Here is a 140453-nt window from a genome sequence, read left to right as displayed (position 1 = left end):
AATCAATATGCTTGGAGTTATTTGACCTCTTACTGTTCTTGCCAAAAAATACTGCAGCTTCATTATCACAATAAATCTTAAGTGCATCTGAGACAATTGAACTCAAAACTTTGGTATGTATTAAAAAGTTCTTAATCCATAACCCTTCAAACATTCCTTCATAAATAGCTATGAATTCAGCCTGCATAGTTGAGGTAGAGATCAGTGACTATTTCATGGTTTTCCATGCCACAACCCCTCCTGCAAGCATGAACACATAACCAGATGTGGACTTCTTTGAATCTAGATAATTTCCTGCAAAATCTGAATCAGTGTAGCCTACTAACTCCAGTTGCTTCACTTGCCTATATACCAACATGTGTGATTTGGTCCTCTGTAAGTATCTAAGTACCTTTTTTTCCTGCAGTCCAATGTTCTTGAGTAGGATTTGATTGAAATCTAGACAAAATTCCAACTGCAAAAGCTAAATCAGGTCTTGTACAGACCTGTGCATACATGAGGCTGCCTATTAGTCTAGCATAAGGTTTGCTATCCATATCAGACATCTTCCCCCCATTTTTAGAATATTTATTCTTTGACAGTTTATCTCCTTTTGTCATAGGAGCTTCACCTTATGCACAAGTTTCCATCCCAAATCTCTTTAAAACTTTTAAAATGTAGTTTTGTTGAGATAAGCCTAATAAACCATGTGCCCTGTCTCTTTTGATTTCAATACCTAGAACATAAGAGGCTTCTCCTAAATCTTTCATGTCAAAATTATTGGACAAAAAGGTTTTGGTGTCTTTAAGTAACTTAATGTTGCTGCTAGCCAAAAGAATATCATCCACATACAGTATGAGAAATATGAAGTTATTTCCAACTGCTTTCATGTACACACATTCATCAACTATATTTTATGTAAAGCCAAATGATGAAATCACATAATCAAACTTCTTATACCACTGCCTAGAAGCTTGTTTAAGTCCAAAAATGGATTTCTTTAGTCTGCATACAAGGTTTTCTTTTCCAGATTTCACAAAACCCTCAGGCTGCTTCATATAAATGACTTCATCTAATTCCCCATTTAAAAATGTTGTTTTAACATCCATTTGGTGCAATTCCATATTATAATGTGCCACTAAAGCCATTATAATTTTGAATGAATCTTTTGTGGATACAGGAGAAAAAGTTTCAGTATAGTCTATGCCCTCCTTTTGTGTGAAACTCTTTGCTACTAACCTTGCTTTATGCCTCTCTATGTTACCATTGGCATCCCTTTTGGTCTTAAATACCCATTTTCACCCTATAGCTTTCTGGTTTGGATCAGGTTTAACTAGCTCCCACACTTTGTTTTGACTCATGGATGAAATCTCAGCTTCCATAGCTTTCTGCCATTTTTCAACTTCATTGCTTTCTAATGCTTGTTTAAAACTCAATGGATCATTATCTTATGCAAGGACATCAATTTCTTGCAGGTAAACAGTATAATCACTATCCTCCCCATAAACTGGTCTTCTTTCTCTCTAGGATCTCCTAGGCTGAGGGTTACCATTTTCTAATTGCATATTTTGAGCCACATCAGGTGCTTGATCATCTAAGACTACTAGCTCTACTAAATTTCGATTATCAACTTCATTTTCTGAATCAACAGTTTGCATTTCATTTTCAGATATCAAAGGTAAAAAAATTTCTAAAGTCTCATTTTCTGCAATTTCTTCAAATTCTAAAGACAAGTCTTCAAAACTTGTATTACAGACTACTTCATCCAAGAATTTTGCTTGATTTGTTTCAAAAGTCTTGGTTGTATGATGAGCTGAATAAAATTTATATCCCTTTGATTTTTCACAATATCCTATGAAATAACAACTCACCGTTTTTGGATCTAACTTCTGTGTCAAGGCATTAGGTGTTTTAGCTTCAGCTTTGCATCCCCAAACATGACAGTGATGCAAGCTTGGCTGTTTTCCACACCAAAGCTCATAAGGTGTCTTTACTACAGATTTAGTAGGTGATCTATTGCAAATGTAATTTGTAGTCTTAAGAGCCTCACCCCATAAATATTTTGGCAGACCTGAAGTACACATCATACTCCTCACCATGTTTAACAAGGTTCTATTTTTTCTTTCTGCTATTCCATTTTGTTGAGGGTTATAGGGAGTTGTATACTGAGCTTTAATGCCATTTTCTTGTAAGTACAGTGCAAAAGGTCCCTTTTGCTGGCCTGCCTCAGTATGTTTACCATAGAACTCACCTCCTCTATTAGATCTCACTACTTTAATTTTCTTTTTGAGTTGCAATTCAACTTCAGTTTTATATATTTTGAATGCCTTAAGAGCTTGTGATTTTTCTGACAACAAGTAAATATAGCAATATCTAGAGAAGTCATCTATGAATGTGATGAAATAAAAATTTCCACAGAGTGTTTTATGTTTGAATGGACCACATATATCTGTATGAATTAGTTCTAAGAGATTTTGACTTCTTAAGGCCTTTTTCTTTCTGCAGTTTGTCAGTTTTCCTTTAAAACATTCAATGCAATCATCCAAGTCTGTATAATCCAATGCAGGCAAAATTTTATTTTTCTCGAGTGTTTTAAGTCTTTCTTTAGATATATGGCCTAGTCTCCTATGCCATAACTTTGCAGACTTATTATTGAATAGAGTTCTTTTTATACCAGTAATGTTGTTATCTGAACTCATGTTTTCATTGTTCTCAATCAATAGAATTTCCTGCTTAATAACAGAACAATCCAATCTCAAATAATTATTTGAAAACATTCCACAACCAATGTATTCAGAACCCTGAAATAATTTTATCCCACTAAAATCAATAATGAGTTTGCATCCAATACTAACTAAAAGACCTACTGAAATAAGATTCCTTTTTAAAGAAGGAATATAATAAACATTGTCCAGAAAAATAAATTTTCCTAATCCTAAGTCGATCTTCAGGGTTCCAATAGCCTTAACTGCTACCCTTGTTCCATTTGCCACACAAACCTGCTGCTCACTTTTCCTTGGTGCCCTCCTCTTTGTTAAACCCTGCAGTGAGGTGGTAATACGAATAGGTGAGCCTGAATCTAACCAATATATAAGTGTGTGAATCTACATTTATAAAATTAACTTCTAGAGAAAAGACTGAATTAGGAAATGACTCACCCTTCTTGATCATCCAAGCTTTAAAGCCACTGCAGTCCCTCTTCATGTGCCCTATCTTTTTACAGAAATAGCACTTATACTTAAGACTTTGCTTTAGATTCTGCAGGTTTCCCAGCTACTTTAGTGATGGTGGTCTTTTTGGGCTTAAGCTTATTCTGCTTTTTCCACTTTGGCTTCTCAACCAAGTTAACTGTAGTAGCTTTTGCTCCTTCTCTCTTAATTCTTTCCTCCTCATCCACACAGATAGAGATTAGCTTGTTGAGGTTCCATTTGGTCTCTAGGGCATTATATGAAGTTCTCAGGTTGCTAGCTGTAGGTGTTTGGCAAAGAATGAAGTGCCACATGCACTACCTGCTCATCTTTAACTCCCATGTCTAGGTCTATGAGCCTAGAATTAATGTCAATTAGCTGCATAATGTGCTCCCTCACACTGCCCTTCCCAGAGAAACTCAGCTCATTAAACTTTCTAGACAACCTAGCTGCTTCAGCCTTGTCACTTTCTCTATATTTGTCTGCAATTTCCTCCAGAAAGTCCATGGCTAACTCGGGCTCCACTATAGACCCTTTCACTGTGTCAGACATAGTACACCTAATCACATTTTTGGCTTTCCTGTTGCTGCTATACCACTCCTTATAAAGCCTCCTATCCTCATTTGTACTTTCACTATCTAGCTAGTTCAGAAGGCTGGTCCTCAATCAAGTAAAGATCCATGTTTTGATGCATAGACAGGTAAAATTCCACATGATTTCTCCACTTCTTATAGTTCCACCCATTAAGCATCTCAACCTGACCTAAGGTCACAACAACAAATAAAAATCGATGTCTCATGATTATCAACGTATCGAAATGTCACCCCAAAATCGATATACACAAAATCAATGCAAATCGATATCTAAACACCAAACCGTTATCTATTGTCAACATACAAATCAGTTGCTATAAAGTAAACCGATTTACCATGAAATACAGGACATCGGTTTTGAAAAACAGAAGTGATGTCTACAACGAAATAACACATCAATTTATATGAAAAGAAGCAATGTACACGAAACCAGTAAACATCGTTTTACATAAACAAAAACAATGTTCTAGGTAAAGTAACACATCATTCTTAATAAAGTAACCCGAATAAACGAGGGCTACCTGGCTCGGCCCGGCCCGGCCTGAAAAAGCCGGTAAGGCTCGGTTCATATGGATGGGCTTGGATCTTGAAATTTATAATAAAACTCGGCCCGGTCCGACCCGTCAGTATGTAAAAATATTGTAAGGCCTGGCCTGGCCCGGCCCGACCCGTTGACGTCCCCTAAAGTCAACTGTATTAACCACTCCTATAACAAAATAAATAACCCATACGGACCACTAAAGTGCACGCAGACAAATTCTTTCTTTTTTTATTGACGAAAATATCCTTGGATTTGTAAAATATAAAACAACAAAGAAAGACCAACGACATTGTTTAGAGAGAGAGAGAGAGAGAGGACTCAGCCGTAGATTTAGATTCGTATCTAGATCTGTAAATTCAACAATTTGGGGTATGTTTTTTATGCAATTTGAAGTTCGCACTGCCATTTCTATTGAATTTATAATGGGTTGTTTTGCATATGAATTTCTTTATTCTTTTTACACTTTTTTTTATTCAATTTTTTTTATTTTTTGATATCATTCATGGTGTTGTCACCAAGTGTTAGTTCATATGTATAGTCTGATGTTGCTTTTCCTTTTTTTTTTTTCGGCTCATGCATTTCAATTTGCTTAGTCGCTGAAAAGTTGCTGATTCAGTGTTTGGTGTTTGAGATTTCACAATTTTGTTTTCATTAAGTAATTGGTTGATTCAAGTATCCTTTTTGTTGGGCTTTCTAATTTGTATAAATTTGTAAGGATAGTTGCATGTTTTGATTCCCTATTACTCTACTTGTTATCATTACATATATTATGTTAGTGAAGTTTTTATGAATTCCAGATCATCTTTTCAATCTGTATACTAACCCTTAGTAGCAATTACTCTACTCTGATTGACTTGCAGTAACAATTACCTTATTCATATTGATTCTCGGGATCCCCTTCGGTGCGTTAACGCACTGATACATTAAAAAAGATGCCATTTGGTGACCGGTACCAACCAGTTGCACCGGTTGTGAGAATTTGAATTTCCCAAGTGCCTCGACTGTCGAGCCCACTCACTCATTTCATCGTCTTCTCCGTTAAGAGGCTCTCACAACTCGATCGTCCTCCATCTCTGGTTTCTCTCTCCCTTTCTCCAAATCCGAAATCCCTCCACATCCTCTTCCTAAACCCTAAATCAGAAATCCCTCTTCTCTGGTTCCTCTCACTATTAGAAATCCCTCTTCTCTGGTTCCTCTCACTCTCTTCCCCCATCTCCGAAATCCCTCAGAAATCCCTAACCCTCATCCCTAACCGTCATTCTTCTCTCGTTCCTCTCTCTCTTTCTCCATCTCCGAAATCACTCGGACCAAACATGCCGCCGAAGGTCTACACAAAGAAGGCACCCAAAAGGGTGAAACCGAGCAGCTCCAGTAACTCTGATGGAGGTGCCCGAAAGAGTTCTCGAATGGCGGCCCCTAAACCGAGCACCTCCACAACGATCTCCGATGGAGGCCCCCGAAAGAGTACTCGAATTGCCGCCTCTAAAGCATCGGCTTCGGCGACGGTCTCTGAGGTCTCGAACCAAAATTCTCCAATTTTGGAGTCCGCAAAGAAAGCTTCTGTTAATGGCACCGAAGCGGTGGTTGAGGTACCTAAACTGAAACCTACTTCCGATGAAGCGGTAATTGAGGCACCGAAACCTACTTCCGATGAACCGGTGGTTGAGGCGGAGAAACCTCCTTCCAATGATACGCGGTCGCGAAAAGAGAAGGCACCAGAGGATTTAGAGTTGTCTGCCTCACCTGCCGAGGCCAAAGAGGTGAAGGATCGAAAGAAGCTCATCATGAAGAAGAAAGCCTCCGGTCGTTCCATGAGATTTTTGAACTACCTGTAAGTATTCAAACTTCCATCTAATTGGTAATTTTGGACTAAATGACTCAAGTTATGTGACATTGTTAGATTGAGTGCAAGAACATTCAACACAAACAAATCAATCCCCCAAAACTAAACCATGATGTGAGTATTGGATGAAATTACATGCTCGTTTTGCAATTACATGTAATACTAACTGGGATTCCTACTAATTTAACCAATTGCTTATGTTTCAGTTTCGAGTTGAGATATCTCAAAAATGGAAAGAGCTTCCAGCTGAAGAGAAGGAACAGTATGTAGTGACTGATCGATGTGGTCAGTCATCAGTTTCTGAGGAAGAGTTGCTTGAGTTGGTTCGGATTGATACCCGTTGCTCTCCAGACCGCTTCAGGTCTTTGGTTGCAGACTTTAGCGATGAGAAAAAGGCAGCTTGTTCAGCAATTGGATTTGATGTGTTGTTGAAGATGTCAGGAAGGAAAATTCACCACTCTATGTTGCGTGTCCTTGTGGACTCCGTAGACCCCTATGCATGTACTATAACTATGCACGGAAAGAAGATTGGAATGGATGCAAGTGACTTTGAAAATGTGATGGGGTTGAAGAATGCTGGGTCCGAGGTCGACTTTAAAGGTTCCACTAATGATCACCCTGAGTTGATGGCGATAATAAACTCCTTGTGTGGGAAGGATAAGAAGATCAGTTTAAGGGACGTGCAGAACTACCTGAAGGATACAGAAGAAGTTGACAACAAGTTCAAGCGCCTGTTTGTGTTGTTCACAATGAGCACCATCCTTAGCCCATCTGCCTCACTGACAATACCAAAGAAGTGGCTGCTGGCCCTGAAGGACACTCGCCTGATTAGCTCTTTAAACTGGGCTGATTACTCATTCAAATGTTTGATGGAGGCCATTGTCAGTTTCAAAAAAGACTCTCAGTCCTATTGTAGCGGTTGTGTCCTGTTTCTGCAACTGTTCTATTTTGATTGTGTTTCACATGGGAAGACCATTGTGGACAAGTCCTTGTACTCAGTTGAAGCTTGGGGGGACCATGAAACGGGCAAACTGCTCAAATGAGTGAACAAGCAAGGTGGTTTGCTGGATGAAAATGTTCTTGTGGCAAAGGTTGGCGATCGTGTTGGTAGTGGAGATCAGGCCAAAGCATATGGGGTGATTAAGAAAGAAATGTCTGACTTGGCTGCTAAAGTGAATGGGTTGGAAAATAATATGTGCAATCTGAGAGATGATATGATGGGAAAGATGGACAAAGTCTTGAGTATGCTGAACACTCTGACTGCACAAAATGTGAATGTCAATCAGAACCTTCAAACTGATGGCTTAGCAGAAAAAGTAAGCCCCAAGAAAGTTTCAAAAAAGAAAGCTGGAGAGCAACAGGAGGTATGAAGTTATGAAGTTGTGGGCAGTAGTGAATGGAGAAAGAAACGAAGTGCTGTGTTTCTTGTTAGTTGATCAATAATAAAGGAATGCATTTAGTGCATTCCTTTATAGTTGTTGTGTTTCTTTGTGGTTGATCAATAAAGGAATGCATTCACTGCATTTCTTTATAGTTGCTGTGTTTCTTTGTGGTTGATCAATAAAGGAATGCATTCACAGCATTTCTTTATAGTTGCTGTGGTGTTTCAGTTTGTGCAGTGCATTTGTTGCACCTTGTAATAAGACATGAGTGGGTTTTAATAAAGTTACTTTTCAATGTATCCCTTCTCTATTCACTGTTAATGAATGCATCTACTTTCCCATTCTGTTTACTAACACGCAACTACTTTCTATCTCACGTAGGTGTTACAGGTACATGGGGAAGACTTGCAACCAAAAAAGAAGACCTCCTTGATTTGCCTATCTGACTGAACATCTGTAGTCAGCCCACTGAAAAGTATGAAGAAAGTTGATGCCAACCCCACGACCAAGAGTAACATAGAGAAGATTGGTAACTTCAAAGTCAAGGGAGATCGGGAGGAGGCTGACAAAGGAGTGCTCAGTTTTGTTTATGATGTGTCAGCTGAAGAGAAGGAGACCATTGTGGATAGTGAAAATTTCTTCACTAGTCGAAAAGCAGTTTGGTCACTTAAACCTAACGGATGGGTTGAAGATAATATTATCAATTTGTTTAGTGACTATCTATTTCTAGGACGCTTCCCAAGCAATAGATGTTGTTACTTCACAACATACTTTTGTCAGAAGATGAAAAGTTACAATGACAGAGACATGTGTGGAGATTCGGCAAGGGTAGTTTCGAAGGGTTTGGGTGTAAAGAGATTCGAGAATGGCATACCTGAGTGCGAGAAGGTAAAGGAAAGGTTTTTCTTTGTGTTTAGCAATAATTGTTGGTTTTTCTCTCGATCGCACATCATTCTCACATTCATATTTTCAATAGATTTTCATACCAATGCATGACATCAATCATTGGTACCTCCTTGTTGTGCGTCTTGATAATCAGACAGGAGAAGTGTGGGATAGCTTACAATGTAACAGGAGACGAATGAATCTGTGCAAAGCCGCTGTAAATGATGTTCTTGCATTTGAATCTTTTTGTGTTGAAAACCCTATAAGCCTTGTACTTATCATTATTTTTTCCTAATTGTGCAGTTGCAAACACTGGACATTATCTACCACCATGTGGAGTTCAAAGTCAAGAATGTTGTGAAGAAGTTTGCTGACTTCCAGTTATTCGAGCCGGCTGAATGCCCTAAACAAGAGGGCGGTTCTGACTGTGGGGTGTATGTGATCAAACACATGCAGTGTTATGGATCTGAGTGGTGGCATCAGGTATGTTTGTCATTTCTGCATGAGGTATGAATCTGAATGACATGTTTGTAATAGCTTAGCTTAACATTACTTATTCAAATAACACTGCAGTTTAACTCAGAAGAGGTACGCATGGACTTAACCATTGAATTGGTAAGGAACAAATTCAATGAGTGCTGGAAATGGATCGATGAAGCCATCAAAACTCGGCTACCACCAATATGTTCTACACCTAAGACGGCACAAAGGGAAACTAAAGCAGCACTGAAGAAAGGTACCGTGAAGAACCCAATCGTCCGACCACCTCGCACTAGAGCTCAATCCAAGAGGGGTGTGGCATCAAATGTCCGTCGTAGCAGGTGAAGGAAGGTTGCAGGATTTTGTGATTTTGGAATGTAGTTTACTTGCAGGTTTTTGTGGTTTTGTGGAAGACTTGCAGGTTTTTGGGATCTAGTTCAGTTCACTTGTAGGCTAAGAATGTAACACCCTACTTTACTTGCAATTCGATAGGCAATGTAGTTTACTTGCAGGTTTTTGTGGTTTTGTGGAAGACTTGTGCAACATTGAAGTCATTTACTTATTTTCCAATTTACCATTAAGCTCACAAGTAGACCTACAGATGCCTTGTACAAACAGACCTACATGTTTTCTACACATGAATCCTTGGCCCAGTAGACCTACATATGAGGAAAACTTTTTCAAACTTCTTCAAACAGACCTACATGTTTTCTGAACGTGTTTACCTTTCCAGCAATATCATTGTTCCCCAATGAGTAGACCTCCTTTCTCAAGCCAGTAGACTCTTCTGGCAAACTGATTTCTTCAAAAAGGTCTACACAATTAGGGAGACAAAGATGCTCGGACAAGTACTTGAACTACATATGAAACTCAAAACAATGTAATTTTTTTGGTTACTCATTTTCAATCCACAACACCATTAGGCAAGTAGACACCATTGAGGAGCCCAATAAAAGGGAACTACATCATAAGGAAAGCATGTTAACGTGAAAAGCGATGCCGTGTGTGTGATGTGGGTAGACCAATCTTCGATGGTTCGTAGCCTGTGGCCCACTTCAGTCCACGTGTCGACAAGATGGGGCTAGTTTGGTCAAAATACAAGTAGACCTAGTTCACCTCTTCATCAGGATACCTATTGATGACCAAGTAGTGGAGATACATAAACCAGTAGACTTTTCTGGCAAACTGATTTCTTCAAACAGACCTACATGTTTTCTGAACGTGTTAACCTTTCGAGCATTAAATTGTTTCCCTAATGTGTAGACCTTCTTCCTCTAGCCAGTAGACTCTTCTGGAAATCTGATTTCTTCAAAAAGGTCTACACAATTAGGGAGACACAGATGCTTGGACAAGTAGAACCACCTATGAAACTCAAAACAACGTAATTTGCAATCTAGGTTACTCATTCTCAATCTTGAATTTGGTAGGCAAGTAGACACCATTGAGGAGCCCAATAAACGGGAAAGAATGTTAACGTGAAAAGCGATGCCGTGTGTGTGATGTGGGTAGACCAATCTTCGATGGTTCATAGCCTGTGGCCCACTTCAGTCCACGTGTCGACAAGATGGGGCTAGTTTGATCAAAATACAAGTAGACCTGGTTCACCTCTTCATCAGGATACCTATTGATGACCAAGTAGTGGAGATACATAAACCAGTAGACTTTTCTGGGAAATTGATTTCTTCAAACAGACCTACATGTTTTTTGAACGTGTTTACCTTTCGTGTTTACGTGTTTACTTACAAGTAGACCTTTCAAACAGACCTACATGTTTTCAATCTAGAATTCGATAGGCAAGTAGTAGAGATTCATACACCAGTAGACTTTTCTGGCAAACTGATTTCTTCAAATAGAACTGCATGTTTTCTGAACGTAATTTTTTTTGTTACTCATTTTCACCATACAACACAATTAGGCAAGTAGACACCATTGAGAAGCCTAATAAAAGGGAACTACATCATAAGGTTACTAGTTAATGGTCAAAAGTTACATACATTATAGCGCGAATACAGCTAGAATTGCTTAAACGAAATGCCAAAATGATGGAAGTTCAGCTTCTAACATTAAAATGATTACACAAACAATCTAAGGAGACTACAGTCACATCCACAGAACACTTGCTTGGTGAAAATCATCAATATCTGGAGAGAATTCAGAGTCACTAGGCCACCACCAATAACCTGAGGGAGGTGAATTGGCATTCCCATCTTGTTCCTCTTCCCAGTGGCATAAGATACAACTGCATCTCTTTTTGTTGTCTGGACCGACGTTGTACAGGTGTGCGCATGTGCCGCATGGTCTTTTAGTGACATCGGTGATATGGATGCAAAATCCTTCTTCAATAGCAGAACATGTGTGCGCATGTATTGGCTTTGAGTCGTCTTCCTTCTCATATTCATCAGAGATATGCTTATGCTTTTCATCCAATGCGGGGACCATAAGGCTACCTGCAATATCGGGACTAGGCTTCTTTTGATCCCAGTTCACAATGGGGGGTGTTTCTTCCAGTGAAGACATCTTGCACACCACAGTGAAAGGACCAATAATACCTGTCAAAACAACCATGAAATTTTTAACAATTACATTTATCGAATAGGTTGAGCAATCATCAAAGCAATAGCCACATCTCGAAGTTGAGCATTTAATCGAACAGGTGGTGTGCATCTTCATTTGAACCTCCAAATCTTTACTACTTTGTTTCATTGTGAGTATACCAACTACTAAACAATAAAAGTAGACCATCTTCTTGTTGTTGATTAATATACATGATTCTCAGCTATGAGAGGGGAGACACAAAATGAAAGCAGTGGTTTGCACCCTCAAATTTTCAATATGCTTTGCCGCCTTGGTTTTGCCGCCTTGAACAGGAGGGGCTGCGTTTTGGATATTTATGGGTCTGACTAGGGTCTTTGTGGATATTTATGGTTTTGGGAAATTTAGGGTTTTCCCTCAAGTGTCAACCCTAAACCCTAAACCCTACACCCTAAACCCTAAACCCTAAACCAAAAAAATGCATTTGTGTTTGATGATCCTAAACCCTAAATCCTACCCTATAATGGACTATGTAATTGATCAACATAATCCTAAACCATATTCCTAAACCATAATGGACTATAAAATTGATCAACATAATGAATCTTCATGATGATCCAAAAACCCTAAATCTCTATGGGCAAACCCTTTACAAGTAGGAGGTTACTTGTACTTGATGATCCAAAACCCTAAATCTCTATGGGCAAACCCTTTACAGGTAGGAGGTTACTTGTGCTTGATGATCCAAAAACCCTAAATCTCTATGGGCAAACCCTGTACAAGTAGGAGGTTACTTGTGCTTGATGATCCAAAAACCCTAAATCTCTATGGCGAAACCCTTTACAAGTAGGAGGTTCCTTGTGCTTGATGATCCTAAAACCGTTAGGAACAAAATAATGGACCATAGCATAATGAATCATTAGATGTGACTTCTAGAGGCAAACCCATTACAAGTAGGAGGATATATACTTGTGCTTCATGATCCTAAACCATAATCCTAAACTATAAGAGACATATAGATCAACGTTAATGAAGATTCATTGTGACACCTAGAGGCAAACCCTTTACAAGTAGGACTACTATATTGGAATTATAAATCAATGCAAGTTAGCTATTACAATAGGATAACTCCACCTCTAAAGCGTAATTGAAATATGTTTACTTATTTTCCAATTTACTATTAAGCTTACAAGTAGACCTAACTCTGATGTTTACCTTTTTTCTAAGATCACTATCAGTCTCCAAGTAGACCACCGACAGTAATTAGTAGGTAGGGTCATTACTTTTGGCCGACATCACTCTACATATCAATGGGGGATTGAGTACGTTTGTTGCCCCACAGGATGTACACAAAAGATTAAATTATTTACCTTTTTTTCAATACAGTTACGATAAACAAGTAGACCACTGAGTTTAAGTGCGTATATGTATTTGCTCCAAAAACAGATAGGTAACCTGGTTTACATCTATTTCCATAATTGTATTGATTAACAAGTAGACCAAGTGATAGCAACTAGTAGCTGGGAAACTGTTCCTTTTTTTTGAAAATGGCTACACAATTTGTGAGATATGAATACTTTGACTAGTAGACCATACAATAACATATAAGATTGGCACTACTACAAAATCACTGCAAATGTCAGGTGAACTTGACCTGCAACTAGCACTAAGATTGGCACAAGATCATTATCACAATCTCTACTCACTACTTCAAAATGAGGTCACCTTTTTACATGTACGATATGTGTGCCCAGCACCTTTGCATCTACTACAATGAATGGATCTTTTTGGAGGTGTTGCATTCCAAGGAGTGTTGCTTCCTTCGCTGCCTGTCTTTTCACCTTCTTTGCCGCCTCTCTTCTAAGCTTCTTTCTCCTTCCTATCTTCACATGTCTGAGTATTGTGGCCAGGACCTTTGCAATAACTACAAGTAATCGGTCGTTTGGATGGCTCATACTTTTTGTCGCTTTTGGCTTCTCTGCCTTTGGTCTTAGCGGTGATAGGATCTCTTAAAACACAACCTTTACTCTTCGGTGTAGCTATACTTTGAACCTGTTCACAGCCTCTCAACAACCCTTCCATTATTGTTGTCAGTCTATTTATCTCTCTCTTCAACATGTTGTACCCTGCTTCCGACTTGGAAGCATAAAAACACATTCGGTTGCAATCAACACTCATAGCACCATACCTACTGATTACACACATTTTTATGTATGTAATTGTATCCAAAACACTAGAAATAAGCTAATCCTTGAGCCAATTATTATGTAATTAATCCACTTTTATTTATTTTGTAGAAAATAAGTGGAGATGCGGAAATCGAGATAAAATGACGCGAAAATGAAGCAAATTGGAGTATTCCAACGAAAGGACAAAATATGAGAGCGTCAGTGGTTAATTAAATATGAAATGAGAAGGAGCTTGCTTAATTAATTAGTTAATCAATTGCTTAATTGGTTAATTAAGCATTTGATTATGCATGCACGTTTGGTATAATTGGTCTTTCCAATCTTGTGCTGACATGTGGCAATCACCTTGTTAATCAAACCAATGCAGCAGCCAACCACGTGAGAGAGACCAATTATGGCTCATTTTTCTTCTCCCTTTGTCTTGAAGCCCAAACGCACCGCATCACAGGAACTATTCCCAAAAACCTTATCTTCTCTCCTCTTGGACGGGCAGCCAACCACGGAGACCACTCATGTATATATTGACCACACTATTATCACCTGGAGGATCAGAACACATACAGAAGCAGAGAGCCGCACCACAAAAACAGAGGCAGCCCTTTTGGGCTGCTCTCTCTCTCATCCTCTCCTCCTCCCTCTTCATTTTCTTTAGTTTCTTTAGTTTTATTTTAGGGATTTGAAGGATTTACTCACCCAAAGCTTCAAAGATTCATCAAAGACTTCTCTTCTACAAGATTCAAGACTTGGGTAATTGTGGGAGTTATAAATCAAGACTAGTCATGCTAGCTTTTTAGCTATTTGTGACTATTCTTGTTTTCTCCTACACTTCTCTTCTCTTTTGTATTTGAATTTTGTAATTTTGATGTCTATGATTATGAGTTGTGAGTAATTTCCTTGTTGGGGTTTAGGGTTGTGTCCCTAACCCCAAATTTTGTGTAAAAGATGTTTAATTTAATGTAATGATGCAATTTTCATATGATGGATGCTTATATCTATTTTTGTTGGGTTAAAATGCATGTCTAGGAGCCTAGTCAACTCTAGGGTGTGTATTTTGAGCATGTCTAGGACGGAGTTAGAGGCTTGACCCCCTCTAATTCCTAAGCTAGAAACCTTCAATTTCGTATTCGAGGGGTTATAAGCATGGTGATTTACACCCGTTGCGTGATTGCGCGGGCGGGTCGCTTAGTAGTCTAATTCCTCGATCTCTACGCCTCTTGATGTGAATTAGGGACCCTTGAACCGGCTCTAATTTATGTCAAGTGAGTTCTTACGACCCTTGAACCGGAGTAGGAATACCATGAAAGGGAATTTCGGTCCTTGAGCCTTGAACCGCCTTGGATACGACTACCGCCAAAGTAGGAAATTCGCATCTACATTAGATTAGTTTCCGACACATGAGATTTGGATGAAGGAGCCTTCCTAACACCCGACATTCCCATTTATATTGTTTACGCTTTTATTCATTTAGTTTGCATTTTTATTAGTTGCTTTACATATTATTACTTTTTGTTAATCTAAAATCAACTCTCAAAATATTGAACTCCAACTCATTGTAAATAATCATCACTAGGCTCTTAGTTTTGATTAGGCTTTGGTGAAAATCAAAGCCGAGCATTGCTAAGGCTTGGTGCCTTAGATTAGCATTTTTGTTTATTTTCCTTTTTCCTTTTCTTTGTTTGCTAAGTGTCTTTAGTTCCAATTACCCAAGGATTGTGGGTTAGCCACTAATCCCCGTGGTACGATAAACTTTGGGCATAATATTTCCCTATCTTGACAATGATACGTACGCTTGCGTAAATGTGTATCAAGTCAATGGCGCCGTTGCCGGGGATTAGGGTTTAATAGCCTTAATCCCTTGGTGAATCGGTTCTTTAGGTCACTTTAGCATATTTTTGTTTCTTTGAAAAAAAAAAAAAAAAGAATATTTGTTGATCTAAATAGTTTATTAGGTTTTGTGTAGTTATTTTTCTATTTTCTTTTTAAGTTTTGGTTACTTATCTCATTCTTGGGAATCCATAGGTACTTATTTTCTATTACATTGAGCTATGGATCGGTGGAACTATGGATGGGAAGACCCATGGGGATATGAGCAAGAAAGTTTATATGGTGGAGGTTATCAAGCTTATGAGCCTAGGAAGGAATTCGTTGAAGGACTACTAGCTCAATTGCAAGCCTCCCAAGCTAGGAATTCACAAGAAACCACGGTTCCCGAAGCATATCCTCATGAGCAAGCATATGAGTCTAGGAAGCCTTCCCTTGAAGAAATACTAGCTCAATTGCGAGCCTCTCAAGCTCTATTGCAAGCCTCCCAAGCTCGATTGCAAGCTTCTCAAGAGATGCTTATACATTCCAATGAGCAACTTGAGGCGAGTCTTGCACAAGAGCCACCCTTCACAATTTTTCATGAGCATGAATCTTTATTTGACCAAGTGGAGCCTATTTCAAGAGAAAATGTGTATATCGAGCATCTTGAGCAAGAGTCCTTTATGCAAATTGAAGATGATTATAGTGATGTTGATGTACAAGAAAGTGAGCTTGGTTATGAAAGTTTCAATGCAGGTGGGATGAGAGACTACACTTAGGAGGAATGTGTGCAATATTGGAAATCTAAGCTTCCTAATGGAGGGGAGATATTTGAAGATGATTCCGAAGAGGAGGATGTCTTTTCTAGTGAGGAGGATGCGGAGTTCAAAGTCATACACCATAATCCTTTGTTCATTGAGGAGGATGCGGAGCTTGAAGTCATACACCATAATCCCTTATTTGTTGAGGTTGATATTCCCATAGAGGAAGAGAGTCCTTCAATACTTTGTGATGGTGAAGAAATTGAAGAGGCAATGACTTTCTCTTCTCCCACATCCATGGAGATCCATCATGAGCTTCCCAAGGTGGAGGGTAGGACATTGAGCACTTATGTTCTTTATGAGAAGGTTAGATTAAGGTACTTTTACCACTCAATCCACCATTAAGTGGCCAATGTTTCTACAATGAGGTGATGGATTGGAAAGGAAATGGAGCACTTGCACTCACCCTTTCCCATCACTCTCAAGAGCTTCTACCACCTATTTTTCCTATGAGCATTATTTCTACACCACTTTTGAAGGAGAAGGCAAGGTTGGCTCCTATAAGAACAATTATGAAGAAGAGGAAGATTAAGAAGCTACACTTTTGCTCGCCAATTGGAATATTCATAGTTAGCTCTTGGTCTTACCTCTATGATACGTCAAGGAGTCCCTTAGCCCCAAACAATAGGGTGGTCGTACTTGAGAAGTATCCACCTTGACAAGATCATGTTCTATGGACCGGCTTGGGGTCTTTAAAAACAAGCGCTTCTAGGGAGGCAACCCTAGGTGGTTTTGAAATTTACTTGTTCATTTTGCATCAATAAGGCTATTTAGCCATCTTTTTGGGAGGATGGGAGGTGTTTGGAGTTGGAAGTGTGAAGAAAGCAAGAATGTAGTGGTGTGCAGTTTCTGTCCAGAAAATTCAGTTGATTTTGGATGACAATAGCTTCTGACTTACATGGTACTTTGTGCTGAAATTTTCTGGGACTATTCTCCTATATTTCTGATATCTACTGCCAAAATTTCAGCCTCTTTTAGTCACTGGAACTCAAGTTATTTAGTGGTCAATGCAAGCAGGTCAGAACAGAGACAGCTACTGTAGAGTGACTTTGAGAAGCTACACCCTCTACATATCAAGCTATTTAGAGCTAAAATTTTTCAGAGATGTATCTTCACATGTCGTCTATATGGTGGTATAACAGTTTTTAATTTGAACCTTTCTACCTTCTGGTATAGTGTTCCAAGTGACAGAGGTCAGAAACAGGGCACAGCAGAAACTGCAGAACACAACAGTGAGTTTGGAGGCCAACCATTTTTGACTCAGAATTTATTTTCCAGTGAAATTTTAATAGAAGGTATATCGGTGAGTCTAATTTCATTTTCAGTTGGTCTCACCCTCTTTGCACCTCTGGAGCTTCAGAAATTGCAGTATTGGTGACTGAGGGTCAGCAGAAGTCTTCATGACAGATCAGCAATTTTGACCAGCTTTGGTTTTCATCTCAGTTGGAGATAGGTGGATCACTTTATATGGATAGAAAGCTCTCTGAGTCTATTTTCTATTCCATGTGATCCCACTTACTTATCTCTTTCTGAATATGAGATATGGGCATTTGAAGACAGAAAGGTCATTGCTGGAAGTTTTCTGCACTCACTAGTTTTGTTCACTCGGGTTGATTGGACTTCTTTGCACTTCATTTCATCTTTGAAGGATAATCTATGGGCAGTTGTGGAGTGTGTTGGATGTGTTCAAGGCCATGATCTTAATGAAGAACCTTTGTCTTTATTCTTTGGTGGACTTATTTGTGACGCATTGCTCTAGGACATTCCTATGTTCTAAATGGAGTTGGTCTTTTCATGAGCACCTTGAGCTATTATGGAGCACACGTAAGGAAGTCAAGACCTTGTGCCTTGAGGTTGGTGTCTCATATTTTTCTTCTCCGATGGTCGTGAGCAATGGAGGTCTACAAAGGGGGTTTTCCGTATCTTTACTCCGCATTTAGATTTTTATTTTCGTAGTTAATTTTTGTGCTTTCGCCCGGACTTCACTCTCATGCCTAACTCCGACACGGATTTAGCTTTCGAGCTCACTTTACAACATTGAGGACAATGTTGGTTTTAAGTGTGGGGGTGAGGGCTCGGGTGCCCTAATTTTCATAAAAAAAAAAAACAAAAAGATTTTCCATTTTTAGATTAGCTTATGTAATTAAATATAGTGGTTAATGCCTTTTTCCAACCCCAATGACGAGCCATGGACTTAACTTGTTATGATTGTGGATAGATGAAGCATGATCTAGGACTTTGAATTTGTTTTGTGATTAAGTGTATATGTGATCTGCGCTTGACTATATGTGTGCACATAGCCTATGGTTAGGTTGGTTCATCATAATTAGAGAATCATATAGATGATTTGATTGACTTGCATGCCCTTATTTGTGAGCTTTTGTGCCTATATCTATAGTGTATGCATCGTTCATTCACTTATTCTTTCATGTGTGTACAATTTCATGACATTGCGTATCTAGAACTTGCTTGAGACCTCTCGAGGCTACTTTTAGCTTATGACGGGATAGAAAGGATTGAGTAATTTTAGGTTAATACCACCATGGCCAAAGAAGCATGTGCATGCCCAAAAATATTTACCACTAGATTGCCACTTTGAGCCTATTTATTTATTTAGCCTTTTTATTCATTTGCACCTACTAACTTCCAGGGCTTCTTTGGAAATATCTTGTTCCGGATATTTGATTGAACACACATCTCTAGCAGACTTCGACCATCTCTTCACAATCAGTGACTTTGGAATCTCATTGATGTGTTCGTGTTTCATCACTGTGAACATGTGACGACATGAGACTCCCCTATACTGAAACATGTTACAAGAACATACCATGATCGGGTCTGTTGTACTTTCAGTGTTTTTCCCATGGTAGTAAACTACCTTGTGCTCAAAATCAGGCCGCTTGTAAGCTGACATTGTGTAAACACGGTGCCCATCTTCAAAGTACTCTGGTCCCTGTCATAGTGTGGCTTGACTCTCCTTCCTGATCTCCTTCCTAACCCACTTAAACACATCGTATGTGTATATAGAAGCTGCATGATTCTCCAAGTCTTTTAGGTGAGTTTCGAGAACAGGGGTTGAGTTCATAGTGTTAAAGTCATCCCTTACTTGATTGTTTCTCAATCTCATGAGTGCTCGGTCCATCCTCGGAACGACTTCGACTAGTTTCATGCCGCTCCCAATAGAGTCTTTGATGAACCTATTCATGCCCTCACACCTCTGCGTGCTTCTCATGCCAGCCATAAAATGGTTCCTGAAAAATGCTTGAGCCCACTTGTCTCATACATCATGTTGATCCAGAAACTGTTGTGGAGATCGAATTTCTCCACCATGTCGTGCCACATTACTTCAAACTGCTCCACAGTTTGGAATTTTCTCATGCACCTGTTAAAAGCTTTCAACTTTTCGTCGCACTTCAAATTAGTGTTGGCATTTCTGGAAAGGTGCCAAGCACAAAGACGGTGCTTTGCTTGTGGCATCACGTCTTCAATTGCACTACGCATGGCCTCATCTCCATCTGTGAGTACAGCTATTGGCATCTTCCCATTCATTGCATCCAAAAACGAACGCAACAGCCAAGTGTATGTCTCCACCGTTTCATCGACAAGAAGAGCAGCACCAAACAAAATACTTCCCCGATGATTGTTTGACCCAACAAACAAAACCAATGGCTTTTTGTAAACATTGGTTTTGTATGTGCTATCAAAGATCAGCACATCCCCGTAACACATAAAATCAACAAATGCATACCCATCTCGCCAAAACATGTTTGCTAACCTGTCTTCTATATCTACATTGAACCTGCAGTAGAAGTATGGGTCTTGTGCTGCCAGAGCGTTCATGTAGGCAAGTGCGCCTTCGGTGTCACTCTCAAAGGAAGTGGTGCGCCGTTGTTGGTCAAGCTTGTTGTATAGGTCCTTCTCAGTAAATCCCACTGTCTTATATCCCCCCGCCTGCTCCACCATGTACTCATACGCATGGCAAGGTCTGATTGACACTTTAGACATTGTATTTGCACGGGCCAAGTCTGATTTGCCGACATTTCGATGCGAACGAATGAAGGCAATCTGGTTTCCTGTTGCTAACTCGTGAGAATGCTCTAGAACAAAGGCTTTCACCACATAAGCTCCTACAAGCTCGTTGTAATTGACCCTGAACTTAGCCTTGCAATTTACCCTTGTAATTTTCCGAGGAGTACGACCCCTTCCGTCCAGTACGAACCACTTTTTAGCTCGAGTCCCTTGCTTGTTGCAAAGCCATTGTCTCCTCCGGATCGTACCTTCAGCCTCTCCTTTGGTATCCTTCCTAAATCCAAAGCCAAGTGCCAAGGAATATGCATAATAGAACCTCTCCGCGTCCTCTACTGTCTTAAACGTCATAGCCTTCACGTCTTCAACCTTCAATCTTCTGTAGTCTGGGACATCGTTGAACACTTCATCATCAGTTCGTGTTTCATCAGCTCGAGTCCCTTACTTGTTGCAACCCTTTGTTGTGTTGTCCATCGATTCGATGCTTCAGTCTCAGATAAATGAGGATAAATGAGGGGAGACAGAGAAATCGAGCCAGAGAGAGATGGGGAAGAGAGAGAATAGAGAGAGATGGGGAAGAGAGAACAGAGAGAGATGGGGAAGAGATAGAACAGAGAGAGATGGGCGAAACGGTCACCTTGGTTTCGAATTTCAAATGCTCCAAACGGTCAGATGACCGGATCTTCAGGTAACCAGTTGCACCTGCAGGGCCTACTATCCAAGCGTACCAGTAATTGTTTGCCACGTAGATCACGCATGGGTGCATTAACGCACCGAAGTCTTTCCCTTGATTCTCAATAGCAATTATTCATTTTCATACTAAACCCCTGACAATTCTATTATGACCCTTAATAATATTTACCCAATTTCCTGAAACTCTCAGTAGCAATTCCACAATTTCCTACTGACGTTAGTAGGAAACATGTCATACTACTGATAGTTAGTAGCAATGATGCTTTATTCAATTATCACTTATAGTTAGTAGTTATCCAAATTTTACTCACAATGAACAAGAATTACTCCAGTTTTCACTAACCCTGAGTAGAGAATTCGTAGGCACGTTATCCAAGTCCTGTGCTTGAGAAACTATATCTTTACATTTGTATCTACTGGTGCTACCTTAACTATTGTTGTTGGTGGGGATATGGATCCCAATTACCAAATTCTACTGACTCTCAGTAGTAGTTACCAGATTTTACTGACCCTCAGTAGCACTTACCAGATTCTACTGACCCTCCGTAGCAATCAGTTCCTACTTGCACTTAACAGTGATCATCCAATGTATACTAATGAGTTTAACGGTGACCCAAATTCTACTAACCCTCAGTGGCAATTACCAAATTCAAATGACTGTCACTAGCAATCAACACCTACCGACACATAATAGTGATTATTCAATGTATACTAATGAGTTTAATTAAATGTTTGATATGAGCTTCATATATTCAATGGATTTAGTAGTTCTTTTCTCTATCCATACATGTGACTTGCCTCATTTATGCATTTATTCCTTAATTATTAGATATATGAAGTAAGTTGCACCAAACCACCAACAAATACTGCATATAGTCATTTTTACTATATAACCATAATAGCTGACATGTTAATCATTTGTTCATTACTTGCAATTTGACACAATGACTACCAAGAGAAAGATCCGTAATGTAAAGACATAAACTATAGATAACACAAGAGCATAAAACTCAAGGTCAGGAAGAGCGATGAAGACCAAGAATATTTTGTGCTGTACTACAAAATCAATCTCATAACTTGTTATTAAAGTTGAAGGTGTTTTTGTGGTGTAGGATGTTAATCAAGTATAACATTGAAAATGCTACTACAAAATAATAAGGTTGCAAATATTACTGTTAGATAATAATATTATATAATGTTTTAGTTAGATTTGGGTGATGAGCATGATATGAGTAAAAAATTAAACATTTCTAGCTTTTATAGTAAATATGGTGGCAATTTTGTAATTAAAATTAATTTAAAAGATACGGTGGCAATTTTGTAATAAACATCAACTTTAATGTTTATTTTATATTAATCCAAAATTTAAAGAGACTGCATGAGCATTAATTGGTGTTTCTCTGCGCATATGGGTATTGGGCTCGGACATTTTACCTTTTTGGTAAATTGCCCGTACAAAAAATTATAATAACAAAAATTTTAGGGAAAATGTCCATTTACCCAAATTTAAGCTACACTAACCCCATTTACCCAAACATCTTATAAGATTGCCCACTTACCCAACAAATTACATATTTTTTGCCCTAATACCCAATAAGTTATTTTTTTATCAATTTTTATTTATTTTTGCCCTCTCTCCCTTTGTCACTTAGAGAGAGAGACTTCACCGGACTACGGTCACCGGCCGCGGGACTCCGGTCACATGCTGTCGGAATCCGATCACCGCCGGCCGGAATTCGGCGACCGATGTCCTGTTTTATTGCCCCCCAATAAACTGTTTATTACCCCCAATAATACTTAATAAACTTTTTATTGTCTCCCAATAAACTTTATTGTCCCCTAATAAACTTTTTATTGCCCCCAATAAAAATTTATTGGGGGTTAAAAAAAGTCTTTAGCGACCTCTTTGTGACCGGAGTCCGGCGTCCTATTTTATTGCCCCCTAATAATACCCAATAAACATTTTATTGCCCCCCAATCAACTTTATAAAAATTTATTGGGGGTAAATAAAAGTCTCCGGCGACCTCTTTGGAAACCTCCAGCGGCCGATTACCGGATTCCCGCTGCCGGTTATCGGAGTCTGGAGACCGGTGACCGGATTCCGGCGAGGTCTTCAATAATTTTTTAATTATTCAAAGGGCAAACTTGTATTTTTTACATTTAAATTGGATAAGTGGGCACACAAATCTTTTAGAGGAGTAAGTGGGCATTTATTGGGCTCAAATTGGGTAAATGGTCAAGATCCCAAAATTTTATTCGTCTCTCTTACTCTTGCTAGGACTGTGGGAAGGCCATATCCGATTAACCACATGTTGTGGTGCGTTACTGTACCATGCCTTCAAGGGTTTTGTCACCGTTGCTGATTTATTTTGCCTATTCAAGGATCCAGGTCGCCCTTGGATCCAAATTTGGGATCTAGTTCTAGTCGGTGGTCCGACTTGGGCTCTGTTATGGGTTGTTGATGGCTTGGAGCTCTAGGATTTATTTGGTTCTTGAGTTTATGGTTTCAGTCAGTAAAAGATCATTTGCTAAAATGTCCATGTTCTGGGACTCTTGGTCGACCTCGAGGTTACATAGGGTGGGGGACTTCCAAGTTTTTGCGTTTGATTGATTATCATTCATTTTTGCACTGAAACTGCGTAATATTTCGTATAGCTGGATTTTTTCTCATTGCATAGTTGCTATCCGCAATGCCTTGTTCCATGGTTTTGCAACTACTTATGTTCTTAAGCTTAATTCCAATGTCTTTTTCATATATCCGGTCTTTTTTTTTTTTTTTTTTTTTTTTGTTATGATTCTTTTGGGATATAGTTTTGCATCAACTTTGTACTCTCCATTTGACAATAGTCTAAAATTTCATTTTGAAAGAAACACACACATTGATGGTTTTAATAATCTGATGCTTGAATGAATAGGTGTGATGGCGCGCTTGCTATGAGTTTCTCTATTTCAAACTGTTCGAACTTCGAAGTACAGTAAATCCGAGAATGATGGAGATGTAAGATCATGGCGTCCGAATAGATTTGGGTCAATCTCCTTGTCAATAACTTGGTTATGGTCACCTCTGTTATTTCTACGAACAACCTACTGGAGGAGAAAAATCAACAGACACATGTTGGTGAAGACTTAAATGACTTCGTTTAAGTTAGTACCGACTTCTGGAACCAAAAACTCTCTGTCGAATTCCTATTAATTGAATACTTCCCCTTTGACCTGATCAGCAGAACCAAATGATTTTAAATTCTCTCCAGTCCTTCGTCAGTAATACGATAAAAACAAGGATACAACATGTTTCTACTGTTGGTTATCAAATGATATTATTTCATTACTTCTCCTTTGATCATTGACTAAACTTAATGTTTTAACGTTTACGTTTGTTTCCTTATGAAGTCTAGGTTTTCTTCTCTATTTAAAGCATTGTGTTGCTCATTTTTGGGTCTTTGATCATGCATAAAAATGTATATGTAATTAGCAGCCGCCCAGTGCATTAACTTCTTCTCCAGTTGTCTAGTGTGGGCGAGTCCATTGAGGCTTTGAGTTGTTGTGGATCACTGATCCGCATCATTGGTCATGTGGGGATCCCTCTATGTTAACGTTAACCTTCAAGTCTTTGTTTAAGATAACACTTTCTTTCACCTACCTACAAATTAAAAGGACATTGAAATTCCCTTATTCTTCATCGCCAGACGCCAGCCGAGCATCGTCAAACATCGTCAGCTACTCAATGGTGGCTGCGGAACCAAGTCATTTTTTAACTCTGATTTTATTTTTTAATCTCAAGTCTCCCCATCTTCAACCTCGCGAGTAACCCGGAGTCATTCTTTAAAATCCCTGTTGTTCTTCATCAACAATACGAATGAGATTAAAGCATTACGGTGGACAACAGCGAGTGAAATTAGTTCGACTACAGGTTTTTACTTCATTTCCGGTGTGCTAAGTTTTGTTTCTACTTACTGCTAGCTGCTTCTGGTCAGGGTAAGATTGATTTCCTCAGACCCTTTTTCGATCTGCAATGTTTGATCGTTTAAAAGCTTCGCCATTAATATCATTGGCCAATATATTGTTCCTTAATGATCTAATTAAGAGAACAGTTATGATCGTCATTTCAATTTTGTGTTACTAATCATGCATCCACTTGATTTCAATTCAAGTTAGAATTAGCTGTTGGAGAAACTATAACAATTTCTCTGGTTCAAAAATTCAATTTTTCTGTTGAAACGATTTCACCAAGCCTCTTTAAGTTTGATTTTACATATGTATATAAAATTATACGTATGATTATTCATATACAAAAATAAGACACTGAACTTCCGGCTCTCGATTTTTGTGAGGTCTTAAGTTGATTTTCTCCAATAAAATTTTTGCCTCGTACGCTATCATTTTGTCCCACATGTCCAGTAGTTTATGCATTCAGAGAATAAGGTTAGAATTAGACTGCATTAGAGATTCAATTAATAAGCATTTTCATTCTAAAAAAAAGTTAATAAGCATTTTATTTTGGTTCTTTGGTAATTTTGGAGAGCACGTTTAATGTTTTATCCATTTTAACAACTGCATCAAATTTCTAAATGACTCTCCATTTTAACTTTTAGTTATTTGGCTTCGATCTTTTTTTTTAAATTCTCTATAACGATTGACAAGATAATAAGGTCCTACAATATTGAATACTGAACTCACTCAAGAACCTCCGAAAATCGCGAGATAATAGACTTTGCATGTTCTTTGCTCCATTTAATTAGTTTGTTTCCATGTCAGTAATATTTTGTTTCTTTATAAAGATTGACTATTTCAGCTTTTACCGGTTACCATTTTTATTTTCTTGATTATCCAAGCTTAGAACTTACATATTGCATATTGTAAACCAAATATTGTAATATTGTTTTTGGAATTGCTAACAAGCAGATGGTTGTTGGCATTGCAGAAAGGAAGGGGAAAAAAAACAAAACAAAACGAAACAAGCAAAAGAACAAAGGGATATGTCGATGCCAGAGGAGAGGATGGAGGGTCACCGAATTGGTTCCTTTAGGTCTCCCAATTTGATCAGGTATATATATTTAACACGCCCATTCAGATTAATTACTTGGGAGAAAACATCATCCACTCTAGAATAGTCAGCTATTTTATGGGGAGTACATGTTTGGACTCAGTCAATAGTAGAATAAATGTTCTTTAAAGTCCCATCAAATAAAAAAAAGGAAGTTGAGAAAATTAAAGAAGTGATAAGAAAATTTCGATGTTTTTTTTTTCCTTTTCAACAATGAGATAGCGCATTGCATGCATGTGTTATAATTGATATTGGAAAGTCAGCGAGTCATTTAGGTCATTAACATAGATTTAATTTACAAACAATTTATTTTTCGAAAGCGCGCGTAGAAGGTTTTTTTTGTTTTTTTGTTTTTTTTTTGAGAAAAGCGCGCGTAGAAGTTGAATGAATACACACAGTCTTTGGCCTTTCGTTATTAACTCCCTCCATTTAATCATAAAAAAATCCATTTAATTCATCTTTTTTCTTTTATATATGTCGATTAGCTAGTCAAATAAGAATTAATTAACCAAAAAATCATATAACAATTTCTAAACATACTACATATAGGATGAAAATTTTAAAAGATTAGTTGTGCGTATAACTGTATGTAAAGGCTTGCTCACCTAAGGGACAGTTTTTAAGGAACTGTGAGAGACAAGTGAATCTGATGGCTAAAAATAAAAGCACAGTTTTAAGTTGTTATAATTTATGCTTTTATATTTAATACATGTGGTTGAGATGCATTTGTCTCTCACAGTCCCTTAAAACTGTCAATTAGGTGAGCAAATCTGACTGTATGTATTACATACATCTTTGTTACATCTGCCTATTTTTAAATTTTTCTTAATGGTTAAATATTGAATTCTCGGGAGCAGCGAATGCTTCCAACATTGCACATCAGACAATTGCACAAATGGTTTAAAAAGGTAAGCTGTATTAATGAAAACTAGCGCAAACACAGGCAATGCATATCCACATATTCAAGGGCATTTCAATCTCTCATAAAATTATTACTTAGCCCCTTAACTTGCCTTTTTCTGTGGGAAGCACTGCTTTATTTTTATTATGTTTTTTTTTTATTCGATAATTTATTATGTTTTTAAAATATATAGTTAATGATTATCTACTATCATAACCTTATATATAAATTAATAGTAAATTAATCCAATTCTAGTAAATTACTATCCTCATATATAGTAAATTATATGTGAGGATATGATAGTAAATTAATCGGATTCTGGACTAGTGATCAAATAATATAATTATAGATGATTTCTTACCTTTTATGTCTCAACAATACAAGTCATCTGAAGCTGTGTTTGGATTCTTCATAGTAATTGTTAAATGATAGTATTTACAACTCAATCATCCAAATTTTCATTAATTACACTACCCATTGCTTGAATAATTATCATGTTATATCATAGAATTTAGAAATGACATGAAAGTGCTTTTTAGATTTGGTAAATATGTTTTTACACGAAGAAGCACTTAATAAGAGCTTGTCTCGAAACTACTTCAAGTGCTTATAAATTTCACCCAACATTCCATTTTTGCAATTTCTTTTATACTCATAATTGATTTATTTCAAAGCACTTTTGAATCTTCAAAGAGCAATCCCAAACAATCCCTGTCGCCATTTATATATTAATCGAATACTCTGCTGATAAAACCTAGTCGTAGGACTCGTAGCTTACTGCTAGTTTATATACTTAGCTACGTACCGTCGATTCATTTCGTATTAATTTTAGTTCCTTTTGTTTCCTGCATGTAGGTCAAAATCAACGTCAGATCAGAAAATTGAGCTTAACATCATACGCAAGTGGGGTATTTATAGGGTTCCCAGCAAACTCCGCAATGTGAATGCAGCAGCATACACTCCTCAATTACTTTCCATTGGCCTCTTCCACTATGGCAAACCAGAACTCAAGGACATGGAGAAGCATAAAAAAACATACTCAGACAATTTCAGAAAACGTTATTGGGAAGGAATTCGAAACGGATGTAAACTATCAGAGAAAGGAAAGGGGCGTAAACTATCAGAGAAAGATAAAGATGATAGCCTAAGAACACTCCTCAAGGTTTCTGAACAAAGCATCATTGATTGTTATGCTCAGTTTGATCTTGACGTTGACCGCAAAAAAGTTGTGGAAATAATTCAAGTTGATGCCTTCTTTATAATTGAGCTCTTTATGAGGAACTGCGAAGTAGAATATCATGATAAGGATTACATATTAAGTTCACCATGGCTGAGGAAAGCTATAGAGCTGGAATTGATACTAATTGAAAATCAGCTTCCTTTTTCTCTTCTTCAAGACATATATATCAAGATGTCCCAAGCCTTTTCCAGTTCTCTTCGCCAAGAACAAGCACAAGCACACAAAGATGAAACTGTTATAGATATTGATGAAAAAGGTAATGAATTTTTGGAGCTTACCTGTAAGTTTTTTGAAGATTTCGGCCGGGTGATCAAGGATGCAGTACCAGAACCAAAACACTTCACTGATTTGGTAAGACATTTTATGCTTCCACATGTAGAGGAAAAAGTGACATGGGAAGCTACCACCAAAAATAGATACAGTATAACAATGCTGACAGCGGCTCGGGTGAACTTTATGCGAGCAGGTGATGAAGATGATAAACGTCTTGTCATAAAGATTGATGATCCTCAAGCTTCTGATGAATGTGTTACTGAAAAAAAACCCTCTAAGCATAAGTTAAACTTGGCATGTTTCAAAAGTATGAACTTGAAGCTTACTCTATTTCGTGTAAAGGATGACACAGAATGCATTATTCGAAATGTCATGGCACTGGAGCAGTTTGTCTACCCAGAGGAGGCTTTTGTTTGCAATTATTTTTTGATGATGGACAAACTTGTGGACACTGTGGAAGATGTGGATTTTCTGGTGGAGAAAGGAGTGATCGTCAACATGCTAGGAAGTAACCAACAAGTGGCGCAGTTGGTTAATAAACTTTGCGATCATATCATGGAAGAAAAATCCTGCTATAATCATATCTGTAAAAAGCTCAATACGCGCTACGAGAGTTCTCTTAACCGACATTTGGTATCCTTGAGAAAAGTTTACTTCAAGGATGTTTGGACAGGCAGTGCAACTTTTTTTGGAGTTGTACTCGTAGTTCTCACAATCGTTGAAATCATTATGTCATTCAGACAGTAATCTTTGACTGGGGGCTTTGCAGTTTTTTTTTTTAAAATTTTTTTTTTATTCTTTTTGAACAATAGGCTTTGTACGTATCTCTTAATTACCGGAAGAGAAAATTTTACAAATAGTACCCCAAATAAAGTCCATTCATCATTTCGGTACCTCAAACTTTAAAACTATAACAGTGGTACCTTAACATTGAAATCCGACACAATATCGATGCCTTCCGTTAATAACGCCGTTAGGGTAGATTTTTTCCTTGGGCAAAATCGTCCCTCCATCTTTTCCTGCCAATGACAACTCCATGAGCTGGTCCATTAGCCTTTTCCCTCTGAAACCATCTTCCTTTCCACCAAGAAATAGTAGAACCTGACAATAGTAGTCTCAACCTCCATTATTTTCCCGCCAATCACCATTGTACTTAGCGAGCTATGTTTTGTCTCTGTACAAAAATTAGAGGCATCTGAAAATTAGAATACACTATTGGCCATTAATATTGTCTCAAAATACAACCACTGTAACACAAAAGTTCACAAGCCAAGGACTTGAAATCTACAGCTGCTTGCAAAAATTCACAAAAGAGCATTGATAGCAATATCACAGAAGCACGCAAAAATGCTACCATAATCAGTTGGTTATACATGCCAATAGGTTAATTAAATAGTCATAGTAAGATTAGATGTGGAAGCCTTCAACACTTCCACAGTGGCTTTTTTTGACTTCATTTTTTGTTCGAGCTGCATTATGAGTTGTTGTGGTAGAGCTGGATGATTGAGGTTGCTTCACTGGCTTGATCCTTCCTGCAGGTGCCTTGCATCTCTTCACAGAATGCTGAACAAGACAAATTCAACTTAGGTTTATGAGAAAATGTTATCAGGTATTTGAACAACATCAAGTGTTAACCAAATGGTTTACCTGAGATTGAGACTGATCAATTGGATCTTCTGTCCTTTTTGGCACTTGCACATTCACAGAGGGCACATTCATAGAGGGCGCATCTACATATGGCACATTAGAAACCGAAATACCCATGTCAAATGAAGCACCTAAATTCACATTCACATTAAGATTGACATTGAGATTCTTGAAGTGGTCATTAGATGATGATTGAGACTACATAGGAGGCCCATCAACAGTGGTAGGCTTAGTTGGGGATTGGACATTGTTCACAATAGGAACTTCAATGTTCACATCTGGAACTTGAACATTCACATCTGGCACTTGTTGCTGCACAGCAATAGTGAAATAACTTTTTATTTCAAAAAAAGAATGCATAAATTGACAAATATAATGTAATTCAAAAGATGAAGTAATTGTTTGCCTCAAAATCGTCTCGGCCCAAATTAGTAGCCGAGGGATTTGAAGTCCAATTGTCCCTCTTGATACGCAGGCGTGCCAACTCGCGGTCAATTGACCAAGCGAGGTTTTGATAAGATTTGTGTGTGATCTGACTTCTTTCAAGTGACTGTGGGCCGAGGAAGGAACCGTCTCGACCGCTAGGTTCTCTTGCCTTTGTTGCAAAGACTTTCGGCGTCTTCACCGATGTTGCTTCTCTTTTTTATTTTTGATATAGGTTGCAGAAAGTAAAGTGCGAAAAGTGAAAGAACAAGAATTCAAATGCGAATTAATTAAATTGCATAAAATTTAAAGAGACTGAAGAGTAAATTGCAGGAAAGATAAAGTGCGGAAGGTAAAGAAAGCGATAAAAATTAAAGTAGGCTAGAGAAAGAATGAAAAGATTGATATTGTAGAGAATTTGATGTATTGATTTTAAGTTGTGTTGGTCGGGGACCTTTTACAATGAGCTAAATGCCTCCTATTTATACTATTACAAACATAACATTTAGGAAAGAAAATACAATTAGGCATAATAAATTCCTTAATCGCACCATAATTGCATTCTTCTTGCGGCGCCATTATATTGATTTGTTCTTAAATATGCAATATTCTCTCTAATGCCTTCAAATTCAATAGAATCTCGGCATTAATTATTCCAAAGAATAATTATCGCCGTTATTTCCTTCCCTTCTCATTTCTTCTCCAAAAGTTAATATCTAATAAAATCTCATAAATATGAAATTTTATCGAGTATCAACAATAAAAACACTATATTTTCCTCATCTATCGGCCCATTGATTTACGGGCCGGTTTACCAAAAATAGGTACAAACAGTAATGGAACCTGGTTTCTTCTTCTTTCACAAGTCCTCCTGTTGTGGCCTTTGTTAAAACATATCTGCCATGTAATTGTTGTTAAGTAGAAACTCTTAGGCGACTTTGTAGTTCCTGGAGGAGGTGGTTCTTCACCTATGGAAACAGATGCATTTTAATGTCAATGCAACATAGCTAAACAAATAGTAAACTAATTTTTCAAATAACCATTGAGACTTATCAGAATATTTAACCTGGTGCTTTGGTCCTAGACATCTTCGGCCTTCCTGGTTGTCTCCTATACAATGGAGGTGCTATTGGCCTTTGTTTGATCTCCCACTCATTAACCCCTGCAATTGGGTTGATCATGGGTTCATAAGCCATCATATATCTTCTTTGAGTATAACACTCATCGACAAAGTCATCCGGAGACCATCCCTTCAAGTAAATAGCAGCAATTGCATGTGCACATGGAATTCCACTTAAATCCCATCGTCTGCAAGTACATGTCCTCATGTCCAATTGCACAGAATGCTGAGAAACTATATCCACAACATCTGCATCTGTTGCAAAAAAATGAGCTAACATCATTTTAGAAAAATACCGATTTGAATGTATATCATTAACATCAGTTCTTAAAATGACTGGTGTTTAAATTTTTGTTTTAAAATTTGCGGGAACCTCGAATTCGTGAACGCGCTAAGTGTTTAATGAATTGAATGGAAGCGGGTTCTAAAACTTAAAATTTTCACACTTAGAAAAAAAAAGCGCCCGATCCCAAAACTGAAATAGAAAACCTAAGCTCGAGCTCCTCTCTCCTCCCAAACTCGAGCTCCTCTCTCCTCACTCGAACTCGCCGCCATTGTTAAACAGATCGCCTCCTTCATCTACCTCATCGGCTTCTTCGGCATTGAGTTGGTCCATTCCTTCATTTCTTCGGCATCGACGACGCTTGGGACGATGACAACGAAGACGTCCTCATCGACTCCCGCTGCTGCCCTCCCTCGGCCAAACCCAAATTCGTGGACGCCGACCCCGTATCGTGCTCTGAGGAGGACGAGGACATCATCCAGGCCATTCTAAACGGCGCCATTCCGTTTTACTCTCTCGAATCGAAGCTCGGGGACTGCAAGAGAGCGGCGGCGATTCGGCGCAAGTGGCTTCAGAGAACAACCGGAGGATTCAATTATGTCAGCTTCAGTGAAAGAGTTTGATTCAACTCGGTGGGTGCTCGACTCCAACCAGCTCGGTAAGCATCTCTCTATCCTCAATCTGTTTGAACTCTTAACTCCGTATTCAGATTTCATAAAACCCTTGTGATTATCATTTTGTTTTTCTCTTTCTTGTCTTGATTCTGGGTTGGGGCAGATGGATTTTTCTCTGCTGGGTTTGGAGCTAGTGTTCCTTATGGGTTTTTAATCTTTCGCAATCAATTTCTCAAACTTCAGAATTGCTTTTATATTACGTATGAATTTCTGGATTTTTAACAACATTGAAGCTATTTTTGTAAGATTATAGGGATGGTTCTCAGGGTGAAACATGTAAGATACTCTTTGTAGGCATTATATCGAACTACAAGCAGAGTAGAGAGAAAAAAAAAGCAGGGATTAAGTTTTGTTTGGTTTGTTACTTTTGCTCTTGTTTTTGCTGTTGTATGTGATATTCTATATCCTTATGGGGTATATATGCTTGCTATTGCTATGTTTGAGATTGATACCATGTGGCATCCTTGTTTGCATTTTGCTTATAAGTTGAAATTCTGAATTCAGGTTTCCTAACACCTATTTGCTCGTTGATGTTTCACTACTACAATAAGTTAAACAGACGACAGATATTTGGAGTTGTGTGATGACCAGCCTCACTGTGGTCTAAATGAGTGTTGTGTGATTGAAAAATCACACAACGGTGATTTCACCGTTGTCCAATATTCATTTCCTCAACAGATAATTTCCGTTGTGTGAATTCTGCGCAAGCATGTGCCTGGCATGGCATGCGCAGGGATGCCTCGGCATTGACATGGCCATTCAGACAACAGAAAATGAAATTTAGCTGTTGTCTGAGATTCATAACACACAACAACTATATTGTTTATTTGTTGTCTGAGATTCATAACACACAACAGATAGAATTTTTTCTTTGTTGTCTGAGATAAGTAACAGACAACTCAATGAAATGATATCTCTTGTCTGTTGATTGATTCAGACAACAGGGATAATTTTATTTCTGTTGTGTGTTATGAATCTCACACAACAGAATTTTGTTATTTTCTGTTGTTGGTTGTTAGTTCACACAACAGCTATATTTGGTTAACTGTGGTGTGAATATTGTAATCAAATTGGCTAACATCAAGTAACTGTTGTAGGAGAAGCCTTAATTTTGAACTCTTTTACAGTCATACAACACATTATTTTGCATTGTGTTGTATGACTGAACCTTGGACAACAAGACAAATATTCACAGAAATAATGCTCAATATATTACCATATAAACAGTACTATAATCCATATAATTCAAGTACCATTATTCAAACATCTATACATTGAAGTAACTAGATAATGTACCAAACAAGAGCATTCCTAGCTATACATGAATCAAAAACATTCATATTCTCAATGGCTCTTATCCTTCAGCTGCCTTTGGCTTCAATAAAACCTGGAAGGACCTGCTCCAATTGCTTTATACTTTTTGCAGATTTAGGATCATCAGGAAGGAGATCAGCTTCCTTCATTGCACAGAAGGCCCTAGTTTCTTTGCAATATATTTAGAAGAAGTAATCAACAGAAGAACAGCAGACTTCAATCTGCGAATAGAAATAAGCTCAGCAAATAGCTTGATGATCTCCTGAGCTGCCATCATATTCTCTGCTCTAATAATATGGTCTACCTGAAATACATATACCAAAAAATTACTAACAACTAAGAACTTGTTCTTGCAAGTAAATTAACCCTAATAAAAGTAATAATAAAGTTTTGCTATATATATATATATATATATATAGCAAAACCTTGATCACTACATAGTAACAAATACCCATAGCACTGAACATAAACCAAAAGAAAATAATAACCAAAATATCACAAACTCATGTAGCCAAAGTCTGTAAGCATTACCTTTGTAATAAATAAAATGTCCACAATGAAAGTCCAATCTTCAAAGAAGAAAAGAAACCTGGAGTGCAATCAACCAAAAGAAAAGCTATGGTACCAGCACATGCAACAAAGCTAACCAGCCATAAAGAAAAATATAACAAGGCAAAAGCAATATAGAACAATCTTAACCAACCAATTGCTGAAAACTAAACCACCAAAATCAATATCCAAACTTAACAAATTCAACTTGTATAAAACTCTAGTAAGAAAACAAGGGGAGTTCTCAATTTCAAAGAAAATAATGACAGCTATCACATTCTTCCAAACTAGCAAACAAAAAAATGGAGTGCAAGAGGATACAGCAGTAGTTTCAGTTGCTGATTGAAGATACAGCAGTTGTCTCCATCAACTAGATGTATTTGCTGCATCAAAGAGCCAAGTTAATTTAATTTGACAAAATGATTGTGCATATCAAACATGTTCGATTTGTAGTTAAACATACTGTCCGGAACATATGCTGCAGACTATATACGAATACGGAGACAGAACAAACCAGAATTGGAAAATGGAAAGACATATGAACCTGAAGAAATGTGGAAAGAATATCCTTATCGTAAGTTAGCTCATACAGAACCATCTCCAGCAGAGGACTTCTGCACCAAACCCAATAGCACATTGATTTTCAACAAATGAATAATAATTATAGAAAAGCTACAGAAAAATTCATTATATCAGGAAAAAGAAACAAATACCTGACACCATCTGCTCTTGTAGTAGACCTTTGCATTTCTGCTATTCTTCTTCGACAAGTCAAGCTCCATAATCTGAACATCCCAAATTAGTGCCAATGGTGAAACTGATTTACATTAGATTTAAAAGTGGCTATCATAATTGCATGCAGAACTAAGACCAGATTCCTTACATTTCAAAGTGGAAAAGAGAGAATTTGAGTTTCAATGAGTGAAGTAGACTGAAAAGAGAGAACAGAGCTAATAGTCTGAGCCTCTGAGGAGAGACTGAGAAGGGAAAATAAAGGAATGAAATAAAAGAGCCGGCCTTTCTAGAAACTAAAGTGGTTTGTTAATGTGAGTACCACTTGAGAACCAAGCTAGATGCACATCGAGTAAGCACTTCCTAAATATGAAAGCAAGACCAAAACAGAAGAAAATGTCAATACAACTTTATCTGAACGTTATGTGAGATTTTCTAATTATTTCTACACTTGGAAACAGCTCCTCTTCATTTAGTTTTGAAGCTCAAGTCTTTAGCTCTTAATGGACAATCATGCATGTCCACTATAAGCTGCAATTAATGATCCTACATGTGCATATAGAATAGGATGATAAATAAAAACAAAAAGTTTCTAATTAATTACCTCCAGAAGTTAGTCGCTTTCTGTTTCACCATTGAGATAGCGGAACATGCATATCTTCAATGACATATACAGTTGTTCCCGTTCTTGGGTTTTTCAAGATACCATCAGCTTACCGGCAATCTATCAAGTTTTTAACAGAACAATTATTTTCAATTGACTTCAAAATTCTACACAAGAACAAAGCACATAACAAAGACATAAACTGGTATGAAATCAAACAAAGAAAAGAGACAAACACTCCCACATGACTCTTCAAGAATAAAGAAATAAGAGGCCAAAATCTGTTACTCCATCCTCCACTATTTTTCATTTTTTCCAATCCAGATTTCCTTCCAAAATGACAAACATTCATGACTCATTCTCCCACATCATATATCACCTCTGTAAAAAAATGAAAAGCTTTTCTGAATTACTACTTTTTCCAACAAAAGGATCATACTCAAATTAACCCCATTTCCCATTCTATCACCACAAACCCCCCATATTCTCTCTAAAAGAAGAAAAAGATTGCTACAAGTATCCACCTTTAAAGAAGGATGCCCCTTTGAGAAGTGAGAACCCATCTTCTATCAATAATCTGCATAGAACCAGCATATTCCAACCAATGACATATTAGAATTTGGTACCAGGAACTAATTAAAAAAAAAAAGGATTCATCTCATATTCAGAAATCTAGACTGTGCATACCATCATGCTTCTTCATCAAATTTCTGGCAAACAACAAGAAAATGACTAGGAATCCAACTCCATTTAGGTCTCTATAAATACAAACTCACAAAAGCAATACAAGCCATCGAAATACATAGAACAGAAAAAGCATTTAGGTCTCTCTAAATTTAATAGAACTTACCATATTTCCCGGCCATTCCAGCCTTCTTCTTTCTCTTAGTCTGCAACAAGAAAATCACCATTTCTTAGAAACACGCAACTTTTCCATATACCAAAGCAATTTGAACTAAATTCATCAAAACAACTCTGTATTCACTAATCGAATCAAATTCTAGCTTTAACTCAACAGAAACTTAAGCCTCTACTGCCACAGATTATAGTGAAAACTGGAAGAACAACTTTCAATCAAAACAGAGAGAGAGACAGAGAGAGAGAGGTACCATGGTTATGGATAGGAAGGTCGCTGGCTCTGAAAGTGGAGACCAAAATGAATAATTAATTTAATGGTGCCATTTAGAAAAGAAGCTTAGAAAATAGGCTGTAGAAGGATAAGGGAAGAGTCTATGGTACCCGAATAGAATCTGAAGGTTCAGAAATGAGATAAAGCGGATTTTCTAGCAGACTCAATTGAAGCGGATCTAATGTAGAAAAGCGGATTTCCTTCAATTCACCATCAGCAAAGTCCTCTGAACTGTCATCTTATGCAGAACTGCAAGCAACAAATACCAAAAAGCATACAAAACAAAATCAAAACCCTAAACCCAAAACAAAATAGTTCTTCTTTTTCTATACAAAATCAATTCGAGACTAACCAAGTTGATTGGTTCAAATCTTTAAGGTTTTAGTCTGCAATCTCCTTTTCGAAACTGTAATTTCCTTTTCACCATCGGCACCATCGCATTGTCCAAATCGGCCCCCTTCCATAACCATCCTCGATTCCGGCGCAAACTGGACAGCGAAGGATTGGAATTTCTGTGGTTCTCTCAGCGGAGGAGAGTTTGGGGATTTAGTGCTTGACGACTGAAACGAAGAAGGCCATGGTTTTATGCGATGGATTGAGACAAAGGCCATGGTTGCAGATCGAGAGACTGAGAGAGCTTTCATGAGAGAGGGGTTTCGCTGAGAGAGAGAGAGAGAGAGGATGGTGAGAGAGATCCAAATCGACCGCTTTAGGGTTTGTGAGAGAGGAATGAGATTTAGGGTTTCGTTTCATTTTGTCGAGAGAGAGTTTGGAGGGTGTCGAGAGGTACTCGGAAGGTATGTTTTTTTTTTTTTCTTTTGGACACGATGTGGCAATTAAACCTAGAAAAAAAATTCTCAAAGTTACTCCCACAACAGAAACCTAACGAACTGTCGTATGAATGCACTACATAAAATCAAAATGCCAAAACATGGAGGGAAACATGCCGCCTACAACATTTTGGGTCAAAATTTTGCCGCCTATGTGCCTACTTCACACAACAGAATAGCTTAAATCTGTTGTCCAATTTCTACAGCTTGCACTAGGTGTACCTAGTGGAAGACATTCAAGCAAGCTTCCTCAAAATTTGGCTCCCAATTTTCAATCACACAATAGAGATTTCAAGCACTGTTGTGCCTAGTAGCCCAAATTTCAGATTTCAAGAGGCAACAAAGACTCCAGAGTGGAGGGAAATCTGCCGCTAAATTTTTTAAGACTCAGACAACGGACAATACTTAATTCTGTTGTGCAATGTAGTTCTGATAAAAAAGTTATCACTTTGTTAACATTCACACAACAGAACATCACTAATACCGTTGTACAATCGAGTTTACTTGAACACACAACAGATGATTTCTGTTCCGTTGTGTGATTAGTGTTGTGTGATTAACTTTTTGTAGTAGTGTTTGCAATGATGCTACCACTCACAAGTTTAAAGGGAAAATTGTTATGACGGAGTCCGAACGATATGAATCTCTTCGCCATTGCAAGTATGATGATTTCTCTGTTACTTTCTTCTCCCTCCTCCCCCCTCTTAATTTTCACGTCCTTTTTCCAGAAAATTTATTTTTGGTTTTTTGGATATTCTTGGGACTATAGTTTAATACATGTATACACACATACATATGTATCTGTGTGTGTGTGTGTCAATGAAATTTTCATACCATAGAGTTGTGTAGTCAAGACCATAAACAGTGAGTTTTACTTGTGTAGGTGGGAGGATGAAGTCATTCCTGATGCACCCTGGGTAGTCAATGAAGAATTTCTTGACAAGCATAATATTGACTATATAGCCCATGACTCTCTCCCGTAAGGACAATTTTTTAAATTTCTCACCTTTCAGCACGAATGTTATGCTGCTTCTTGGTGACTTTAAGTACTGAAGTCATGGATTCACTATGGCAAAAACTGCATCAGACTACACTTTTTAGACACCGAAAAAAAATTTGCCGTTGTGTGTTGATTGAAAATGCTTCATACAACATATTTAGTGAGATTCGGTTGTATAAGGATGTCAGAAATCAGAATTTTGTTGGTGCACGATTATTGCACAACACTTATAAGGATTTGTCTGTTGTCTGACTGAAAAAAAATTTCCCTCCCACCTTGCTCAAATTTGGGTCGAAATTTTGACTCACCTTGTACAACAGTATAGTTGTATATGTTGTATGAGCAAAATATCATACAACACATTTTTTGTTTGTGTTTTGCAAGTTTGGAAGAAAATTAGATGTTCCCAAAATGAGAGTCTTTAGCGCCAAAATGGCCAATTTTTGGGTGAAATGCAGGTACATGATTGTAAGATCCTACAATGGAATGACCTATTTTTGTTGTGTGAATGTGCCTAGGCGGGAGAAATGAGTTTGTGATTTGCAATAGGGGGGAGATTTGCTTGTTGGGTCCCTAAGATGAAGTTTCAGTATCAGACAACAAAAATTCATTTATGTGTTGTCTGAATTGATTATACAAAGTCAAAAACTAAACTTAAATAAAACATTGTCTACCTAGTGCTGCAACTTAATGCATTGTTTCCTACGACTTAGCCATTTTCAACACTTAGCTAGGTAGTCTTCGAGAAAAAGAGCAAAACTCATCTTCTTCTTCTCAAAGCAGAACCTACGGCCGTCTTCTTCTCTAAAAGAATCGATCAAACCCAACTTCTTCTCGAAACCCATCTTCTGAAAACACTCAATTAGGGTTCGATATACTCAATTAGGGTTTTCAATTTGGGGATTTGAAGGAGGAGGAAGGGGTGGGGTGGTTTCTCGGGTTTCTTCAATCATTGAAACCCTAACTCGCTCTCTCCAACTCATTCGCGACCCCTCATACTCCACCGCATTCTGGAGCTCGTCTCTAACTTGGTGTCGCGACAGCCCACCTCTCCGACCTTGTCTTCGCCTCTGTTCGCTCCGATTCAGTGAGTGAGCTTTCAGAGATCGATTCAGACTCTCCACTATCTTTATCGCTAAAGCCGAAGGTACTACAATCTTGGCAAACTCACTAATTAATAGACTTCGATTTCGTTTCTAGTTTCTCAGTTTTCAATTCTCGTTCTCTGGGCAGCAAAGAGAAGCGGCTTCTTGGGCTATGGAGCCTCGCGTAGGGGGACGATTCCGAGTCGGCCGGAAGAACAGTAGTGGATCCTTTGGAGAGTCTACTTAGGTGCGTTGCTCACTTCTTCTTTTTGTTTTGCTTGCTTTTCATTATTGCTAACTCATGTTCTGTTTTGGTATCTTGATCGATCTGTTTGGTTTGGTTTGATTCTGGTATGCAATTATAGTGTCCCAGATGTAGTCCTATTTCAGTTAAAGGTTCTGGAACTCGAGCAGGTCTATTTCTTGGTTTCAATTTCAGGTTCTTTTTCGCTTTTAAGATTCCGAATTAGACTGAATTGTAAAGAATTACTTTTTAGGACTATCCTTGTGTTTGGGGATTGATTTGATAATTTTGAAAAAAGTCTTTGTTGTGATTGAGAATTCTGTGTGTTTTGAAATGTGTATGAGTTGATAGTTCATGATCTATAATGTTGTCCATTTAACTTTTCATCTGCAGTATTTGGTTAAAAGTGGAAATAAGTGGTAATAGCTTCTAGCATTATGGATGAAAACTGGTTCCTTCTGAATTCTTCTTTTCTCATCTCCCATGCATATAGGCATTATCTCTCATTTGTTTCTTAGTTTGCACAAGACAAAACTGAGAATTGATAGATCACTCCTGATTTGCCTCAGCCATTGTTCCTTGCAATTGGGGAAGCAGTGACTCTTTTCGAAATGCACTTTTAATGAGGAAAATCTTATAATCATCCCAGTTAATAATCAAATATAAATAACTGGTTGGCTGAGTCAGTATTTGCTGCTATTCAATAATATGCAGCTCTCTTTATTCTCTATAGGTTTTACTCTATTATTATTTTTCTGTTTACATTTCACCTTAGATTGATATCCTGTGTCCACATCATGAAAACAAAATTGACTCAGCAAAACATTTATCTTTTCGATATGCTTGACTAGGTTATACGTGTGACTGTGTGAGTGAGATAGAGAGAGCACAACTGTAAATTTATTGTACAGACATGCTGACTGACTACTTTTGTTGAAGAAGGATGATAATTTTTTATAGTACTGAAGTAAAGAAGTAGATTGTAGAAACTTTGTATATCTATTTCCATACATTTTGCCTCAGTTTGTCCTTCTATGTATCATCCATCACACAATATTTGACCATGTATAACCAAGAGTTTTCTTTCAAAGTAGCACGGGAAACTAACCAAGAACTGTTCTCATATCAACCTAAATGCAGGATTGCATGAAATAATTCAAACCATCATCTTAAGATCTAAGGTTGCAAATTTGAAACACCTAAGGTGTACCTTTATCAGTTTACCATATATATCAGAACATCAGTATCTCCATTTAATTCTTGACCCCTGAATGGCAATAAAAATTAATCGCTAACATATATTTAAGATGCTGGAGGGAGAATACAAACTACATGAACAAACATTCTATAGAGCTCAGTATTTCACCACCCACAAACTATATTATACTGAATAATGCTTCTTGCTTTTCTGGTTTGTTACCTTTTTACTGAGACCTGTCTTCATTTATTTGTGTGCAGCTCCTGGGTATATGTAATTTTGTTGAGGGAGTCTTCAACATCAGTGGTAACTCATTTCATATCTGAAGCTTGACTTTCTCTATGCCCTAGTCACCACCGAGTCAGCCTCCATGATTGATTTTGCTACAGCTATCAAGGTAAAGTGAACCAGAATCCTGTGATTGTGTATTAAGTTGGCTTGTTCACGTTTCTTACAATTTTGCTATTTTTAAATGTGCTTTACATAAACAATGTTCTCTCTTGCTAAAATAAGTGTTCATGTTTATGCCTAAAGTTTGGTTGAACAAACTCACCATCTTTGCTGCGAAGCCTATAACATATGTCATGCGTTTGTAGTCTAAAGAGAAGGAGTGAGTTTCTTTATCATCCCTCCAATTCATAGTTTCTGTTTCAAGATTTAATTTATAAATTCTAGCATATGCAATGACACTTGGGAAGACTGTGATGACAACTGCTCTAATACTTGCAAGCCCAAGGAGATTAGGCTCCAGAAATATTAATATGGTTTTGAATTTGTCAGTTTTATTGATTGACTGTATAGTGGCCCTGATTGATTTTGCAAATTGAGTATCCTGATAATGTTCACTTAATACGTGGAAACCATGAGGCTGTTGATATCAATGCACTCTTTGGTTTTCATATTGAATGCATTGAGAGAATGGTATGTATAATTGATCATATAGGCATGATGTCCTTGCTCCAAAATTTCAGAATATTACATGTGCTAGTATCATATGTGCATGTAGGGAGAGAGTGATGGAATATGGGCAGGGACAAGGTTCAGTCAACTTTTCAACTACCTCCCACTGGCTGTACTAATTGAAAAGAAAATCATCTATATGCATGGTGGCATTGGGAGATCTATAAATTCTGTAGAACAAATAGAGAAGCTTGAAAGACCTATTATAATGGATGCTATGTCTATAATTTTAATGGATCTTCTATGGTACACTCAATTCAGTTTATTTGTTTATTTTCACTTCATTGTTACATTTTTGTGGTCTTATGACGTCTATGTATTTAGGTCTGATCCTACAGAAAACGATGGTGTAGAGGGTCTGAGACCAAATGCAAGAGGGCCTGGTCTTGTTACTTTTGGGGTAAGCACAATTTTCTAATCCTTTTCTTCCTTCGTATTTCTACACATAGCTTTTGTCTATTTTTGTGTTTCAATTTTTGTTTTTGCTTTTCTGTTACATTGGAGACTATGGTGCTTTACAATTTGTATTTTTTTCTCTCTACATAATTTTTTTGTTCTTCTTTTTTCATATGTGGTGGCAAGGTATGGAACAGTTCCCCAGATGAGCAAAACCGCCTCAAAGCTCAAGTCTTTAACAACTCAAGTACTCCATTTTCAAAAAACAAGCAGCTTCTTTACTGCAACATTTGCAGATTGTGAAGAAGAATCACAAAACCCAAAGTGACCCAAGTAGATGGTACATTTTCATGCACCATATATGTGCCATGTTTTGGAACAATATAAATGTGTATCAGCTTTTGATGTCCCAAGTAGATGGGCATGTACTAGAATGCTTTTCTTGTTTAAAATGTAGGCTTCTCTGATTGGGAAATGCACCTATTTTCCTTTTGAAGTTTAAAGTATTGGTTAGATTACTCATTTGATGGTTTCCAATATTCGTGTTTGATGTAGTACTGTTCATTTGGTAAATGGATCAAATGAATGCACAATCTAATTCAGGAATGGGATGTTCAAATGATCACACAACAGAATATATATAATGACGACTGCTCGTTGTCTGAATGGCCAAAAATGGGGAAGAAACTAATTGCCATCATTCATATCACACATCGGTTTTTAACAAATCAGTGTCTTCTAATTTCTACTCACACAACAGAAGCAACTAAACTCAGTTGTCCTAAATGTTAATCATACAACAGAAGCAATTGAACTCTGTTGTCCAAAAACTAAATCATACAACAGTTGCAATTGAACTCCGTTGTCCCAAATGTTGATCATACAACAGATATTGTCCAAGCACTGAAGTTTGAGGATCAATCAGACAACACAAAAAATAAAAGTATGTTGTCTGAATTATTTGATATGCTTAACATACAACAACTTGAAACTAAGCACTGTTGTCTGAAGGCAGCGCTTCAACTGCTGCGCATGGCATCTGCCGAGCCATCTGTCGAGCCATCACACAACAGCTATAACACATACCCGTTGCCTGTTTGTTTCTCAGACAACTGTGTTCCACCGTTGTCTGAATTTTCAACAAACAAAGGCTCGTTCTACAACGGTGGCACTCCAAATCACACAACAGTTTTTGTCTGTCGTCTGATAAGTTTTTTGGCATAGTGATTAACTTAATATTTGTTTCTTTGTTTACTCTTCACTTCTTTATAAGATATGGTAGAACTTAGATCTTATAGATATCGATAGTAGTTGCATATGTTTCACAGTTTTTTTATTATTAGTGACACACTGACCATGCAATTGTTTATACTCTTCTATGAGTCTTGGAAATGATGTATACGAATTTGTAAGTTTCACATAATAGTTACGTTTCTTTTGTTTCCATGTCACCTTATACTTTAGCATTTAATTTGTTAAGTGCTTCTTTTCTTATAGGTCAAAGCCGTTGGCAGGTTTAAGGAGACAAAACGAACTGAGGGGATATCAACATCGGACATTATAATGAGGATTGTAAAAGATTATAACCAATATGTGTTGTGTAACTTGGATCGTGGTATACTAGAAAAGAGCTTGGCGTTAGTTTTGTGAAGGCAAGAATTTTGGTTATGTGCTTTTATCATTATAGTGAATATCTGACCGTATAATCTCCTTAAATGATTTTGTCTTTTTGTTTTTAATCTACTAAGGACACGGTAGTTTTTCCATGTCCAAGGAACTTAGCTCTTTGCTTGCATGTGATATTAACAGGAAAAACGATTGAGGGTGAACATGAGGTTGAAAAAGTTACAGGAGAGAGTGAAGGAACATCAAGAAAAAGTAGGAGAAAAGGTATGTCCATGTTGTTATTAGTTTTTAAACAAAAACAAATGGTTTCTTTGTTACTAGTTTTTAAAACCAAAGATTAATTGTTTCTTTTACATGGGAAACAGGAACTTAACTCGACCTCCTACCCTCATTTTCGTTGTTGCAGCTTGGTTCTCCATACAAAATCCCAGTTTTCTACTGCTCTCTCTCTTCACAAGTTTCTCTCAGAGAATAGGGTATGAATCTTTTCGTCTCTTAACTGAAATAAACCTATGAAAATTAGCTTCTTTCTCGATTGGGAATTAATTTGTCAGGTCATGAAATTGGGGGTTAGGGTTCTGTTTTTCAATTTGACATTTTTACATGTATGAGTGAAACCATCATAGCAGGACGAAGGCGCAGTACATCACCGCGAAAACGTCAGTGTGGTGGGACATAGGGAACTTCCTGATCCCTTTGGCGACAGCCACACCATTGCCCAGAACATGAAGCCAGTCATCGTCAAATTGAACTACAACGACCCATTCTCAACCTCCCGCTACGGCGACACCTAAATCGCATCGCCCTCAATCACATTCTAGCAGGAACTTTTTTTTTTTTTTTAATAAGATTTAATTTGGCACTTATGAAACTTAACTTTTGATTTACATCTCAATCGAAACCCAAAATTGAAAACCCAGCTAACTATGATTGGTTTAATTTATTTAATAGTGATTGATATGTTTGGTTCTTATCATATTGTGCCACTTTGGATTTCTTGTAATGCTTTCAGTCCTACACCTTCAAAGAGCACCAGATTAGAATAAAAAAAATGAGAAGCATTTATTATGGAAGTTAGTTCCATTATAATTGGTATCGGACAGTATCACCAAGTTGTTGGAAGGTTCAAGGATAACTACATTTTGCCTTCCTTTGATAGTTGGTGACATTTTCATTCCTTATATGTGTGTTTGTTGTTTTTGCTTTTCATACATCCCTAGATAAGTGTTATATCCATGTGTGTTGTTTACCCAAAGATATTGAGGAGCTTATCTTTTCATGTTTCATGCTAGGAACATGTCTTTTATACGTTTGTACTATTTTCATGGTTTAGAAGAAATGGACAGGTTAGTTTTGGTGGATTTTAATATTGGTATATACTTTAACCCTATGAGGTTAATTGCATCATTCTTCTTTGCCAGGTTTTCATTATTTAGATGTCCCTATTTGGACTTGTTCCTTGCATTGGGTGTTCTTAACAATTAGTTATTGCTGCGATTGTGGTGGCTAGTTCAGAGGATGCACTTTTGTCTTGCTCCCTTATGCCACTTTTATCTTCTGTAACTGAGATTGACCGAGTATGCAAGTGATGTGGGATTCTGCAGTCGCATATTTGGATACCTTCCTAGTCCTTAGTTATGAGTATAGAAGTCCTTTATGTTCTACTTTCTGTATCTACTATGTCAATATAATCCACTAATATCTTAGAGTTGCAGGTCTATCCAGAAGCAACACACCTAATAATTCCATGGTACGTTTGAGAGGCCAATCATCTATGATGTCCGCGCACAACTCCATTTCGTGGACAGCACTACTGGAAGCTGTGACCTCTAGATGGTATGAATAAACCTTTTCCATCTTTGTACATTGTCTGAAGGATAAGTTGAAGATTGGACAACGTTAGTGATTGTCGATTCGTTTATTCTTTCAATTTCAGACTGTTAGTAGGGAAATTCGGAAGATTTTGACAGAGAGGCTAGGGCAGCCAAGTTCAACATTGCAATGGATAATGTAGTTGGTTGCTAATATGTTTATGGGCTAGGCTTTGTAGGTTTTGGGGTTTTATTTTGTGAATTATGTAGAATCATGAATGAAGATGAGAAAATTAATGGAAAGCCCCAATTTTTGGATGATGAGAAATGTATTTCTTTTCACACCACCAGCTAAATTATTATTTTGCACATCATGCTTGTCAAAATGAACTGATGTATATAAATGCATAACAAAACAATAATGTCAAAGAAAACGATGTCAATTCAGAGATTAGAAAAAGAAAATAAAAAGTGTAAGTTATTGAATTGTTCCATTTTGTGTGTTTAAAACTGTATTTAAATTTTATGTGTTTCATGCATACGTTCACAAGAAAGCAATCAAACAGAAACAATCAATTGCTCAAGCATAGAAACACGACTACAAACAATAGTCCCATAACCTGTAGTAATATCAAGTAATGCCTTTGTGGCATAAAACTTAACATTCTTAAGATTCTAAATCACCATGCTATATCCTGCAATTACCAGTTATTAGTTGAAACAGTCATATCTTTAGATAAGAAAAGTCTCAAAAAAATCAATATAGGTATTTGTGTTTATACATGGTGCTAGACCATAATCAAGATTACACAGTGAACATCTTCTTTGGAAGAACAAAATATAAGTGTAATTTTAAAGATAGCAACACAAGTGTTAATTTGTTCAGTCTTTAAGAATTTCTCTGAAAAATGATTTATTGCTTTGTGCAACATGATCAAAACTACAATCAGAAATTCACAAATCAAAATTAATAATTTTGTGCTTTAACCTAATTATTCACAATTTATTAATCATGTTCTGCATATATGAAACCACAACAAGACTGCTAAAAACCATATTTGGGAGATTTATACTCAATTCTTGTTATCTTTAAATTTCATATTCAACTGAAGGCATCAAAATTATTAAGGATATCAATCACAGATGCATTTGCATATCAAAACATCACATCCATACATTCATCACCAATTGAAGAATCAGTCTATATTCAATTCACGATATGCAATATGACAACCCTTTCCATATGCTAAACAGTAATCCATATGACAACCCTTTCCATAATGCAGTAATTGAAACGCAAGTTTTTGATTCTCAGAAAACATACCTTGGCCTCTGCTACAGCGCTGCAACAATTATTTAGCGAAAGCAAAATTGAAAACAGGAACAACTTTTAACCCGTTTGATAATCCAACATCTCTAAAGCGGGGTCTTGAATCCCCTAAACTGAGAATTCAATCTCAATAACAAAACCTAACTCAATCCGATCCCCAAAATGACCATTATACTTTAACGGTAACATCTGTTAAAATTAATATTTTAATCTGAATTCGGGTTTTGGGCTTATTTCTTAATGAGTTGGATTAAGGCTAAAACCGGGTCAAAAATCTCTTAAGGCTTGCTTTCTAAAAAAATCATTTTATTTTCTCAAACAGGTTTTATTGTTTTTCTTTACTTAAATAAAACAATGGTTCATGAAGTATGTGTTTTGTGAAAATCCTAAGCTCTGATACCATTTGTTACAAAACATGAAGCAATCAAGATCATACAAAACACATATTACACAACCTGTACTAGAACCAAAAGCAATTATGCAGCACACCATGCTAGAAGCTCTCCTAGTCTTGGTAGATATAATCACCTAGGTTGACACTTTCAATCCCTGCAGCCACAGCTTGTCCAAGAGCATTCATCGAGGCAGACTGTAATACCCCGAAAAATCCAAATTAAATTCCGTGGTTTTTTAGAAATGATTTCACTATAGTGGGAGCGAGTACGAGGCTTGGAGAAGTGGTGGAATTAGTTTGAACGATTTTATTTCGAAATCGTACGTATTTAAGAGCGTCTCAAAAATCGACTTTTTATACGTACCAAATTTGGGAAAACTTCCTTCATGAAAGTTGTAGAGCTCGTCGATACGATCTCGTGCATATGTGGAACGCAATATTCGGAGTTCGTATGAATAAGATATGAATATTTGAAAATTGGGAATTTTCTATAAATAGGAAAATTTCTGATTTTATTTTCATTTAAGGACGAAAAAAAGTTCTTTTTGCGGAAAAGCCCCCAGCCCTCTCCGTTCTCTCTCCTCTGTTTCTCGTCAGACCCGACGGGTTTTCTCCGACCCGACCCGGACTTTTCTCTCTCCTCCGGCATCCTCCGGCCACGACCCGGCCTTCCCCGAGCTCGCCGTCGCACGCACAGCCTCCCTGTGGTGTCTCCTTGCCCCGCCGCTGTCCCTATCCCTGGATCGAAGCCACCCAGCCTCCAATCGGTGACCCGACCGGGAAACCCATTTTCCGGCGTCCCCTCGGCCGATCCTCCCCATTTTCGTGATCTTCTCCTCCCCCTGATCATCCCTATGTAAGTCTTTCATCACGATTTTGAGTGTAGACCACTAAATCAAGGTTTGACTTTTTGGACGCCTCTGATTCAATCTAGGATCTGATCGTGCAGCCGAGATTAATCCAACTTCAACGCTTGATCTAGGACGATCTAGACCTTGTCTCAAAAAAAGTCAGGTATTAAAGTGGTTCAATTCTGTATTTTGAAGAAGTTTTTAGTTGACAACTTTAGCATCTGAGGTGGTTGGCCGGCGTTGACCGCCGCGTTGACCGCCGTCTGACCTCCGCATTGTGGCGGCGCGTCGGACCATATTTTGAGTTTATATTATCTGGACGATGATCTATGCATCCATACGAGCGTTTTGATATATTACAAGGTCATTTTAGAAAAAGTTGATAAATAGTGGATTTACGTTTTGACGTTACTATTTAACGTTTTTACGTTTATCTTCGGTTTACGATATGTGAAGATCTGACCATCGGTTTTGCTTCAATTTTGGATATGTTGATAGTATGACTGTCCCAATGACTTTGTGAGGTCATGGGCGAAGATCCGACCGTTGGATCTTCGTATAATTATGAAATAGTGATTCGGAAGGCGATTCGTGAGAATCTGACCGTCGGATTTTCGTATAATTTTGAGGAGATGGTTGTTAGAGTGATTCAAGAAGATCTGACCGTTAGATCTTCGTGATAATTTTGGAGGATGATCCCAAGGGCGATCCGTGAGGATCCGACCGTTGGATCATCATTAAGTTAGAATCTGACCGTTGGATTTCCGTATATGTGTGGTTTATGAATGATTGCTAAGTTAAGATCGTATCTGACTAGGTGATTGACGGTTTGAGTTGGTGGACGATTGTGGATCGTATTTTGAGCTGAATTGAAGACGCAGCGGGATTATCGAGGTGAGTAAACCTCACGTGGTTCATATTACGAACCCAATACAATTAATTTCGTTATTTTATTGCAATCATATGAACTATTGTTGGTGTTACTAGACATTCCTGTGTGAATGTCTGTATATATATTATTACGTGAAATAATATGTATTGTTGGAGTTGTGTTGAGTTATTGTTGAGAAACAATATATTGTGAGAGGTATTGAGTTTATTGTTGAGAAACAATATACTGTGAGAGGTATTGAGTTTATTGTTGAGAAACAATATATTGTGAGAGGTGTTGAGTTTTATTGTTGAGGAACAATAAATTGTTGTGATCTGTGGAGATCACTAGGTCACGAGGTGACCATGGCATCTATTAGTGAATCACGCTCTCGTACCGGGCTGATGGTTATTAATAGTATTAAATCGTAATCACGTCTGTGGCCGGACGAGTGGTTACGTTCAGTTAGAGCTCTAGTCTGTCTGCCAAATGTGGAGTGACCTTATGAGTGAATTTGAGAGTAACTCATAAGTGTCTATATATATGTGGTAACCTTATGAGGGAAATTGAGAGTAACTCATAAGGGTCTATATATATATATGAGTCTGTCTGTCAAATGTTGGGAAATCTTATATGCTAAATTGAGAGTAACTCATAAGTGTCTATATATATATATATGAGTTTGTCTGTCAAATGTTGGGAAATCTTATGAGCTAAATTGAGAGTAACTCATAAGTGTCTATATATATATATATGAGAGTGAGAAAGTAACGTGGGTTTGTGGTGGTCTTGTAATTTAATAAATCAACAGTTCTTTCTTGTTTACTCATACTAGCTGTCAAAAGCTTACCGGGTTTTGTGTTGTTGCAACTCCCGGTACACTATTCAAATTGTGTAGCGGGTAATCCTACAGGACAGGAGAACCAGGACGGTGATCGTGCGGTTAGAGCAATTGTTAGAGTTTTACAGCAATTGTAAGTTGTGAGGTGTGTTATGCTCATTTGAGCTTTACAATATTGCTTGTGAGAGTGAATTGTAATAATGAACTCGAAGTTTCGAGATTTGGATTTTGTAATTGTAATTATTCATGTTTCGGATTTGAATTTATTATTCAAAATTCGGGGCGTGACACAGACATCTTCTTAGATTAGAAACAAGCAGCTGCACAATGGAAGAAAGGCTTCTATGCTTCAACACTTTATGCTTCAAAATGGGACTGAGAATGTATGCAAAAGGCAGTGTTGAACATAGGGACTTTCTTCTCCTTATATATTGGCCAAAACCTCATCCCGGACTCATCCCATAAGGAGTCCTAGTTTTACTTCATGTTTATCAGATAGGAGACTTAAGCTTTATCACAATTCTTTATGTTAATCAGGTTTTAACAATGAGAGTCCTACTCCCATCAAGAGATATACATCTCGATGGGTGACTGGTATTAGAATTACAGCTACATATTTCTTGTTATTTATTTAGCTAAATCAATTGTTCCATTTACTTAATGCTTTTAGATAATGTTAAGTCCACTTTATTCCAACAAATGTGAGTTATAAAATAGTAAGTTTAATTTATATTACAGTCTCCTATCAAATTTGTGTCTGCTCAAGGATACGGCTATGGTCCTTCCAAGTTAGATTTCAGGCTGTGAATTGTTGCTGTTATATAAATTGATTTTGGAGTCCACTTGGTCTCATATGCTGTGTAATCCATGCAATCTTTGTAATGTGAAATGTCTTTTTAAAGAATGATTTTGTTGTAGATCACAATGACGATCTGAATTGGATCGTAAATCACAATGTTAATTTGCCTGTGTTCGACCTTCCAGGATACCATACTATGAGAGCTGAAGGCAGTGTTAGGTTCAGTGCTTATCCCTCCTTGGTGGAGATATTTTGCATGGTATTAATGATATATGTCTATCCCTCGATCATTGGTTGAGTGGGTTTCTGATTCTGATTCTAAAATAGCTCTGGCTTTCAAAAAAAAAAAAAAAAAAAAAAAAAAAACAGTTTTGCCAAACGCGTTGTCTATTGCTTTAAATTTAAGCTGCTTATAAGTTTTCCCAAACACAGCCTTGAACACTTGAAAGGACTTTTGAACCTCAAATGCACTTGCCTCCGCTAGACGAATGGGGAATTCTCTCAATGGCTCAATCCCTATGTGTCAGTTTGCTACATAAATTCTTAGTCTGTTCCACAACAAAAACAAGCCACCTGCAATTGTAACAAAGAGATATCCGCCCTCAGCAAGATAGTTGACACTTAGAGGTACTCTAACCAGGAGATGTTGGAGAGAATGAATTATCTTTACTTTGTAATGGCAATACAAAGTCATTATGTTAGAGACAAAAACAATAAGGAGATCAAGAACAGATTGGGAAGAAAAAAGTCATTATCTTTACTTTGTAATGGCAATACTAAAAATTAAGTTGACTCTCCTTAAGTTGTTTACTTATTAAGAAACATTTGATTACTGAAAGTACTCCCATGGGCAAATTACAAATATGAAAAACCATTCAAGGAGGAGTGGTTCACATTTTCTATTTCTCCTCTCTCACCTCTCTCATTTGAAATGAGTTTACTTATTTGCTTGTAGCATCATTAACCAAGAATTAAGGCTAGCTAGGGTGAGGATCACATGTTTCATATTTCTCCTTTCATTTTATTTTCCGTTTATTGAAGTAAAATAAGTATATAGTTAAGAAATTTTCATGACCGACATGACTCAATGCATAGAAATCCTACTGAAAGAGAGGATATAAGGTATGCATGACTGTTCACATTGTTTGCAAGATCATATACATGTTCAAGATGTGTTGTAATAGTACAAATTCATTATTTTGGGATTGAAAATTCAATATATACATAGTTAAAGTGATAAGTTTCATGTACTATAAATTGTCAGTTTAAATGAAACAGTAATTTATATTAATATTCTGCAGTTCTTCATCAACAAAGTGTATATTTTGAAATTTCTGCTTACTGTAAACCGTGGAGTTATTGGAGGCAATTAAAGTATGTATCGTCATGACAAAGAATGCAAACCAGTAGAGGGGACATTGCTATAAAAATTTATTCAGTGCATATTGTTCCTTTAAAATTGTTAAGTAGTTGTTTTCCTTAACAAAATTTGAATTTAAATCCCCAATTTAGAAACATAAAAATACCCCAAAATTAGACACATAAGACTTAGAAGTCTCACTTCATGCTGGTCAGTAACGATCAATGTTTGTTGTATTAATTCTTGGGGTTTGGAAAGTGTAACATATGAACATCACTAAGATTAATCAAAATCTAGTCCAACTCAAGCATATAACGGTGAAAGATGTTCTTAATCTGACTTTAGAATTTTAACCATGAAACAATATTAAGTTAATTTTCTAGATTATATTCACTTATGTTACATATTATATATATCAACTTGATTTTACTGTTTCTTGACCATTCTCAGATCAGACCTAGTTAAGCTTTTGTGTATTGGATAGTTTAACAGTTTCAATGCTTTGATTTAAGCACATGGTAAATATCACCTTGATTTTACTTGAGTAGTTCATGTTTATCTCTAACTAGCTGTCAAAATAGATCCACCTCTTTTTTTTTGGTGGTACAAAGCAGACAAAGGCCCAGAACGGCTCCAAGGAAAGAAAGCAACAGACTGAAAAAGAAGAAAAAAGAAAAGCTAGCAGTGAAACATAGTCCAAGCTATGGAGGAGGGCCAGCCGCGTCGAAGAGCAGAATTCGCATGAGGGAGGTAGGAGGGTTGGAGACCCAATCCGCCGGACACACCCTGCGAGATGCCAAAGCTGCCACACAGTCTGCAGCAGCATTTGCATTCCTACTGGTCCAAAGCCAGTTAACACGAGCAAACTGATAGGCATTAACACGAGTGCGAGATACAATCTGTGAAGCCGACCAATCCACCGCCGAGTGGGGGTTTTTAAAGGCTGAAATCAGAACCAGAGAGTCGGATTCCAGCTGAAAAGAAGAAAGAGAGAGAGAGGAGGCTAAACTGAGGCCAAGGTTGATAGCCAGAGCTTCAGCAGCCATAGAGGAGGAGGCTAGCATTCTTTGAGAGGAGCCGCCAATTAAGGTCCATGCAGAATCTCGAAGAATAGCCGCCAAACCACAAACAAGGGACACTGGATCCCAAGCCGCATCAGTATTGATTTTCAGCGCTCCCCGGGCCGGAGCAACCCAACCAGCAACATGGGATGTCTCTGACGGGGGTCTTGATGGAGTCATATGATTTAGGGCGCGGGGAATCATGAGAAACTCCTGCGAGGCAGTAAAAGCCCTTGATGCAACAGCAATTGGATCCAGTGAGGTGTGGTTGAAAACAGTGCGACATCGTTGCTTCCAAATGTACCATAGCAGATAAACCACATGTGTTGTGAACTGGGCATCCTGAACAGCAAGATGATCACCAAACAGAGCAAGGATCCATCTATCCAAGGATGTAATAGCTTGAAGATCAATTCTGTAGGAAAGAGGGTGCGAAAACCAAGCCCTAGTCGCCCACGGGCAAAGAAATAAGACATGTTCAATGGTTTCCGGATGTGCATCACAGATAGGGCACATAGGGGAAGGAGATAGATGCCTCCGGTGACGGTTATCATTTGTTGCCAAAGCATTTGAAATAGCCCGCCAAAGGAAATGCTTGATTCTGGGAGTGGCCCTAACCGCCCACAGCCATTTCCAAACCATTAATGGAATGGGAGTGAAAAGGATGTAAGGAGCGAAGTGGGATTTGAGTCGATATTTTGAGCCTGTATCCAGATTTAACAGAATAAGCTCCCGTAGTAGTAGCTGACCAAATCAGTTTGTCAATATCGTTGAGGGAGCCAAAAGGGGTTGCCCTGATTGCAACAATTGCTGCAGTCGGCAGATTGTTTGTTAAAGAACCCAGATTCCATGAATCATTCCGTCTGTCAATAACCTGATGAACTGAGACAAATGGTGCATCAGTAGGCATGTGAGAGAGAAGGTTAAAAGAAGGGTACCTCTGTATCCAGTTATCCCGCCAGAAATCAATATTATGGCCCGAGCCAATCTGCCAAATAGAACCCGCACATAGTAATTCACGGCCTGCAAGGATGCTAGACCAGGCCCAGGAGGGGGAGGATCCCCGTGTAGCTTCAAGAAATGAGCACCGGGGAAAATAGTGGCTCTTAAGCACAGACACCCACAAAGCATTCGGATTGGAGAGAATACGCCAACCCTGTTTGGCCAAGAGAGCAAGGTTGAAATCAGCTAAACCACGGAATCCCATCCCCCCTTCGGATTTCGGGAGTGACAGAGAACCCCAGTTTTTCCAATGGATTCCCGAGGAGGAGGAACTACCCCACCAAACGTTCGCCAGAACAGAATTGATCTTGTTCCATAGTGTGTTGGGAAACTTGAACACTGACATCGGGTAAGCCAGAACCGCCATGGCCACAGATTTGATCAAAATTTCTTTCCCAGCTTGTGAAAGATGTGCGTTGTTCCAACCCAAAATGTTTTTGGATAAATTATCTTTAACATAAGTAAGAGCTGAAACTTTGGATCTTCCCCAAATGGTCGGAAGGCCCAGATACGAGCCCGGATTCAGAACCGTACGAATTCCCATGATAGCACTGAGTAGGTGTACAATCTCAGGAGTTGTATTTGGGCTGAAGAAGAGTGAAGATTTTTCCAAGTTGATGGATTGGCCTGATGCACTACAATAATGGTGTAGAGTATCCGACAATGCTTCACAATTGCAAAGAGTGGCCTTGAGAAAAAAGATCGAATCATCAGCAAAGAATAAATGACTAACCAAAGGCCCGTCAGGGTTCAACTTAACCGCATCCAGTAAGTTGGCATCACAAATTTTCCTGATCATAGAAGACAAAACATCATTGACAAATAAAAAGAGGAAAGGAGAGAGGGGGTCTCCCTGCCTTAACCCCCTTGTCGGTTTGAACCGCCTGCCCGGTGAACCATTGATCAGAAGAGAGTACGAAACAGATGTAACACAAGCCATAACCATACGGACCCAAGTTGGGTGAAATCCCATTTTGAGGAGAACTTGTTGTAGGAAATTCCAATCAACACGATCATAAGCTTTATTCATGTCCAATTTGAGAGCAAATTCACCCGTACAATTGGTTGATTTGAGGAGCTTTAAATGGTGAAAGAGTTCGTGAGCAACCAAGATGTTGTCCTGTATTTGGCGTCCAGGAATGAAAGCAGATTGGTTGTCAGAGATGAGAGTCGGCATGAAGAGCTTAAGACGGTTGGAGATATTCTTGGCAAGAATCTTGTAGGCAAAGTTGCAAAGAGCGATTGGTCTGAACTGAGATGCAAACTGAGGGACTTCCACCTTTGGTATTAAAGCAATGAAAGTACTATTGAAACTTTCCAGAACAGTAGAAGTAGAGAAGGATGTAGATGTAGCGTCAAAAACAAGATGCTTCACTATATCCCAATATGATTGATAAAACGTGCCTGAGAACCCATCAGGACCAGGGGCCTTAAGCTCCCAAGTCAAAAACAGCGTCTCTGACTTCCTCAATAGTAATATCTGCCAACAAAGCCAAATTCATTCCACCGTGACCACTGGGTCAACAAAGCTGATAACAGTGTGCAAGTGATCAGTAGGACCTACTTGATACATGTCACGAAAGAAGTTGTTCATGTGTGCTACAATATCAGTTTCCCGTGTGAGCCAAATACCATTGCCGTCATCAATGCGCAAGACCTTATTGCGTCTTCGATGCATCAAAGTGGACTGATGAAAGAAGTGAGTGTTAAGGTCCCCGCTGGCCAACCAAGAGATACGGGATCTTTGTTTCCAATATTCCTCTTCCAGAGACCAATAGGATGTAATTTGTGCAGTGATAGAGGAAATTTCAGCCTGAACCTCACAATTTTCCAGGTCAAGTAAATCTTCGATTCTGTTTTGGCTCAGAATGACCTGATTACCAAAATTTGGGAAGGTGTTCTTCGCCCAGAGAGTGAGGGCAGACTTACAGTGATGAAGGTTGGTCATCCAGTGTTGATTGGGAGCATCAGAGTCAGTCTGCCAATTTGACCTGACAATGTCAAAACTAGTAGGATGCTTGGTCCATAATTGTTCGAACCGAAATAGATGTGGAGCCTTAATTTCAGTAGGGCTGGTGTCCAGCAAGATGGGACGATGATCCGACCCAAGGAGAGGGAGGTGGAAGAGTTGGGAACGACATTGATTTGCAATCCACGAGTTATTAACCAAAGCCCTGTCCAATCTTTCCTTGATTACAACATGGCCGTGTTGTTTGCAAAACCAGGTAAAATCCGGTCCGTGAAAAAGGAGATCAGAAAGTTGGCAGTGAGCAAGAAAATCCTGAAAGAGCTGCATTCTCCATCTAGGTTGAGCAAGGCCTCCCCATTTTTCATGAAGCCACAGAATCTCATTAAAGTCACCCAAACACAGCCATGGGGAAGAGATTGAATGAAAAGAGGTGTAACAGGAACGCCAGAAAGCATTTTTTTGATTAACATGGGGATTCCCATACAACCATGATATCTTACAATGAAAAGCTTCCGAAACAAAACAAACAGATGTATTAATATAATTAACCGTGCCGAAAACACTGGAAACATGGACAGTATTGTCCCAGAAAAGAGCAAGGCCACCGCCACCATTGGCATTTGGATTGATTACAAACATGTGATCAAACCGAAGATTATTCTTCCAAAGGTTAAGCACCGGTTCCTGCTGCCAAGTCTCCATAAGAAAAAGCATAGAGGGGTTATGACGTTTCACCAAACGTCGAATTGTTTTTCCAGTCAGGTCCGCCCCTAGGCCCTGACAATTCCAGGATAGGAGCCTCGTGGGGGACCCGTGACTGCATCAGGCCAGTCACCGGTGCCTTGATCCGTCTGAGGGACAAGATCAGCTTGGGGGCTTTCAGAAGGAGGCAAAGGAGCAGCTTCCAGAGCCAAGAGGGGAGGGGGAGGCAGCACAATTTCCTGAGAGCCTCCAGCCAGAAGGATGTTCTGATCCGAAGTTTGGATGAGGAGTGATCCATGAAGATCAGAGTTTGGAAACGGTGTGATGTGGCTTGAAGAGTGGTGGGTTGATGAGTTGAGATCCAGAGGTGCACGAGTAAGGTGAGAGTTCTCTGCTAAAATGAGTTGTACCGCAGAAAGACCTTCAGTAGTTGCAAGGGTTTCTCTTAGGAGGGCTTCCCTTTTAGACTGCGATGCTTCCCTCACAGAATTAGTTGCCGAAGCTGCACAAGACACTTTTCGGCGCCCACCGCGACCTCCACCTCTGGTACCACGGCTTCTTCCCCGTCCTCTAGTCTTCCGAGCAGCAACAGATCTACTAGGACTCGAATCATCCAGCAAGAAACCAGCAAAAGTAAAACTGGTTTGGTGAAGATCCGAAGCAAAGGCCATAGAAAACTCCGGATCGAAAGAGGATAAAGATCTGAGCTTTGATTTCTTACTCTTCCGATCAGATTCATTTGGGATGTCATCAGCTATACGCTTTAGGCGAAGTTGGTCAAGAAAGGATGCAATCCCAGTGATGGAGGTGTCATTTTGTGGTGATGCAGGTGGTATAGTAATGGGTTGTGTATGTGTTGGGTTGGGAGCCACTTGTGCACTGGGTGTGATGATGGGTAAGGTTGAAAAGTCAGGAAGGGTCGGGTTTTGAAGGTGGGTAGTGGAAGACAAATGAAGTGGGGCATATTGTGTTTGGATAGGGTTATGTGTCTGATTGGGTGTCAAAGATAAATTGGGTGTGTCCCATATTGATATCTCCCGATGGGCCCAAGGTGGGGAACAGAGTTGGGGCTGATCCGTAGCAACAGCCAGAGATTCCATCTTGGCATGCATCCACAATCAGATCATCATCAAAAACCATCACGGATTTACCTTTGTCAAGAGTTCCAATAGAGGAGGAGGCCACCTGAGTGGTAGGCAGAGTTTGAATAGGAGAGAGAAGATGGATACCAGCATTCCTTATGAATTTTTGTCTAGGAGATGCAAGTAAAAGAGGGCTTCATCATGACATCATCTAAGGTAAGAGTAAATTTTTGTTCTTAGTGAGATCTCTGTTTTTTTTTTTTGGTCAATGATTGTATTAGAAGATCCAAAGGATCAAGCAAAATACAAGAGGTACATAAGACTCCAAATAAAGAGGCACAAAAGACCCCAGATAACAAAATACAAGAGGTACATAAGACCCCAGATAAAGAGGCACATAGGCCCAGATAAAGAGGCACATAGGCCCAGCAAATGAGGCACACAGGCCCAGCAAACATTGAAATAAGAAAACCCTACAGAAATAGCTATCAGGCCCCAAGAGGAAGACATCTCCCTTCTCAGAACCCTATTGCCGCCGATTCCATACCCTTGCTGGAAGAGAAATAGCCGCCATAGCACCATCTTGCCTCCTTCAACACTGGTTGGGACACACATAGGACTCAAGAACGCCCATGAAACACCGAGTAACTTAGCAGTGTGTGTTTGCCGGAGCAATCGAGCCACACGCTTTTGAGGAACGAATAAACCGCCAACGGGCGTTAGATCGTTTAGGGGTGGTGTAGAATGAAGCAAATCCGGAATCCATAGTGACCAATTCCATCCAAGAGGATATAATCTTGTTAACAATAAAACAACGAGCACAAAGAAATTACTAAATACTAAGCAACTAGGAACAACAAACCACCGGCAAGGCCCAGAAACAGATGCTCGGCCTAACCACCACTCTTCCCAAGGCGCTGTGGCACACAAAACCGGTTGGCAGTGCACGCCGCCGACACCACGCCGCTGCGCCATAGCCCCACATCGCCGCCCCGTAGCCCTGCATCGCCGCGCCGTAGCCCTGCACCGCACCACCACCGCGCCATTTCGCCGACCACCCTGGAACCCGGAAGAAAGGAACAGAGCCTCTCCCAGATAGACTCTGCCATGAGAGCTAGCTCTCATCCACCTCCCCGATCCCCGAAGCAGTGGAGACGCCAGAACCCGCCACTGGATATGACCACGCGGCCTCCCCCCTTCTCTCGCCCCCGATCCCAGAAGAGCAGATCGAGATCGATCTGCCCGGTCTAAGATCGAGCACGGATCCACCAACCCTGGGCCGCAGCCCTGCCTTAGATCCACGCCACTAGCCTGAGCCACCATCCCCTCCCGGACCGGAGCGCAGCGCCGGGATCGCCTGCGGCGTTCGGCCGGGAGAGAGTTCACTGTCAAGATGAAACCTGTTCTCTTTTTCGCTGCGCGTGGGGCGCGTTCCTAGTTTTAGAGAGTTGAGATCTCTCTTGTTAATGAGAGATTACATTTCTTCGTAAATGTCCCTTCTCTGGAGACTGCTTATTACATTCTTGAACACTTCAGGTAGTTTGTTTTGATATATATGATAACAATGTTTTGCAATATACATGCGATAATCTGTAAGAACTTAGAAAATTCAGCTCATTATTAGCATCTTACACTTATTTTAGCGGATTACACATCAGGTCATTATCAGATCACATATGGTAAACAAGATCAAGTTTACACAAATATTTTAGCATCTTACAATTGAGATATTGGAGGAAACTAAAGTATACTATTATAAACAATTTTTTTTAATGTATGTAGAAATATGAAATTTGGTGTGTGGAAAACAAATTGGGAACGCACGAGTACTCTCTTTAATTTCATGCGTTGATTAATGAAATAATGAAAATAATTTTTGTAGTTATTATTACGTTATGAATTAAAAAACTTTTTTTCTCTTAAAACAAAAACATGTACATCACGCCTTTAGATGTCACATGAATAACATGCATTATGAAATGTTGAGTAGCTCATAACATGGCTCGTACGTTCGGCTTTACATAGAGTTAATGGATTTGCCAGGACATTGGTTCATCCTGGATTATTGATGTAGTTGGAGAGTTTAATTGGAGAGTTTTCTAAATGTTTTTGTAGTAGGCTAGGGAAGTAGATCCTTTTACTCTGTTATTATCCTCTTGATCAAGTTAATGGAATTCCTTTTTAATAAATAAAAGATTGCAATATATATATATGAACTATTGCTGAAATGATTTTCCAAAGGCCAACAAGCCAGAAAACTGTGGTCTCGGTTTAACGAGTTTCACAAATTTAATCCAACATGAAACATATATATAAATGTTTAACCTGGCTCTTATAGTTGTTTTTTTTTTTTTTTTTTTTTCAAATGATCACAATTCTATAATCTTTCTTCATCTTGTAGGTATTGGCAATACAGAGAAATAATTTCAAAAGTAAATATTATTCAAGTAGCAATATAAAACCTAATAAAACTAGACTACATAACATGGTTGTTTCTTGTTCTGATGGTAAGGATCGAAAAAGAACTATCCAGTTACCATGATCCTTGAGCACCTGCTGTTGGATTTTGGAAAGCAAAGAAATTCCAGGAAGTCTTCAAGGAGTAGGGCTGAGAGATTGTTACACCTTCTTTAGTGATGTTAGCTATCTGAAGCTTGTTGACAGCAGACCTATCACGATACAAAAGGACACGCATGCATTTCTCCAGAAGCCTAACACCTTCTTCGAAACTCAAGTCCTTGCGCCATTCATCACGAAGAATAGGCCTTGCAAGGTGGTTTCCAAATCCGGTAGCGACATGATTGTCCTCAAAGTTCAAACCTATCATAGTAACGATTCCGAGGTATGTCTTACCGTTCTTCACTCCACCAAGCACAAGCGAGTTCCACAGCGGATCAAACTTGTTACGCCTGTTGTACATCACACGGGTCAAGTAGCTGTGGATCTCTTTAGGTCCCAAAGAGTTTCCATCGTCACACATGCTGTCCTGTTGGGTGAGCTCGTCAAGATAACGTAGCAGCTCCTGGAAATCACTGATTTCTCCACTTGCGCCAAGAAGAGAATGCTTTCCAATAGGCTTCATTCGTTCGATGCTCTTGTATCGGAGGGTCGATCCATAGGAACCTCCCATATCAGCAGCCATCAAAACTCCATCTTTGTATTTGAGAGCCACAACAGACGTGCCAGTCACGTAAGGGTTCGGTGTTCTCTGAGACTGAGAGGCTTCTGGGGAACACAGTAGGCTGGATTTCGCCTGGTTCGAGTCCATTGAGTTCATTTTTCATTCGCAAGATTTGTCAGTGATGAGAGAATAGTATATGGTCTACAGCTTCTTTTGAAGGTACATATATATAGAGACTAATCCTCTGTGTTTGGTAGGTGTAGTCTCAGACTCCGGTTTACACAAGAAATTCTTAGCCGGATGGGAACGTAGGAATTGGTTTCTCCTAGTGAGACCCGTTAATAATCATATTAGATTTGATAGTCCTAGTTAGAGTTGGAACTGAAAGTAGTCTCGTTGATTTTTTTTGAGGAACATGGTGTGTCGAGCCCTAAATTCCATAGATAAAAGCCAAAATAAAAACACTACACGTTTGATTAGGGCTGTGCTCAATAGTTTGAAGTATCTCCTCGCCGAAAATTGAGCGTTTATTTTGATACTTGTACTATCATCTGTAATTCCATATCGAGTATGTTTCAACAAAATTTGACTTCTCATTGGAAAAAAAAAAAAAAAAAACACTGGCAGTGAGTCCAGTGACTGCCGATAGTTCTAGTTCCTCGAGTTCAAGCGGAATGTCCAAGATTAGACCTTCCAATAGTGGAAGCCTTTTTTATATAGAGAACTAGTCCGCTTTTCCTGAATAAGAGTCGAGAACATTGGCAATAAATGATTGACCATAAAAATAAACACACTAGTTATTTCAATAGGAAAATTAACCAGTCAGTGATATTGGAGGAAGCCTGCTAGCCATTGGAGGATACAACTATGTCACAGCATCCTCAAAAACCTAATGAGAAGCTTTGTTAATTTAATGATAGACTGGTACTTGAAAGCTCCCAAGTTCCAACTTCCGTGTAAACAACTTGGAAATCAAGTAACGGAGCTCTTTGAAACCTGGTCCAGCATGAAATGCAGACCGGTTTCAAGGTTCTGACAACAGGAAGGCCTCCCCACACTGCAATGGACTAAATTTCCCATTCAGAATAGGTCCTCTATTGTCATTAACTGGTGGCTGGTGCTGAGAAGACACTGCAAGGAAACCATATCGTCAACTGGTTACTATCGTTTAAATATAATATTAAAGAAGGATACTGTATTTTCAAAGAACCAACCATAACTAACGAACAAGGAGAGCAGTCTAATAGAAAGAACAAGTTGAGCAAGGACCTTGATCATGACAGCCATAAGCTTAGACAATACAAGAACATGCTTCTGTTTACATCTGGGGCTCGCATGAACCACTCGCATGGAGGCTGATCTCAACAAGAGTAGCCCTGTTCCAGTTATAATGACAGAAAGGTGTTCAAGAAAAGCTTCACCCAATCACCCTTCAACTGGTGGGGTGGCTGGTGCTGAGAAGACATTGCAAACAAAATATACCAAATTCAAAACATGAGAATCGAAAACATAACAATAAAAACCCTTTTGCAACTTCTTGGAATGAATAAAGAAGTCTGCATATGCTGTCAGCAGTAATACAACACTGGAGTCATATGCTGCAGAACAAACGATACTTCTCTACAATGATATGCAATCACTTTCAAGTGTCACACTGAATTGAATAACATTTGGTTGGCGCTTGAAGACAGGGTTTGCATATATGCACCTACCTCTCGTTGACTTGAAGCAAGGACTAAATCGAGGTTGCAGAACATTGTTCTTGATAACAAACCATGAAATACATACGTATGCAAAGAGAGATGATTTGTAGATAGAAAAACCAGTATCAAGAATCAGTTTGCTATAATAATTTGTATACAAAGCTCAAATCAGAACTTACTTTCAGTGATGTGGGTCAATATCAGTTCACTTGCTTTACATTAAGGTTGTAACTTGTAAGCATTGAAGGATTACGATAATAACAAAATCAACCATGATCACTGTGGCTGAGAACCTGAAACCGAGTGATGCTACCGTCATATGAAGATCAGATGAAAAACTACAAGTCTCTGAGACTCTGACGATGGGCCAATTACAGTAGGTTAAACTCTTGGGCTCTTGGCAGAATCCTGATGATATCGTCATTATTACCATTCTGGAATTCCAAATCCAAAGGTAACAATCATGTAATACATAGGTTATCTTTACTACAAGCAATGTATCCAAGCAAACCTCAATGAAAATTCTATATGAGGAAACACTCAAACCAATGTTTTGGAGCAGCTGGGTGGATTGTAAAGGCCTGTGCTACAAATCTCTTTTCACTGGTAGCAATCATGGTTGCAAAGGAATAACTTTCAGGATGCAAACCCTTCTCTTTAAGCCATGCATAAAATCTGTATCTAGGCTTAATCCGGTTCTCCAAATCAAAACACAAAAATGCTGGAAAAACATTGAGGTACTCCAACGAGGATTTCATTTCACCACAGAGAAAGTTTACTTTCTCTTCAAGATATTCTGGGTTCTGATTCAGGATTTTTGGTGCTGTGCTTATAATCAAACAAAGCTGTGAGAATTCAAGCCCTGCATTAAGAAGGATATCAAACCGCTTTTGTAACTCACTGCTTCTGCCATGTATGCGGGCCAAGACCTTCAGAGTCAAAGGGTTCTCTCCAAAGCCGATGCCATGCATGAAATTCAATTTCTTCATTGCATGAAGAGGAGTTTTACAAGATTGGAACTGCTCCAATCCATTACTAAATTCTTTCTTCATGTGTTCTTCATCAGAATCACTGAGTACATAATTAGCTAACAATTGATGTTCATTCTTAATCCTAGTGAAGAACCACTCATGAAGATCCAAAGCCCTCATCAAATGAGGTACGTTGACCATTTTATTTCTTCCCATTGCATAAGGATATTTTTGACTCACTTCCTTCAATTCATTCTCATTCAATCCTAAATGTTTCAACAATCCCAAAGTTGATATCACCGTTTTTTCCAGTTCAAGATTCAAAACTTCCGGTCTTTGAAGAAGCAATAAACCTACATCCTCCTTCCTAACACCTAATCTACAGAAGTAGTTAGCTTTCCGAACCAACACCTCTTCCGGGTGTTGAAGAAAAATATCTTTCTTCCCACCCAACAACTCCCCAACCTTCCCTTTTTCGATACCCAAATCATAAAACACCCTCACCATCCTACAAACCTCATACCAAGTATCCACATTTCCCTCGACACAATTTCCAATATCAAACTCCACAAAAACCCTCTTCAAATCATCCAACAATGCGACAACCTCACCACCCAATTCCCCGCCGACGCGCAACAACCGAGGGAAAGCCAAGCACATCCCCACAACCGAAAGATTACTCCACCCATACTCCTTAAACCCACAAAGCCTAGCTTTCAACTCCTCTGAACTCTCTCTAAAAATACAATGCTCCTCCCTATACAACTTCCCCAACATTTTCCACGGAAACCCGAAACCGCTAAGCACACAAGCAGCATCCAAAACAGTCTCGTCTTCCGAAAAGAAAAACTTATTGGTGGGTAAAAACTCACAGACTTGGGGGTAGTCTATGCCAATGCTTTCAAAGAAAAACTCAAATTCGTTGATGGGGTGGTACCTGAGGAACCTCTGGAAGCTTCTGGGGAAGTTGGGGACGGAGTAGGGGACCTTCTTGACGAGATTGGAGAGGGAGAAGAGGGCGTTCTTGCTGATGTGCTCGGCGTAGGTGTAGGGTAGGGACCTGGTGGTGTGGAGGTAGTCAGTGAGGACTTTCTGGGCTTGGTTGATGGCTTCGGACTTGTACTTGGTGGGGACATTGGGGACTTTTGGGAGGTTTGTGGTGGTTTTGGCGGCAGTGGAGAAGTGGTGAGAGAGGAGGGTGAAGAGGGATTTGGGGAGGGACATGGTTCAGGGGGCTTTATCTGAAAAGTTTGGGTTTTATGGGGTCATGAGTGTAAACATATGCAAACAAATGAAGGTGGATTAAGGGTAAATACTCGATCAGAAAATATATCAAACTTAAAAAAAAAAAAAAAAAAAAAGACACATACGAAGTATGAAAGTATCGCAAGAGTACCTACAATATCTACGCACATTTGAGTTTTATGTAGGTATGTAGGGTATTTTTGGATGTGCTTGATTGTTTGTTAAAAATGTTGAATTGCTTAAGTAATGACTCTTTCTGACAATCCTATTCGGTGAGTCGTTACGTGTAATTTCGCTGATCAGTTAAATAATTGACAGATTTCAAAAAAAAAAAAAAAGATGGCTGGAGTGCTAGCTCCACAATGGCAATGAAACTCAAAATATTTCGTATTATGTAATCCTAGTGTTTTCATATTATTAATAGGTCCAACGACTATACTGAAAATTCCTCTCTAAATAGTTGTTCTTGGTTAAAAAAACTATTTACCAAATGAGTTCAGTTCAGTTTCTTTTATTTGATTTTCAATGTTGAAAATTGAACTTTATTGCTCTTTGATTAAATCATTTTGGTATCAATTTGTTTTAAGAAATTTCATTAAAACGTTATATTGAACTTGACAGGTCAATTTAGTTCCATTCATGTAAATTTCAATGATTCAATTCAATTTAATTAATTTAAATTTCGATAATTTAAGTCGCATAATTAAATCAATTTTCGACTCCAAACCAATGAACTAAAAACAAGTAATTTTTGGCATTAAAAAAAAAAAAAAAGTAATTTTGAGGGTATTACAAAACCCCTCCCGGGGTCCTTATAATTTTATTTGATGAACCAAAACTAAACCCAAACAGTAGCGCTATTAAGCTAATGGCGGAGCCCGGCCAAATGCACATATATCCCCAACAAATCCAAATGCCACCCACCTTCATACCCATACCCGCCTCCCAACCCGCGCACCTGCCCTCCATGAAGCGCCGCCGCGACGACGATTTTCCGCCGATGCAAATCGGGCCGGAACCCCTGGACCCAGCCCCAAAGCGCCGGGCCAAGGCCCAAGACGTCATCTTCAGAGTCGTGGTCCCGTCCAGACAGATCGGCAAGGTCATCGGCAAAGAAGGCTGCCGAATCCAGAAGATTCGTGAAGACTCCAAGGCCACCATCAAAATCGCCGACGCCATAGCTGTATCATCTAACTCTCTCACCTTTCTTATTTCAATTCAAACTATTTTCTCTGTTTTTGTGATCGAATTTTTTTTTTTTTCCTTCTCCTGGCAGAGGCACGAGGAGCGTGTGATTATAATAAGCTCAAAGGATGGTGATGAAGATACTACTGATGCCGAGAATGCGCTGCAGCAAATAGCTGGCTTAATTCTTAAGGTGATGAGCTATCTCAGTTTTGGTTTCTAAGTTGGTAAAATGAGTTGCCTCATAGTAATTTTCGAACATTAAAGCTGAATGATTTTATACTACAGAAAGCTGCAAACAACCTGCTATTGCATATGATGGTTCAAATCATTAGTTAGAGGTTGTCATGCTTTTGTGACAAGTACTAAGTGCTAGAATATGTGTGCCATTTGTTTCTGAAGTTCTCTAAATGATTGGAGTGTTTTTGAGTCTGTGAATGCTTCGATGAGATGACTGATACTTGAATGGATATTGTTAATAGGATGATGAGAATAGTGCTGATGCGGCAAAAGTTGGTGCGGGACATGTGGCTGCGAATACGATAAGACTTTTGATTGCTGGTTCCCAAGCAGGTTCTTTAATTGGGATGTCTGGTCAGAATATTGAGAAACTGAGGAACTCCTCTGGGGCCACAATCACAATCCTTGCTCCAAGCCAGTTGCCTTTGTGTGCTTCTGCCCATGAATCCGATCGAGTGATACAGGTCAGTTAGTATCTTGAAAGTTGAAACTAGAAGGGCGATGGGTCTATGTCCTCTTTGTAATTTCATACAGTTGGTACTATTAATGACTTGGCTTACTATATCTTGCAGAACCTGTAGTTCGGTTCTGTTTCAAATATTCTGTTAGCTATTAGACTTGCTGATAATTGACTTTCTTGTCAAATTCAGATATCAGGTGATGTCCCTGCTGTTCAGAAAGGTCTGGAGGAGATTGGTTGTCAACTAAGGTTTTACGTTGAATTCGTTTTTTGTCCCAAACTGTTCTTGATCATGTTTAGTTTTGGCGACTCAATGTTGTTTTTCCTTTCTTTTCTTAGAGAAAACCCGCCTCGGCAAGTGATTTGTATCAGTCCCGCCTATAACTATACAGCAATTAGGCCACCTCAAGTTCAACCATACATGGACCCAACTTCAGGTTATTCAGTCTTATCCATATAAGAAAAAATTAATATTACGAATGCCACATTTTGCGGCTCTATCAAGTTTTAATTTTGTCTTATAACCACATCATCTTTAGGACAACCAATCTTGCAGCTGAATATATAACTTTCGAGATGTTGATATCGGAAACAATGGTTGGTGGGTTGATTGGTAGATGCGGCTCCAACATTTCAAGGATCAGAAATGAGTCTGGTGCAATGATCAAGGTGGCCTGATTCTTTAAGCTTTATTAATCGTAGTCTGCGGTTTAACTCCTAGTTAGATCTTGCCACAACTATATGCCATTATTTGCATCTGAACCTCTCAATCTTCTGGTTTTCCTATGAATGTTTTGGGTTTTCTTCCGAATACTGAGGGTTTATGTTTTGTAGGTTTATGGTGGGAAAGGTGAACAAAAGCATAGGCAAATTCAGTTTTGTGGTAATCCTCAGCAGGTATATCTATCTTTTGCTGTGTTCATTTGTCAATTTAAGCCTTGAAAAAAAAAAAAAAAAAAACACACACGCACACAATTGGTAGTGATATAGACATTCAAGGCTAGTTTTGCGACAGTTTCAGTACATAGTTACATTCTAAAGTGTAACTGTTCAATGAGCATCTCAATTGATGCACCTCATTTTTCAGTTTAAGTTTGGCCAACTTAACTAAATACTACTCTAGCGAGCCCAGTTATTAAGTGACCACGCAAGTAATGCTTTCTATTCTAGCAAGTAGGAAATGGTTTAATAGATTGCATATACTTGAAATTTTTTAAAGAACAACCTCAAAATGGAATGTTGAATTTATAAAATAGAATAGGAAGCCACCCTTCCCATTAAAATGTTGAATTTTAGTTACCACTAAAATGGTAACGTGAAAGTTTGTTGGAGCATGGTTTTCTCAACATCCCTAAATTGCTAAGGAACTCGAATAGGTAGTCTGTTGGAGCTGCTCTGAGTTGTTTTGATGAGAGTCCTTGCGTTTTAGTTTGGTGCTTTTTTAGTTGATCGGCATACTAGAGTATATGAATAGATAATATTCGTAGTTTTGTCCATTAACCTTTTACATATCAATGGAACTCGAGAAGTTGAACAATATTTTGAAATTTACTAGAACTACATTACAAAGCACAGCTATTTATTGAAATAAAACCGGTATCTTAAAATAACATATTGCATATTCTCGAAACAAGCATATTGTGCTTAATTTCCTTTTATAATTTATGAATCTTTTGGACATTAAGGTTCTCATTTTCATGAGATCTTTGTTTGGTTACCAGGTGGCATTGGCAAAGCAGCGGGTTGATGAGTACATCTACTCCCAGTTGATACAACAAGCTGGTGCTCAACAGACAGCGTAATCTTCCTGCATTAATGCTGTCCGACTTGGTTTGTTATTAGTCCTGGCATGTAACATGATTTAAGAAGAGTAATCTCAGTTTTTTATCCTCACAAGTTGATTTTCCAAAAGCAAGTATCTTACAACATGTGTACTTGTAGAACTAACAACTATAAGTGGGACCATTTAACTACAAACCGTAGATGCTTTAAGTGTATCACATATGCTGTTAAATATTTAACAGAGGGTACAATATTGGAAAAGCTTTTTCTGGGATAGTTTTTATAGCCATCGTACCAAATTTTTCTCTTGCTCTTTTGATTTGCAAGTCATTCATTACTATTTGATTTACTTAATGGAGCAAGTTTGTGCGGTATCATTGTTAAAAGTATAATTAGCATAGGATAAAGCTTCACCTTCTTTTTTCCATTTTGTTTTGTTTTTGTGTGCGCAATATATTCCTCAATTCTTGTCCCACTTTTAAGCTAATTAGATGTTCTAACCGCAGGTAACAGTAAAGGTGAAGCGGAGTATTCGGATTTTGTACCACCGTTTCGACATTCAGCACCAAAGAAAATTCAGACCACTTTAACTGTTGACTTTAGTGCTTCATTAGTGTATTTATAAATGTGAGCATTGCAGTTGATGTGCCGGAGTCTTTTAAAATTTGGCTATATACTGCAATTGTTTGTAATGGTTGTTGTGTTTGGACTTTGGAAGATAATTGGAGATAGTGAAGGTTTACATGCACGATCCAGAGAATTATCTGCAACTTCATAAGGCTTTTGAGATAGTTTTCGTGTACGGATTTGTTTATGACTTCAAAAGAATTTGGTCATTTGATGTGTGAGTTTTGAAATCTAACCTTGATTTGGAAGTCAGGTTGTATAATAGAGCAATTTTACTTCCTTGGTAAATTGGCTCGGGGCAGTTTACCAATAGAGATATTATTGTTAAGATGACATCAGAGATATCAAAAATCTGCAGTTAAGATATTAACAATATATCCCTGATTTTAATTGAAGTTTTGATATATTTTAAGTTTCTAATATTTTTCGAAAATTTCTGAGCACTCATTTGAGATCAACTTCAGGCTCCGGTCACTGTTATTTTTATGAGTGCTGTAGGGATATGAGGTATGAGTTATTTAGGTACCACCTTTAGGCATCAACAAAATTTGTAATATTCCTTGAAAATAATAAATTGAGGGTGTGGCTATTGCCATAGACTTCAAATTTATTTCGCTCTTGGGAAAATCCGGTATGGTGGCTCCGATAATATGTGGGTGCTACGGTGATTTTCTAGAAGACATCAGTGGTGGATTTGTAATCTTAAATTAGGAACATATAAATGAGTGATTTTGCTACGAACTCTTTTGACAGACGGTGACTGTTTTCATCCCCTGTGCTTCACTACAGAGGGTGGAGGTTAAATGGATACTGAATGTTTGCTTCAGAACATGATAAGAGCAGTAGTGCGACGTGGTTATGGCTGTGTTTGGCCGCAAATGGATTGCCTGTTACCTCTAAACTTTAATGTGATGATTGTTGAGGTTAGGCGATTATGTGATGTGGATGGCGGTGACAAAGACTCAGGGAAAGCTTTAGCCTATGCTTAGTGCTTCCTAAATGGACTCTCTCCCAAATTGTTTACTATTTTTTTTTTTTAAATTACATAGTTTCCTATGAAGTAACCTAACATGGATTAGTAATGCGCTTAATCGTTTAAGAATAAGTAAAGTTCAGTATCTTCCCGAATAAAATACGTAGATATTTAAACGCATCACCTATGTTTTTCATCTTCTCTCCTTACTAGAAATGTTTTCTCTCTTATAGCTATCACAGGCGCACAGCACATGAATTATTCCATTAATCTCATCCATAAGCACCCCCTCATTCGTATGGTCTTTGAAAAAGTTAAATATGTTCATTGGGCTTAGCTATTACTAATTTACAGATAACTGTTTATGTGATCATGGTGCCCATCTACCGTGGGCTGGCCTTGGGCCAAAGTCGACTTTATGAAGGGTTTTTTTCGGTCATTTTCTCTCCTTAATGGTTACAGATGAGATTGGTAGAATTATGGTCCCACAGATTTTCCAATAAAATTAAAGATATATAGCATTTCCAATTTAACAAAAATTCATATTAATAAGAAATAAGAATCCAATGAATTCACATCGGTAAACTTTATAAAATAAATCATGTTACAACTTTGGTTTTGCTAATAGAGTCTTACCAGCCACAAATTGCATGTTATCTTATCAATTACTCCTTTATAATTACCATTATTGTGAAATTCTCATTTATTCACAATAAATTAGACAACAAAGATTCCATTAAAGATTGAATATGTTGGATATGTTTTAATTGATAACCCCCTCACCAACTTGCCTATCTTGGCTTTAACCCTTTGTATATATACCAGGTGGTGTCAAGGAAAGTAAACCATCTTAGATCCATTGTTTTCATTTTATTTGGTGAGGTCTATCCATGGCTAGAAAGAAAGTGAGAATGGCCTACATCACCAACAATTCAGCAAGGAAAACTACATTCAAGAAAAGGAAAAAGGGTATGATGAAGAAGTTGAGCGAATTGAGCACTCTCTGTGGAGTTGATGCATGTGCTGTTATTTACAGCCCATTTGATTCTCAACCTGAGGTTTGGCCTTCTCCATCTAGAGTCAAAAATGTTCTTGAGAAATTCAAGAACATGCCTATGATAGAGAAGAGCCAAAAGATGTTGAACCAAGAAAGCTTTCTGAGGGGGATGATATCTAAAACGAATGAGCAATTGAAGAAACTAAGAAAGCAAAATCATGAGAAGGAATTGAGACATACCATGTTCCAAAGTCTCACTACAGGAATTCCCCAATTCCAGAATCTGAATCTGATAGATATGGGTGATCTTGAGCAGCTTATCAACCAGAAATTGGATGAGATTGATAGCAGAATAGAGAATCTCGGTGAGGAGGTGATCGAAAATGAAACCAAAATGTCCAAGTTGCACAATAATGCATGCGATGGAATCCATGGCATGTGAACATGGTGAACCCAAACCACACCAAAATATGGGATGTGATGCAGATGAAGTTCTCCCATTTGAGGATCCTCATCATAATGATGTTGTCCCCTAAGAAATTAATGTGGTGTTAGTTTCCTTCTTGGTGATTTCTCTTTAGATCACAGTGTCATTTCTAGCTCTTACTTGAGTTTATGTAATAAATCATTAATAAAAGTATTAAATAGAACATTGAAAATTTCTTCATCTTCAATCTTATGATTGATATTCAAATAAAAATTTTCTTTAAACATTGAAGGATTCAAAACACACACACACACGGATTAAATTTTTAGGTTACTACCCTAAACTTTACACCAAAAATCATGTCAGTCCCTAATGTTTGAATTTCATCAGCAACACCCATATGCTTATAAATTTGATCACTCCGTCAATTCCGTCAATTTTGACCGTTAAGTGCTGAAGTAGCTCAAATATAACCCACAATTTTTAAGACGTTGTGATGACTTGAAATGACAATTTGGATCCGGTTGACAAACGTGGTGGTTGGGTTTGGCTTTATTTTGAGATCCAGTTGTCAATATTCAACCCCAAGTCATCACGTCATAAAAACAGGTGACTCCTACTTGAGCCACTCAGTACTTAACGGTCAAAATTGATGGATTGGACTAGACTGATCAAATTGGTAAGCATAAGGGTGTCACTGATGAAATTAAAACATTAGGGACTGACATGATTTTCTGTGTAAAGTTCAAGGTTAAAAATTTAATTTGGTCATTTTAAGGAATCGCTTATTAGAACAACTTTTCGGTCACATATTGTGATCTTAACCGTTCAGTTTTAGGTACCTATGAGTAGATCATTTCTGCAAATTTTCAGTCAAATTGAGGATCGTTTTAAGGTACCAAACTAGATCAAATCACCAGACAAGCTAAATCTGTCAAATCTGAATCGTTCAAGTTCCTAATTGTAAATCACGATTATGAACTGTAATACCCAAGATTTTCGAGTTATTTTTTTTAGTATTCTATGTGCTAGTGCATGTGCCCACTTCAGTAAAAGGAGAACACTTACTCCATTAGTCCTCCTCATAATTTTCTCTTCAGTGGAGAAAAAAAAAAACATATAAGCTTTATAGCAGACTATGGAAGCTTAAGCTTAAGCTTTTTTTTTTTTTTTTTTTTTTTTTTTTTGAACAAACCCAAATAGGGCGATTATCATTCATCGAAAGCCAGAAAGGGCCATTACATATCCTCCCTCTACCGTCAAGGGGTAGATAAAGAGTTTGTGGTAGTAGCACAGTGATACATAGATTAGGTCCAATCATTTGACGGTTCCATGCTCCGAAAGGAAACCTATAGACTATTAACTACTACATAGTAAATAGGCCGAGTAAACTAGACTCGATGACGCTCACTAAAAAACTAGAAGCATAGCTCCCTAACAAAGTAAGGAATTATTGTAATCAAAATGACTAAATTAAATAAGAGGGCCTAGATCAACACCCAACCCAAAACTAGCAGCCCAACAGCCCAAGAGAAGACCCGACTCAGGCCCAACAAGAATGGCCCAACCCGAGCCCAAAGACAATTTCCAGCCACACTAGTCGTCCACCGCCGCTACCTCGCGCCAGACTTCGCCGCCTCAATCCAACGCCGAACCGCACCACCGATCCAAAGCCAGACCTCGCCGCCTCAAGTTCCCACCGAACTCCCCACCTCGCCCACGTCGAAGCCCAATTGAGTCGCCGCTTCAAATCCAGCCTCCCAAGATTCCGATCCAGCACCTCGCCATCATGTCGCCGATCCTAGAGGTGCCCGACGAAGCTGACCCGCGCCTCACCGCCGCCCACCGTGCTCTAGATTTCGTCCGGTGCTCATCGTCAGACCGCAAGCCAAAGCCACATCCCACAAGATTTTCAGGAAAATAGTGATCGAACTCCCGTCCGGCAGCAACCCATTAACGACGAGGCAGACCGACGCCGACCATGAGCGTCGCCGGGCGAGGAGGAAGTCGCAAACCCTAGACCCAAGCCGTCCGAGTTTTTTGGAGGTCTCGAGTTTTTTGAAGTTTTTTGGAAGCTTAAGCTTTACTGAGTGCTGAACCTTAAAAAAAAAAAAACAATGTTTCTTTCCTTAGACCTCAGAATCCTTTGAGCTATTGTTATTAATGGGTGTTTTTACTACTCATGGTTTTTGAAGGGACTAACAGTTCCCGCCTTCATCCTTCAGTATTCGAGGTAATGTTTCTATTATAGCGGCATCTTTTGCATGTCGATTCAAAAATTTGGAACTCAAATATTTTAGTATTTGAGTTGCATTGCTTCTCTAATTAGTCTTTTTTTTTTTTTTTTTTTTTCTCTCAGACTGTGGAGGGGCTGCTATTATAGCAAGAATCTCACCATGCATTTTAGTTTTTAAACTCTACCCACGAAGTGTATGATAAAAGTCCCTAATTAGCTTAAGCTAAGTAGTAGGGAGTTTCTTAGGATCTGTGTTTGGTTTGAGACTTAATGGGTTATCTTTGTTTTAGATAAGCAAAAGGAGGGGATCAATTTGGAGCAAGCTACTAAGCCCCATGATACTACAAAAACCACCTGATAAACTTCAGGTAGGCGAAAATCGGTTTCAAGCTACTGGGTTTTTGTTTCACTTAAAAGGAAATTTGATAAAATGGTTTGTTAAACTCAACCAACAGCCTTCTTTGTTTTGAATGCATTGATTACTCACTTGGTACTGCATGTTTTATCTTTTTTGATACCGAGAAAAGAGAGACTGTTTTGTTTAAGATCCTTGATGGTAGTGCTTGTCTTGCTTTTTTGTCCAATGAAATTTTTGCATGCTATGTTTTCAGATTTCAAACTTACATGCAATAACTTCATTGCTTCTTTGAGCTTGAAAATCAAAAGCTAGTAATATTTGGTTTAAGAAAATAGAAGTGGTGAGTATGTAACTTGGATGATGATTGTGAAAGCTCAGGCACAATGACCCGTGAGCTTTGAATTATTATGGGAACAATGACCCAAATTCCCTGGGGAAGCCCCTTGTGAGGGTGTAAATGCGATGAGTTATTATTGCAAGATCAATACAAACAGACAAGGATCACAATCACAAAGTCTATAGATACAAAAACATGCTTACGTGAACTATGTAGAGAAGAATAGTACTAACCTTGAGTGTTCATGTTGATCAAGTTGTCGATGGCTAAGGTCTTCTGCTCTTCACTAAGATTGAGTTCCTCTCTATGGGTCAAGATTCTGTATTCTCGGTGATAGTGAAAGCAGGGTGTGATGACCTGGATTTTCTGTTATTTAATTTTAGTAGTTAATAATGGACCAATTGTACGAATATTTGGTATTGTGCTTTATTCGTAAGTTGTATGTGAGGTGGAATGGTTTTCGTATGTATAAATATTCGAATTTCACAGTTTAGGGGGTCGTGTGAAGTTTGACTTTTTATATCTTGGGATTCTCCGAAAACTTCCTTCACGAAAGTTGTAGAGCGCGTTAATACGAGTTCGTGGACATGTGGAACGCGAGAATCGGAGTTCGTATGAGAAAGTTACGACTAGCGGAAGAAGTTTCCATTTTAGTATAAATAGAGGAAAATCAGAAATTATTTTCATAATTCCACTTTCCATTTCCGGAAACCATCTTTTCTCTCTCTTTTCTCTCTCGGTCGACTCCTTCAGAATCAAAGTTTTCCGTCTGACCCGACCCGAACCCGGCGACCCGACCCGGCTTTTCCGGCGAACTGCGGCGGTCTCTGGGCGTGAAACTTGGTCAGCAGGTTCGCCTCCTCCGTCTAGTCGTAACTGTGGTGTTCTCTAGCTGCGATATCCACCGTGTACGGTGCAGCAAGGCGGTGCAGATTGAGGTTTTTCGACCCGACCGGAAAACGCAGCTCCGGCGACGGCACGGCTTCAAGTTTCCTTCCTTGGCTTCGTGGGGGTCGTCTGAGTCGATCTATGGTGTTTGTTTGGATCGATTTACGTGGAAATCGGTTCAACTCAGATTGAGCAAAAATCCAAACCTTGTGAGGTAGTTTTCGACCCTTTGTGCTTGTTTTCTGACTTCGAGCTAGTTATGAGAATTTACAAGCATGCTTAGATGAAGCTTTTTGATGTTGGAAGTTTTGTGAAATATTGAGTTTTGGCCGGCGGCGGTGCGCCACTGCCTGTGGCGGCGTTCCGGCTGTGTTCCGGCCATGTATGGGACTGTTTATGGTATTATATGTCTTCTACTCGTCGATACGAGCATTTTGATATATAATACGCATATTTTGGAGTTCGTATGAAATTGTTATGATTTTTACGGTTTCATACCTGTTGATTTATTCGATCCGTGAGGATTCGAGCTTCCGATCGACTTGTGGTATGGTCATATCGATCGTGGACGTATTCCGGAGACTTTGAGAGGTCTCGGATGTGGTTTTCTCTCGATTGGTGCCACTTTGGGGATTTTAGTTTAAAACAGGGGTTTCAGACTTAAATCGTTTGTGAATTGTTACTAAGTGGAAACCGTATGTGATTAGGTACTTGACGAAGTATTTTGGACGGTTGTTTTGTGAATTGGCTGCTTTGTTCTTGGTTGAAGACGCAGCGGGAGTTTCGAGGTGAGTAATCTCACAAGGTTCATTAATGAACGAAATACCTTTATTTTGAGAGTTATTTAGTAACTGCAAACTATAGTTGGTATTAGTAGGCATTCCTGAGCGGATGACTACGTATATATATATTTACGTGAAATATATATGTTTTGGTGGTTTGTGGATTGTGGAAAGCAATAGGCATGAATGATGCGTTTTATTGTTTTGGATTGTGACTTTTGGAAAACAAATGATTTAGAATTTTTGATTTGATTTGTTTTGAAAAGCGTTGAGATTTGTGTAATGATTTTGAGTCCAGCGCGACTGCATAATGATTTGCTCCAAGGGACTGTGCGGCCCGAGGAACGAAGGTCTATGACCTTGGGCAGAATGTCAGGTAATCACGTCTTTGGCCGGACGAGTGGTTACATTTCAGTTAGAGCTCTAGTCTGTCTGCCATATAGGTAATTCATGGGGTAACGGGAATTGGTTATTGATAACTCATGACATTACGTGTTTTTAGGGAACAAGGTGTGAGTTGCTTCCTTATTAACGATTTGGTACGATTGATAGAAATCAAGGTGTGAGTTTCTTTCTATGTTATATTGATAGAAATCAAGGTGTGAGTTGCTTTCTATGTTATATTGATAGAATTAATGTGTGAGTTGTCCTCCTTTATTTCGTGCTTTAGGAGAATAAATTGTGATTGGTTTCTCAATTGAAACGTGCGGGGTTCATCCCGTGATTTTGGTGTGAGTTGTTTTGAGTTACTCATACGGGCTTGCAAAAGCTTACCGGGTTTGTTGTGTGATAACCCGGTGCACCATTCAAACGGTGTAGGGGTTAATCCTGCAGGTCAGGATAATCGTGGCTGAAGTTGGGATTGCATACTTGCAGCTAAACGGTAGGAAGCCAATTTTGTGACTTTACCGTTATTTGGACTTCCGTTGTAGTAAGCTCTGAGGAGCATTTACGTTTTACTTTGTTGTTGACAATTTAATTCGTAAGCTTATGTATATATATGACTCTGAGGAGCGGGTCAATATGGACATAATGGGTTCAGGGCATCAATATGTGGGTAGTTTAAGGGAAAAAGTTTCCAGGTTTTTGATATTGATGACTGAAGGATCACGTATGTATAATTATGAGATTATATATAGATTTTTATTTATGTTAAAAATCAGGGGCGTGACACAGGGACTGGAGCCTCTATATATAGAACCTGCAAAGATATCTCCCATAAAGAATATCTAAGCAATACGTTCTCTATAGATTTCCTTATGACATACCATATACTACTTACCATAAGTAAATAGCTATAGGATTCTCAAATATTCAACATTCCAGATTACATGTTGAACTACAAGATTTGATTCACAATACAACCCCATTATTTGATCTCCAAGTAAAGCATACAATCAGTGTTAATTAACTCAATGATAGTGATGTGTTCACAAATTTTCCTTACAATTATTGTATGATAAGGTATGCTACACTCCTTTCCAGAAACACATTGAATTTTACGAAATTACTTTTGTTTTGATTTGGAAAGTTAGGGACCCGTTTCTCAATGAATGTTTGTTTCTGCTATTGTCTAAGAAACTCTTTACCTTACTACAATATTGTATAGTTTTCAGCTATTTAATGTATACATGGTTTGAGAGTTTGTTGACCCCTTTTTCATATTCAAACTGAGCTGCTGTTGAAAACCGTTTCAAGAATGCTATGACAGATCTCTTAGACAAATGAAGTTTCACATTTCTTTTAGAAACCCCTACTGGGCATCATTTATGCTCATCCCTTCTCCTCTCAAATTTCAGGTGGTGATTAGTTGGTTTGTTTGAAGATGAAACTGCTCTACTTACTATCAGACTTTTGTTGAAAGATCAAGATATTTTGGTGAGTTGTAGGCTAATTCATATAAGATGATTAGTACGTTGTATTTTGCAGTAGATAACTTAGCATGTTAGTCATTTTGAAGTATGCATCTAACCAGATTGCAGCTGGTTTAGTTTAGCTACTTACTTGGGATATATATGAATAGCCAAATGAGGTTGTAACGTTGATTATATTCTCTTTGTATTCCCGTGTATACTCTCTAATGTTCAGTTTCTATTCATTTGGCTTGTAAGCTTGTCTTTTGTTGTGCCTCTTATTTATAATATCAAATGCATTTTTTTTAGAAATTTTGTTAGTTTGCAGCCTGTTTTTCCCTTCCATTGTTTGAGTCCTCCACAAGGTTTGTTCTCTTATGAATCTCTATTGTATCAAAGTATACCCTTCAAGGTTTCTCACAAAGTAATTTGGATTAATTTCAGTTTACCCCCCTGAGGTTTGGGGGTGTCATCATTTCACCCCCCAAACTCTCAATTTCACTTTTTTACCCCCTGAACTTTCCAATTTCAATCAACCATGTCCAATTTCTCATATTCCGTCTAAATTGGACGTTAACTCTGACCTTTGAGGGTTAAAATGGTCATTTCAAGATAAAAATAAATAAATAAATAATTCCTTCTTTTTTTTCTTCTGTTTTTTCTATTTTTTTTCTTCTGTTTCTTAGTTTTTTTTTGTTTTTTGTTTATTTTTTTTTATTTTGTCTTCAACCTATACACCACAAGTTATAATAGGTTTATAAAAACAAAAAAATACTCTAGGTGGTTGAAAGCCGCTCGCTGGTCTACGATATTTGTGATATATTTCCGATAAAGTGAAGAATTTTAGGATATATCCCCAATAAAGTGAAGTCTGTAAAAAATAATTTTACATTTTATCTGTAAATAAATATCTGTAAAAAATGATTTTACACACTCGCTGGTCTACGATATTTGTGATTTATCTCTGATAAAGTGAAGAATTTTAGGATATATCCCCAATAAAGTGAAGAAATATCTGTAAAAAATAATTTTACACTTTATCTGTAAATAAATATCTGTAAAAAATGATTTTACACAGATATTTATTCACTTTATTGGGGATATATCCTAAAATTCTTCACTTTATTGGAGATATATCACAAATATCGTAGACCAAAAATGATTTTACACAGATATTTCTTCACTTTATTGGGGATATATCCTAAAATTCTTCACTTTATCGGAGATATATCACAAATATCGTAGACCAGCGAGCGGCTTTCAACCACCTAGAGTATTTTTGTTGTTGTTATAAACCTATTATAATTTGTGGTGTATAGGTTGAAGACAAAAAAAAAAAATAGAAAAAACAGAAAAAAAAAAAAAAAAAAAAAAAAAAAAGGAATTTATTTGTTTTTTTTTTTTGGGTCTTGAAATGACCATTTTAGCCCTCAAAGGTCAAAGTTAACGTCCAATTTGGACGGAATAGGAGAAATTGGACATGACTGATTGAAATTGGAAAGTTCAGGGGGTAAAAAAGTGAAATTGAGAGTTTGGGGGGTGAAATGATGACACCCCTAAACCTCAAGGGGGTAAACTGAAATTAATCCAAGTAATTTTTACCAAAATAGACCAACTTTAAAATTAAAACTTCATATTGAAGTTAAAAACAGCTTTGCTGAATTTATGAGAAAGCTGCTAATCTGTTAACTTTGAGCTTTGTGTTACTCTACTTAGTGATCTCCATATGTCTTGAAATTTTGATATGTTTCTGTTCTGTTAGTTAACAAAGGATCTAGAAAGTTTCATCATATTTCGATGTATAGTGAATCTTCGGTGATTTTTTTTCCAAGTCTGGTATGCTTTTGGCAAAGTTCTAGAATTTTTATTGTATCTTCTGACTTTCTGTTGAGATTTGAATCATTTAACTTCTGGTTTTTCTGTGTAATGAACTAGACATTCTGATGGTTGTTTGAAAACTGTTGTCTTGTCAATTAGACTTAAAATGAATTGTTGGTTAATTTTCCAAGTTGTCAATGTTGCTGCAATTTTTTTTTCACCTCACAGTTCAGTCAGTTTGTGTTCTACCTTTGCCGTACTTCCCAAACTTCGAATTGCATGAAAATTTAGTATATTTTTCTTTGACACGTTTACTTTGAATCTGGCAGAAAATTTCAAGTTCATTGCTGCACAAATGAAGTTATATTAAATCTCCAAATTTAAGTTGTTCATGCCTTAACTTTCCAGTCCACTTATGTCTCCCTTTGGTCATAATACTATTGAATCAATTTTCAGTTCTTTCACCTACAGTTTTCAAGTTCAGATAATATATTATGTGCTTGATTAACATATAGTTTTCATTTGTTTTAATGTTACTTACTTTTCTCTCTTTAAATCAAATTCCATTCCAAAGTAGTACTTCAAATTATACTGCCAAGATTGACATTGTGTCAATCTTGGTCATTTTCCCAATTCCTCTTGCTTAAGAACCCTATAAGTCATACCCCGAGTTTGGGGTGTGACAATATATACTAGTACTAGGACGATCACTACCTCCGGTATGACCGTTCGAGAACGCCACCATCACTATGACTTTGTGTTTTTCTATGTTGCATAGCTATTTGCAATCGAATGGCGACGAATAGAAATTTACCAATTAAAATCAGATTTTTTTCCACGCCACTACAGCTCACTTCATAAGCATTTACGTCGGAGAAAAATTGAATCAAGAGAACGAGAAATGACGCTTGATCTTTGGTGAGCAGAGGTTGAAATTGGGATGAGCGGTTTGGACAAAACAGCGGGGTGATTGGAATGAAAACGACTTTGATCATATTTATGGCTGAGAGAAAAAGACCTCTTTGTTTGGGGTTATTTGATCATCAGCGGCATCGCTGTAAATTTTTCAAAAAACTAAGATAACTGATAATTTTGCATTAAAATCTGGAATCAATCTTGCTCCATTTGCTTTGAGCCTAAGCTTCATATTCTTACTTTTATGAAGGCTTAATAGCCAATTTGTTACCCTAGGCTTCACCTTGGTGTCAATTTACTACCCTAGGTTTTATTTCAGCCAATTTGCTACCCTAAATTTTCACAATTAGCCAAGTTGCTATCCTAAGTATTATTACTGTCAATTTGCTACTTTATGTTTTCAAAATTAGCAAATTTGCTACATTTTCGTCATATTAGTTTGTCAATTTCTTCGTCCAAACATGAATTAATTTTGAAAATATAAGGTAACAAATAGCTAATTTTGAATATTTAGGGAAGTAAATTGGTTAATCTTGAAAACTTAGAGTATCAAATTTGATGGAAGGGTAGCAAATTAGCTAAAATAAAACTCAGGGTAGCAAATTGGCTAATTTTGAAAACCTAGGATAGCAAATTAGCTGAAATAAAACCTAGGGTAGCAAATTGACAATAAAGTGCAACCTAGGGTAGGAATTTGGCAATTATGCCTTTTATGAAACTGTCAGTTGAGTTTTTTTGTTTTTCCAACTTCTGTCTGCTGCTACTATGCATGTTTCCTATATATAATTTGCCCCATGTTCAAGTAAATCCAGAATATGTGTTTGGCCCAAACTCGAGGTTACTTGCTCTAGTTGAAATAGGATTTATATTAGAGATATTCTCAGAGAATCTTAGGAGATATCCAATCAATGTACGATTATGTTTCCATGTACAACTCTATCTCTATGCTTGTAATCCTCTATATATAGAGGCCCTTATTATCAATGAAAGTACGATTCAATTCTCTCCCAATTTAGTTTTCCTTAAACACGTTATCAGCACGAAACCCTAACCCTGAAACAAATAGCAAACCCTGATTCAAGAAGTTAAAACCTTAAATCCGAATACAAAACCTTGAACCATTTTCTGCCTCCGCCACACAACTTGAAGCCCTCGACACCAGGAATCCAGAACCGGCGGCAGAACTACCAGAACCGGCCGGAAACATATAGAACCGGCCACCGGAATCATCAGACCACCCGCAGCAAATATTCCACCGGTTCACCGCCTTCCGGACTTCCAATTGCTACCAAATTTTTTCAGCAGTAGCATCTCAATCCCAGAAATCCAGATCTGCAAGAAAAACCCTGAAAACCGGCCTAAAAGTCACTGAACCGGCCGACTGAATTGTCCGGCAGAATACCGACAGAAGGAAAAGAAAAGAAAAAAAAAGGAGGAAGGAGAAGCCCACTGCAACAGGCCCAAGCCTTCGGCCCAGAAGAAGAAGTTCTCGGCCCAGAAGCCCGCTGACGTCATCAGCCACGTCAGTACCAGTGCCACATCAACAGCCACATCAGCCTGCCACGTCAGCAATTTGTATTGTTTTCGTGGTAGCCTTTTTCGCTCCGAAACTAACCCTAATTTCTTGTTCTCTTTCAGGATGAGTAACCTGAACAAATTGGACTTTGCTCCATTGGGAACAACTGGTTCTGGATATCACAGGTGGATTCGTGATGTCCGCCAGCATCTCAAGGCCGATGGAATCCTGGATACGATTCCCGAGCCTAGCCAGGACTTTCTAACTGTTGAGCAAGCTCAAGCTTTGGAAGCAAATAGAGCAGCCTTAGAGGCAAATAAGGCGAAAGCCATCATCCTAATGACTCGTCATATGGATGATTCGCTCCATTACAAGTGTATGAATAAAGAAGACCACAGAAGGTTGTGGGTCTCACTCGAAGAAAGATTTGGCAACGTCCGTGACTCCCTGCTTCCTGACCTAGAAGTGAGATGGCATAGCCTCCGCTTCTGTGATTTCAATTCAGTTCTTGACTACAACTCGGAAGCACTTCACATTAAATCCTTAATGAAATTCTGTGGTAAAGAGATCACGGATGCGATGTTGATTGAGAAGACTCTCTCTACCTTCCCCGTCTCTGCATTGATGGTTGCTAAGAACTATCGAATCGATATTACTGCAGGACGGATCACAAGGTTTCATGAGCTCATTGGAGCTATGAATGTCGCTGAAAAGCATGACAACATCCTTGTAAAGAACTATAATTCGAGATCCGTGGAAACAGAGCATATTCCGGAATCCAATTATAGTTGCGCCCCTAAGAGAGGGCTCCAAGAGCGAAACCCTAATCTTAGGGATATTTCTAGACGTTCTGGTCCATATTATCGCTCTACTTGGGAAGGTAACCGCCAAAATAGGTGAACACGGAACCGAAAGGTCAACGTGGAAAGAGAGAAGGAGGCAACACCTCTGGCCATGTTGGTGGCGCCACCAACACTAGGAGCCATCTAAATGACGCTTTCAAAGCGTCTCAATCAATGGAGTCTGAGTAAAAATATGTATGTTCTCGATGTGGAGTATCCGGTCATTGGGCACACATTTGTAGAGCTCGTGAAGAAATTGTCACCGCCTACAAAGCATATTGTGAAGCAAGAGAAGCCCACTATATGAAACAAGAAGATCAAGAAGATGATCTGGAGTGAAGGGTTGAAGACTACAAATCTGGTTGGGATCAATAGATCGCCAATTCTGTTTAAGTCTTTATTTTTTCAAGAGATGTAATAGGCAACTGCCATATACTTTGTAGTAAATACCATTGGTTTAGTTTTTCTTCACATAGGCTCATCCAAAATGAGTATGATGTCTAGGAAAGTTTTGAAATAAGTGGTACTTAAGCGAGCTTAATTTGCTCCACCGACATCTCTCTACTCGCCTGGTCATATTTACTTTGGAGTTACCAAAAGAAGTCAAACGACTACCTTTGTTTTGCATTAGCTAGCATTTGGATTAGATTCTCCTAATGGTTAAGAGACAATGATGAACTCCGTTGGCTTATGAATAAAATTTTGAGTTCTTTTCATTATGACTCCATTTTGATTATGAGCATATTACTTTGTGACTACGATGGCTGGGTCATCAGTATTAATTCAAGGACATGGAATAGCCCAAGTTCCCCCTGTCAAATGGCAACTTGATTACTGTCACAAAAACTCTCTACGCTCTTAGGGAAAATCGCACCTATGAATAGCCAATGGATTCCATGCGAAAACGCATGTAGAGAACGGAAATGAGTTCCTTTGCAACACCTCTAATGATTGCGAACAAATGCGCATCTTAGAGAAGTTTATGTGTCTCTCTAGTGGACTCTACGTCACTATTCGAGCTATTAAATCCAATAAAGTTATGAGAGAAGATCTCTTGGATTTAGACACATATTGGCTTTGTCACGACAAGATAGGTCATCCTAGTCCTGATATGATGATCCGTCTACTAAAGACTTCACATGGACATCATTTCTTTCGAGCGAAACGAAGCATGAATCAAAAGTTGATTCCCGGACTAAGTGTGACAGCCGCCGCCGTCCACCACCAGCCTAGGGCTAGCATAGTCCTTATCCATGACGCCATGGATAGCGTACATCATGGTGATGACGCCCTAGGTGATGCTGCAATCACCAACTTTGCTCCAAATAGCGTTTCAGATGCTCAGGCGCAACCAAAATAGTCATTGGTTGCTTTTAAAGCCTCTCGCTCGTTTTACAAAGCCTATTCCTTAGGGAAATTAGGACTGAGACCGTCCTATGCAAAGGATATGAAAATACTCATTCTGTTCTTACATAGAGTCCGTGGGGATTTTGTGGACTAGTTCAACCAACCTGCGGACGTTTAAATATCTCATGATGTTGGTTGACACGCAAACACACTGGTCACGTGTTATGCCATTGTCCACTTGTAAATGTTGCTTATACTACACTCCTAGCAAATATCATATGACAACGGGCTCACTCCCCAGATCATCCTTTTCAGTCAATTCGATTTGACAATGCTAGAGAGTTTACATTGAAGACTTTCGATGGATATCGCAATGGGGCTGATGTTGGACATCATATTCTCATGAACACACCCAAATGGTATCGCAGAAACGACTACGATGATAGTCAGGACATTGGTAATGCGCACCAATCTCCTTATATCCACTTGGGGTGATGCAATATCGCATGCAGCTATGCTAATTCGTCTACGACCTACCGCCACTCAATGTATCTCTGCGTTACAACTAGTGACTGGGTACAAGTATTACGTACTTACGCATATTTGAGTGAGCCATTTATGTGCCAATTGCGCCGCCACAGCGCACTATGACAGGTCCTTACTGATGAATGGGCAACTACGTTGGATTTGAGACTCCGACAATCGTTCACCACTTAATGCCCTTGCAAGACGATCTCATTACCGCTAGATTTGCGGGCTGTCACTTTGATGAGACAGTCTTCCCGTCGTTTGGGGGAGATAAGAACACATATGTTCAGCAGGAACGACAGGAATTGTCGTGATCTGTCCCCACTATGTCACATCTCGATCCCCATTAAAGTGACGAGATCACATATCTGCTGCAAATATGCCTGCAAGGATGGATGTCCCTACGAGAGGACGTAGTGCCACCCTACACAGAGGTAGGTACGGCGCCAACGCCAAAGAAAGTGGCACTCCGGGGCGTTATAGGCCATGGCCCCAGCTAGAATGCATGGGAGGCTCGTGGGTTCGAAGGATACCTTGGCACAACCCAATCCTTTAATCATAGACACTCAAAATCCGTCTCATGAGAATGTTTTGGATTAAGGTTACCGTTGGGGGACGCCTCAACGTCAGAACCTATTCCTGAGAATATAGAGCTCTATGAAATTTACACTAGTGTACATGAGACGTGGGATAGAAACTCCATCATAATTGATGATGTAGTTGCGCATTTCGTTGCGCATGAGTTTGTTGAGTCCGATGATATCGAACCACGCTCCGTTGATGAATGAATGCCAACGTAGAGAAATTTGGCCTAAATGGAAAGATGCGATCCAGGTTAAGTTGGATTCTCTAACGAAGAGGAAGGTTTTTGAGCCAGTGATGCCAACACCTCCTAACATAAAACCTATTGACTAATGAGTCTTTGTTAGAAAGCATGATGAGAAAAAGAGATGGCAATCTCGCCTTATGGCGCAAGGCTTCTCACAAAACTCCCTGGAATCGACTACGATGAGACATATTCTCTCGTAATGGATGTCATTGCACTCCTCTACCCTGTCAGTTTGGTAGTTTTCGAATAACTGATCATGCAGCTTACGAATGTGGTCACTACGTATCTCTATGGGGATCTAGATACGGAATATACATGAAGGTTCATGGTGAACTTCATTTACCCAAGTCAAGTGGCTCTAGACCACGGAGCGCATTTTACAAAGAGATTGAAACGCTCACTAAAGTGACTACTTGATTGGGAAGGGATATGCCCACGCGTTTCCATAACAAGTTTCGGATTCTATTGCGGTTCATGTTGGACATGATCTTCATTGGAAGCCCTTTAAAGAGTTTAGGGAAACCGCTGAACACTAGAAATCCGACTTTGAGATGAACGATTTTGGGAGAACACGATTATGTCTCAGTTTGGAACTTGAGCATCGTGTCGATAGATGCTTAGGCATTTTGACAGGGTCAAAGCCTTCAAAGCACCCCCATGATCGTCCGTAGTCTTGATCCTGAAAAGGATCATCTTCGTCTGAAGGATGATGACGAAGATGTGCTAGGGGCAGAAGTGCCTTACTTGAGTGCAATAGGCGCATTATTGTACTTAGCTCAATGCACAAGACCGGACATCTCATTTGCCATGAACTTGTTAGCTAGATATAGCTTTGCGCCAACGCGACGCCATTGGATTGGTGTAAAAGATATCCTTCGGTACTTGAGATGTACGATTGATATGGGCTTGTTCTATCCCTACAGAGAGACGATGGATTTGGACCCATCACACACCAGGAACGCCGCCAACACTAGCCTGCGTCCACTATCCCCATCCCAAAACGACATGTGTTTTGGAAGGTTTTGCTGATATTGGGTATCTCTGTGACCCACACAATGGTCATTCCCAAAATGGTTAAGTGTTTACCATGGGTAAAGACCGTGATATCTTGGAGGTCTACAGAACAAACCCTGGTCGCTATATCTTCGAACAATGCAGAGATTATTGCTCTTCACGATGTCGTTCGTGAATGTCTATGGATTGGATCCATAATTACGCATGTTCGAACAATTGTGGTTTGAAGTCTACCACAGATGAGCCTACGAGCATTTAGGATAATGCTGCTTATTTTGAATAAGTGAAGCAAGGCTATATCAAAAGCGACAACACCAAGGATAATCAGCAACAACAGACTCTCCTCAAGATCAAAGTGAACTAGGTTCGATTTGAGGACAGTGTGGCAGACTGGCTCACTAAGTTATTGCCTAAATTCCACTTTCGAGAAACATGTTGGTAGCATCGTTTGCGGAAGTTATCCGAACTTCCATGACCGTAGTCATCAGGGGGAGATGCAGACATCAGGGGGAGATGTCTACATGTATGGTCTCGAAATGTGAAGGGTGTGTTGTGCCCTTTTTCCCCTTCGACCGAGGTTATTTTTGTCCCACATGGTTTTTGTTACTCGGCAAGGTTTTTAATGAGGCAACGAGAGGAGCACCATGTTTGGGCGACACAAGGGGAGTGTTAAAGTAAATCCAGAATATGTGTCTAGCCCAAACTCTAGGTTACTTGCTCTAGTTGGAATAGAGTTTATATTAGAGATATTCTCGGAGAATCTTATGAGATATCCAATCAAAGTACGATTATGTTTCCATGTACAACTCTATCTCTATGCTTGTAATCCTCTATATATAGAGACCCCTATTATCAATGAAAGTACGATTCAATTCTCTCCTAATTCAGTTTTCCTTAAACACCCAAATCATTCTTATCCAAAAGATAGGGAGGCAAGTCTGCCCTGTGGAACATTTCGCTCACAAATTTGAATACGATAATTTAATATTTGTTGAAATGTTGACCAATTATTTTATAAAATATTTAAGATTCGCAACTATTTTGCTAATCAATAATCTGTAAAGCCACGTAGCAACTAATCGGTCCTATTTTTTTTTTTTTTTTTGAATTACATAATAATCCTAAATCTTAACATGAAGATTTTTTTTTCTTACTTTTTTTATATTGGCCTACTAGCTCAGCCTATTGAGATGTTGTATTTTTGGTGTAATGCATAAGACAGATTAGCAAAACTGTGAAAGGAAAGTAGATAAATTCTCCAAGTGGACCCAACATTCGTACCCCTGAGTTTTCAACTTTAATATATCTTTCCAAATTACAAATACAATCACGAAAACAAATATGCATTTCCTTTATTTGTTAAATTTATTTCCAGGAAAGTGATTGGTGTTATATCATAAATGAGGGCATGTGCAATGAAAAACTTCGCACAAATATTTTCCAAAACCGGAATTTAGACTTTGGATACATAATTAGATGCAAAACTAACTAGATTCAGAATTAATTGAGATGCTAATTTTGAAATATGAGAAATTCAATGAATAGTGAATCCAAGGGCAACATGTACTTTTGAATTTCATTTCAATTTTTTTTTTCTAATCTAATATGTTTATCTGAAAATGAAAAGAGTTACCATTACAATTTCAGTAAATTCAATAGTTACTAGAATTTTACATGTGGGTCTCTTTTTTCTCTTGCAATGAGAAAACTTGTCAATCTGTTTAGGTATTAAAATTGACTTGCATAAAAATATTCAATGTAGATTTATCTTCATTAACGTCATTTATCTTAATTATCACATAATTAGTATATCGGTACATGACAGTAGTTGATTGAAACTTCAAATTAAAGAAACATGTGAAAAATGTAAAGTTACTTTAACAATAACGTAATAAGTGCTTGTCGATCGTCACATTACTGAACAACCAAATAAATCTCAACGACCTAATAACGTATTAACAAACATTACAGTTTGAAGCGGGCATGCTATTAAATTATACATGTGGAAATATTTTCGAAATGACATATCAGTGCATGAAGTTTTCGTCCGTACGTAATATACGAACAAACACATGCACGTATGCAGTCTCTGTTAGGGTTTTGTGTAACACTTGACTTTGCAAATCTTTACTCACAAACTAATTGCAATTTGAAGAATTTTTTTCTTGTAATAATTCCAGTTTAACATACTTTGTTGGTGGTAGTGTTTTAAGCAAATTTAATAACAAACAACCCTAGGTAAAAAAATTAGAGGGGGGTAAAAAACAGAAGAAGGACAAAACCTATTGCATTTTCTTATTAAAAAAAAAAAAAACAGCCAATGTTAGGCAAACATGGAAAAAAGTTGGAAGGGTATTTTGGGCATACTGAGAAAAAAATACAACCAAGAAACCATGTTTGCATTTTTCCAGATACAGAAACAAAATAAACTGCCATACATATTCTTCTTTGTCACCACGCACTCTCCCTCCTCCTTTCTCACGCTATAAATTCCACTCGCTTCTGCAACTCTGAGTCACCGATTAGTAAAGCACTCACTGCCTATCTCTGTGTTTTCTCAGGTTCTCAGTGACAGAAGAACTGAGAGTCTGAGAGAGAGAGAGAGAGAGTTCAAAACCACCAACCACCAATTGCATGGTGTTTCTGTTTCATTAGTCCTTTAATCCAACCCGTGTCCAAAGCCCAAATTCCAAACCCAAACCCGCTTCCATGGCCTCCTCCTCGTCTGTGTCACCCAATAAGTGGACTTCCCAGACCCCCAACCCTGACATATCGGGGTTGAAATGGACCAAGAAAAACTCACGTCACTCTCGCCAGTTGGGCAATGAACCCCAACTCCCCAACCATGACTCGGCAGCTGAGCTACCTGACCACAACTCCGACACTGGGGAAAACCTCATTGACCAGAACGAAGTCTTGTCCGAACAGCCGCACCCCAAGAAACCAAATTTGAAGGTTTACATCCGGCTCAAGCTGGACAAAGACGACGCTCCTCAGGTGAAAAAAAAAGCAGAGGATCAAAACCCTAAATCTGATGATCCTGCTGTTGCTGCTTTGGCTGCTTTATCTGCGGGGGAAGGATTGGAGGAGAAGGGGAACAAAACATGGAATCTGAGGCCCAGGAAACCGGTGAAGAAGCCTAATGGGGAGGCTAGTGCCATGAAGACTGGTGCACCGGTGGGGCAGCATAACGAAATCCCGGAGCTGGGTCGGTCCAGAATGGCTAGAGGTTGTCAAACGAAAAAACCTAAGGAGCCGAGGATGGAGATATCGCTTACATTGACCAAAGAGGAGATTGAGGAGGATCTTTTACTCTTGACAGGGAAGAAGCCGTCACGCCGGCCCAAGAGGAGGCCTAGGAGTCTGCAGAAGCAGCTGGATGTACTGTATCATATTCCAATTCAATTGTCGTTTGGCTGTTCAATTTTATTTCTGTAATTTTTATTTTTATTTTGGTAAATTTTTAGGTATTTGGGTCATTAGGGTTTTGAGTTGTTTGGTATTTGATATGGTTTTGATGGTTTTGCAGAATATAACTCCAGGGATGTATCTGGATATGCTGTCGGCAGAAGCCTACCAGGTTTAAAGGTAAAATCTTATGAACATTTTGGGCCTGTTCTGAATATATTGGGGATTGCTAGGTTTCATTGAAATTGTGTAAATTAAGAACATATATTAGTGCTGATGAGTAGCTGTTTGAATTGGATGTGGAGCTGATCGAGAATTTGATTATGCTGCTTGCAGGGTTAGATTGGGTGTACTGATGTTGAAAACTTGTGACTGCTCTGAAATTTAGAACACAGAAGAAGGTATAAGAGTGTTGGATCTGGCAAGGTTCAAGGGAAACACAAATGTACCCTTTTTTTTTTTCTCTCTCTCTTTCTCTCTCTCTTTGGCTTTTACTAAGGAGCTCAATAAATTGTGGGAGGTCGTTGTATCATCTTAGCTATTATGAGTAGCTGCAGATGTAGATAGGGGTTATCAGGGATCAGTTACAAGTTGGATGAATAAATAAAAAACAATAAAATGATAATTTAGGCATTGTCTTTTCGCTTGAATTGGAAATGATTTATCACAGCTTCTTGTGTCATGCTAATATACAAGATATTGTTTGCTATTACTCGAGGCAAGCGAATTTAATCGTGCACCGTTTATCCGAAATGCCCCCATGTTGTACTTTATAATTGAGCACGTTGTCTTGATTTTCTTTCTCATGACATAAACTTGTTGGATCATGAATGGTTTGTTTGCTCTGCTGATCGATTTGGTAAATATGCGGAAGTCCTAACGAGTACATGCTTCCCTCGTGTGATTTTCTTTCCTATTACCGGTGTCCATGCACCATGCGCACGTAATTGGGTGTTGATGAGTAGAAAGTACAGGCACTAGAAGAAGGAGAATTGAACATGTGGGAGGTGGGAAAAGAGGATTGATCTTGTAGGAGTTGGGTTGGAAGTACAGAGTTCCGAGGGGAGAAAGACAGAAAAATATGGTTATATGTCAGATTAGTTATTGCAGAGGTCTAAACTCGAGCTATGCAGATTTTTTCATCTACTTGTCTCCAGATATATATTATTCACAGATAGAGAATTATCAGTGCTCAGATGAAAGAGGATTCAGAGTGTTCGAATGATTGTGGAAGCTAGATCCCAGATGAAGGGGGTGTTGTTCGATCAAGTTTTATCCATAATGCTCTCTACTAATATCTTGTCATCTTGTGTGGTAGACGGTAGTGAAACTGTTTTAAGAGCTTTTTGTGTAAATCTGAAAGCGTGTTTTGTTTTATAGTCATTACATAGTTGTAGTTCCAGTACTGAGAATTATTTGTACCTCTAGTTTTTTGATCCTATTTTCAAATGGTTTTAATCTATTTCTTTTCATTTGTACATGAACTGTGTTCAGGTTTCATGCACTTTCTGCATTATCAGTAATCTAATTTATAGTTTGTTCAACTGAAAGAAATTGATCAGACATCTTTGCGAACTTATCCTCGAGTATAAGAAGTAAATTGGATGGTTTTCACTGGAATTATAGTGTTTCCATATAGAAGATATGAGTAACCTGTTTTAATGGGGTTCAAACACCAGTTGAGATCTAGGTTTTAATTTGTTAACAACTAGTATGAACCGTTGAGAGTTTAAAATTGTTGGTGTGCAAAATCAATCTTATTATTAATTGTGGATCACTGATTCTTTTTGTGGGTTATTCATGTAGCTCTAGGGTGTTGACCATGTTGTTCTCTCTGTGTTGAGTGTTCTATGTGTATGTTGTGGACTTGTGGATTTCCTAGAATTGTAAGAATTCTAAATTTGGTGATACGGTTATGCAGAAAATTAAAAACTGACATATAAGGAGCTATATATGCCTCAGTGGTAGTTCCAGATGCTTATTTATGTATTTTCTTTTCGCTGAAGTTTCACGTTTGCTTTTGACTTTGCAGATTGAATGAACGGCATTTCTGAACATGCTTGCATAATTCTCAGAAGCATTTGGGCTCACTGTGAACAAAGAGCTTCGATTCCCTTGGGTAAGCAATGGAAGGGTACGGTCTTCCTCCAAATTAAGTTTACATTAATTCAGAAACAGATGCCTATTATGCATGCAACTTCATTGGGGAGGCAAGCCTGCCATCCACTGATTAGAGGTAAATGGTAACTAATCATGAATATGCGCCCACTCACACACATTGTTATCGTGTGATCTAAATTTTTTTTTCAGAAGCAATGGAAGCGTTTTGAGGTTACCTTGTGATCTAGATAAAAAAAAAAAAAAAAAAAAGTCATGATAAAAAAAATTTAATATTATTATTTAAAACTTAAGAATATTCATTATAATAAACGAATCGAACAAGTTGACCGAATCTCTTAAATCCGCTGGATCAGATTTTGATTGAGCTATCAATGATCTACTAAGCTATCGGATTGGATCATGTTCAATTTTGTTGTTACTAATCAGATTTAGGTCAATCCGCTTGAACCCAATCCATCTACAGGTATAAGTTTAGGCTGTTTAGCCATTCAAAAAAAAAAAAAAAAAATTGTTTCACCCGGCATTGTTAAAAAGCCCATTTCAAACGGTTCAACCCGAAACGCTCAATACTTCACTTCAACCCAAATCGTCTCAAACAAGCAGGTGTCTACGTAATCAGTCAGATGCAGGCGGAGGAGGAGCAGCAGCAGCACAAGGAAAATGGCGGCAATTATCGGACCCTCATGCCCGACACTCACTTTTTGTGGGCCGGAGCCAGCGCGGCCCAGTTCGGCTGGGCGGTAGTCTTGTACCGGAAAGGATCCGGCGCCCACTCCACTTCCATGCCCTTCAGGGCTTTCGCTGTCGCGTCCCTCTTCGTCGGCGCCGGCGCCACCGCCGCCTTCGCTGGCCTCCGTGCTTCTGGTATCCACAAGGTTAGCTCCCATCTCTCTCTCTCTCTCTGTGCTTCGTATGGTTACATCGGTCATTTCCGGAAACATTGTAACATGAATCATTGTAATTAGTGCTGCTTTGTTGTGACTTGTGGCATACTCAAATTAGTTCAATGTTTAATTGATTTGCAATCGTATAAGATGAAGTAAAATACTTGTAAATAGATGTTTGTTTTTCGACAATTTGTAATAGCATTTTCACTATTGATGGAAATTATGCTGTAGATGCCTCCACTAAATAACTGCTTCAAAATTCAAAGCCTCACTGATATCACTGACTTAATTTTTAAACTTGAGGACAGGCTAAAGAAGAACCGTTACAAGAAAATGAGAACTTAGAGGCTTCACGATTAGTACCTTTACTTCCACAAAAATATGAAAAATTTGCCCCACGCAGGTGTTATTATGGGTTACAGCCTTATCTAACCTGTGTGTAAAGAGGAAGATTTGCATGAAAGAGTGGTGGATAGATTAGAATTGCACCATGAAAAATCATATCTAACATTCCCAATTGTTATATGCTCTTTAGTTTGGGAATCCTTTTCCCGTTTCCCAGTTTACTTGCTTCCTTTCTTTTCTCTTTCAATGTTGTCATCGAGGATTTAAGGGAGAGGTTTTTGATTTGGTAAACTACTATCTCAGTTGGCTTAAACTTCTGGGATTCTTGACCTCTTAATTTGACTTTTTCTCTCCATTACTGCACTTACAATTATCTCAGTTTGCTGGAACTTATGAGATCATGGACCTCGTATTATGAATTATGCTTTTAAGAGTGGATACCGACTATGCTACGTTGATCTACTGAGCCTTTAATCTCTATTCATGATGTTCTTCAATTCCTACAGTTAGCTAAAATTATTATGTTTTAGCTTTTGTTGGTAGAATCTCTGGACGGATCCTACAATCTATTCTTCTGTCAGCTCATCTACTAATTTTAGACCATAGAAGTTTAACAGTTACTCCTCAAAATCAAAATTATTTAAAACTCCTACTTAGACAGTCGAATCCTAGGATAGTGGTTTGGCTACCATGAGTGGAATTACTGAGTTGTCAGGTTTGACACCTAGACTATTCAATCCTTGATTTATTTCTACCTGTATCTTGTTGTATCTTTTTTCAAATTAACAAACAATGATTTAGTCATATTTGTATGCTAATCTGTCTTAATGAGGAACTATTAGATAAGACCTTTCAAAAATATTATTAAGTTCATGCTTACTGTCTCTTTTTTTTTTTTGGCCAATCATGCTTACTTTCTAGACAATAGGAATTTTGATCTTGCTGTTAACGTCCAGTAGACAAGGAAGTTAAGGAAATTGAAGTGCATGTCGAATTTGATTAATTTATAAAAGAGTGGGTGTGTCGTTGGTTTGGTAGTGCTGAGTTTGGATCCTTTCCCTTTTGTTCATGCAGTTGGGATCCTTTTCAGCTCTGATTTAGAACCTTCACTTAGATTTTTCTGTGCTCATATTCTGCCTGTAGTTTAAACTATGTCATCTCAGTTCTTAATTTGATTACATTGTAATATAAATTCTAAATCTAAACTTAGCCCTCAACCTTAAAGGAGGTCTGTTTTAGTCATAAGTGAAGCATTAATAGACTACTTAAAATGAAAATGCGGACTGAAAAAGTTCCACATTCACTTTGTTGATTTTTTTCATATTATTTAACCAACTATTTGAGCAGGACAACCATTAAAATGATTATCCTCTCTATCACCACTTACCGGCTGTCTATTTTTTTAACAGGTGGAGGACCTAATTCAGTTGGGTGCAAACATAAGAACTGGCCTCGGGGTACAACGGAGGGCAAGGGATGAATAACTGTTTATTTCCGGGTGTAAAATCTTTAGGATTCTAAATTTCTAATTCTATTTTATAAAACCAACTGTTGGGTTGGACTTTCATCTAGATTTTGTTTTCGCTTTTGTCACTCTGAACCACACCGAAACTATCCATTATCTTAGCGCTCAGACTTCACTGTTTATATTTTGCAATATTTCTAAGATGTAGGATGATATATGCCATCATTGCCATGCTATTTCAAGCACGACATATTCATAAAAATGAAATTATATGGAAAAAATGAGCATAAAATTAGTTGTGTTAGGCACAAGCGAACTTTTTCATCGATTCTAAAATCTCTATGCAAGCATCGGTCATGTGAGATATATTGGCACTCTAAATATTGATAATGAAGAGCATTTCTTGTGGATAGAAATATCGGTCATTGAAAGGAAAAAAAAAAATCAACAAAAATATCGGCATGTACCTACATTTTAAACCTTGATCCTACGTTCAACTTTCTTGTTAGGCCTCATCAACGGGTCAGGTCTTATTATATTTTTAAATAGTAGCGGGTTGGGCCGGGCCAGGCTTTATTGTAAATCGAAGGATCCAAGCCCGTCCATATAAAGCGGGCCTTGCGGGCTTTATTTACAAATAAATCTTTAAAGATACTAATTTTTTTATAAACTTATATTTATATATCATACACTCCAAAGAGCAACGTCTATCAATTCAAAGAAAATAAAAAAACTAACCGTTAGATGTGATCATTACAATAAATTATGAGTGTGGTAAAAAATTTAACCAATTTCACCATATTTTCGAATCAGATCGAAGTGTCAACCGTTGTCACTTCTATGTCTTCTTGGTTGACCGATGGCGTAACAACCGCGAAACATGCTTATTTTTCTACAACGTCTATAAATATTTCATCGATGGATATGCGTGGACATAAGATAAAAATTTCAATTTTAATTATAAAGACGTTAACGTATACCAATTTGCCTCCTAAAGTTGTATGACTTATGTTGCATTTAAATTGTTGAGGTTCACTCTAAAGCAACTATGAAGTGGAAAATGAATTTAGAGAAACCAAACCGCTTAATAGAGAGATTGTAATGCTTTATGGTGGTTGTAAAAAATCCAGCCTATTTGGTTCTCGTTTCGAATTCAATCAACTATGTCAAACTTAATTACTCTTAAAAACCTATATTTATATATCATGCACTCCAAAGAGCAACCCCTATCAATTCAAAGAAAATGGAAAAACCGACCGTTGGATGGCATTATTACAATAAATTATGAGTGTGGTAAAAAATTTAGCCAATTTCACCATATTTTCGAATCCGATCGAATTGGTCAACCGTCGTCACTTGTATGTTTTCTTGGTTGACCGATGGCTTGACGACCGCGAAACGTGCTTATTTTTTCACATCACGTCTGTAAATATCCTATCGATGGATGTGAATGTACATAAGATAAAAATTTCAATTTTAATTACAAAAACATTGGCCTATATCAATTTGCCTCCTAAAGTTGTATGACTTGTACATTGCATTTCAATTGTTGAGGTTCATTCTAAAGCAACTATGAAGTAGAAAATGAATTTAGAGAAACCAACCGCTCGATGGAGAGATTGTAATGTTTTATGGTGGTTGTAAAAAATTCAGCCAATTTGGTTCTCGATTCGAATTCAATCAACGAGGTCAAACTTAGTTACTCTTATAAACCTATATTTATATATCATACACTCCAAAGAGCAACCCCTATCAATTCAATAAAAATGAAAAATCTGACCGTTGGATGAGATTATTACAATAAATTATGAGTGTGATAAAAAATTTAGCCAATTTCACCATATTTTCGAATCCAATCGAATTGGTCAACCGTCATCATGATATGTAGAATATATATGCACATATTCTATATAGAAGTATGAGAACTTCACACACACACACACACACATATATATATATATATAACACATACATATATAATAGTTTACGGGCTTTTACGGGCCGGGCCTAGCGAGCTTTTGGCCGGCTGGTTTTTTGCGGGCTTTTTAACGGGCCGGGTCGGGCTTTTGGCCCTGTGGGCCGGCGGGCCTTCATCGGCCCACTTGATCCGCGAGCTTTTTGATGAGGCCTATTTTGGTGTAATACATAAGACAGATTAGCAAAACTGTGAAAGGAAAGTAGATAGATTCTCCAAGTGGACCTAACATTCGTAGAGAAATTTTTCAGTGCTACAGTAGAACCACGTGGCAACCTGACATGGTGTGACGTCCCTATCCTATTTTGACACCTGTCTTCTTCTTAAAATAATTTGGAATATATCCCACTAAGAGAAGACATTTCTGGGTTTTCTTGCTTCTTCATAGCCATAGGCTCTTCCTCCATGGCTCCATGCGACTCTTCCTTAATACAATTGAAAGTCTAATTATCCCAATTCATTAGGCCAAAAATATTATCCTACTTCCAATCGATCATCCAAATAAACAACATGTCTTGAATAAGGTTGGTAGACATGAAACCTTGATCAAGGATGTGAAACTTGAAGGTGTCTATCCAGAATTCCAGATTCAGCCATGATAGGAGAAATTAATAAAGATAAATTTGAGAAGCTTTGTCCAACTTCAACTGCGATTGGTTGGGTTTTCATTAATAAGTTTCACTTCTTGATTCCAAAATTCATGAATTTAATCAATCAATAGGATTATAAATTTCAATTTCCAAGAACCCAAATTGAATTTGTGAGATTCAATTACTTACTGGAGGCTTTGGAGGTTGAGCTCGGTCTCCTGATGACGACCAATGGAGCTATGAGCAAGGAAAGGAAAATGGAGGCGGCCGATTTCACGGCGACTCCTCCGGCAGCTGCATTGGAGGGAATGCTTCGCAACTTCCAATTTCAAAATTGATGGATCTTTTGAAAAGTTACTCAAAGATACAACACAATTAGACTTATTATCCTAGGAATTGTTCCACTCGCAGGAAGCATAATTGATGAATATGCAAGAAGATGAACATGCTTCAGAGCTCAGAGGCCATAGAACGAAGACCCAAAAAGGTCTTTTTTGAAAAAATAGACATAATTGAGTTTGTATTATATTCATTGGAAACCAGCTGTCATATTGTTATAGGGACGTCATACCACATGAGATTGCCACATGGTTCTACTGTAGCACAGAAAAATTTCTCAACATTTGTACCCCTGAGTTTTCAACTTTAATATATCTTTCCAAATTACAAATACAATCACGAAAACAAATATGCATTTCCTTTTTTTGTTAAATTTATTTCCAGGAAAGAGATTGGTGTTATATCATAAATGAGGGCATATTCGATGAAAACTTCGCACAAATATTTTCCAAAACCGGAATTTAGACTTTGGATACATAATTAGATGCAAAACTAACTAGTTTTAGACCATAGAAGTTTAACAGTTACTCCTTACTATCAAAATTATTTAAAACTCCGACTTTTTTTTTTTTTTTTTGAAAGGGGTTTGGAACCCAGCCTAGCTGGGAGGCTCAGCCCCACACCCGGTTCCATTTATTGAAGTAATACTTTGCAACGGGGGGGACATAAAACCTGAACCCCGTGCTACATTAGAAAGATTACAAACATCCTCATAGAGAACATCCCGAATAATAACAGGAGTTTCATCTAACCATACATCAGAAATGTAATTAAAACTAGCAAGGTGCGCTAACCTATTGGCTACACCGTTTGCTTCACGGAAGATGTGACTAACCTGAATTGAGTGAAAAGATGTCAAATATGACTTACAATCATCGATAATACGCCCAATTTCAGATCTATCTTCCACATCACGCTGTAGAGCAGTAACAACAAGGGAGCAATCGCTCTCAACATCAATAACGGTCATGTCCTGATGGATCGCCAATAAGAGCCCAGCCCTACATGCTTCAGCCTCCATATGTAAAGCAGATGAAGCATGTGGGAAATACCGAGCCAGAGCTGCCAAACACATACCATTTTCATCACGTATCACAACTCCCACTTCACCATCACCGTAATCAGCCCGGTAACTCCCATCCACATTCACTTTCAGACGCCCACTAGGAGGGTTCTGCCATTTGGTCTTTTCCCTTCTACCTTTCGCATTTCCATGCACATGAAATTGCTGATATTCCTCAAGAAATTTACTAGCCCACTGTGCAGCATTAGAGGCACAGAAGAAACTCTCGTTCCACAAGACATTATTTCTTTCAGACCATATGACCCAGAGTGCCATGAAAAAAGCACAACGTTGATTACCATCCAATTTTTCAATGACGTTCAACACCCAATCCTCCACACATGAAGCAGCCACATTCTTGGCCAAAAGGCCCAATTTGGTACACACCCAAAAGCATGTAGTAACATCACAATCTCTGAACAAGTGTAATCCATCTTCTAATGCATGATTACAGAAAAGACAATTACTATCAAGAAGACTAACCTTATGGGAGAGAGCTCTTCTTGTAGGTAAAATGCCTCTGAGTAGTCTCCAAATAAACACACGCACTTTGGGTGGGATGTTGGCCCCCCAAATTATCTTCCAGTAAGTGGCATTAATTCCATAAGACCCATTTGAGCTAGAGGCCCGGTCAGATCTACCATCATCAAGGCGGGCCACATGGTATCCACTTCTCACTTCATAATTTCCTCTCTTGTCATAGTGCCAAACAAAGCTGCCATCTGCTCCTCTAAGGCTTAGAGGGATACTTGCAATTATGCCAACTTCCATTGGTGTAAATAAAGCTTCCAAAAGTGGAACATTCCACTCATAATCGTTCTCCACCATTAAGTCACATACTCTCAATTCTTCATAGCCCAACGCTGGAGAGGAAAATGGTTTGAATTGTATAGGTAGTGGAACCCACGGATCCCGCCATGCAGAAATATGAGCTCCGGTGCCAACCCTATATCTCACCCCTCTACGTAAAAGATTTTTGCCATGCATGATACTACGCCATGCATACGAGGCCCCTTTAGTCACTTCAGCATCCAGGAAGTCACACCGTGGGAAATAGCGAGCTTTATATAACTTAGCTATCAAAGAATCCGGTGACTGAAGAATCCTCCAACCTTGCTTCGCGAGCAAAGCTTGGTTGAAATGAACCATGTTTCGAAATCCTAGACCGCCTTCTGTTTTGGGAACACACAATCTCTCCCAAGCCAACCAATGGATTTTTTTCTCATCAATCTTGTCTCCCCACCAAAACCTAGCCATAAGACGGTGCATCTCAGAACAAAGATGTTTGGGGAGTTCAAAACAGCTCATTACATAGGTCGGAATGGATTGCACCACTGCCTTCAACATAACTTCCTTGCCAGCGGCGCTCAAGGTCTTTTCTCTCCATCCCTGTGTTCTTTTCCGGACCCGTTCAGTAAGGAAGCTAAAAGCCTCAGTCTTGGAATAGCTCAACTCAGTGGGTAACCCCAGGTATTTGTCGTGTTTATCAACCCGTACCACTTCCAAAGCTGCAGCAAGATCGTCTTGTTTGTCCCGTTTCACATTTTTGCTGAAAGACACACTACTCTTTTGATAATTGATGAGCTGGCCAGAAGCTCTTTCATAGGACTCAAAAATCTCCTTAAGCACATAACATTCCTCTAGTTCTGACTTGAAGAAGATAAAAGAATCATCAGCAAAGAAGAGATGAGATATTGTAGGCGCACCTGAGCATATTTGAACCCCATGCAAAGAGCTAGACGCCTCAGCTCGAAGAATCATTCTGGATAATGCTTCCGCACACAACAAGAATAGGTATGGGGATATGGAATCTCCTTGTCTGAGTCCCCTCGTAGGAACAATATGGCCTCTTGGATCACCATTTACAACAAAGGAATAAGATATCGTCCGAACACATCGCATAACCCAGGCAATCCAAGTGGGACTGAACCCTAGCTGTTTTAAGACCTGCTCCAAAAACACCCATTCTACTCGGTCATAGGCCTTGCTCATATCGAGCTTGAGAGCCCCATAGCCGACATGTCCTCTTCTGCGCTTTTTCAGAAAGTGTGAGATCTCAAAAGCAGCAAGAGAATTATCTGAAATTAATCGTCCGGGCACAAACGCACTCTGATAAGGTGAAATAAGACCTTGCAATAGCGGCTTCAACCTGTTGGAGAGAACCTTCGAACCCAACTTATAAAGAACATTACACAAACTGATGGGACGAAGTTGGTTCATGTATTCAACTTCCTTCACTTTCGGTACAAGGGTGACATTTGTATGGTTAACCTTCCTCATCAGCTCATCCGAATTCAAGAAACACCTTATAGCCTCAGTTACATCACTCCCAACTACATGCCAAAAACGCTGATAAAAACATGGTGCAAATCCATCAGGGCCGGGTGCCTTTCCCGGGTGCATTTGCTTGAGAGCTCGATACACCTCTTCACTTGTTATGATACCTGAAAGCATCTCGTTCATCTCATCAGTAATATAAGGAGGCAGATAAGAAGCTACCTCAGCACAGCCCTGAGGCTGAGAAGTCGTGAACAAGGAGCGAAAATATGACAGCACAATCTCCTCAATCTCGCCATCCTCCGTGCACCAAGTCCCTGAATCATTGAATAGCCCTTTCAACCTGTTTTTTTTCCGTCTGTTACTAGCCCTTTGGTGGAAAAAACGAGTATTCAAATCACCCTCCGTTAACCAGAAAACCTTCGCTCTTTGATTCCAGAAATCTTGTTCAAGATTTAATAGTTCATCCAGCTTCTTTTCAAGAGCAACCCTTGTTTCATCCGGGGGGGAAGAAAAAGAAGAATCATAGAAAGTAGCCAACTGATCCTAGGATAGTGGTTTGGCTACTAAGAGTGGATTTACTTGTCAAGTTTGACACCTAGACTATTCAATCCTTGATTTATTTCTACCTGTATCTTGTTGTATCTTTTTTCAAATTAACAAACAATGATTTAGCAATGTATTCTAATCTAACTGTCTTACTGGAACTATCAGATAAGACCTTTCGGAAATATTATTAAGTTCATGCTTACTGTCTTCTGTTTTTTTTTTTTTTTTTTTGGCCAATCATGCTTACTGTCTAGACAATAGGAATTTTGATCTTGCTGTTAACATATGTAGACAAGGAGGTTAAGGAAATTGAAGTGCATGTCGAATTAGATTAATTTATAAAAGAGTCAGTGTGTCGTTGGTTTGGTAGTGCTGAGTTTAGATCCTTTACCTTTTGTTCATGCAGTTGGGATCCTTTTCAGCTCTGATTTAGAAACTTCACTTAGATTTTTCTGTGCTCATATTCTGCCTGTAGTTTAAACTATGTCATCTCAGTTCTTAATTTGATTACATTGTAATATAAATTCTAAATCTAAACTTAGCCCTCAACCTAAAGGGAGGTCTGTTTTAGTCATAAGTGAAGCATTAATAGACTACTTAAAATGAAAATGCAGACCGAAAAAGTTCCACATTCACTTTGTTGATTTGTTTTCATCTTATTTAACCAACTGTTTGAGCAGGACAACAATTAAAATGATTATCCTCTTTATCACCACTTACCGGCTGTCTATTTTTTTAACAGGTGGAGGACCTAATTCAGTTGGGTGCAAACATAAGAACTGGCCTCGGGGTACAACTAGGCCTGGCATTTAAACCCGTAACCCGCAAACCCGCACGCTAAAAACCCGCACAAACCCGCCCGTTTATTAATCCGGGCTAAAAAAAGCTCGCACGCAAAAAACCCGCAAATTAACGGGTTTTGCGGGCTAAACCCGTTGGAACCCGTTAACTCAAAATCCTTCCCAAAAACCCATTTCCCATTACCCATACGGGTTCCCCATTTTTTTAAAAAAAAAAAAATTCAACCAGGGCATTTTTATATTTTTCTTATTCCCCATGAGGATTTGACAGTTGGATCTTCGTATAATTGTGAAAAGACGATTCAAAAGGAGATCCGTGTGGATTCGACCGTTGGATCGTCGTATACTTTTGTGAGGATGATTCTAAAGGCGATCTGGGACGATCCAACCGTTGGATCTTCGTATAATTGTGCAAAGATGATTCAAAAGGCGATCCGTGAGGATCTGACCGTTGGATCGTCATATAATTTTTTGAGGATGATTCTAAGGGTGATCTGGGACGATCCAACCGTTGGATCTTTGTATAATTTTGAGAGGATGAACCTAAGGGCGATCCGTGAGGATCTGACCGTTGCATCATCGTATAAATCGGTAAAGATGATCATCTAGGTGATCCGTGAGGATTTGACCGTTGGATCATCGTATAAATCGGTAAAGATGATCATCTAGGTGATCTGTGAGGATCTGACCGTTGGATCGTCGTATAATTTTGAGAGGATGAAACTAAGGGCGATCCATGAGGATCTGACCGTTGGATCATCGTATAAATCGGTAAAGATGATCCCCTTGGTGATCCGACCGTTGGATCTTAGTATAATTTTGAGAGGATGAACCTAAAGGCGATCCGTGAGGATCCAACCGTTTGATCATCGTATAAATCGGTAAAGATGATCCTGTAGGTGATCTGTGAGGGTCCGACCGTTGGATCGTCGTATAATTGTGATTTGTGAATTATTTTTTGTCAAAAAAGGAAAGGAAAAAAATCTAAAAAGATAGAAAATAAAAAATTTCAAAATAGAAAACCAAAAAAGTTCATATAGAGAAAATGGCAAATGAGGGGTTATATACATAAGTCTTAATTGGTTTTAGTTGCTTTGATAAAAAGTTAAAAATAAAAAATAAAAAAAAATATTTACGGGTCTTAACGGGTTCCAACGGAAAACCCGCAAACCCGCCGGGTTTGGCCCACGAAACCCGTTAAGCTAACGGGTTCTTACAGGGTCGGCCCGTTTAGAACCCGCACTATATACCCGCACGTTGCCAGGCCTAGGTACAACGGAGGGCAAGGGATGAATAACTATTTATTTCCGGGTGTAAAATCTTTAGGATTCTAAATTTCTAATTCTATTTTATAAAACCAACTGTTGGGTCGGACTTTCATCTAGATTTTGTTTTCACTTTTGTCACTCTGAACCACACCGAAACTATCCATTATCTTAGCGCTCAGACTTCACTGTTTTATATTTTGCAATATTTCTAAGATGTAGGATGATATATGCCATCATTGCCATGCTATTTCAAGCACGACATATTCATAAAAATGAAATTATATGGAAAAAATGAGCATAAAATTAGTTGTGTTAGGCACAAGCGAACTTTTTCATCGATTCTAAAATCTCTATGCAAGCATCGGTCATGTGAGATATATTGGCACTCTAAATATTGATAATGAAGAGCATTTCTTGTGGATAGAAATATCAGTCATTGAAAGAAAAAAAAAATCAACAAAAATATCGGCTATGTACCTACATTTTAAACCTTTGATCCTAAAAGTTGAACGTTTGTAATCCCTAATCGGGAAAAAAAAAAAAAAAACAGCGCCAGATATCGAGGGCTATTTCGGTAACTTCAGGGGACCATTTTGAAACAGAGAAAAAGAAGGGAATGTGGGCTATATCGTGGGGGAGGAGAGTGCGAGTAACCGCCTTAACCGTCACTATTAACAGAGACACTTGCAGAAACTCAGACAAATTGCAAAAGCTTTTACATGCAAAACGACACTGGAAAAGATAAAACCAAGGTGTTTGTTCGAGTGGGAGAGAGAAGAGAGCAAACTTGAATGGAAGGCAAAAGGGAAGAAGGTATAAGAAAAGGACCATGGAAAGCAGAGGAGGATGAAGTGCTTCTCAACCATGTGAAGAAATGTGGCCCTAGAGACTGGAGCTCCATTCGATCCAAAGGCCTCTTGCAGCGTACCGGAAAGTCCTGCCGTCTCCGTTGGGTTAATAAGCTTCGACCCAACTTGAAGAAGTAAACCCCATTTTCCACCATTTCACTCTGGTTCTTGTGCTAGTAGTTTTTGATAATTTTTCTCATATTGCAATAGCGATATCTTGCTATTTTCGCATTCGGGTGAAGAAGCTTATGATTAACAGTGGGATTTTTGGATTTTGTTGCTAATTATAGTTGGAACTTATCTGTTTTTGGGTTTTCTTACTAATTAGTTGGCGTAAATCTTTATTTGCTATTCCATTTTATTCTCGAATCAAGTAGCTTATGTTTATATTGAAGAACAACCCCATTTTCCACTGTTATTTCTCTCTTTTTGGTTGTTCCTTGCACTTTGTTCTCATATACATGATGCATTTGTTCTGAGAGAATTTCATAGAGATTAAAAATTGGGTTTTTGGGCTTTGTTGATTATTGTAGTTGGAATTGATATCTGTTTGTTTCTTTGTTTTCAATTAGTGGGTGCAAATTTTCACTGGAGGAGGAGAGGGTGGTAATAGAGTTGCAAGCGCAATTTGGGAACAAATGGGCAAAAATAGCAACACATTTGCCTGGAAGAACTGACAATGATGTCAAGAACTTTTGGAGTAGCAGGCAGAAGAGACTGGCTAGGATTCTGCAGACATCTACAGCAGCAATCACACCCTCCAAATCACACAAAAACAGAAGGGAAATATCTGTTTACCATGATGAGGTTCCTACCTTGGAGGTAAATCAAAGTAATACTATTGCTTGGTACCATATGTATAGGTAGTACTACTACAGATTGACCCTGTAGTTTTAGGGTAGGGCCTTTATAAGGAGATGCTATATGTTTAAGAACCTAATTTGGTTTTGTGCATGTGTATTTTATACTCTTTTGTTGGTCTTTCATGCCTGGTTTGAATCAGATTTTTATTTGATGTTATTTTCTTGACATGTAGGAGTCAGAGTATAGAGAGAATGCAAAGCACTTTTTTTTCAAAGAGGTCTGTTTTTAACCTGAAAACAAGTTATTATAGCAATTGAATGCAGTCATGTTAACCGATTAGTTGCTCTACCGTAATTTTTTGTTATGTTCTAGACTTCTAGTATGACCTCTTTTATTTCCTCTTTAGATTCCAAAGTTCAGCTGTTCATCAGAGGGAGAATCATCATCTCAGGCTGCATCATGCTCATCACCTTGCATTGGGAACTCTGATGCAATCCAAATGGTGCCACTCCCAGATCTTCTTGACTCCAAGTTGCTTGGTTTCGAAGCAAACCCCGTCCAGCAGGAGCTCGCTCTACCTGAGAAGAATCTATGGATTGAATCCCAACCTCTAATCCCTTTCCTAGAGAACCCACAACCCCAAACAGACCTCGAATTCTCATCTGACACCCAAGAATTCCTGAAACTTGACTTTGACATGTTCACATCTCTGGATGCTGAACTTAGCAAACAACTCAACGTCGAGCCACCGTTTCTTGAGCCAGTAGGAAGCTGTGGAAATGTTGAAGGGGAAAAGATTGACAACCCAATAACCCCGGACTGCGTCTTCGATGACTTTCCAGCCGAAATGTTTGATCAAATTGAGCCGCTGCCAAATGGCTCAAATCCATCTGATGATTGATCGACAATAACATTCTTACTTTTAGTGCGCATGTGGAAATTGGAGACTGACTGAGTAGATGTTTCTTTAGCTTGATATATCTACAAGCTTCTACTGGCATCGTAATTCTTGTTACTGCCATTCTCTGTAATAGACACTGAACTATTTATCAAAGTTGACCTAGCTGCCTTTTGTTTGTTGCTCTAATATCATAGTAAACACGAGGTAATTATGACAGAACATTTTGAAAATGAGAGGTATGCTGAGTTCCACTTGGAGAGATTAAAGTTTGTTTTTAAGCTAAAGAAATACTCTGCTTTGCAGATTTTCTGGCTTGAAATGCCTTCAGTAATTATAACGTAAGAAAGATTATGGTTCCATGTATTTAATTCATCTATTCATACCTTTTCTAGAAATATCAAGTCTTCGGAAACAAATTCACTAAAGAGTAGGAAACGCCAGTAGCAATTAAATCACTAATGCTCCAAAATAAGAAACCTTCAGAATATCAGAGGAATAGAACTCGCATTTTCCAACTTCTAGTTTACACAGCTCAACATGACGGCCTTCCTTTCTAATTTTCTGTGTTATAATTCAACAGGAGAACAAGGGTTCATCTCACTTAATAGTAAACTCACAATCGTATTGTTCAATTTTGGGGATATATTGATATTTTACATGAATGCAAGGACTTCATTTGGAGAGAGTTTCATTCTTTTCATTTCTTTGTCATTATAGCAGAACATGATCATTTTGATAAAGAGAATGGGCAAAAAAAAAAAAAAAAGGCTCTGATATAAAAAAGAAGCTTTTGTTCCATAACTTTGTAATCTGACCGTTCATGGTCTAGAGCAATACATGAAAATTCCAATTAAAAAGAAGAAATACAAAGAAAAGCTACTGTCTTATACATTTGTAAATCCGGTGAGCAATGGAAATAAATAATCCAAGGAATGAGGACTTTTCATTTAGATTTGCAGTAAAACACTCTCAGAGCAGCCAACTGTACACTGCTCTTACAATGCAAGAGAGTAACTGATACCAGTCTGACCAAGATTTGTCAATACCTCAAACTTTCCAGCAGTCGATGACTGGTCATTGCAGAAGATGGGCCTTCGTAGTTCTGAATATGCACAGTACTCTGCTTCATATACTGTGGCACCCTCCAGGAATGAACTAATTGAGGCACCGACTCCTTCACCTGCACAGGGGACAAGGAATTTTTTTCAATAAAAGATTGACTTCTTCACCTAGAAAGTTGTGTCTTTGGGAGTTGGAATTGAAGGAGAAAATCATCAATTGAAGTTACAACCAATATGATTTCGTAGATATAAAACAGAGATTAAAATTCAATACCAAATATCAAACCTACCGTGAGTGACAAGAAGCAAATTTTCCATAGGGTGTTTATCTGCAAGGGCCTGAACCACATTAGCATACCTTGACCTTGCATCCATCACACTCTCTCCCCATTGGGGTAACTGGAGTTAATCACAGGAAGACACTCCGTCAGCCAAAATAATAATTATTCATGTCGAAATCTTTACATATAAACCAAGACACTTCTCAATTACCTCTTTGTAAACTCTTTCCACGGTGCGATCCACCGTCCCTTCTGGGAACATGGCTTCAAGTTCTGGGATGTTGAAACCCCAATTTCCATCTTTTGGAGCTACATCACCACGAATGGCCTCTCTATTTAGCATCTCGCACAAGCCATATTCAATTGAGACCTGCAAAATGGCCCAACAAATTGAATCCTACATGTATCACTCCTATAGTCCTATTACATATATTCACACCAATGCAATGTCTATACATTTGATTCATGATATCTCATGTTGTCGAACAGTGATTGATAACTCCTTAACAAAGCATCTCCTAATCCCCTAAATTACTTCCCATATTTAAATTTACCCAAAAACCCTACAAAATTGTCCTCGAATGTCAAATCAATCTCCCTAAAACCTTCCCCATAACTTCAGGCACCCCTAATCTTTTCTCAGAACAAGTCACATGTTTTTTGACACCTCAAATGAAGTTGGAAGTTTGAAGGGAACACTTTGTTAAATGATATTCTTAGGATAAGATGAGAAAGTTTGTTACTTTCACGGCTTCACCAATGGACTTTTCCTTCCCCAAGTTTACATCTTTTTCATCAAGATCATTCTAGAGGAATAGTGCATGAAATTACCAAAATGGGTACAAACCAAACAAAACAAATCTCAGAAACAAGCCCAAACAAGTAATCAGCATCAACATTTTTGCATCAAAACTCCAAAAAAATGAAGGTGTGAAACGGAAACGAAAGGGGACGCACCTTGAGCTTGGAGGGATCGACGGGGAGGGGTTTACGACTGTCGTATTTGTCCAACGACGGCGTCTCGCTAGCGGAGAGCGCGGTGACGACCTGGACGGCGGTCTCCACGCAGCGCACGAACGGCGACACGAACACGCGGTGGACCGGGAACCCGAGATCGGACCGGAGCTTGGCGCCCTTGCAGAAGGCCCGGACCCGGCCCTCCTCCACGAGAGGCGGGTCCCACGGGCGGGCGGCGTTTTTGATCCAGCGGGGCTCGAAGTTGTCGATGCGGTCGCCGTGGCGCATGACGACGACGTTTTGGTGGTGGTGGGCGGAGGAATGGTCGGAGTCGTTGCGGTGGGGCTGGGTTTGACCGCCGGAGGCGTCCATTGCGATTTTGGAGAAGGTGGAGAGAAAATGTGAACGGAGGGTTTTAGTTGTTGAAGTTAGGCGAAGGGGAAGGGCCAGCATGAGAAATGCGGAGGCTTTCCCTTGAATTATAGGTCCTTTTTTTAACTGATTTTCTGGTTTGCAACTAACCTCTTTATACCAAAAACCAAAACAAAAAGCTGTAATCACCATGATTAAAAAGAAAGAAAAAAGTGTTTATTCAAAAAAAAAAAACAAAAAAGAAAGAAAAAAGTGTATTTTGAAGACGAAAAAGACCATAAAATCTTGGGGTGGGCCAAAAAGACCGAAAACATGAAAGGACCGATGTCGACGATGTTTGGTAAGGTACTGTTGTTTCTAATATTTAAATGTTTTGTTGTCAATCCGTCGTTGGAAGTAGAAATAGATTCACTTGTTCCGGTCAAATTGGTTCTCTCTCTAACCGATCATTTTTATAATCTTGCGGCAAACTACCAGGCGCTTTTGAGTAGGACTTGGAATGATCATCTTTATGATCTTGTGACAAACTATCAGGAGCTTTTGAGTAGGACTTAGAATGTGTCTTTTACTCATGTATACAGAGAGTGTAATTCAGTGGTTGATTTATTAGCAAATATTGGTCATGGTAATGAGCCTGTTGCAGATTATTAGCTCTCCCGGCCCCCTGCTGATGTCTTTCCTCTTCTGAATGCCGATTTATTAGGCTTATCTAGGCCACAATTAATTTTGATTTAGGTCTTTTGTCCTTTGTCTTTGGGATTTCTTGTAATAAAAAAAAAAATTATATACAGATGTTCTGTTTCGTTCAAATAAACTATGTACTTTTAATTCGGTACAAACCAACTATATTCTCAGTTCGGTAATTTTGTGACGGAGGAAATGGCTAATCCTACAACATGATGAGATATGAACTCTTTATTATAACTCATCCAAATCTTGTTTGGACATAAGTTCCAAAATTATCCTTCATTTTCTCTATGCATACCAAACATGCATGCCATTGTATTATTTGATTATGATCCAACTTTTAAGAAAGGGGAGCTAGAATCTGATTCGAAACGACACTGTTGTGTGTCATTTTCAGTGCATCAATGCTAAACACATTGGAAAGACTTTACAGTCATCATATTATTATCATACAAGAAACTAATACAAAATAAAGTATTTCAAGGGGCGCGGCACAAGGACTTCTAGCAACAGTTTGATTAGGTTCTTACTTGTTCTTTTGTGTATCGTCATTATAACGCGGTGGCGCATTTTACAAGTTTTTGTGAGAAGTTGTATCAACTATTTGTCATATGGGGTTAACCTGATTAAGGAATCAGTTAATTTTCTGACACCAAGTTAGTCGTTGCGATCATCAGTGGCTGAAATAGAAACTTTATTCTTGAAGGGACCGAATACGAATGGGGATGGAGGCAATTAATATATAGATTAACTATTTTTTTTTTTTCACAATTTGTTTATATATTACATCAAAATCGCCACGGCCATCTCTGACCCCAAAGAGATACGCCAATGGCGATAGGCGTGTTATATATATTCTCAAACGTCAAGGTACTCGTTTTTCCTTCATCATCGATCGGAAGCTGGAGGACTTCTATAAAAATAGAAAAGAAAACAAAACAATTTAGCTGGACTTTTCTATTGGCACAGTCGGTAGAGTACGTACCTGACTTGGACATACGTACCTTCCTCTTCTTTCGTGGCTTTTGGTCTATTTTATTCCCTTTTCTGTAATTGATAGGAGGAGACCGAAGATTGACCATCCATAATGAAATTGAGAGGAAATTTACCCAAAAATAAACTCTTTCGGGAAGTTCATACTTAAGCTGGCAATTTGCAATCCAATAGTACGTACGTACCAACTTCAGTGCCTATCCTACGTACACTACACAAAATTATAAGATACTAGTTGCAATACTATTTGATCGCACAAGATGTAATTTGTGGGTACGATAGGATATGAATAAGAAGGAAAGTTCATCCAAAGGGAATGAGTTCATACTTTTAAGTTTATCCCATATAACATCTCGGACTCCTATATATGATCATCTGTTAAGTTGAAAGCTTCATGAAAATCAATGTAAATTTTGGCCATGATCATTATTGTATTCATATGAATTGTTAGACAATCACCGTACCTCAAAAGTTTAAGGAAAGTTTCAATTCCCTCATCAACAGCCCCAACTATATATGCACTTACAAACACAATTTGAGGATGCAGGTTTCCAATCCAAGACCTCCTTCGAACAAGGGTCTACCACATAGTTAGAGAGCCGTCGACGTATGAGTCTACATGTCGAGGAATGAGTAATATATGTAATCAACGTACTTTGCTTCATTTGAATGTAATGAGTTTTTTTTTTTTTATGAACTTCCGTGGATGAAATTTATTGAAGAATAAAAGAAGAGATACAAAGAGCCAAGAGGATGACCAAATCAAACCTCTTAGAAAAACAACATTTACTGAAAGCAAAAATTAAGAAGACCTAAAAAGTCTCTATTATAAAGCCTATGAATAAAGAGTTACCAAATCTCACCAAACCAGACCATTTGATGAACAACCAAAATTAGTAAGAGCATCTGCAACTTGATTACCTTCTTGAAAATATATGCGCCGAACGAAATTGGACTTGGAAAATTTGGTGTAAACAATTGTTCCACTAAACTTGAATTTACATATTCAAAGAAATCATACTAGAGATGCCAATAGAGATTAGGTTTAACTCTTTGGTAAAGAAAAATTTTAGCTATAATCTGATTCAAAACGACACTAGATTAGTTGTCAGTCATTTTCAATTAATGCGTCAATGGTAAACACGATATGAGATTGGAAAGACTTCAAACTCATTGACATGCTTGTGTATCTTCTGTCAAACTAAATGATGAGCGACTGATCCAGCCAGCTAGTTCCTTCTGTGAAAGTGTGAAAATAAATGGTTCAAATATTCCAAGGAGCACTACCTAAGCGAAGAGAACAAGGACTTATAGCAACATTTTGGTCTATTAAATTGGTGGGAGTAGTTGAATGTAGATTCAAAAGGATGGACCTATCCCATAATGAAATTTAAAGGAAATTTCTTGTTCAGAAAGTTCATACTTTGTTTGCGTTTTGCAATCTAATGTACCAACTTCGGTTCTTATCCTACGAACAAATTTTAAGATATTTGCAATAAGAGATGATTTACGAAGCGATTCTTTTGTAGAATACGATATGTACAAGAGGAAGTTTATCCAAAGGAAATGTGTGGAATCTTACCCCGAAATGCATTCCACTTTCTTACAGAGTTCACACTTCGTTATGTAGCAAGTATTACGCAAGGAAAATTAGTAATTCAATTTGGTATCTGAGCAAGAGTTCTTGATTTCTTGTCATTCATAATCTAAAGCAAGACAAACCGCGTATCAATCTGATTGGAAAAAAAGAAGAAGAAGAAGAAATTAAAGAAAACTGATTATTTTGCTATGGTTTCATAAAGGAATGCATGTGAACCTCGTGGTTGAGTACCTGATGAAGTGATGAGTTGAATAGTTGCGGACCTTTCTAAACTATATAATTTTAAATTTGGTAACAATATCCTTTAATACGAAGAGGTACTTGTCAAACCCACTTTTATATGCTTCTAAAACCCACCCGAGAATTGTTCCATTTGTTTGCAATTTTTATATATTTATAATTAAGTTTTCTACTAATTCAAAAACGTTTTCAGGTTCTATAGGAGAATTTCCTGTGGCCAACTTATCCTGCAAAACTTATTATTGATGCTACTTCTGAATGACGTCACTTAGCTCAATCTAGGTCAACTATTTCAAAGGAAAGCACTGTTGCTGCATTGACATGGTCTAAAACTGCTGCAGGTCGTGTGAAGCTTAATGTTGATGGTGCTAAATCTGGTAATGGCAATATTGGTGCCGGGGGTGTACCGTGTACCTACTACTTAGAGATCAAATGGGACTTGGGTAAAGGGGTTTTCTGCCTACATGGGATATGGTCAAGTTCTTGAGGATGAGTCTTGGGGGATGCTCCTTGGATTGCAGATGGCTATTCAGTTAAAAGTCTCCAAATTGAATGTGACTCTGAAATTATAGTCCAAATGCTAACCTTACATCCTTTGAAGAGCATTATTAGTATCTGTTTGCTGATGAAGGCTGGTTTTGAGGAATGCACAATTTCACAATATCTACCGGGAAGTTACTATGGCTGCAGACGTTTTATCCGAGTGTAACCGGCCTGGACGCTGAGATGGGCATTGTCTAAATAGACCAACCTACCTCCTCCTCAAGTTATCAATTTCCTTTTTGTAATAGTGGTTTGAATTAGTTTTTGTTTGTTTTTGGGCCTGTTTGCCAACCAGACAAACCCTTATTGATAAGTTATTTGTGCATCCAACCCAATACCGATTGGTGATGTGCTAACAACAAGTAGACAAGGAAACGACGGGAAAATTGGGTGATCGACGAAAAAACCCTAACTCAGAATTCATTTAGTTGGAACTCGATCGATTAGTCACTGATAAAGTTTTTTTTTTTTTGATCAAAAGATGTCAGCCCATTATATAGATTCAGCAAGCAGTACAAAAACAAAACACCCCTAAGGGTTCGACAGAAAGAATCGCTTCTCAGAGTACCCTGAGACTCCTATTTTAGGGGACTGGACTTGGGCCTTGTCTACTTGTTGTTAACCCTGAGACAAGGAAATGACGGGAAAATTGGGACACACTCCTATTTTATAAAACAATATGACACACTTCTACACTGATTACAACTAACATATTCATAGGGCTTCCAATACAATTCAGATATTGAACCTTTTTGGTTATTGAGGTTCTCTCTCATGAGTAAACCTTAATCACAGAGATGGTGAGGAATTCAATTTCAGCAATCAATTTATCATCCTTAATGAACCCATTCGAGTCTTGATGGAGTTTATCCAACGTCATAATTAAAGATTGGATAACCCCATTCGCTGCTTGAGGAAGAGAACCAGTGAGAACCTGAAAGAGAAAATTGAAATTTAGTGAACCATATAAAACATTACAATACGTTCATATAGAAATCAGTATTGTAATCTGATACCCAAGCAAGAGAATGAACCTTGTTCAACTTATTCCAAGCGAGGCCAATTTGACGAGTAAATAAAGAATATGTAAAAAATGAGGTGAAGTACCTGTGGTTTGTTCATGTTTACCACTAACTTGATCCAATATCCGGAGCTTGTATTTTGCATATAATGCTCTCTTAGGTGGAAGGCTCTTCCAGTCATCCAAATTTAAGTATATAGATATTGCTTTGTCCCTCTGAGCAGCGTTCCCTTTCGGCCAAACCCTTAATTTCCTATTCAGTAAGAACAGAAAGTAATTTCATTATATCGGATCAAAGCATATATACACAAGCATGCCAGCAGAGAGAATCGAAGTTGAAAAGATGGAAGAAGTGCATACCAATTTCGCTCACCAACTGTGAACACTTTCGAGTAATAAGAAGGCTGTGCTTTTGCTGAGAAATTTTCCATCTCATAACGGAAAGTACCATCACTAGGTTCCTTAACCATGGCAAGAGATTCCCATTCTTTATTACGACTATAAACAAAAACCTCTGCCCCAAACTCGCAGCAGTCATCAACAAGATATCCATTAGAAGAATTTTTGAAAGCTTCAAGGGTAAGTAACTTTGCAAATCCCCACTCAGTCTTATCCTTATGAAACCTTTTCATATCAAAGTTGAGTACATATATTTTATTGGAAATTTTGATAATTATGCCCTGCATCCACAGTTATGTAAACTTAAGCAGAGAGTTGTTCACCTTGGACAGTTAAGTACTTCTTCTGTAAATGATCAAGCACAAACAATTTGTAGTCGGCATACACCTCCCACCCTTCAGGATAAGTATCTGTTTCCGCTATTGCCAAGTAGAGGGAGATGTAGCCAATCCCTTCTTCTGTTTCGTTTGGGTGAATGGACAACCTCCTGCAATATATGGTTACAAGTATGTGACAATTTCATATGTAAGGTGCAAAAAGTACGGAACCCTAGATAGATAATTGAAACCCACCATTTGTGGCCTCCAGCTTCAAAAACACCAGAATCGTACTTTTCAACTTCTGTCTTTGGTAGTAAGGAGTAGGTTTGTATTTTCAAAGAAAAATGAGCCGGTGGAAGGTCTCTTTTGGATCTTGTAACCCCTGCAATACAAAAGCGATAGAGAGTGATGCAAAAAACTAGTGCGCATAGGCATGAGACAACTTCCTCAATTGTTCAACATGCATTCGTTTTGAACAAATGGCATGGTTTCAGTGTAGCCAAAATGACACAAAAGGATAGGAAAAACGAAATTAATGATTCAGAGTCACAAATAAAACTGCAAACCTAAAATGCCCAAATGCGTTAATAATTACTTGTTACTTATGTGGGATACTAAAGAAAAATGCTCACTATATGAAATGAAACAACTTTGAGAGGGTGAGGAACTAGTCAAGCATACCAATATTCTGGTTCTCCATTGCAGAAAAAGGCATGATTACAGACACTTGCTGATGGATTAGTACAGGGCTAAGGCACACCTATATATAGGAAACAAATGCCAAGACAAGTTGATTACTATCTATTATTGGCATGACCATAAGATTATTAAAGTAGCAATAAGGCAGTTAAGAAAGACTTCAAATTAAATTATTTATAGCTGACTTCAGAAAATAATATTATCTAACATTGTCCGTAATGCTAGTAACTGAGAGAAAGGAAGAACATGGAATGCAAGCTGGCTCAGTTCAAGTCTATGATAAGTATTTGAAATAGTAATGTTCTCTTGATGAGTAACAACGAAGAATAATAGAACTTCTCTTAGCTGCATAACTAAATAAAACCAACGACTTCAGAGGTTTAAAATGTCCAAATTAATTAAACAACTTTATTAGCTTCCCACCTTTTGCGGATCAACATGCCCATATGGCCATATCTGGGACAATTCTTAGGTTCATCCCTAGAGTGAACCAGCATATTCACCCCCATTATCGATTAACATAATTTTACTTAATAAATTTATAATTCAACGGTCCATATCCTAAATTAGTCTTTAAAGATCATCTCTGTAAAAAATCAACTGAATCGCAAATCGTTTACTTATCCAATTGAATCAAACAAATGAATGGTTCTAACAACAATATTTACTACTATTATAATGAACCGTCCATGTATTTCATAGAAATGAATAACTAAAAGGTCTTCAATTTGATTGATTTTTTATAGAGCTAATCTTTGTATTACGTTATACAACATGAATGGTTGGATTAGAAAATTATAAAGTTATTATGCGTTAATCGCAATAGAGGGTGAATATGCTCATTCACCCAAGGGGTGAACCTAAGAATTGTTCCCATATCTGGAGGACTACTTCACATGCGCAAATAATAGTTGTCTAGTCAAGTCAAGTAGGTTAATCAATTTAAATGGAAACTCAATGTGAACCAAGCATGATGCTCAAACCTAAAAGAAAATGAATTAGAAGTATTTAGAGCAAGTCCACCGGTTTGTTTTTGACCGGTCAGGAGCTAGATCTTGCTGAGGTGGTGACCTTGAACTTGCAAATCTGGTTTCCAGCGGTTTGTTTGTGAACAGCCAAAAACTTGGCTTTCTTGACCGAAGCCAAGAATTTAGTCATGGCCATGACTAAATCCATGACCCAGGCAAGAAATCAGCCAGCAAGGCCCAGCCCGGAAACGTGGGCGACGTCAGCAAATGAGGGGAGAAGGAGACGCGCTAGCAACGGAAGTGAAGGACAGCTGCTTGACACGTGGCGCCGCAACTCCCACACGCGTTGCTTCAGTCGCTTGTCGCGTAGCGACATGGAATGGGCCGGAGTAGGAGCACGTGGAAGAGAGCCGTTGGACGGCTTTGAATTCTGATCCCAACGGTCATGAAATCCCAGCCCTTGGTTTCAATTAATTTCTGGATCCAACGGCAAACAATTATATTTGTACTATATATATACGTAACGTTAATAAACGGTAACAAAAATAAATTATAAAAAATTCTATATAAATTACCTACCATTTATTTTACATCTCACACCCAAAAAATTATATTTCATAGTTACACCTTCCTCCTCTTCATATAGTTCTCATCATCCAAATTTGTTTATATCCAATATGGCCGAACAAAGGAGAAACACACGTCCAGCAGCCGAACAAGAGGGAGATCAAAGTTTAGATGATAATACCGAAGAGAAAAGGAGATGGACGGATAAGGAAGATGTTCAATTGTGCAAGTCTTGGAAAGTTGTAGGCCAAAATCCGGCTGTGGGTACAAATCAGAAAAAAAATGACTTACGGAGGCGCGTGAAGCGACACTTTGACGCAAATTGGCCCAAGAGCCGATCAGCTTCCTCTTTGCAGGGAAGGTGGAAAATTTTGAAGGTTGAACTCTATGAGTGGCATTGTGCATTAAGGCAAGCGAAAAATTGGTACAAGAGCGGTTCAAATGCGGTTGATGAGGTATGTATTTGTTGATAAATCATTTAATTTGTTGATACATTATAGTAAAATATGTCTTGATAAATAATGTAGTAATTATAATATCATTTTAATTGTAGTAATTGTTTTTCATTATAATTAAAATAATTAGTTGATAAATAATGATGTAATTACAACAATGTTTATATTTGTACTTATTGATTTTTATTGTAAAACGGTAAAAAAATGAACAGTGAAAACACTCAATGAACAGTTAAAATCAATGAACAGTGAAAAATGAACAGTCTTGACTGGTCAAGAAAAAAACTGGTGGAAACCCATGTCCAGTGGCAGTGAACAGTAACTTGACTGGTCGAATTCTTGACATTTCTTGACTACGTACGGGTGAACTTGCTCTTAGAAGTCAAAACTCAAATTAATTCTTAATTATAAAACGCATAGGAATCAATTAATCATCAAAACAATAATGGGACTTGGGGGTGCTAACGATTTGAAGCAAAATTGTACAGCATGTTTACCCTTTCAGCTTTTGATAAGCAAATAGGCCCTCACCTAAAGAGATGGGCTCTGGTATTACAGACGTCAGCGACTTCATGATCGATCATATATCATCCACAATTTGAAGGACGATACAGATTCTTTGCATTCACCAACTGAGTATTTCTTGTTCTCCAACTGTGTAAAATGGAAATTAGTTAGCTTTACAGGGGTGTGCTTATTGTATATTTGTATATAGAATTAGTGAAACTTTAAAAAAAATATATGCTGGGTATATTTAATACAGACTTTTAACAATTACAGCCTATCTAACATCATCAAACATTAAAGTAAAAAGTCGACACTAGTTGCTCTGCTCTACTAGGATTTCTCTCGTTGACTTTTTGTCTCCAATAAAATTTTCTGTTTTCCATGGTAGACTCTATTGCTAGTTTGGCATCCCATTCTCCCTATCCGATGATGTACACATGTCAACCTTAGCTTGGCCGGCGTGGCGGTGATTCAGGACGACCATCATTATTTGGTTGGTCGTCTTCTATCACAAAAAACAAATCTGATGGGTTTTCCGGGGACTATTCCCACAATCGGGAGGTTGCGAAACAACCTAACAGTACTAGAAGTTGGAGAAAGGTATGTTTTCCCATTTGATAGAGCTTTTGATCGCAACCATCTCCTCCATGGAGAACCTTGATTTCATAGAAATACCATATCCTCCAATAACGGTAAAGGGTTTGCCGCCGACGCTGAGAAATCCACTGGCTCTTTCACTGGTTGGATCAGTGTTAGACCTTAATTTACATAGATATGCATTCCCCTAAATATTGAATTTAACTTTTTTTTGAGTCTATTTTAGCTTTCACTAAATCACTTTCTTATTTATCTAGGAATATTGTAAGAATGAATAAAACATCAATTTTGGGCTTTGAAGTGGAGAATTGGAGCTAGGAAGAATGACGGTCAAATGACCACCACAAATGGCGGCTCACCACCACTTACGGTGGTGTCATGTATTTTCTGGCCTTATTCATGGAGGCGCAAGGAGGATGAGTACTATAACATCTATTCCATTACATCCATTCACCATCATTCTATCTTAATCAAATTCCAAACATTTTGGTTCCAATTCAACCAAACACTCCCTATTACCCAAAAGTCCATCATCATCATCACTTCAATATCTATAATGTTTTAGGCTTAATCACCATTCCTCACTCATCATTTCCTACTCTAACCTACACCATCACTTCCATACTCTTTTCCTTGTTTTTGGGATCTATTACTACTCTTATACTCCACCTCGATCTTTGTTCAATTCAAAAACCTAGCTGCTTTCTTGACTTCACAACACCATTTTCACATCCCTCTCCATCTATTTAAACACCCATTTTTCATAAGGAAGGGGCATGACTGATACCACTCCATTACATCTTCTTTCTCTCCCCATCTCCTCCATAAAACCTCCATCTCCACCTCCCAATATCCAAACCCATAATATCCATACTCCTCAACCTCCATCACCACCACCACAACTACCATCTTCCACCACCACAAACTCCGTCACCACCACCACTACTCTATCACTACCACTTAAACTTAGCCAAAAAAGTATTATATCTTCATCACCATTTCATTCATCATCAACAAGAAGTTCATCATCCATCCATTCCACCATCAAGGAAGATTCAAGGAGCATTGAAGGAGGAAAACAAGAGAGGAGCTAGCCATTGATTTGTCAAGCTTCAATTAGTTCATTCTTTCATTTAACTCTTTAATTTACCTTGATGTATTTATAGATTTGATGCTAATTTGTATGATTATGAGTGAGTAGTTACTTTGTTGGGGCTAGGGTTGAAAGCCCTAGCCAATCTTGTATGGATTGCTGCTATAATTTGATTTGATACAACTTTGATTAATATGCCTACATGCTAGTTCAAGAGTTGAATGCATATGCTTAGACTTTACCACTTTGAGTATGTGTGTTTGATATGTCATGATGATATAATGTTTAGAGCTTGGTAACCTATGAATGTTAAATAAAGCATGAAAGCACACTAGGTGTGCATGTAGGGGTTGTGAATTACAATCTCTTAAAGATAAGATTGGTTGGTTTGCATGATTTCTTCATCTCCAAACTTTATGCACTTAGGGTCATGCACTAGATACCTAACCAGATTGAAATGCATGACTTAAGTAGTTAAGTATTACACTTGAGAGGGGTTGCTTGATATCACAAAATGAGCATGTCCCTTGTCATACCCAAGAGGGATGCAAGGAGAGAAATTGGTTAATTAATTTAGCATCATTCATATTGAAATGCATCAATACTTGCAAGGGAGGTTATTGGTAGACAATCTAAATCCTAACTTTCATCCATTTGATTACTAGTTTAGTTTAGAGTAATTTAGTTTACATTCTTTCAATTCAAAACTATCTTCAAAAACCAAATTCAAATCACTACTCCATCTAGTACATACTCACCATGAGCCTAGATTTCCTTGTAAATTTAGGTTTGTGATTGTACATTTGCATATTCTAGCTCTCCTTAGGTTCGCACCCTAGCTACTGAAAGGAATCCAATCCTTGTGGGTTCGACAACCTTTCTTAAATCCCTATACTATTACTTGTACCCCTTATACTTGAGGATGACTATTTGGCTAACAATCAACAATGGGGTGTGTAATCGGTTTTGATCAGATGGCTTTAACCAGAAAGGAGGAAGAACATAGGATTAGGTTGGAATTGGACACTAGGCCAGGTTTGGAGACAATTTACCATCTCCTCTAATACATGTGGACTTTAAACTAACTTTTGTCTTTGAGAGGCTGAAAAGGTTTTGCAGAGATTGCTGTCTCTTTGATCATGCTACAGAAGATTGTGATAGGGTATTATTGAAGGAGATGGAGACTTTGAAGGCCAAATCGCCTGTGTCAGCATTTACCAATTTATCTTTATTTAACCCCTCTACTACGGTTTCAACGTTGGGATCCTCTTATAGGGTGTATGAATCTCTACCTACTATACAAGGTGTGTGGCTGCTGGATAGACCTAACTGACCCCGATGACTATATCGAACCAGGTCTGATCTAGCTTGTTGGGAATAGGGTTACTAAAGAGCTGGGCACTGTCTCTGTCAACCAAATCCATTTCTGGCAACGTTGAGCTTGCTTCTGGTATTCCAACAGTCATTTTGAGTAGGATGTTATGGATCCAAAATCTAATTCTGAGGTGAAGCAGCCTCAATACTGAGTGAGAAGAAAAGGAGAGCGGAATAGGACCCATTTCGACCTGGTAAGCATTTTCTAGCTTTACCTGCACTTTCATTGGAAGTCATTGAGGACATTCTATTGAATATCCCTCAAAAGAATGGGAAAATTAGGGCTGGGCACCTCAAACCGGAATACCGATCCCATACCGAAAATTGGTGGGACGGAACGGTTTGAAAACATGAAAATCCACTATTTGGGCCCGTCCCGTCCCGTTCCTTTAAAACGGGACGGGCTTCGGTTCGGAACGTAGGAATCCCGCCAAGGCCCGGCCCGGCCCGAATTAATTTTATTTGTTCTGTTTTTCTTACTTTTCTATTTATATGGCAGTTGATTGGTTGATTTTCGAGTCTATAGTCTTAATATGAACTCGAGCACACTGGATAGGCTGATCCTAACGGTAAGATAATCCCCAGTTCTCATCCCAACGGTAACCACTCAATCACTCACCGTTCTGATCGATTCCAAGCTTAGAACCCTAGATCCCCAATTCATCGTTCATAAATTCAACACATCAAGTCATCAACATCACCGATTCCCAAATTCAGCAACTTCCGAGTCATCAATTTCAGTTCAACAAGATCTTGCAGCTTGAAGAAGCTGATGGCTAGAGGGAAGAAAATAGCTCGACCTCGATCAGATGCTTCTGGTCTTGAGGATTCTTCAACAGCCACATCACCAGCTTTTCCTGCACAGCTCGAAGCTACAAGCCAACCCGAAGCTGCAAATCAGCCAAATCCAACTCTTGAAGTAGGTCAAGTAGCTGCAAGTCAACCTGCTGCAACTGCAAGTCAACCTTCTGGAAGCGAAGCTGCTGCATCTGTAGGTGAGGCTCCTTCTGAAAAATCAGGTATAAAACGTAGCTTTGTTTGGGACCATTTTAAAGAGTATGATAAGATTGAACATGCAAAAGATGCTGATGGAAAAGACATTCAGATAGTTCATAAGAGAGCTCATTGCATCTACTGTCCTAGGGGAAAGGTTGGTGATTTTGCTGTTGATAGTTCTAAGAATGGCACTTCTGGTATGATTAGGCACATTAACATGAATTGTAGATATTATCCTCCTAATATGGATAAGTCGCAGAAAAATCTTGTTGGTGATAAATTTAAGGGCAATAGACTGACCACAGTAACTTACAGTCAAGATGATTATTTAGAAGCTTGTGTAGAGATGGTTGTCATTGATGAGCTTCCTTTTAGTTTTGTGGAGAAGAAAGGCTTTAATAGATTTTGTGTTAAAGTGTGTCCTCTTTTTGATGTTCCCTCTAGAAGGAAATTGTGTAGGACCTTTCTAAGTATGTATGATACTTCAAAGAAGGATTTGAGGAAGACTTTGAGGAAGTATAGGTTGAGTCTAACCACCGATACTTGGACTAGTGTTCAAAATGTCAATTACATGGTACTTACTGCCCATTTCATTGACATAGATTGGAAGATGCACAAGAGGGTTATTAATTTCTGTGTGACTCAAAATCATCAAGGGTCATCAATAGGGAAGCTTATTGAGTCATGTTTAGTGCATTGGGGAATTGAGAAAATCATGTGCATTACAGTTGATAATGCCTCTGTAAACAAGTCTGCTTTAGAGTGGCTTGTGTCTAAAATGAACAAGTTTGCATCTTATCAGCAGATTTTGAGTGGCAAATACATGCATGTGAGATGCACTTCTCACATCACTAACTTAATAGTGGGGCATGGCTTAAAGAGGTTGCAAAAGTCTGTGTTAGCAATTAGGAATGCAGTGAAGTTTGTGAGATCTTCTGCAAACAGATTGGATATTTTTAAGAAGACTATGGAGAGAGAGAAGCTTCCCTGTAAGGGACTTGTGTGTTTGGATGTCCCAACTAGGTGGAACAGCACCTATCTAATGTTGGAAGCAGCTTTGAAGTTCAAGAAAGCATTTACATTGATGGCTGAAGATGAAGATAGCAATTTTGCAAACTACTTCAAGGAACCAGATGAAGAATATGATGAAGATGGAAATCTTGTACCAAGCAAGAATAAGAGAAATATGGTTGGACCTCCAGAAGTGGGAGATTGGGAGAAGGCTGAGGTCTTTGTGGAGTTTCTAAGAGTATTCTATGATGTCACATTGAGAGTTGGTGCATCATTGCATCCCACTGTACACACAACTTTCCATGATGTGATTACCATGGAAAAAAACATAGAGAACATGTTTTTGGCACCTGAGATTGCTAGTGGATCAGAAACTCAGAAAATATTGATGGATATGGCAGCCAACATGAGATCTAGATGGTTAAAGTACTATGGTTCATTTCATGAAATCAATCACATGATCATCATTGGCCTTGTATTAGATGCAAGGTTCAAGTTGAAGAATGTGACTCACATCTTTCAAACTGAAGGTTTAGATGATGATGAGGTGCAGAGAAGAACCTTGGAAATTAAAACCCTTCTACTTGCTCTTTATGATCAGGTATTACACTAGTTCCATACTTCCATTGTTTGAATTTCAGTTGCTTACTTGGTTTCAAATATATATTAATTTCTGTCTTTTTTGTCTTAGTATGTCCTGGTTGTAGATGGAGGTAGACACCTGCAAAGGCAGCAATCTCCAAGCTCTTCGTCTAGCACAGTTACAAGTAGAAGCAGCAGAGGAGGAGTTAGAGGCCAGCTGCTCAATAATTGGAAGAAGGTTGTTGAAGAAATGCAGTGAGGCAGTGGTAGCACATGAAGTGGATCAATACCTAGATGCTCCATTGGACCCAACTGATGATGAAGATTGCTTTGACATCCTGTGCTAGTGGAAGATAAATGGCTGCAAGTTTCCACAGATATATGATGAAGATTGCTTTGACATCCTGTTCTTGGAATTCAGACCTCCACAGTGGCCTCAGAGTCTTGTTTTTCAACAGGAGGCAGAGTGATTGACTGTTTTAGGAGCTCATTAACTCCTAAAACAGTGGAGGGATTGATTTGCATGCAGAACTGGTTGCTAGGTAATGATATTGCAGAGGTTGTCAATGATTGCTCAATTGAAAACCTTGAGTTTTATGAAGAAGTTGAGAAAGGTATCTACTCTTTAGTTTTTACATTTGTTTTCACTGTTTTCAGTATTTTCAGTGCATAGGCATTTACATCACTCTTTTTTTTTCTCTTTTGCAGACCATGAAAGCACTGCATCTAGCAAAACTAATGTGTGTCCAGCTCCAATTCCAAGAGCAAAAGGCAAGGGAAAGCTTGGGGCAGTTGGTAATGTGATAGATATTTGAACTTTGAAGATTTCATTTAGTTGTGTGCACATGTTTTCAGTTATGGCTTAAGTGTTTAAGAACTTAATCTTTTACAATTTGGAATTGAAGTGTTTAGTTGTGTGGACTGTAATGGATTATTGGATTATGCAGATTTGGTCTTCTTTGAATCTTTTCTTCTTTTTTAGCTTTTACCTGCAACTTGCAGGTGTGGTAATTTTCCCATTTGGTATGCATTATGGCATTATGCAATATTGCAATATGCAGATTTGGACATTTGGTCATTTTTTCTTCTTATTTAGCACTTTAGTCTTTAGCTTTTAGGCTTTTAGCTACAGCTTGCAGCCTTGCAGGTTTGGTACATTGGTATGCAACAAAGCACTGACCATGTAACTGACCAAGTAACTGTAACTGGTCATGTAACTGAGGGAAGAAGAAGATGAACATGTCATCTTATCCCAGGGATTCCAACTCCTACGACCTGTTCATCTTCTTCTGCTCTCACATCTCCCTAAGCCATGCCCAGATCTGTTCGTCTTCTTGCCCTCACATCTCTGAGCCATGCTATCTGCAATCTCTTGAAATACTTCTACGCTTTGCTCTTATATTTTCATGGATTGGTTTATTTTCAAATTAATTTTCTCATCCTTTACTACTCGATTTCTGGGTTAAGGTATAAACAATATATCCCCATGCTAGTTTGTAGGATGGGAGCAATTTTTGGGTTCGATAGTTTTTTCATTTTTCTTATTGCGATTGATTTTCTCTCAAGAGTTCTTCTGTTTTTCTATTTTTGTTGGCTTTGCTTGGTTGGATTTATTTTACATGTTGTTGAATCCAAATTAGATCTGGGCATGGCTTAGAGAGATGTGAGAGCAGAAGAAGATGAACAGATCGTAGGAGTTGGAATCCCTGGGATAAGAATTGGAATGAAAAGGTGTTCTACGTCCTTGGATCCGTAGGATTTATTCACTTAAAATCCAACGGCTGTGATTGACTCGTCCCTTTTTGTCCCTTAAAATGTGTCCCGCAGGTGAGCGGGCCTATTAGCTTTTATTGAATAAGATCAGCTTGTTGGATTATGGAATGATGAAGTGTTGTAGGGAATTGCACTCTTACTTGTTCTCTTTGAAATGATCATTTTAATGCAGTGTTGAAATAATGGAAAAGTAGAAATGCAAACTGGAAGATTTCACTAGATTGCAAACTCAGGAAACATGTCTTTTTTTTTTTTTTTTTTTAAATTTCGGGTCTGTCCCGGATTTGGCCCGGTCCCGGCCCGATACCGATCGGGTTCGGGCTTGTCGGGATCATTTCTCAAAATTTTCTAAACCGTCCCGGCCCGTACCGAACTCTATTTCCGGGACGGGCTTCGGGATTACCACAATTTCGGCCCGTTCCGGCCCGTGCCCAGCCCTAGGGAAAATGCCTATTTCTCCTGACAAGAAGAAGTTGGCAGACCAAAAGGTAGCAAAAATAAGAACAAAGCTCCCAAACCTAAATGGGAGGAAGGTTGTTTTGACTTGAAGCCAAAAGAAAGAAGCTTCAAGACACAGCAGAAGGAGGAGAATGAACAAGTTATGGTGACTGAGGGACATCAAGCTGTAAAGGAAGCTTAGGTTGAAAATTTGGCTATGGATACTATTATTGAATCTGAGTTATCGGAAAAAAAAATTGCAGTAGAAGAAGTAGAGGAAGTTGGTATGGAGATTGGAAAGGAAGAGGCCTCAGTCTCCTTTTTTTTTTTTTTGCTTGAGATGGAAATATCGCAAAAAAAAGAAAGAACCTTGTTGTTTAATTTAGTCTTCTTCGGGGTGTTTTACTTTTTTGGTTTTTGAGCTTAATTTTGGAAAAGAAGAGTGTACTAGGAGTTTTCTAGGTGTTGTTCTATGTGTTTCTGGTGATTCCTTTGAGACTATCACACAGAATGCTATACCAGCTAATGGGTACCAAGATACCTCCGAGACCCTGACAAAGAGAACACACAGCGTCAAAGGTATAAACCGTACCCCTCTCCGATGCTGAAGTCAAGCTACGTAAGTAATTTGACAGTAACAGTAGTAGAGAAGGAGTTATTACCTCTTGAAGGTGGTTAAGTCTGACTTGTATACCTCAGTATGGGAAAGACATTTCCCATGTCTTCGATGTGAGATGCAGTTTACTTCTTTGCAGTTATAGAAGGTTTTGGTGTGTACTTTGGTGAGTTGTACTGAGTAGGCCCGAGGCCTTTATTACTATAGGAATTGTCCATCGTGAACCTCATCATGGTGGGTAGCGAACCCGGTCCATGATACTGTACTTGGGTGGCCCTACGAGGTATGTACACTATGTTTTGGTGTTGGGCAGGGTAGGTTACTCTGTGAAACGATTCTTATTGTCAAACCCTAGGGTTGTTTCGTTATTGTACTGCTTGCTGAAATTAATTAAACGGTTGATATTTTTACCTCTAAAAAATATAGACTTTTAACAGTCCATAAAAGCCTTGGGGGTACATATTCAATTAAGATTTAAGAAAAACTTTATGAATTCCACCAAATTCTAGGGGTATTCAATTAGAACTTTTATAAATGAATGAACTTTTATAAATCATTCATACATACAAAATTAGAAAATCATGAAAAATTATGGACTTTGTAGTGTTAAGAATAAATACCAAACTCTAACATTTTTCCAACCTCCAGACCAAAGATAATTGAGCGTGGAAAAGTCTATCAAAATTCTCTCTCTACTCGCAAAGATGTTAGTTCTCCGTCATCTCTCTTTCCTGGTTGTTTGTTTCTTATCTTTTCTCTAATATTTTGTGGTATCAACATTTTTTTGATACCCAGTATGTTCATTGTTATTGTACTTTGAATGTGATTTTTTTTCATTTTTTTTTTTCAATTGTGATACTCAGAACTCTATATAGTAATTAAAATAATTTATGAAAGCCAAATATTTTCATCTACTCCTAAAACCAAATATTGTCATCTATACATATATGTAGTTTGATAATATCCATGCATCTTCCATATGTCACTACTACTAAGAATGAAATTTACCATAGCGCATGACATTATCTAGTAGCTACTACAGCTAAAAATGAAATTTATATATGTCGCTTTTGACATGCATCCATCTATAATTTTTTTCACAAAGAACCAGAGTAATGTCAATGCTCGAGAGGCCAATAGAACTCAAAACCTCAGGATTGGCCTCGAGCAATTCTGGGCCTTTCTTAACAAGTTGGGATATATAGGTGTCATTGAATCCATGTTCTATTTGGCTTTATGTTAAGAGCATCAATACTGAGTTGTGCAAGATTGCACAATTTTCTTTGCAAGGAATGTTGTTCAGATGAATTTTCTCCTAAACTAGAGGAATATCCAATACTAGACTATCACAAAGCTAATTTGGATTGAGATGATTTTCAAACTCAAGATCAGCAAAGAGACTGCTAATGAAAGGAGAATGAGAATCGCTCACTGGTCATACGTGGACAGATGCTCAATCTAATGCCAGCAATGAAAACAATGACAATGAAGGAGAAAAATAAATCATATCATTGTTTCAGGGACGTGTGCTTCCAGAATGAATTCCATCAATGTTTTCTTTTTTTCCTTCTGTTTTCATTGTACTTCTTGGTTTGGTTAGTTATAGTTGGTGATTTTCCCTTTACTTTCTTAGATGTATATTTCAAGACATCATTTGAGCTTCTCTTATTTCTACTCTAATAGACATTAGTTAATATAAACCCTACATCGTATGATATTCTCTGACTAATCAACCCGCTTGATTTTGTGTCTTTTTTTTTTTTCTGTAAGTGTTGGGAAATCTATAGGAGTCATTCATAATAAATTTTGTAAATTTCAAAAATCAGTAACAAGTCTATGGTTAAAATCAAGAGAAAAATGCAGCCAACCTCCCCAAACTATCATGCCAAGGCCAATTTGATACCCAAACTCTCAAAAGTATCAGTGTGATACCCAAACACATATTTTGACATCAATGTGATACTTCCGTCAAAAATTCCTAACGACTCCGTCTATTTGCTGACGTGGCAAGCACGTGGGTCCTATGTAATATTTTTATCAAGGGCAGAATAGTCTTTTACTACTAACTAATTAAAAAAAAAAAAAAGAACGGAGCACAGAGCTCCATCACTCTCTCTCTCCTCTCTCTTTCTCTCTTGGTTCTGGTTTTCGGGTTTCTGGGTTTTGATGGCTTTGGAGGCTATCAGTCTCTCGCTCTCTCTCCTTCTCTCGACCCCCGTCTCCTCCTCTCACCAACTTCATCCTTGATTTCTTCGCTATCCACCATGCCTCCATATCCATAGTAGCTATTGGTACTCCTCCACGATCAGTCAATTCGGACACCAACATCGACGACGACGATGCGGCCGCAGCCGTCGATTCCGAAGACAACGAGGATCACCATCCCCAAAACGACGCTGTCGTTTCCCACTCGCAGTTGCTTCCCAATGGCGAATTGTGAACCAGGGGCAGAGGGGAGTGTCGTTACTCAAATTAAACGACAACTTCGAGGGTGATAATGGCGGTAGCAGAGAAGAAGAAGAAAATATTGGGGGAAGTTCTAATTCGGCGATCACGAGAGCGATCAGAGAGGATGGGAGTCGCTGGAATGCGCTGTTGACGCCAGAGAATGCGACGAGGGTTATGGGCTGCTGCTGGAGTCTGAATCGCGGTGGCGGAAGTAGTTGAGCGGCCTTGATGGTGGCGGTGGCCGTGGGTTCATCGACGGCTTGGGTAGCCGGCTGCCTTTCATGTTAACGGTGAAAGTTTTCAGGTGGGATTCCAATTTTGGTAGTGGAGATGCGAGATTGAAATTTTGGATTATAAGTTGAATTGTTTGTTCTTGTTTTCAGACATTGTTAGTTATTCTTTTCTCAATTTGAATTGGATTAGAAGTTGTCAAATTGCTGCATTTGCATGTAATGTGAGATTCTTGATGTTGGGGGCGGTATCTGTGGTCGAGGCCGAGCTCGCGTTCGAGGCCGAAATCGGAATTCATTTTGGCGTGGGTGGTTGGTGGCTGATGACGTTGTCAGGTAAGTAAGGAAATGTGGTGGCGGAGTTTGCTTCGGAGGTTGCGGCGGTTTGGCTAGAACAAAATCCCAGAAGAAGAAGAAGAAATGAAGAGGAAAAAAAAAAAAAAAGAGTAAGTTAGTCATTTAACTTTTTTTTGGACCCACGTGCTTGCCACATCAGCAAATAGACGGAGCCTTTAGAAATTTTTGACGGAAGTATCACGTTGATGTCAAAATATGTGTTTTGGTATCACACTGATACTTTTGAGAGTTCGGGTATCAAATTGGCCTTGGCATGACATGATGGTTTGGGGAGGGTGGCTGCATTTTTCTCTAAAATCAATGGTTTTAAGAAATCAATAGAAGTTACAGACTTTTCAAAAAGTCTATCATTTAAAAAAAGTCAACAGCTTTAGAATGTTATTTTTATACTCACAAATAATTATTATGTGGTTCCAGACTAATACATGGCATTGCCATGTGGTGGTCAGAGATATTAAATTGAATATATTGTATATTTTGGGACCATTAATGTATGGGATGAATAAAAATAAATTATATTAATTGATTAATCAGCATATTTCGCTCTACATGTTGATCAATAATATTAGCTTATACCACAGTAAACGTAATGGTTTGGGACTACAAAATAATTTTTCATACTCATTTAATTATATACTACGAGCATTTTTAGCATACTCTCTATCTTGACCCCCAAGTTATTTTGCAGAGCATGTTTAGCTTTTTATCTATTTTAGCCGCTGCATAAGACTTAAAGCATCTTTAGTAAACTCGATTTTGGCTCCTTACCTATTTTCGAGAACATGTTTAGTTTTTATATTTTAGAAACTACATTAGACTCCTAAGTGGCTCTCCATTATAATTTTTAGCTATCTCCCTCCTAAATATAGAGAGTGAGATGAGGCTCTCTATAATTTATGTTAGTTTAAAACATTCGGTTTGAGTTATTTTATGTAATTTTATAAATATGACTAAATTCAATTTACTCCTTCAAACTTTGGGGCAAACATCAGTTTGGTCCCTGATCTTTTTGTTTTTTTTTTTTTTTTTTAATCATGATCATCCTTGCACTTCCAAATTATATCATTCATATTTCAACTTTGGCTCTAAACATGACGTCACATGCTAAGTTAGCCCCGACATGAGGCCCCACTTTTTTAAATTTTAACCCCCTAAGAAGGGTAAAATGGACATTTCCCTCCACCCCCAAACCTTAAATCCACCACCGCCGCTTAAATTCTTTCTTCTTCTAATCACAAAGTCAAAACCACTGCCGTTTTCCTTCTTCTTTAGGCATGCTATCTGGTAGACAGTTTTGATGATGATGGAGTTAACAAGGACACAACAAAAGAAATGCCGACCACAACGTTTTCGGGATATAGCCGAAGTCCGCGCTTGTCAGAACTTCCCAGGAGAAGAATTTGTTGCTCGATCTTGATCAAACCGGCAATGACAACAACGATCGTGATTGCGAGGGAGTTGGAGATGGGAGCGACGTCATCGTGGCTGTTGGTGGTTGCAGTGCATGTCATGCCCCAAATTTCGAATAAAGAAATTCGAAATTCGAAATCCGAAACGCGATAACTTAACCAATTACCCGAAATACATAGAAACTTTTTCAATTTAACTAAGCAACTAAAATAAACTGAAACCACAAGTGTTAATACAGATTCAATCACTAAAGTCAAATATTACATCACCAAGTGTTTACAAAAATCGATGTGTCAAAATACAATGTAAGAGCTCACCAGGAGCCTACTACGAACAGCAGTACGATAACAAATATAGGTCCTGAACCTAACACTACTAAACTACTCCTCGAACTCAGCCCTGGTGGTCATGACCTGCAGGAATAACCCCTACACCATGGAATAGTGCACCAGGTTGTAACAACAAATCTAGTAAGCTTTTTAAGCACGTATGAGTAAACTCAATTAAAATGACTCAAACCCGCATGCTTGATAATTTCACAACACAAGAATAATCTAAAGCAATCCGAAACAACTGCACAATTCAATAATAACCCAAGTCCCTCATGGACAATACAAGAAGGAAACACCCGAAACTCTCTTTCACAAACATGTACTCATGGTCTCAAGTATCCCACATGTTATACTTATGACGTACGATGGCAGACAGACTAGAGCTCTAACTGAATCGTAGCCCGTCACCCGATTAGGGTTATGACATTCGATATACTCGCCTCAATTGTAGCCGTCACCGCCTAGGGTTATGACATCCAATACACTCGCCTCAATCATAGCCCGTGTCTGCCTAGGGTTATGGAATCCGATACACTCGCCTCAATCGTAGCCCATCACCGGCCTAGGGTTATGGCATCCGATACACTCGCCTCAATCGTAGCCCGTCAACTACCTAGGGTTATGGCATCCAAATCACTTACTCAATCGTAGCTCGTCACCCGAACATGATTATGGCATCCGATACCCTCGCCTCCATCACTACTTTGACACTAGATCCATAGACCGAAAACATTTACAAGTCCTACGTGACCCAAAATGTTACTCCAAAACTCAAATACTCTTTCTCACAATAAAATCAACAATTCATACACATATTACAATGTCATGCCATCAACATATATATTCCACGTAAATATATATATATATACACACACACACACACGTAGTCATCCACTCAGGAATGCCTATTAATACCAACTATAGTTCGCACGCACCAAAAACCGAGAAATTCATTTTTATAATAAAAATCCATTTTCCATACCTGTGAACCGCAGTCCTATGAACCGTAGTTGATCGAGTTCATATCATTTAAAACAAATATTTATTTGCATAAAATGATTTCACGATTTAGTGATAAAATGTATAAAAAGTAATTCGGTTCGTAAATGAACCACGTGAGATTTACTCACCTTAAAATCTCACTGCGTCTTTTCTTACAACAGAGATATGGTATCAACTACTCTTTGTCAATCACCTAAGGAATGTACATTACAACTTAGTAAACGAATCAAAAACGATTATGTTTCAAACCACTGTTTGCACTAAAATCCCGAAAGTAATGCCAATCGGGGTGAAACTTCATCCGAGACCACCCGAGGTCTCCAGAATACTTATACGATCAATATATCAAAACTCACTGATCAAAAACCGAAACGAATCGAACACCCTAAAACACTAAAAATCATACCTTGTTCATACGATTACCAAAAATTATGGATTGTACATCAAACATTCGTATTGATGCGTAGATTGAAAAGAGGGACAAAAACTGTCCCTAGGGTGGCCGAAAGTTGCCGGAAACCACCGCCACAAAAGGCGCCACCACCGCCGTCAACCACTGAGTTAGGTGGTGAAATATACATGAAACTCTTCCTCTCAACATGCCCAACAACATTCTCAACTAGCATCAAGTGTAAATCAAAGCGTAAAGGGTCGAAAAGTACCTTCAAAGCCCCTGAAATCGGAAAATTCCCAGTTTCCCGGCGAGCTTGGTTTCTCTGTCCACGGCTCACTTCAGCTAGGATCCTTCTAGGACCATGATCACCGTCTTCAGGAGGTTCCGGAAAGCCAAGTGGCTCGAGCTATAGTGGCTGAAGATGGAAGATATCGGCGTTGACCATTTTCTGGGTTTGGATTGGGTTGTCCTCGTATCTCCGTGTAACGGAGGAGATGGGTTGCAAAACTGCCACTGGCAGGTAGGCAAGGTCGAGGCAAAGCTATTGGAGGTGGTGGCGCGTCCAACGGTGGCCTATGAATGGGCAAACGGGCGGGGGCGGGGTACCAGCGGGTTTTCCCCACATTTGTCAAGCGGGGGCGGGGTTCCCCCATCACAGGTGCGGGGGCAGGGGCGGGGGGACTTATTTTCCCCGCGGGGGCGGGGTTTCCCATTACCCATGCGGGCTCCCCAATTTTATTTTATTTTTTTTCAACCAGGGCATTTTTATAATTTTTCTTATTCTAAAAAAAAAACAAAAAACCTATACACGGATCCGACCGTTAGATAGTCGTATAATTGTGATTTGTGAATTGTATGCTAAGTTGAGATCTTATGCGATTAGGTGCTTGACGGAATTGCATTCAAATTTTGTGATTTTATGCTATTTTGAAATTTTCTATTTTCTAAAAAGATAGAAAATAGAAAATTTCGAAATATAAAAACAAAAAAGTTCATATAGAGAAAATGGCAAATGCAGGGGCGGGGGTGGGGAACCCGTTCCCCGCGGGGGCGGGGCAGGGAATCCCCCATTTGAAAATATCCCCAAATGGGGAATGGGGGAGCGAGGGAAACTTGAGGCGGGGGACGGGGGAATCCCCCTTTTGCTCATTCTTACGGTGGCCAGACGGTGAAGAAATCAACTGGGAAAGGTTTGAGGCGATTTCCGATCGGGGAGAGAGAAAACGAGGGTCAGTTTCCAAATTTGGAAATGTGGCCTTCTTTGCAATTTCTGAAAATTTTCGTCAATTTCTGAAAATTATCAAAAATGAAAAATTTTCCCTAATGCGATAACTTCTTCATACGAACTTCCGCATATGCACGAACTCGTATCAACGCGCTCTACGATTTCCGTGAAGGAAGTTTTCATAGAATCCAAACATACAAAAAGTCAACCGTTGAGACGAAGCATTCCGAGCGAATAATTGTTCGAAATAATTTTCGCTCCACCATCGAACCACGAAATCGTATTAATGAACACTTTAATACTTCCCGAAGCATTTACGAATTAATAATGAATTTTTGGGGTCTTACAGTGCAATAGACGACGATGCTGTTGATTTGGGGCGAGATACATATCTGGTTTTAAAGAGGGATTTGTCTTTGGAAGAGAGTTTGGTCGAGTCTAGAAATTGAAGGTTTCGGAGCATGATTCAGGAAAATCGTAGGAGGGATTGGAGACTGAGTGGCTTAGCCTGAGCAACCTCAGCTCTGAATCTGATCAAAGTCTTGAAATTGCAGGGTATGATGCGAAATCAGTTGAGGAAAGCTCAGGAAAGAAGAATGTTGATTACTTTTGGTTTTGTAGCTTTGATAATGTGCTTTTTTTTGGTGTGATTTGGTTGGAAGCTAGATTGTGTTGGTTGAGGTGTATGAACGTAGACAATGGATGGGGGATTCTTCTTTGAACTAGGGACGGTACATGGAGGCGTCGAATTTCGTAGAGGAAGAAGAAGAAAAAGAATATGGGAGAAGTGAGTGTGAGAGTAGAGAGAGAGGCAGTATTGTTTCCTGGTTTTTAGGATAGAAAGAGGTATTTGGGACATTTTCTCCAAAATGAGAGTCAAAGTCTGAAAAGTAGGACCTCATGTTGGGCCAACTCAACATGTGACATCATGTTTGGAGCCAAAGTTAAAATTTGGATGTGGGTGATGTAATTTGGAAGCGCAGAGATTATCATGATTAAAAAATATCAGGGACCAAACTGATGTTTGCCCCAAAGTTTGAGTAAGTAAACTGAATTTAGTCATAAATAGTACATTTAAACTATTAAATCTTCATTAAAAAAAATCAAAACTAGCTAAAATCGATAAAACTGATAAAGTGGCTTGCTAAAATAACTTTTTAGCTACTTTACCTAAAACTAGAGTAAAACATAGCTAACATTGCTACTTGCCTATCCATTATAACTTTTAACTATTTTGTTTCTAAATATAAAGAGATGAGACTCTCTATTATTTTTGTTAGTTCAAAATAGTCAATTTACCTTGGTATATGTATATATAAATATATTTAAATTATTTTTCATTAAAAAATAATATAAATTCAAACCTAGTTTTTTTTTTTTTTTTTCATTTTTTCAGGAGAAACCTAGTTAGAATTGAGAAAACTGGTGCATATATACATGTTTTAAAAGTAGGGTTTTTGTCCATTTACCCCATTTCTAGAGATTTTTTTTCCACTTACCCCATTAAGTTTTTTTAATTCTCTCTTATCCAAAACACTCTAAGGAGGTCTTCCCTAATACCCCATTAAGATTATTTTTTTTATTTTTTATTTTTTTTTAATACCATTTTACCCTCACCCCTTTATTACTTAGAGAGAGAGAGAGAGAAAGAAAATGGAAGAGAGAGAAACTATATGAGACTTCGCCGGAGCACCGTCATCGGCAGCTGAAATCCGGTCACCGTCCACGGAAATCCGGCCAACTTTAGCCAGAATCCTGTCACCGGTTGTCGGATTCTGGTCACCGGCAGCCGGAATCCTGTCATCGGCCGCCGCCCACCGGACTTTTCTAAAATCCTCACCGGAAAGGTTTATTGCCCCCAATAAACATCTATTGCCCCCAGTAGACGTCTATTTCCCCAATAGTCTATTGCCCCCCAATAGAACTTTCGGTTGCCGGAATGAGAACTAGTCTCCCTAAATTTAGACAAATAAAACTTTGATTAAAGAAAAAACACGAGGAGATGACATCAATTGAAAATATCTATTGCCCCCCAATAGACGTCTATCGCCTCCCAATAGACATTTAACAGACCTCTATTGCCTCAATAGAACTTTTTTTTTTTAAGCCAATAACAAAAAATTAATCAAGCTTCTGAACTTTTTATTTTTTTTATTTTTAACCAAGCTTCTGATACAACATTCAATAACAAAAAACCAAATGTCCAAAATTGAATCCTAATTCAAAACTCTGTCAAATCCAATCTATCCAAAAATGAATAAGCCTTAGAATCCAATAACAGTCTAATCCTAAAATCAAGAACTATAACCAAAACCACACAAATCAAAAAGAAAAATTGAAATTCAGGTATTGAGAAGAGCCTGACTGATCCAAATTTGCTAAAATAAAATCAAACAAGGCGTCCTCCAAATCCAAAGAAACAAACAGAAAAGGTCAGAGAGATCCAATCGAATCTGGAAAGAAAATGATCTGGAATTTAGAGAGAGAGAGAACACAAGAAACTTTCGGGGCTGCTCCTACCGCCATCGCCGGTCATTTGGAGAAGAGATAACTGGTCTTCGATTAGCGCCACCAAGAGGAGTCGAACGGCGCCGGTCCGACATCCAGGCGATGCCGGAAATCGGAACTGCGATGGAATCACCATTAGAACAAAAACGGGATGAAGGCAGCGTTGGGTCTGGGCCGTAATCCGATGCGGTCCGATATACTTGAGCGTCGGAGGGCCTGGGACTTTGCCGGAGCCGGAGGTCAGTGGGTGGGAGAGAGAGAGAGAGAGAGAGGAGACAGAGAGAGGAGACAGAGTGGCGTGGTTGTAATTTTTTAATTGGGTTGAGGGTAAAATGGTCATTTGCTATTAGATTGTGTATGTGGGAATAAAAATCTGTTGCTCGGTGTACATACCTCCAACAATATGGAGTATTTACTACATCACCAAGCATAAGTAACACCCTCTTTGGGACACCCACAAGCCATGGTGAGGCCCAACCGAGACTTGCATCTTGTAGCCCTATGTTCAAGCTACGCTACGGTATCCGGAAGTCGCAAATCCGTCGCTGGGAAGCCACATTTCCGGCCTTGCCAAGTTGCCTCCACAATATGCATTTCTATACTAGAATAGTTGTTTGCTTGTCCCACATCGAAAACCATGTAAAGGAGATGGCTTCCTTCACCTATAAAAGGAACGCCTCCTCCCACTTAGACTCCATTACAACACACTTTGTAATCATGTTAGGCCGCAAGGCTCAACATACACTAGTTAAGCTTTCAAGTGGACGTAGTCTCCCGCTAAGGCAGAGACGAACCACTATACATCTCGTGTCAATCTCTCTCTCTCTCACTTAAGCTAACTAGAGACCCCTCGGTCACTAACGTTAACACTCGGGTAAGTGGGATAATTTCTACTTATTTTTGTGCTTTGGGTCAAGGACCCTTAAAAGTAGCTAGCCCAAATAACTTTGTCGCTACTTTGGCTAAAACATGATTTAAAAATAGCTAGCATTGCTAAAGATGTTCTCATCTTCTTAAGTTTGCCTTGCACATAAGAGAATGTTCTTGCCTATTTAGACTTTCCGCAGTATGTGTCCCTTTTTTTTTTTTGGCAAAGCCACATTATGTGTCCCTTTATTTTTGATATTGGTTTTGAAATTAAATAAATGGAGACAAAAATTTTTTAAAAAAAAATTAGAAAACAAAATAAAATAAGAGGTAAATTTACCACAATGACTCAACTCGTTTGTCCTGGTCAATTTGGTGCCCGAAAATTAAAAGCGATCAATATGATACTTGCACTTAAAATTGTGTATAAACATGATACTTTCATCCCTATTTTCGCTCACATTTCCATTAATGGAGCTCATGTCCAAAAGCTCTTCCCATTGGTAATTCATTTGTTGTCAAGGTTTGAAGAAAAAAGTTAAAAGCATGTTAATTTACTATAGGCTAAAAAGTCTTGGTTCATGTAATAACCCTAAATTTGTAGAATAGAAGAAATATTTTCTCTATTTGGGTTCATGATTGGAAGTGTTTTTTTTTTTTAAATAATAATATTATGTTACCAAAATTAAATCTCTAATTTAAGGTGTCGAGTTTAGAGTAGAGGTCAAAATGAATTATGAACTGTTCTAGACTTTTTCAAACACCCGAATTAATATTTATGAAAATTTAGGGGTTGGGAGAAAAGAAGTTAAAAGTAATTGTGAGATACTAAAGAGGGCCATCCATTCTTACATCGCTTGATCTAGACCATTCATTTGGTTCCTTAAGGTTATACCATATGACAAAGAGAGGAGAGAATGCTTACTTTCTGAATCTTTCCTGAATCCACTCTCTTTCTTGGGTTGCTAGCAAGCGACCTTTTTGGTAATATATATGCCGATGGTTTCGGTTGGGATTGTGATTGTCACGCCCCGAATTTTGAATAAAGGAATTCAAATCCGAAACGCGAGAACAAACAATCACAAGAAGACTCTTAGAAATTTTTTCAAATAAACTAAGCAACAAACAAACTGAACTCACAATGTCAATACCGACTCATTCTTTAGAGTCACATATTACATTACAATAGTTTACAAATTAAACTGAATATCAATTCAACGTGTAACCACTCTCACCAACTCACTACACAGCAGAAGACTACAAGTATAAGTGCCTGTACATACATGTACATTTACAAGCATAATTAGCTATAATGAGTTACGCTCATGGTACCGCCAGAGGTACTGATTCCCGCCAAACGAACAGCCTACGGATACACAGCCAGGCGAGCTACAGCCTGAGCCTCGGATCGCCCCCAGATCACCGCCGATGCGCCGTGCCAAGATAGCATCAGAAGCTCCTGAAGCTGGGGACTGAAGCACATCAGTCCCACATCGAAAAGAAGGAGAAGATCAGCCTCCTCCTCACCTATAAAAGGTTCTCTCCTCTCTCCTCATTAATTACGCATTTACTACTCATTTATTGTTGTGCTGTCTATATGCATTGACTGACTTAGGCATCGGAGAAGTGAAGACCGCCCAACGCGGTCTCCCTCTGACGCCCTGTCTTTCGTTTGACAGCTAGCGAAGATCACCATGTCCACAGAGTAGCGGTCCGCCCACCGGACCCGCGTTAAACGAAGGTTTGGCTACCGCCAGACTTTGAGCATTGGCGCCGTCTGTGGGAACCCTTGAACAAAAGGTCATCCCACCACAATTACCATGACTAACGGTAGCGGGGGAACGCTGAAGAGCAGGCGGACCAATCCGCCATTCCCCAACCCTCCAACCCAGCGGTAGGCGTTAACCGCGCACTATTCAACACCCCAGCCAACCCCGGCGGTGAGGCGAATCCAAGCAGCAGCCGCCCACCGGGACAGGATCTCACCGCTCTATACTAGCTGGCACTGGCGGATCTTCACAAGGCAAACAGAGAGCGTGAAGAGGAGTGCAGAGAAAAGGCCGAGGCCCAAAAGCAAGTGGCTACGCTGATGTCTCGTTTTGATGAACTAAAGAGGACGTTGGAAGCCACCGCCAATCCAGCGCAGAGCAAGCAATCACGCAGCACCAGGCGTAGTCGGCCCAACACTGGCACACTGGTACCAGGACCAGTTATACAGATGCAGGTACCGCTGGACCCACCTGAACTATTGGGGATGGGACCACCGCCCATCCCCCAACTAATGTTGGAGCAGGAGGCGGAGTCACTGCCACACACCAACCGCTCGGAAGCTAGGACGAGGACTGAAGGCAATCCGCCTGCGCCAAGGCGCAGGCAGGTTCAGCGGAATATCCAGGCAGATTCCGCCGGCAATGCAACAGCCAAAATACTGGAAAGGATGCAACAATTGGAGCAGAGATTAATCCGAGGGGAGTCGGGCGCCCCAGCGCCAACTCAAAATCCGCTTTTCGAGTCCAGCCCAGGGCCCTTCACCGCTATGATTCTGCAGGCTATCAGACCAGCGTACGCAAAAACCCCAAAGATGTCACACTATAG

General features: G+C 38.6%; 14 protein-coding genes and 1 pseudogene across 30 annotated transcripts; 9 read left to right on the top strand and 6 right to left on the bottom strand.

The window, feature by feature from the left end:
- Positions 1-19464: 19464 nt before the first annotated feature.
- On the bottom strand, positions 19465-20613 carry LOC133716537 (protein FAR1-RELATED SEQUENCE 5-like). The gene has a single exon (XM_062143239.1). The coding sequence runs from the start codon at positions 20611-20613 to the stop codon at positions 19465-19467; it is 1149 nt and encodes a 382-aa protein (XP_061999223.1).
- A 5319-nt stretch (positions 20614-25932) lies between these two features.
- On the top strand, positions 25933-29161 carry LOC133716536 (UPF0481 protein At3g47200-like). The gene is made up of 2 exons (XM_062143238.1): positions 25933-26000; positions 27757-29161. The coding sequence occupies exons 1-2, from the start codon at positions 25933-25935 to the stop codon at positions 29159-29161; spliced, it is 1473 nt and encodes a 490-aa protein (XP_061999222.1).
- Positions 29162-32970: 3809 nt separating this feature from the next.
- On the top strand, positions 32971-46350 carry LOC133716535 (choline-phosphate cytidylyltransferase 1-like; annotated as a pseudogene).
- On the bottom strand, positions 33760-37685 carry LOC133718693 (negative regulator of systemic acquired resistance SNI1-like). Of its 13 annotated transcripts, XR_009850520.1 has the most exons (10): positions 37242-37685; positions 37000-37138; positions 36870-36898; positions 36611-36650; positions 36448-36518; positions 36285-36337; positions 35761-35880; positions 35138-35209; positions 34407-35038; positions 33760-34179 (listed from the first exon to the last, which is right to left on the bottom strand). XR_009850520.1 is itself a non-coding variant. In XM_062145563.1 (3 exons), the coding sequence occupies exons 1-3, from the start codon at positions 35215-35217 to the stop codon at positions 34021-34023; spliced, it is 309 nt and encodes a 102-aa protein (XP_062001547.1). In that variant the 5' UTR covers positions 35218-35754; the 3' UTR covers positions 33760-34020. The 13 variants fall into 13 exon arrangements, 1 of the variants encoding a protein (XP_062001547.1); XR_009850516.1 differs by having other exon boundaries at positions 34407-34807; positions 34969-35038; positions 36285-36650; XR_009850521.1 differs by having other exon boundaries at positions 34407-34464; positions 34969-35038; positions 36285-36650.
- Positions 41894-43105, top strand: LOC133718695 (serine/threonine-protein phosphatase BSL1 homolog). Its single transcript, XM_062145565.1, has 3 exons — positions 41894-42452; positions 42531-42606; positions 42789-43105. Exons 1-3 carry the CDS (start codon positions 42346-42348, stop codon positions 42903-42905), a joined length of 300 nt encoding a protein of 99 aa, XP_062001549.1. The 5' UTR covers positions 41894-42345; the 3' UTR covers positions 42906-43105.
- Positions 46351-60834: 14484 nt separating the features above from the next.
- Positions 60835-61578, bottom strand: LOC133714089 (proteasome subunit beta type-4). The gene has a single exon (XM_062140163.1). It carries the CDS (start codon positions 61576-61578, stop codon positions 60835-60837), a length of 744 nt encoding a protein of 247 aa, XP_061996147.1.
- Positions 61579-62082: 504 nt separating this feature from the next.
- LOC133715428 (transcription termination factor MTEF18, mitochondrial) lies at positions 62083-65351 on the bottom strand. Of its 2 annotated transcripts, XM_062141915.1 has the most exons (3): positions 63305-65351; positions 62692-62876; positions 62085-62553 (listed from the first exon to the last, which is right to left on the bottom strand). In XM_062141915.1, the coding sequence occupies exon 1, from the start codon at positions 65318-65320 to the stop codon at positions 63650-63652; it is 1671 nt and encodes a 556-aa protein (XP_061997899.1). In that variant the 5' UTR covers positions 65321-65351; the 3' UTR covers positions 62085-62553; positions 62692-62876; positions 63305-63649. The 2 variants fall into 2 exon arrangements, with proteins under 2 accessions (XP_061997898.1, XP_061997899.1); XM_062141914.1 differs by having other exon boundaries at positions 62083-62553; positions 62692-65351.
- Positions 65352-66170: 819 nt separating this feature from the next.
- On the top strand, positions 66171-69750 carry LOC133715061 (uncharacterized). 3 transcript variants are annotated; one of them, XM_062141375.1, is made up of 9 exons: positions 66171-66524; positions 66618-66719; positions 67009-67230; positions 67417-67475; positions 67566-67663; positions 67783-67895; positions 68061-68123; positions 68948-69024; positions 69522-69750. In XM_062141375.1, the coding sequence occupies exons 1-9, from the start codon at positions 66210-66212 to the stop codon at positions 69631-69633; spliced, it is 1161 nt and encodes a 386-aa protein (XP_061997359.1). In that variant the 5' UTR covers positions 66171-66209; the 3' UTR covers positions 69634-69750. The 3 variants fall into 3 exon arrangements, with proteins under 3 accessions (XP_061997359.1, XP_061997361.1, XP_061997360.1); XM_062141377.1 differs by having other exon boundaries at positions 69515-69750; XM_062141376.1 differs by having other exon boundaries at positions 68948-69056; positions 69515-69750.
- Positions 69751-71366: 1616 nt separating this feature from the next.
- LOC133718838 (agamous-like MADS-box protein AGL80) lies at positions 71367-72266 on the top strand. Its single transcript, XM_062145713.1, has one exon. It carries the CDS (start codon positions 71499-71501, stop codon positions 72045-72047), a length of 549 nt encoding a protein of 182 aa, XP_062001697.1. The 5' UTR covers positions 71367-71498; the 3' UTR covers positions 72048-72266.
- A 17738-nt stretch (positions 72267-90004) lies between these two features.
- Positions 90005-90881, top strand: LOC133716534 (uncharacterized). Its single transcript, XM_062143237.1, has 2 exons — positions 90005-90676; positions 90825-90881. Exons 1-2 carry the CDS (start codon positions 90005-90007, stop codon positions 90879-90881), a joined length of 729 nt encoding a protein of 242 aa, XP_061999221.1.
- Positions 90882-93386: 2505 nt separating this feature from the next.
- Positions 93387-95703, top strand: LOC133713559 (uncharacterized). The gene is made up of 2 exons (XM_062139598.1): positions 93387-93699; positions 95466-95703. The coding sequence occupies exons 1-2, from the start codon at positions 93448-93450 to the stop codon at positions 95538-95540; spliced, it is 327 nt and encodes a 108-aa protein (XP_061995582.1). The 5' UTR covers positions 93387-93447; the 3' UTR covers positions 95541-95703.
- A 9408-nt stretch (positions 95704-105111) lies between these two features.
- Positions 105112-107112, top strand: LOC133713558 (transcription factor DUO1). 2 transcript variants are annotated; one of them, XM_062139596.1, is made up of 4 exons: positions 105112-105364; positions 105803-106052; positions 106267-106311; positions 106441-107112. In XM_062139596.1, exons 1-4 carry the CDS (start codon positions 105174-105176, stop codon positions 106933-106935), a joined length of 981 nt encoding a protein of 326 aa, XP_061995580.1. In that variant the 5' UTR covers positions 105112-105173; the 3' UTR covers positions 106936-107112. The 2 variants fall into 2 exon arrangements, with proteins under 2 accessions (XP_061995580.1, XP_061995581.1); XM_062139597.1 differs by lacking the exon at positions 106267-106311.
- Positions 107113-107706: 594 nt separating this feature from the next.
- LOC133714964 (uncharacterized) lies at positions 107707-109758 on the bottom strand. Its single transcript, XM_062141248.1, has 4 exons — positions 109235-109758; positions 108489-108647; positions 108287-108395; positions 107707-108115 (listed from the first exon to the last, which is right to left on the bottom strand). Exons 1-4 carry the CDS (start codon positions 109685-109687, stop codon positions 107931-107933), a joined length of 906 nt encoding a protein of 301 aa, XP_061997232.1. The 5' UTR covers positions 109688-109758; the 3' UTR covers positions 107707-107930.
- Positions 109759-114345: 4587 nt separating this feature from the next.
- Positions 114346-116109, bottom strand: LOC133716533 (MATH domain and coiled-coil domain-containing protein At3g58400-like). The gene is made up of 6 exons (XM_062143235.1): positions 116091-116109; positions 115662-115791; positions 115413-115576; positions 115051-115330; positions 114777-114943; positions 114346-114603 (listed from the first exon to the last, which is right to left on the bottom strand). The coding sequence occupies exons 1-6, from the start codon at positions 116107-116109 to the stop codon at positions 114536-114538; spliced, it is 828 nt and encodes a 275-aa protein (XP_061999219.1). The 3' UTR covers positions 114346-114535.
- Positions 116110-122441: 6332 nt separating this feature from the next.
- On the top strand, positions 122442-124605 carry LOC133716532 (zinc finger BED domain-containing protein RICESLEEPER 2-like). The gene is made up of 2 exons (XM_062143234.1): positions 122442-124277; positions 124384-124605. Exons 1-2 carry the CDS (start codon positions 122442-122444, stop codon positions 124603-124605), a joined length of 2058 nt encoding a protein of 685 aa, XP_061999218.1.
- The last annotated feature ends 15848 nt before the right edge of the window (positions 124606-140453 follow it).

This window comes from Rosa rugosa, chromosome 6, assembly GCF_958449725.1.
Source record: "Rosa rugosa chromosome 6, drRosRugo1.1, whole genome shotgun sequence".
NCBI classification, from domain to species: Eukaryota; Viridiplantae; Streptophyta; class Magnoliopsida; order Rosales; family Rosaceae; genus Rosa; species Rosa rugosa.
The sequence above is the reverse complement of the archived record's forward strand: the minus strand, read 5'-3'. Positions and strand labels throughout refer to the sequence as shown.

Bases quoted from the DNA above. Each gene is read 5' to 3' on its own strand.
- LOC133714964 (XM_062141248.1), bottom strand. From the start codon at position 109,687: ATGCTGGCCCTTCCCCTTCGCCTAACTTCAACAACTAAAACCCTCCGT. The intron at 108,396-108,488 runs GTAATTGAGAAG...GATTAACTCCAG, and splicing joins TGGAAAGAGTTTACAAAGAG to TTACCCCAATGGGGAGAGAG. The intron at 108,116-108,286 runs GTAGGTTTGATA...TCCCCTGTGCAG, and splicing joins TTTGCTTCTTGTCACTCACG to GTGAAGGAGTCGGTGCCTCA.
- LOC133716533 (XM_062143235.1), bottom strand. The intron at 115,577-115,661 runs GTGGGTTTCAAT...CATATATTGCAG, and splicing joins GAAGCTGGAGGCCACAAATG to GAGGTTGTCCATTCACCCAA. The intron at 114,604-114,776 runs GTACTTCACCTC...TTTCTCTTTCAG, and splicing joins TAAACATGAACAAACCACAG to GTTCTCACTGGTTCTCTTCC.
- LOC133716532 (XM_062143234.1), top strand. From the start codon at position 122,442: ATGGCTAGAGGGAAGAAAATAGCTCGACCTCGATCAGATGCTTCTGGT. The intron at 124,278-124,383 runs GTATTACACTAG...TCCTGGTTGTAG, and splicing joins TACTTGCTCTTTATGATCAG to ATGGAGGTAGACACCTGCAA.
- LOC133713558 (XM_062139596.1), top strand. From the start codon at position 105,174: ATGGAAGGCAAAAGGGAAGAAGGTATAAGAAAAGGACCATGGAAAGCA. The intron at 106,053-106,266 runs GTAAATCAAAGT...CTTGACATGTAG, and splicing joins ATGAGGTTCCTACCTTGGAG to GAGTCAGAGTATAGAGAGAA. The intron at 106,312-106,440 runs GTCTGTTTTTAA...TTTCCTCTTTAG, and splicing joins AGCACTTTTTTTTCAAAGAG to ATTCCAAAGTTCAGCTGTTC.
- LOC133718695 (XM_062145565.1), top strand. From the start codon at position 42,346: ATGCATGGTGGCATTGGGAGATCTATAAATTCTGTAGAACAAATAGAG. The intron at 42,453-42,530 runs GTACACTCAATT...CTATGTATTTAG, and splicing joins ATTTTAATGGATCTTCTATG to GTCTGATCCTACAGAAAACG. The intron at 42,607-42,788 runs GTAAGCACAATT...TGTGGTGGCAAG, and splicing joins CTGGTCTTGTTACTTTTGGG to GTATGGAACAGTTCCCCAGA.
- LOC133718693 (XM_062145563.1), bottom strand. From the start codon at position 35,217: ATGTTCAGATTATGGAGCTTGACTTGTCGAAGAAGAATAGCAGAAATG. The intron at 35,039-35,137 runs GTATTTGTTTCT...GGTTTGGTGCAG, and splicing joins ACAAGAGCAGATGGTGTCAG to AAGTCCTCTGCTGGAGATGG. The intron at 34,180-34,968 runs GTTCATATGTCT...TATGTATTTCAG, and splicing joins TTCTTTCCACATTTCTTCAG to GTAGACCATATTATTAGAGC.
- LOC133715428 (XM_062141914.1), bottom strand. From the start codon at position 65,320: ATGTCCCTCCCCAAATCCCTCTTCACCCTCCTCTCTCACCACTTCTCC.
- LOC133716534 (XM_062143237.1), top strand. From the start codon at position 90,005: ATGGCCTCCTCCTCGTCTGTGTCACCCAATAAGTGGACTTCCCAGACC. The intron at 90,677-90,824 runs GTACTGTATCAT...ATGGTTTTGCAG, and splicing joins GTCTGCAGAAGCAGCTGGAT to AATATAACTCCAGGGATGTA.
- LOC133714089 (XM_062140163.1), bottom strand. From the start codon at position 61,578: ATGAACTCAATGGACTCGAACCAGGCGAAATCCAGCCTACTGTGTTCC.
- LOC133716536 (XM_062143238.1), top strand. From the start codon at position 25,933: ATGTCGATGCCAGAGGAGAGGATGGAGGGTCACCGAATTGGTTCCTTT. The intron at 26,001-27,756 runs GTATATATATTT...TCCTGCATGTAG, and splicing joins AGGTCTCCCAATTTGATCAG to GTCAAAATCAACGTCAGATC.
- LOC133715061 (XM_062141375.1), top strand. From the start codon at position 66,210: ATGGCGGAGCCCGGCCAAATGCACATATATCCCCAACAAATCCAAATG. The intron at 67,476-67,565 runs GTTTTACGTTGA...TTCTTTTCTTAG, and splicing joins GAGATTGGTTGTCAACTAAG to AGAAAACCCGCCTCGGCAAG. The intron at 67,664-67,782 runs GTTATTCAGTCT...CCAATCTTGCAG, and splicing joins ATACATGGACCCAACTTCAG to CTGAATATATAACTTTCGAG.
- LOC133713559 (XM_062139598.1), top strand. From the start codon at position 93,448: ATGCAGGCGGAGGAGGAGCAGCAGCAGCACAAGGAAAATGGCGGCAAT. The intron at 93,700-95,465 runs GTTAGCTCCCAT...TTTTTTTAACAG, and splicing joins GTGCTTCTGGTATCCACAAG to GTGGAGGACCTAATTCAGTT.
- LOC133718838 (XM_062145713.1), top strand. From the start codon at position 71,499: ATGGCTAGAAAGAAAGTGAGAATGGCCTACATCACCAACAATTCAGCA.
- LOC133716537 (XM_062143239.1), bottom strand. From the start codon at position 20,613: ATGACGTTTAAGACAGTAGAGGACGCGGAGAGGTTCTATTATGCATAT.